Source organism: Hemicordylus capensis, chromosome 2 (assembly GCF_027244095.1).
Source record: "Hemicordylus capensis ecotype Gifberg chromosome 2, rHemCap1.1.pri, whole genome shotgun sequence".
Lineage (NCBI taxonomy): Eukaryota > Metazoa > Chordata > Lepidosauria > Squamata > Cordylidae > Hemicordylus > Hemicordylus capensis.
The window spans coordinates 27,969,590-28,113,768 of NC_069658.1; the positions used below are offsets into that span (position 1 = coordinate 27,969,590).

At 45.1% G+C, this 144,179-nt stretch overlaps 2 protein-coding genes across 4 annotated transcripts; both read right to left on the reverse strand.

The window, feature by feature from the left end:
• Positions 1-234: 234 nt before the first annotated feature.
• C9 (complement C9) lies at positions 235-35,867 on the reverse strand. 2 transcript variants are annotated; one of them, XM_053287774.1, is made up of 12 exons: positions 35,718-35,867; positions 32,429-32,522; positions 29,526-29,682; positions 23,970-24,117; positions 21,340-21,478; positions 17,689-17,913; positions 15,486-15,726; positions 10,213-10,338; positions 9,442-9,623; positions 6,285-6,513; positions 5,608-5,787; positions 235-390 (listed from the first exon to the last, which is right to left on the reverse strand). In XM_053287774.1, the coding sequence occupies exons 1-11, from the start codon at positions 35,792-35,794 to the stop codon at positions 5,621-5,623; spliced, it is 1,785 nt and encodes a 594-aa protein (XP_053143749.1). In that variant the 5' UTR covers positions 35,795-35,867; the 3' UTR covers positions 235-390; positions 5,608-5,620. The 2 variants fall into 2 exon arrangements, with proteins under 2 accessions (XP_053143749.1, XP_053143750.1); XM_053287775.1 differs by having other exon boundaries at positions 235-387; positions 35,718-35,866.
• Positions 35,868-46,090: 10,223 nt separating this feature from the next.
• On the reverse strand, positions 46,091-96,524 carry DAB2 (DAB adaptor protein 2). 2 transcript variants are annotated; one of them, XM_053300156.1, is made up of 15 exons: positions 96,334-96,523; positions 66,621-66,829; positions 64,221-64,360; positions 62,955-63,053; positions 61,961-62,092; positions 60,192-60,272; positions 59,885-59,905; positions 59,671-59,718; positions 59,375-59,437; positions 56,992-57,630; positions 55,925-56,069; positions 52,937-53,467; positions 49,195-49,307; positions 48,613-48,687; positions 46,091-47,368 (listed from the first exon to the last, which is right to left on the reverse strand). In XM_053300156.1, exons 2-14 carry the CDS (start codon positions 66,721-66,723, stop codon positions 48,622-48,624), a joined length of 2,181 nt encoding a protein of 726 aa, XP_053156131.1. In that variant the 5' UTR covers positions 66,724-66,829; positions 96,334-96,523; the 3' UTR covers positions 46,091-47,368; positions 48,613-48,621. The 2 variants fall into 2 exon arrangements, with proteins under 2 accessions (XP_053156131.1, XP_053156132.1); XM_053300157.1 differs by lacking the exons at positions 46,091-47,368; positions 48,613-48,687 and adding an exon at positions 48,788-48,806 and having other exon boundaries at positions 96,334-96,524.
• Positions 96,525-144,179: the final 47,655 nt, after the last annotated feature.

Here is a 144,179-nt window from a genome sequence, read left to right on the forward strand (position 1 = left end):
GCACGGGGAGAGAGAGAGAGAGAGAGAGAGAAAATGAGCGAATGAGCAAGAGAGAGCGCAGCAACAGTTGCTAGAGAAAGGCTAAGCTGGGGTTGGGTAGAGACAATTGCTCTCCCCCTGCTAGATATAAGAAAGCCACCACTTTAAAAGGTGTCTCTGCCCAGTTAACAGGGGGGAAATGATCATAATACAAATATAACAAATAAATAATATAATTGTATCCTACACAGCAAATCATCAGCTTAAGTTTATTGTCAACTCTGTTTTTGATAACAATAACTGAAAATCTATGATTCAGAATGCATCTGGTTTATCTTTTAAATCTCCTTGATTGCAGAAAGTTTGATGCTTACATCCGAGAACCATTCAGGCTTTCCCATCAGACATCTGCTAAAAGACATACACAATGATCTTCTACTAAAGAATCACAATACAAGAGTATAATAATACTAGAGAATAATACTACTCTAGGTTTCCACGTTCAAGCATACTGAATGAAGTTCTTTGTGAAGTTCTTCAGCAGCAACCAAGTTCCACTGAAGTCAACGGCAATGGTTAATAATGGGGTGGGGGGAATCCAATTCTATTGCTTCTTTAAATATCAACTAGAGGTCAAAATTAGGGCTGTGCATTTTGGTTTTTTTTCTGTTTTGTTTTTGGCCCGAATCCGAAACACCCCCGTTTTGTTCTTTGTTCAAAATAAGCCAATCCAAAACACCCCAATTTTGTTCTTTGTTCGAAATTGCAAAATCCAAATCCGAAATGTTTTGGATTTTGAAAAATGGCCCCAGGGAAAAACTAGTGGGTGGCGGTGGTAGTGCCCAATGGGTGGAAACTACCACCCAAATTTCAGAGGAATTGGGCAAAGGGCTAATTTTTGAAGTATAGGATTTTTCCCATAGGGAAGAATGGAGGTTTCAGCAAAAGTATAGCTTCATGTTGTGGGGAAAGGGGTGGCCCAGAGCAGAGTAGGGTGGGTGGTAGTGCCCAGTGGGGGCAAGGAAGCTGCCAGAATTATTTCAAAGGAATAATTCTGGCTGATTTTTAAAGATGTAATGGAGTTTGCACATCTGTAAAGTTCTTCCCCATAGGGAACGATAGACCTCCATAATTCCTGCCCATAACTGCACTTGGGGGGCACCAGGGTGGCCCAGAGCAAGTGGTGGTGTAGAGCACATAGGGTTCCAACCACCCCCATGGGTTGCTAACCCATGGGGTACTGGGTTCTGTTGTTTCTGAGATATTTTGAGTGTAGATTCAGATTCTCTGGTAGCATATGAGAGTGGATTCATGGTTTGTTGTTGAAAATCTCATATGCTACCAGAGAATCTATACTCAGAACACATCAGAAACAACAGAACCCAGCACCCCATGGGTTAGCAACCCATGGGGGTGGTTGGCACCCTGTGTGCACTACACCACCACTCATTCCCGGCTACCCGAGTGCCCCCCAGGTGGAGTTAAGGGTCTTCTGAAACCTCCATTATACCCTGGGGGGGACACAAAGAAACATAAACTTCAACAATTCCTAAGAAATCAGCCATTTGCCCTATTCCTTTGGAATAGGGCAAGTGGCAGGCACCCCTTGGGGCACTGCCACCCAACCCACTGTTTTGCCCCTCAGGCTCCCTTTCTGCCCCCAATCTGCCCCAAAGACATGTCAACTTCAGAAATTCTTTAAAAATCAGCCCTTTTCCCAATCCCTTTGGAATCTGGGTGGGAGCAGGCACCCATCGGGGCACTACCACCTGAACCACTCTTCTGCCCCTAAAGCCCCCTTTCTGCCCCCAATCCACCCCAAATAACATCAACATCACACAGTAGACCTTTGGAAAAATTCAGGCAGATTTCCAATGTTAATGCACATCCACATCCCCCCCGCTCGAAATGCAATTGATCTACAGTGTGAAACAACAACAATGAAATGCACACTGCCCCACTGGCCAATGAGGGTAAATGCACACTGCCCCACTAGCCAATGAGGGTAATATTTACCCTTAAATTTGCTTAAAAGGAATAAGGAGGTAATTGCCAGCAGATCAGCCCATGCTTTCGCTGGCCAGTCTGCGGGCTGGAAATTCATACAGATGTCAAAACTCAAAATGGAGACTGAAGGAGAAAGACTTTTTGCAATTGCAAAATGGAGTTCCAAAACAGCCGAAACAACAAAACATTTTGTATCCGAAACAGGGACGTTTTGTTTTGGCTACAAAATTTCCTGTTTTGAGCATTGGGTGTTTTGTTTTGGCTACAAAACAGCTGAAATGGCCTGTTTTGTGCATAAAACATTTTGTATCCAAAATGAAACGCACATCCCTAGTCAAAATTCTGTTATACAAACACATGCATTTAAATCCTGACAGCTGCTTTTCTAGGGGAAAGTAGTTTTGGGAGGGGGAGATTTCCAGCAGGGAATCAGCGACAGAGGGACGGAATGCTTAGTCCTTTCCCTCCACCACTTTTCTCCTCCCCTTGTTACTCCCCCTAATGGGATTCTAAAGACATGTTTACCCTCACAAACACAGATCTAGAATCTCAGAAAGGGGGAAAGCCACTTGAGCAGGGGAAGTTTTAACATAAAAGTAATGGATGGGTAAGTGTTAAGTACTACTCCCCCTATTTCTCTAGTGAAGACTGCCCTCTCCAGAAATGTCTTCTTTTTTCCTCCTGAAAAGAAGCTTTCAGCTTTTTAATGTATCTATGTCTAGGTGTAACATGTAGGGCTTGTTGTCATGACCTGCCACCTGTAGGATGGCGTAGAAATTCACAATGCAAAAAGGGAAACACGTAAAATCAAGAAGCCTTAAATCAAAAACCGTGTTGATAGAACAAGTGAATGCAGTGGAAAAGACTAGTACACATACTCAATGAACAGTATAATCAGTCCATATATTCAAACTTCACTATATTAACAGCAGATTCCATACTCCCATGGTATAAAGCTAATTCTTACCTGAATTTGCTCACATGGATTTAGTGTTGAGAACTTTATTCATTGTCTCCTTATTAAGTACATTATATCCCCACCTGGTGTACATTATGAGTTAGCTGGTTAAACCTTTATGGGCAGCTACATATAAGAAGGTCATGTAGCAGGAACTCAGTAAAAATAAGGTTTTAACCTTGAGGAAAGTCTTGAAGAATTATGTTCAGGTAAGAATTAGCTTTATACCATGGGAGTATGGAATTTGCTGTTAATATAGTGAAGTTTGAATATAAGGACTGATTATACTGTTCATTGAGTATGTGTACTAGTCTTTTCCACTGCATTCACTTGTTCTATCAACACGGTTTTTGATTTAAGGCTTCTTACCTGTAGGATGGCAGCAGCCAGCCAACATAGTTTACCTAGCATTGTATTGAGTGTGGAGGAAAAGAATGTCCCACCCCATTCTACCTAGATCGTGGCTAGCACATGGTTACTTTCCTGTCCTGCTATGTTGTTTTTTGCTGACACACAGACAGCTCTTGGGAGCACACACATGTGTGGGAGCCTGGTTGGTCACTCTTCCTACCCAGCTTGTGATCATATGAATGGAACCATAGTTTGGCTTTTAGTTGCTACTTGTGTGTGCTGGGTGGTGTGTAAAATAACTATTGGTGCTGTCTCATTGAGAGACAACATAGTAGAGTCTGGGAGGAGCTGAAATGAGTTTAGTCCAGAAAGCAAATGCTGACCCCGCCATTTGCAGAACAGACACCAGAGTTGTCATTTGTGAGCAGGGGTTAATTTTTATGTCTACTGGCAAATGGTGCTTAGAGAGTGTTCATTAGTCTGGTGTCACGCAGGTCTTTCTACAGTGTTTACTTTAATTATTCCTCTCCCACCCACCTATATGACCATCTTCAGTGTGTGGTGTTATTCAAGGCAACCCCACCAAGATCTGGGGGAAATGTCAATACACACACTACAGTATTTCCATTTGGCAGGCATTTTCTGTGAGTCAGTGAATACTAGCATTGTAAGCCTGAATGTTTAAAACGTTTACAACACTGTTGAGTCCTTAATGATTTGATACTGCCCAAAGCTTGTACAGAATTGGTGGGATATTAATTTAAAAAATGACTGATTGGGATTCCCAGGCTTGGGTCCCCAGATGTTGTTGGACTACAATTCCCATCATTCCCAACCACAATGGCCAAAGGAAGTGTAGTCATCCACTCTGATTTTGTTTAGATCAAATATATATATTTTTTAAATTCTGGGAAGCATTTGGCTCTAACTGTTCTCTTGAAAGTTTCTTCGCTATCCTGCACTGAAAGCAAGGTAGGGATATTTAACATAAAGAAATACACACTGTATTTACCCACACGGAAGACAACTCTGAATTTAAGGCAATCCTCTTAAAATATAGAGGTGAAATACAAGCTATACCTGTATCTACCCCAAAGGAAGAGGTCTCTGAATTTAAGATAACCACCCAGTTTCTAACATCAAAGAACTTAGAAAAAACCTAGTCTTGGATTCTTGTAAAAACGGTAAATACAAACAGAGGAGGCGTACACGTGTGGGCTTGTGACACCTTCCATCCTTACCCACTGACTTGACGAGAGCATCTGCTCTGTCTGCAGAAGGTTCCATGTTCAATCCCTAGCAGCATCTCCAGGTAGGGCTGGGAAGGACTCCTGCCTGAAACCATGTGGAGCCGCTGCCAGTCAGAGAAGACAATATTGAGCCAAATTGACTCAATATAAGGCAACTTCCTAAGTTTCTATGATTAGTATGGCCTGGAAGTTGTTGGGATTTTCCCACAGACATTGAAGCCCTTCTCACGATCAGTGAGAAGGGCTACCCTCGTTTGCAGGGAGGAAGCCTGCAAGCACTTACCTCCCTGCAGACAATCAGAAGGACATCACTGGGCAGACAAATCCCCTGCCCAGATGAGCAGCAGCTCTCCTGTGGGCCGCCCACACCTCGCCTCACCCGGCCGTTCTGAGGGTCAGGCTCAGGGAAGCTCCATCACACAGCGCCCCCCAGAGCCCCAATAATGCACAGCACACATTACTGTGAGCTCCCCACCACTGCGAGTGTGTCTACCATGGCAGCAAGCTGCCATGGAAGACACATGATCAGTTAACCCAGTGTTTGGGTGCACACACAGCCCAATCCTGGGTTAAGCGGTGGGCTGCATAAGGGGGCGTGCCACTGGGAGCCGTGCAGCTCCTGGCAGTTCTCATGAGCAGCAAAAACCGGGCTGGCCTTCCTTAACCTGTTTTTTTGCTGCTCGTGAGAATAGCTTCATTGTCTCAGTTATTTGTGTGGGGCATGCGTATTTAAATTGAATGTATCTATGTATTGGCTTGGGGGGAGGAGTCACAGTGTTTGTTTGCTCTTCACTTGCTGACTTAAATTCAAACTGAGAGGTTCTCCCTCTCTACATAAGAGACTGTTTATTGCTTTCTTAGCCTATGTTTCAGTTAGTAATAAATATCAAACTTTCCCCCCCTCATTTAAAGTTGATTTCTGTACAATTACTTCTAGAGGATAAGTAATCTCTCTGCAACAGAAGTGGCTATATCAACTTTCCATATCTGTACAGCATGTTTCTTCCCAAGACATCTGATTATGTACTGTATTCACTATTCACACTCCAAGCAGCTACAAACCTGCATTTTGTCTCTATTTGATGTCACCACAATAGTCTGGTTCAGAGGATGTGCCTAAGCAGTCCCTTCCCCCATTACTAGGGGCAGGGTTGTTACACTGCCTTGTTCGAACACGTTCTCCTCGGTCGCAGCTTGACCAGCTTGACCAGCAGCTCCATCTCCCCTCAGTGGCTGTCTGAGCTGTATGAAGAGTGGGACAGAAAGCAATATCACTGGAACTTCCACAAATGTTTGCATATAGGATCAGAATTGCCTCACAGAGCAAGTGATGGCTTTGCTGTGGTGGGATGTCATTAGGCTGGTTCGCACGACTGTCAAAAACTGGGGTAGAAGGCAGGCTACCATGATTTTTATGATCATCCCAATTCATACATTTCCCTCTGGCCCAGGTTGCTCCTGGCAGGGCTACCCACTTTTGTACCCAGCTTTTAACTGAGGGTAGAAGAGAGGAAAGCTCTCCTACCCTGATCTTGTAATTGTGAGAACCCCTGCACCCCTTCTATGCAGCCACTGGCACCCAACATGCCCTCCCTCACATGAAAACTATAGAAACTGTGGCTATGATGGCTGCCATCAATGGACATGCTTGCCTGCAAAGCACACTCTGGCCATATTTGCATATAGATAGATAGAAGTATGTGTGTGTGTGTGTGTTTAAACTAGCAGCAGCAACTCACCTGGTGTGAAACCTGGTGTGGGCGTCTGGCAGGCTTCTCCCTTAAAGTAGGGGGAGCACCCACATTCACACCTTCCATTCACCAGTATCACAGTGCCACCGTTTTGGCAGGGCTGACACTTGCACACGTTGTATTCAGCAACATAATCCTCCACGGCTCGATCCAGATTTTGTTTCTTTACAGAGTAGTCCCGTATGGTCAAAGGTATAAGTGTAGAGATTGGAAATGGCTGCAGAGAAGCAAAAATGCATGCATTACTTTAGCCTCATTAATTTGTTACAGTGATTACAGAGTTCTGGATGCAGACATGGCTAAAGTTTCCTCCGTGACCTGGCATGGAGAGTACCCAGCATTCCCTCCTCTTAAAATCACCTTCCCAGGTAAATATTGTGTTGGCCTTGAAAATATAGGGTGGACACCATCAGTTTGCCATAGCTCAGAGGTGAAGTGAAGTTGATTTAAACAGCTGCTGAGAAGACCCACCCTTTATGCTGAGGTCCAGTTTCCTCAAGTCCCCATTATGTAGGATGTATATGTGCGAGGCTTTGAGAGTAAGCCTTAGACATGCTCACCCTCTCCCACCAAATGCAGCACCACACACGTGAATGGAGGCCTACTAGGCCCACAGAAAAGGTATGGTTGGATCATTGGACTGGGCCTACACAGTTAGGCTTCAGTTCACCTTAAAGGCCCTATCTATGCATGGTGTGGGAGGACTCCGTGTCTGAGCAGGGGTGGACCTTTCATGAGGCAAAGTGAGGCAATCTCCTCAGGGAGCAGTTACTGGAGCGCCAGCAGGAAGGCAAGAGGCCCCTGCAGCCACCAGCACAGCAGTTCTTCAAGTCCAATCCGACCCTTGCAAGTTTTATGTGGATTTAAAGTAAAGGTAAAGAGTGCCGTCAAGTCGATTTCAACTCCTGGCGCCCACAGAGCCCTGTGGTTTTCTTTGATAGAATACAGGAGGGATTTACCATTGCCTCCTCCTGCTCAGTCTGAGATGATCCTATATCGCTGCTGCCCGATATAGTAGCAGCAGAGATTCAAACCGGCAACCTTCTGCTTGTTAGTCAAGCATTTCCCCACTGCACCATTAGAGGTTTATTCAGCAACAATGCCATTTTCTCCTCCTCCTCCTCACTTTTCCTTTCTGACTCCTTCCCCACACTCTCTAAAGGATCCCCCTTAGGACAAATGTCCAAACAAACAAATTTAAAAGATAAATGGATAGGACACCACAAAATACCACAAATGCACAAGGAGTGAATCGAAGGCAGCTAGAAACTTTCCCTCCTCCCCACCACTTCCAAAGCTTGCAAGTGTCAGTTCTGAAAAGGGGCTGGCCCTCATCAGGGGCAGGAGGCATGGCAGCATTTGGTGCCTCCCCTCAGGTGCTTGGGCTGCCTCTGTGTCTGAAGCTCACTCTCCTCACCTGACTGCTCCGTTGACCAAGCAAAGGCAGGCTCCTAGTATTTATACCAGGCTTGACTAGTCATAAGAACAGCCCTGCTGGATCAGGCCCAAGGCTATCTAGTCCAGCATCCTGTTTCATACAGTGGCCTACCAGATGTCTCTGAGAAGCCCATAGGCAAGGGCTCCCACATTCCCCCTGCCGGCGCTGGATAAAAAATTGGTCCCATGAGGCGGCAGTGTACCTCCTTGCTGACCCAGTGCATCATAGACCAGAAGTGGCAGGGAGAGCCCAGTGCACATGTGCACGCCGATTTTTCATGCAGCACCAGCAAGGGAAACACTGGGGAGGGGGTTTTAAGAGCACCCTCCCCAGTCCTTAAAGCTAACCCCCCCCCTTAAACTGGCATTCGCCGATTCCATGCACACCACTAGCACCTACCCCTGCTAGCCTGGCCCAAGAGGCCAGACAACAAGGTGCCAGAGTTGCCACAGGAGACACAGACACACACACACACACACACACACACACACACACACACACACACACAGGCCTCTCATGAAGCTCCATCCTCACGATGACCTCAGAGGGACTGCTGCTCCCTCCCTTGCCAAAACCCCTCCAGAGCCACCTCTGCCCACGACATGAGGCGAAGAAGGGGAAGAAGGAGAGGAGACCGGGCAGCAGCGACGACTTTATAGTCTTTGCCAATTGCAGAAGCTAATGATGCATGCCCCTATTCCTTTTTGTGCCTGAAGAGGACTGGGACATAGTCGTCAGCTCCACAAACATCTGCCCTGGTGTGGTGAGTCACCATGACTACAGGTTGGAGTGTCTTTGTGGGGGTATAAACGGTTCCTAGGTACTGGAATGAATCTGACAGGGAGGAGAGCTGGTCCTGTGGTAGGAAGCATGACTTGTCCCCTTTGCTGAGCAGGGTCTGCCCTGGTTTGCAGTTGAATGGGAGACTACATGTGTGAGTACTGTAAGATATTCCGTTCATGGGATGGGGCCGCTCTGGGAAGAACATCAGCATGCTTTCATGCAGAAGGTCCCAAGTTCCCCCCCTGACATCTCCAAGATAGGGCTGAGAGAGACTCCTGCCTGCAGCCTTGGAGAAGCCGCTGCCAGTCTGTGTAGACAATACTGAGCTAGATGGACCAACGGTCTGACTCGGTATAAAGCAGCTTCCTATGTTCCTAGGTTCACTGGCTCTCCTCAACAGGAAGGGCTGTGAAATCTTCCTGTTCAGGTTGGGACTTTGCCAGGTCGGTAATCACCTTCCCTAGCTCGGACTACCAGAAACAACCCGGCAGTTGCATGTGGCTCAGCTGTGATAGCCACGTACCAGAACTTTTCATTTCAAGACTTGTCAACGCTAATCCATAGTAGCTCACTAGCCTCAAACCCAAGTCTTAGATGTTGAGGCTTGGACTTGAGGTTCTTGGTTCAAGCCCTGGAATTCCTGACAACCACTGCAACAAAAGCACTGCCTAGAGGGGAGACTTTGGGATCCCACACACGACAAACCTGTAATGCCTGCACATTCATTGTGCTTAGACCTATCACTTGGAACAGCCATAATAATCTAAAATCACTTTGAAAGCCATCAAGCATTTTTGCTCCCCGAGAAGGGGAAGAAACTATTTTGTCATCTGATTCATAATTAACAATGCAATTCTGCTATAACCTCTGACCCCTCACCAAAATAGTAGCAGGGATATACATTTAATGCTAAAATCCTCTTACTTCATATGTTATCACTGCCGGGGTATCTGGTAATGTAGCAGCCCACTGGACATAGTCTTCAACATCAACAATCTTGCCAGCTCTGGACAGCATTTCATGCAACCTAGACAAAACTGTACTCTTCCCTCCATGAACTGAAGAGATGACATTCTGGATAATTGCAGTATTAGTCAAGTTGTCAGCTACAAAGCAAAGAAACAGGTAATTGATAGATCAGAGATTCTTAGGAAGAGCTGCCCCACCATAGCCCAGGGTTCTTTGCTAATTGGATAATAGAAAAAAGATGTTGACTAGTAGTTTAAGTGAGAAGGCATTTGATTTTTCCATAGTTGAATCTACCTAGAGAGGACTGCACATATTAGGCTCTCCTGCAGATGTTGGACTACAGCTCCCATCATCCATGACTATTGGCCATTGTCCTTGGGGATGATGAGAACTGTAGTCCCTCCCAAAAACAGATGGATAGCCAATAGTGAGATTTTGCTGTTGCTAGAATTGTCTTTTATTTTTGCTGGTTCTGGGTTTTATTTAGACTGTTTGTAATATTTTTATTACTGTTTTGATTTATTTTTCTCAGAACTGCCTTGAAACTCTTTTGGAAAGAAAGATAGTATACAAATTTAGTTAGGAACAACCACCATTTTTCTTTTGTTTCAATTGCTTTGGGTAGATGCAATTTTAGCTGCCTTGTAGAGGTCTCTGGAAAAGTAGACTATAGATAAAATAGGATTTTGCATTTTAATGGAAATAAAATTAAAAAAACATAATTACCATTTATAATGTTTTTATTTATACATTCACGTTTTTTATCGCCACTGTTGATTTGAATGGCATCAACTGTTAAACCATAATTCATGTTATATCCCAGGCAGCTCTTTACATCCTCTATGGAAACTCCTGCAAATGTAATTAATATAGAAACTGTTAGAATAGACAATACATATTTCATGAATCATTAAGTACAAAAGATCTGCAAGCAAATTATACAGGAGATGTTCACTGTAGAGGCTGCATTCCATGAAATACCATGTAAGATAAGACCACAACATTCAAAACTTAAACCTAACCTGTAAAATGGAGTTAGGTTCCTGGGAGTTCCTGAGAAAGTGGCAGGGTTTAACTTTCCCCCTCTTTTAAAAAGGGGTTTTAAATTCCCCAACCCACGAATGAGCAACCTGCTGCTGGGACAACTCCTTAAACGTTTAAACCTGCAACCCCTTCTCAGCTAATAAGCAGTGCAGGCTGCTCATTCCTGGTACACCAATTTAATTACTGGTGGTAGTTTGGGTCATTTGTGAGATCGAGGATTTAAAAGTTAAAGGAGTTTTCCTTTTAACTTTTAAATCTCAACTGGAAAACCCCACGAAAGACCAAAACGAACGTCCCAATAACTAAATTGGTGTATCACGCAGGAGGTTCCCTGTGAAAGGTCAAAACTGCAGAAGCTAAACCCCCAGTGTTCAAGGGCTTACTGTATGCCACCAAGCAGTCTAGTTGCATATCTATCTACATGTCTGACACAAGGATACATATGCCTTTTTCATATATCTGGTTTTATTTCAGCCAGGCTCTCTGAGTATTGATGATTTTGCAACTGTGGAAATCTAAAACAGCCAATTTCAACCAGTGTAATCAAAATTCCATCTTGACTGCTTAATCAAAGGCTGCTAAGCAGACAGACAGACATTTAATCAGTTGATAGACATAGAGCCCATTCTCACGATTAGTGATCGGGCTCTAAAGGGGCGAGGGGAGGACGTCACAAAATGCTTACTTCCCCTGCACACAAGCAGTCCTCCGTGCTTTGGCGGGTGGATCGAGCACCAGCTTCCAGACGAGCACCAGCTGCTGGCTCTGGTGTCCTGTGTTGCACCCCCCCCCGGAACTCCAATAATGTGCAGGTGTGCAGTGCATTATGGGGATTCCCCCTCCCCTCCCCAAGTCTGCTAGCTGCAGCTGCAAGCAACTGCAGCTGACAGACGATCCCAAAAATGAGGTTAAGGGAGCACTTGCTCCCTTAACCTTGTTTCACAGGATGGCTTTAAGTCAGCCTTTGCTAGGGCTAGGCTGAATGTACTTCCTTCGGCTTTGCTTCAAAGGAGGCTCTCTAAAGAACCCCCTGTTTCAGGGTAGTATCCATGTGAGGAGGGCAGCTTGGAAACAGTCAATGATATTCTACTATATTGCTCCCTCTATCGTGACTCTAGGAGTGAATTACTGCATCCATTACTAGACCAATTTCCTGGTAGGCCTGATTCCTTTTATCTTAACTATTGTTTAGCTGATACTAACGATGAAGTCACCAAAGTGGTAGCCAAATTCATTTATGGGGCGACGAGACAGACAGCCCACCACGGTTTTTTATAGATTTGATTTTATGGTAGTTTTAGTTTTATTTGATACGTTCTGTTATATTTACTCTATTTATGGTAATTCTGAATGGCTGTGTTATTGTCACTTCTGCTTCTGTTTGGCCTATGGCTGCAATAAAAGAACTGCTACTTCACAGGATGGCTTCATAGGCGGGTTTGCTGTCATGGTGCTGCCAGGATCGGGCCCGATCCCAGCAGTACACACCCACGTGCAAAACTTGGCTGGGCTCCCTTAGCCCAGTTTTGCACACGCACATGAATAGCCTCATTATATTTGGGGGGCATAATCCAGCACAAGTTAAGGACTTATGGAGAAGCAGTATGTTGTAGTGGATAGAGCATCATATTTGAACTGGGAAAGCCTGTGATCAATACCTGCTCAGCCATGGATTTCACTGGGGGACTTGGACTGGATCATTAGCTTCTGTTAATGATCTTTCATTAACAGAGCATCAAAAGAGCATCTTTTCAAGTGGTGGTTCTCTTATATTTACTGAGGGGATTGGAAATCTTCCTATTTCACCTGGCATAATGTCTTTCCAGTGGCTGTTGCTGGTAGCTCCAGTGTGTGTGTATGTGTGTTTTAGATTGTGATCCCTTTTGGTACAGGGCATCTTCTTAACCTTTTTCTATGAACATTGCTTTGAGAACCTTTTTGCTGAAAAGACGTACATTCAGATTTATTAATAGTAATATTAGTAGTAAGATTAAGAAGTGACTGACATCCTAATGAAGCACTTACATATCAAGCAAAGTTCTGCTAGCACAGAAAACAATGTAGTTGTGCCAAAGCAGAGATTTATGCAATTGTGCAAAAGTTCAGGGCTGGGAAAACTTGGCCTTCCAGCTGTTGTTGAACTACAACCCTCTTCATCTCCAGCCACAATAAGTTAGGAACATAGGACGCTGCCATATACTGAGTCATAGGTAACTATCTAGCTCAGTATTGTCTTCACAGACTGACAGCAGCTTCTCCAAGGTTACAGGCAGGAGTCTCTCTCAGCCCTATCTTGGAGAAGCTTGAAACCTTCTGCTCTTCCCAGAGCGGCTCCATCCCCTGAGGGGAATCTCTTACAGTCCTCACACATCTAGTCTCCCATTCATATGCAACCAGTGTGGACCCTGCTTAGCTAAGGGGACAAGTCAAGCTTGCTACCACAAGACCAGCAATCCTCTCTAGACCGGTTCTCCTCTCTGAGGAGATAAAAGGAGAATTGTATCTGGGGATGATGGGATGTAGTTCAACAACAGCTGGAGCGCCATGTTTTCCCACCCCTGCTTTAATGCAAATGTGACGTGCTGCAATTGTGAAAGCACAAGCATTCTAGTGCAACAATAGTATGGAATACAAGCTCTGAATTAGTGCATGCTGTTGTGCTTGCTACTGTACTCAGTGCAAGTAGCTAGTGCAACAGCTGTGTACTAGCACAATGTCCATCCACAAGATGCCAGCTAATGATGATAATGCCACCCCTCAAAGTAACTAAGCTTCAGGGAGCCATTTCTTTATTATGCTACTTCACACGGGAAGCTGAAAGACCTGTGCAATTGGTCCTGCCTTGCAGTAATGCTATAACTACACATCACACTCCTAAAGCCATTTGGTGGGTACATTCCATTAAGTTAGACCATTGGTCACTCTGTAGTGTTTACTCTGGCTGGCAGCAGCTCTCCAGGACGTCAGGCAAGAGTAAAGTAAAGGTAAAGTGTGCCGTCGAGTCAGTGTCTTTGGTAGAACACAGGAGGGGTTTACCATTGCCATCTCCCGCACAATATGAAATGATGCCTTTCAGCATCTTCCTATATTGCTGCCTTCCTATATCACTATATGCTTGCATATAGGTGTTTCCTATAGTGTGGGAAACATACCAGCAGAGATTTGAACCGGCAACCTCTGGCTGGAAATCAAGTCATTTCCCTGCTGTGCAGGGATGTGCAAATCATTTCAAAGTTGAATTGATTCAACTCAAATCTGGTCGATTTGAGTGAATGAACCTCAAAACAAATCTGCCCAGTTACCCCTTGTCAAATTCAAGTTTGAATCGAATCTCCCCAGATTCAATTTGAGATCCCCTTATTCCCGTTCCTCAGGCCTCACCCCCCCTAACTCTGTGTGATGACTTTCAATCAAAATGGAAACAGTGAACTATAAATATAATAGTGTCTCTTGGCCTATCCCCACCTTTCTTAATAGCCATGGGATATGAATCGGCCAAGGCACTAATCAAACAGCGTATTACAAGATCTAGACCATCAATCCGATATAGGCAACACCTCGAACTTTCGGGGAAGGACGTAGGTATGTCACCTCTCCTATGCCATATCTAACACAATTGGAAATCCCAAAGCATAGGAAGGCCGTCACACTGGCATGATGCCATGCCCTCCCCTCAGCCGTGATAGAAGGACTATAGGGAATATAGTCCACTATCAGAATGCCAATGCCCTTGCGGCATAGGGCAAACAGAAACAACAGGGCACGTCCTACTGCAGTGCTCGTGTTACATGGACATTCGTGCCACTTTCATACTACCATTACTACAAGATTACCCTGATTGTACGGTCCAGTTTTACACCCACTTGTTGCTTTCTGATTGCAACCCTGCTACCACAGAGTAGCCAGATTCTGTGTGGCAGCAATTAAAAACCAGCGGACGATGACCTCAACTTTGTGCCTTGTGTCCAGCTTTATGAACTAGAGTATAGTCTCACATGGTGCCTCAGAGCTCTTCGGGACAGCCCTACATCCATTCGCTCCGTAATTCCTGGGCCTTTGCTTTGATGACTTATAGTTCCCCTGGATGATTAAATATGGTGCATCTGGATTTTAAATCTAACCCCATGCACTCTATGTCTTCATGTGGCATGACCATTATCTGTTTCTTAATCTGGTTTTAATCTTTATTTCCATATAATTTTTATATCTTTATTTTATACTTATTTGACATCATTTTGTAACTTTCCTTTTATAATTCCTTTTAATGATGCCTTTTATGATTTTTTAGGAATAGCAACTGCCATTTTGGTTTTAGATATTGTATCATCCTGCATACTTTTAGCTACTCTTTCTTTTATGATCTTTTAGGAAATTTTTGAATACATTCTGTTACTATAGTAATCATTCTATATCCTGGATCTTGAAATGTAACAGACAGGTTTTAATAGCAACTGCCATTTTATTTTTAGATATTGTATCATGGATACTTATAGCTACTCTCTCTTTTAACATGTAATCAACCTATATTTTATGCTGGTCCATAACCGTAATAAAGATTTATTATGATCCTCTTATTCATTCCCCCAGATTCTCAGCTTTCATGAGGAGGAGGAGGAGCTAAGCTCTAGCTCTTGAAGAAATGGAGTTGAGCAAAATGTGCAGTCACTATTCTGCTGGAATTTTTGACGTTTTTAGACTCTTTGGTGTGTTATGACTTTTCCTCATAATGAATCCCTATGAGGATTCTTTACACACCAAAGAGTCTAAAGACTTCAAAAATTCCTTTAAAAATTGAGTATCCACTGCCTTGTGAATGCGGAGCAGGGGGAATTAGTGGCACCCCATGTGACACTCATATAGAGGCTCATAGCCAGACTCCAATCATACTATTTTGCACCCAGTTGCTCCAAAATCAGTTGAGTGTGTAAGAGTGAGCCTTATTTCCAAGTCCATACCTTGAGAACTCATAGACTGGGTGTCCAACACATACAGTAGTTCATATACGCCTCCTACAGTCCCCTTCCGTGCATAGTGAGTTCCATGCATTTCCAGAAATTTAAAATACTCTCCTTTATCATATGCACTGGGTAGATACTTTACATCCTCAAGGAAAGTGTCAGTCAGCCGGACATCACGACTTCTCATTTGGAAATGTCCCATTTCTATGCTTCCTTTCACATGAAGAAATACTTGTTGCTATAATGCAGAAGGAAGAGGTTAATATTCCATCCATCTGCTACCAGGAAAACAGAATGCAATACAATCATCCATGTAAAAGGACTAAAAACTTTATTGGAACCAAAACAGATTCTCCAGTAATGACTACTAAGAACCAGAACTGAAAGTGAAACCAAACTAAAGCATAAAGGGCCACATCGAAATAACTATACTTGATTGATTGATTGATTGATTGAATTTTTATGCCGCCCCTCCCAGTTTGGCCCAGGGCAGCCAAATTGCACATTAGCACATTCACAACTGTCTACAACAAATGTTCCAGGGACTGGATCGGATGTTCTTTACTTCTTGTACTGCATCCCTGATAGGATAACTGCAAGCTGGTTTGTGTTATAAACTTATTTATCAGTGCTTCCAGCAAGGAATTCTGGGAACTATAGTTCTGCAAGAGGGGCTAGCTGTCAAGGGTTCATCTCCTTTGCAGATTCCCAACCCACTCCTTCCTAGATTAACCAGGGTGTTAATGAAAAATCACAAAATTCCTTGAGGGAACCAGTAATAGTTCAGCTTAGCATGTCAGGGTGATCAAAGCCCTGTGTTAACAACCTTCACTGGCCAACTTTCCAATTGCTTTTGAACTACAAATCCCACCATCCCCACACACCATTTATTGTGTCAGGGAGTGATGGGAATTGTACTTCAACAACAGCTGGAGAGACAAGGTTGCCTTACCCTGGTCTAGTGGAATGCATGATGTGTTATCATTAGAGATGTGCACAAATCAGATTTTGCTATTCAATTCAAGCTTGAATTGAATCACAAAATTCTCAAATTGATTCATCGAAGCACTCAAAACAACTGAGTGATTCGAGTGCCATTTCCCCCGAGGAGAGCTGGTCTGCCAATTGGAGGTGGCGGGTAGACCAGCCCACTGCCCCAGATTTAGTGCATCGGACCCCCTCGGAGGACTGGTCTACTGGGTAGGCCAGTCTTCCAAGGCAGGCCAACATGCTAAGTCTGGAGTAGAGGGCTGGTCTATCTGCCATCCCCAATTGGTAGACGCGCTCTCCCCAGGAAACATTGCCCCCAAAGGGCATTCGAATCACTCAAAACTATTTGAATCAAATTGGGGGTGATTCAGTTTGAATTCAAATCAAGCCCTCCATTTTAAGGGTGATTTGATTCGAGTTCAAATAACTTACTTGAGTAGCGAGCCAGCAACCTTTCTTGCTGCTCCCCCACCGCCGCCTTCTCATCGTTCAATGTAGAACTGATATTTATTTATTTATTCAATTTTTAGACTGCCCTTACAAAATAGCTCAGGGCGGTTCACAAATATCTGAATTGAGCTGGGCTTGGTCCTGTTCAATCAATGACCGAACTGGCCCCAGTTCAGTTTGCAATCAAACTGCCAAACCGGCCTGGTTGAATGTGAATCGGTTCTACATCGAATGGTTCATGCACACCCCTACCACCTATTAAGATCATTGTGGGAGGTCTGGTTGTTACCACCAGCTCATTTGGTGGTGACCCAAAATCACGCCTTCCCTAGTGTTGCCCCAGGGCTCTGAACTTCCCCATCTCTGGCTGTTTCTTAAGCAACTTTTGAAAACTCACCTATTAAACAGGCTTTTCATTTATAATGTTTTAAAGTTTTATTGGTGGTTTAAAGTTTTATTGGTAAAGTTTTATTGGTGGTCTCATTTGCACCGAGCAGGAGGCTGGTCTAAAAAACCTTGAACTAAAGTTCTATGATTCTGTACAATGGCTTGTGAGATCACAACTGTATCCTATGGATGTATATTCAGATGCAACTTCCACTGTGTTGAATGGAGCTTACTCACAGATAAGTGTACACAGGATGACCTCATGTTCCTAATGGCAAACCATGATTATTATTTTCGATAATAATATTATGCTTTTCAATAAAACCCACTAATATTAAAATAATCGATCATTCTCAGTTTTGCAGTACTGTACCTTTCCCTTGGACATCTTCAAAAAATTGTGTATACTTTCATTTGCAGAAAAATGGGAGTCTCTGCTAAAATGGAAAGACACGCTCCCATTTTCAGATACTTCAGTCGGATGGAATTTCAGAGATAAGGTAGTGTCCCTAGTCATTTCTCTCTTGCTGTACATCACTTTCACGGCAGTCACCTGGTCTTGATATAACTTGGTAGTCATTCTTCTGTCTCCTTTTGTCTTTGGGGGGGAAAAGATATAGTAATATCTGCATTGAATTTTTGAAAAATAGAGTGGGAGAGCTGATCTTGTGGTAGCAAGCATGATCCCTTTTCCCAAGCAGAGTCCACCCTGTTTGCATTTGAGTAGGAGACTATATGTGTGAGCACTGTAAGGATATTCCCCTTAGGGGATGGGGCCATCCCCATGGGAAGAGCATCTGCATGCATCTGGGAAGAGCATCAATTTCCTTCCCTGGCATCTCCAAGGTAGGGCTGAGAGAGACTCCTGCCAGCAACCTTGGAGAAGCCACTGCCAGTCTGTGTGGACAATACTGAGCTATATGGATGGATGGTATATGGCTGCTTCCTATGATGGACAAAATTCTAGCATTATGAAACAGAGTGAAAATGTTTTAAGTCACCCAATGAATTTGATGGGCAGCAGCGTTAGGCCGGAAAGAAGGAAGACGTTTGCACAAGGTGTAATTTGCTGCCACAATGTGTGGTAATGGCCACTAGACTAAACAGGTTTAGACAAATGCACAGAGCATAGGTCTCACCAATTTCGCTTGGCCATGGTAAACAAACAGAACCTCCCTGTTCCTTTTAAAACCAGATCCCAGAGAGACAAGTAACAGAGAAAGTTGTTGCCTCTAGGAAGCTCACAAGCATCTGACTGATCACTACTGGAGTCAGGACTTCGTTAAACATAAGGAAGACTTTCCTAACTGTAAGAGCTGTAGTGGAACAGTCTGCTCTGTGCAGTGGTGGGCTGAGGTTCTCCTTCACTGGAGGTTTCCAAAGAGAGGCTGAGCAGCCACCTGTCAGAAACTGGGAATGTGTTTGAAACGCGACATGGTGTCCGAATCACAGAACAGTCACTTTAAAGCTGAGGGCTTACCCAGCTCTTTAAATAGAGGGGAGAGCAGGTCCGTACCTTATCCTCCGCTGCTCACTTCACTGGTGCTCCCCGCAGCTATGAGTGTGCACTAGCAGTGCTCTGCCCCTGCAGCCTGTGTGCAACACCAGCACACACATTGCCTCCTTGATGATCATGCATGTGTGGAGGCCATGTGCATGCCAGCATAGCACACAGGCTTCTGGGGGAGAGTGCTATTGCTGAAGAAGTGGCGAGCGGAAAAGGAGCAGAGAGAGACCTGCTCTTTGCTGTGTTAAAGCGGATGGGTAAGCCCTTGGTTTCAAAGGGCTTGTGCTGTGATTCAGATGCCCAATTGGGTTTCGAGCACATCCCTATCAGGAATGCTGTCACAGTTCCGTGCACAGAGCAGGTGCTTGGATTAGAAGACCTGTCTTGTCTAGGATTCTATGTTTCTATAGCCCAATTCAGACATTATGTTGTACAAGTGTACTGGTGTTTGTACACTCATATATGTGTGTGAGTGACTGTACCTGTGTTCATTTTTAAAGTGAATCTGGATACAGGCCCTTCAAATACATGGTACAGATAGGAAGTGCACTTCTGTACCTGCATTTAGCATAACATGTGAATGACTGCACCTGTGTACAGATCTGTATCTGTGTACACTGTACACTCATTGTACGAATATTGAACATGACATATGAATGGGCCTCATGGCTTTTGGACTAGATGTTCCTTGGTCCAATCCAGCTGAGCTCTTCTTCAGTTAAACTAGTATTTCTATGAATTGGCCAAATGGTGTTAAAACCAACAGATGGGACAAAAATCCAGGGAAAATAGGATTAAATGTTAGTCAGACCACTCTCCACTGTTCAGGAAGTGAAGAAATTTTTTGTACAGTACCTTCAAAGAAGAGAATTGTAAGCAATTCTGCCACTTCCCCTCCTACAGAGCTCTGCATCTCTAACAGCCCCACAACAGGCAGAAATTCACTAGGTGTAGTTTTCCTATCAATGCATCTCCATGAAAAGCTGCATCTGCTGAATTACTGCCTGTCTCCATCAATTAAAGGCATAAAGTATTTGTCAGGCAGCAGCCACCTTCAGTGTGAGAACTCTATGATGAAGTCGTTATAAGAGTAACCGTAGCCCCTGCTAACTGAGCAAAGAGGCACCTTTTTAATGTGGTGGTTCACTTTATTTAGCAGGGGGAGAGCAATTGGCCCTATCCACCCCCAGCACAGCATGCCTCTAGTGGCTGTTGCTGGTGTCTGTCTTATGTTTCTTTTTCTATTGTGAGCCCTTTGGGGACAGGGATCCATTTTATTTATTATTTCTCTGTGTGAGACGCTTTGGAAATCTTTGTTGAAAAGTGGTATATAAATGTTGTTGTTGTTGTTGTTAAGAGTACATACAGACATACATAATTTTGCATCCAAGGAGCATGGGAGATGGAGGGTGGGGGGAGCAGCAGTAGCGGGTGGCAGAGGTGGTAGTCCCTGCCAATCTGCCATTTGAGGCAGCCACTTCATGGCCAGGCCAGTTCTGGGCCTGTAGATCAATATATGCCCAACCAAGTTACCATCCCTTTAACGGGATGGTAACTGTACATCACAGCCTTGAGTATATGACAACAATGCTAAAAATGTAGAATCCAAGCCAAGTAGGTTTCAGGAGGAGGCATAATTGTCAGCTGTTTATCTCAATGCTTTGACCCACAGGGTTCATTTGACCCACAGCATGAAGCATTCATGGGAATTCTCCACTGTCACTCCTAAGATGTAAAAAACACTTAGGCTGCATTCACACATAACACATCCCTTCAACCTCCCATTTTGGAAATTGGACGTCCGAATGCAGGCAACTAAGGTTAGTGAAAAAATGGACTCACAGTTTCCCTCCTTAGACTCCAATTTGTACCTTTGGTTATCATTAGGTTTCGCCGCCTTCAACTCCGGTTTGGTGGTGATAGCATTACATCCGAATGCTGGCACTGCAGTTTCCCTCTCATGCAACTGGAACTGAGGGAGGAAGCCACTCCCACACCCCGACTGCTATTGGCTGCCAGGGCTGTCCTTCATTAAAGAAGGAAATCCTGGCAGCCAGTTCTTTCTGCAGTCAGCGAGAATGTAGAGAGGGAGCTCTCCTTTCTGTCCAAATGTAGACGGGATTTCAGGAGGAGGACTGTGTGGAACCACGGGTCCACTGGACCCATGTTACCACGTTACATCCAAAGGCGGCCTGAGAGTCCTATCCCATTCCCCTTTGTAAACAGTCAATTCAGTGTATCTTGTGTCTTGATGCTGTTATGATATGTGGCTCCCCGTCCTCATCAGCCAATTATGTATAGTGAGGGTGGGAAAATGCACATTTAAATGATGTCAGGACACAGAGAAAGTTGAACCAGATGCTATGTGGGGAAAGGGAGAAATTCAACACGGTTTTTCTGGTTTTGCTGGCAACTACATATTCTTTGCAATGAGCAGTTCTGTCCTCAAGTCCTAATGATAGCTTGGCACTGTACAAAAAAGGGGAGAGTTCACTCAATTCACGCAAAGAGGCTTACTTCATAACCGAGCACAGCAACGTTCCACGGCTTGCGGTAATATATGCCAGTATTTCCATCACGGACTCTTTCACACATTCCATTGTAAAACTCATTGTAAAACGGACTTGACTTGGGTTGCATTCCAAGAATGTTGATACTGCAAGAACAGCAAAAGAAGTAGCATTCCAGATGTTATTTATTCAAAAATGATCTCTTATCATACCATTCAAATATCATGCATTTTCAAAGAGGATGTAGCTGGCAGAAAAAGTCAATAAAAATTATCAGTACCTGCCCCCACCATATGGCTGAAATAGCAGCCATTTGACATTTATTTATTTTTTTAAATATCATTGATTTGACATGATTTTTTATTTGTAGCAATGCAAACAACTTCTGGCATAATCATTGCTGGTATACCTCTACAGCTGGGAATGAAGGGAGTTGTAGTCTAACAACATCTGGGTACCCATGTTTGAGAACACCTGCGTTAATACACTCTTAGGGGTGGGAACTTAATTCAGTGGTAGAGCATCTGCTTTCAATGCATAAGAACAGCCCTGCTGGATCAGGCCCAAGGCCCATCTAGTCCAGCATCCTGTTTCGCACAGTGGCCCACCAGATGCCGCTGGAAGCCACAGACAGGAGTGTCACTTCTTAAATTTTAAAGAACTACAAATTCATGCAAAGGTCCCAGGTTCAATCTCTGGCATTTCTGGGTAAGGATGGGAAAGAATTAAATTCCCGAGAGCCATTGCCAATCAGATTAGAACAGAGGTAGGCAACCTTGGCGCTCCAGCTGTTGTTGAACTTCCACCATCCCCAGCTACAATAAATTGTAGTTCAACAACAGCTGGAGCGCCAAGGTGGCCTACCCAGGCCTGCTCAACTTAGGACCCCCAAGCTGCAGTTTCTGAATATTCTTCAAGGGCAGCCCCACATAGAGCGTGTTACAGTAATCCAGCTGTGATGTGACTAAGGCATGGGTAACTGTGGCCAGATCTGCCTTCTCGAGAAAGGGACACAGCTGGCACACTAGCCGAAACCGTGCAAAGGCATGCCTGGCCACCGCCTCCACCTGAGTTTCCAAAAGCAGAGCTGGGTCCAGCAATACCCCCAAGCTGCGTCCTTGCTCCTTCAAGGGGAGTGCAACCCCATCCAGAACTGGTAAAATCACCTCATCCTGATTGGCTCTACTGCTGACCAACATCACCATCTTGACTGGATTCAGTCTCAGTTTACTAGTCCACATCCAACCCATGACTACATAAGCAATATTGCCTACTGCCATTGTTTAATGTTATCAGTTGTAGTTGCTTCCACAAGTGGTGGATCATGGTCACTAGTAGACCCGACTGGCTCAGATGCAGCCTTAGAACTGTTCACAGCAGCTGCAAAAAATTTAAGAAGTGACACGTAGACATACCTGCTCTCAGCTGAAGCCTAGTGGCGGACATCCTGACCAAATTGCAATGGAAGTCCCATTGAAATTAAGGGGACAAGTTATTTGTTATTACAAATTATTACAAGCATTTATGTCCTGCTTTTCAACAAGAAAGTTATTTCACGACTGATTTGTCCTTTTATTTTCAAGGGAATTTCTACTGAATAATTTAGACAGGATGTCAGCCATTGTTTTTAATTATGCACAAGAGGGAGCTCAGAATCAGGAAGACAGAGCCACCACAGTAATCTGCTGGCCCAAGAAGACTGCTTGATGTTGTTTCATGGCAAGCTCAGCACTGAGATTTGTCTACAAACTTATATTCCATATGAGTTATAGGAGGGTGATGAAACAACCGTGCATAGAAAATTATAGAAAGCTACCTTATAGAGAGTCAGACCATTGGTCCATCTGGCTCAGTATTGTCTACATTGACTGGCAGCAGCTCTCCAAGGTTTCAGGAAGGGGTCTTTCCCAGGCCTACCTGGAGATGCTGCCAGGGATTGAGTCTGGGTCCTTCTGCATGCAAAGCAGATGCTCTTCCACTGAGATATGGCCCTAACCTTCCTGAAGCTAAGCTGGTCAGTGCTTGGATGCCAAAACCTGTATATGCCTCTTGGAACTCAATAGAAGAAAGGTAGGATATACATTCAAAATAAATTCAGGGAGCCATGCAGGAGGATGCCACACTGTCTACATTTTAATGCTATGCAACAGAAATGGAAACAGAAAGGGAAGCTGTATCATCAACAGTTGGAGGTCCAACAGTGCTGACCTGTAACTTCTTCATAGCATTGGAAGTATCCGAGGGGAATGCAGGGTGCATACACTCTACAGCAGCGGTAGGCAACCTTGGCTCCCCAGCTGTTGCAGAACTACAACTCTCATCATCCCCAGCCACAATAAATTGCAGCTAGGGATTCTGGGAGGCATTGCAGATCAGCAACAACTGGAGAGCCAAAGTTGCCAACTGCTGCTCTAGAGAAAGGTCCTGAGAGCAGCGCAAGGCATGGGCCTCATAGGTGCAGCCTGACTCATATGGAAATATGCATCTTTTGGCCATGTAGTTTCACTTCCTGACATGAATGTTTAAAATGTGGATAATGCCATGTCAAAAGAGACACACAGGGTCAATATTTGAATTTGTATCTGATTGCCCCAGTTCCTCTTACATCTATCTTATCAAGACTTTCCCAGAACTTACCCATGACCAGCTGTTCTTCCAACCTCAGATACATCAATTATATGGTCACGACACGGTGGGCGGAGGCTGCCTTCACAGTCATCTTCATCAGAAAAATCCCCACAGTCATCTTCCGTATTGCACTTCAGCCTGTTCTTTATACAGCGTCCTAAAGATAAGACAAAGAACAGAATCCTGTCGGCTTGTAAGCAGTTACATAGGAAGGAGGAGAGCTGGTCTTGTGGTAGCAAGCATGACTTGTCCCCTTAACTAAGCAGGGTCTGCCCTGGTTGCATATGAATGGGAGATTAGAAGTGTTAGCACTGTAAGAGATTCCCCTCAGGGGATGGAGCTACTCTAGGAAGAGCAGAAGGTTTCAAGTTCCCTCCCTGGCTTCTCCAAGATAGGGTTGAGAGAGATTCCTGCCTGCAACCTTGGAGAAGCCGCTGCCAGTCTGTGAAGACAATATTGAGCTAGATAGACCAATGGTCTGACTCAGTATATGGCAGCTTCCTATGAAGCTGTCTTCTACTGGGTCAGACCACTGGTCCATCTAGCTCAATACTATCTACACCAGGGCTGTTCGACTTTGGCCCTTCTGCAGATGTTGGCCTATAACTCCCGCAATCCCTGGCTATTGCCTGGGTATTGACCACTGTGGCTGGGGATGATGGGAGTTGTAGTCCCATAACAGCTGGGGCGCCTAATTGAGCAGGCCTGATCTACACAGACTGGCAGTAGGGATGTGCACAAAACTGGTTTGCCCAGTTTGGTTCTAATTCGAACCGGGTGCAAACCAGGAGGGGGAGGTTCGGTTTTAGTTTTGCTCGAACCCCCTGGTTCAGTTTGAATTCAAACTGTTTTGAACCAGCTTGAACCTCCAGAATTGGGTGGGGTGGTAGCTGGCACCCATGGGTACCTACCACCCAACCCCCAAAGCAATCAGACACTCGTACGATTTTTTATGAATTTTTGAAATTGTATTTTATTGTTTTCTCATAGGATATAATGGGACTTGAACCAGCCCATTATTCCCTATTGTGGAGCACCCATGGGTGCCAACAACCACCCAAACTATCAAGCAATCGGGCACTTATATGATTTTTTATGAATATTTGAAATATTTTTAATTATTTTTCTCATAGGGTATAATGGGACTCGAACCAGCCCATTATCCCCTATTGTGGAGCACCTAGGAGCACAAAAGTGGGGTGGGTGATAAGCACCCAGGGATGCCTAGCACCCACAAAACCTCAAGGTAATCGGATACTCCTCCAATTATTGGTGAATTTTTAAAGTATTTTTGAATTCCTCATAGGGAATAATGAGGATTCCAGCAAATGTGTAGCTTCACATCCAGGGAAAAGGGGTGGCCTAGAGCAGAGTGTGGTGGGTGGTAGTGCCCAAGGGGGGCAAGGAATCTACCAGAATTATTTGAAAGGAATTGGGCAAAGGTTTTTAAAGTGATTTTTGAAGTTTACGGGTCTTTAAGGTTCTTTCTCCATAAGGAAGAATGGAGGTTTCAGCAGCCCCATAACTGCACTTGGGGGGTGCTGGGGTGGCCCAGAGCGAGTGGTGGTGTAGTGCACAGAGGGTGCCAACCACCCCCATGGGTTGCTAACCCATGGGGTACTGGTTTTTGTTGTTTCTGAGGTGTTCTGAGTGTAGATTCTCTGGTAGCATATAAGCTTTTCAATGACAAACCATGAATCCACTCTCATTCGCTACCAAAAAACTGTACGAGTGTCCAGTTGCTTTGAGGGTTGGGTGGTAGGTACCCATGGGAGCCTGCTACCACCCCACCCACTTCTGGAGGTTCGAACCCCACCCCCCCAGTTTGGTTCGAATTCGAACTTGCAGCTCAAACGTGATGGCTGGTTTGGTTTGAATTCAAACTATCGAACTGGACCGGTTTGACTTCAAACTGGTTTGCACATCCCTAATTGACAGTGGCTTCTGCAAGGTTGCAGGTAGGAGTCTCTCTCACCCCTATTTGGAGATGCCAAGGAGGGTACTTGGAACCTTCGGCATGCATGCAAGCATGCACTGGTGTTCTTCCAAAAACGACCCCAACCTTGGGTACCCAGATAATGTACTACAATTCCCATCACCCTTTGCCATGGCCTTTGTGGCTGTTGATGATGGGAGATGTTCAACGACATCTGGGGACCCAAGGTTAAGACACCATGCCTTAAGGAGAATATCTTATGATGCTCCCATATGTAGTCTCCCATTCAAATGCAATCCAGGGGTGGACCCTGCTTAGCAAAGGGGACAATTCATGCTTGTTATCAGAAGACCAGCCCTCCTCCAAGTTGGGGTCATGTTGTTACCTTTTTAATTAAAGCACTCTATGGAGCTAAACACTTCGTTTAGAGTGTTAATTTGCTTGGTGAAAAAATAGTGGGGAAAGCTGAACGCCTACTGCTTGAATGATAGGCAACCTCCCTCCTGGTTTGCCAAAATTGCTCCCAGTTTTCCCTCCATCCTAACCGGGCTTGGAGTTAGGGATAGCTAATGCTAGGCACTTGCTGGGTGTCCAGGGCCTTCTGAAGGCCCACAACCAACCACAGAGGTCCTACATGAGGTGGCGGTGGTTGTGTGACTCTGCTTTACAAGGTTGTTCTGTTGCTGCCTTCTTCAGGGACCACCCTTATCTGTAAATTGGAGCATGCCACAGAAGCCCCTGTGAGAGCCTCTGCTAGACATCCCTGTTTGCAGATGGGGAGTTGCTGTACATAGGAACAGGAAGTTGCCTTATAATCGCGAGTTAGACCAATGGTCCATCTAGCTCAAGACTTTCCACACTGATTGGCAGTGGCTCTCCAAGGTTTCAGGCAGGAGTCACTCCCCACTCTACAGATGCCAGAGAGTGAATCAGGGACCTTCTGCATGGAAGCAGAATAGCAGATGCTCTACCAATGAGCTATGTCCCCGGCCCCTAAGGGGAATATCTTACAGCAGTCAAAGCTCACATGTAGTCTATCCAAATGCAGACCAGGGCAGACCCTGCTTAGCAAAGGGGACAGTTCATGCTCACAAGACCAGCTCTCCTCCTCATTCCAGGTGGAGGCAGTAATAAAATAACAAGTCACTCTACCACCGTCTTCTCCAGCTTACCCCTTCTGCAAATGGACTTTCTCTAAAGGCCGTTGCATAACCACAGGGGCCTCTGAGAGGAAGCCAGTAGGGGATGAGGAGAAGGCCTTTCCACTGCCACCATTGTAAGTACCCCATAGAAGAGGGGCCACAGTATTCACATGCCAAGGGCCCTTCAGACCTGGAGCCGTCCCTGGATCCCAATTTTTCATCAGCAGAAACCTTCTTTCTCCTTCCCTTTTTAAAAGGGTCTGAAGAAAAACTCTCCACAGAGGGTTAACTATGGACCATGAAATTATACAGGCAAGCTAAGTCTAACTCCCAAACGGCAGTAATTTTTTAAAAAATGTAAATTCATGTGCTGCTTTTCTATTGTAGACACCTTTTCAAAGCAGTCTTTTTAAAAAAAGAAACAACCCAGCAAACGAATGGCAGCAATGTGAAAGAAATGAAATATTACAGACTCAAATCCTACAAAAAGTTCAGCAGAACTAATTTCCCAGCATCTAAAAACTGAACCAGAATGAGTCCAGCAAATGTCTCTTGGGAGACAGTTTTGTATAATTGGTGCCATTGCTGAATATGCCCTGTTTATTTTTATTCATTACTAGTAAAATGCCTTGCAGTCTGCCAGCCCATGAATCTTTTATGGTTTGGTCTGGGAAGTTCATGGTGGTAGTGAGGGACTCTGTGAGGGCTGGCAGTTTGCAAACATATTAACATCTTGGATCTCTGTGATTCTATCTATCCATCCATCTATCATATTTTTATACTTACGTCTCTGGGAGGTTTGCAACAAAACAAAATAAATGACAACAAAAAAGTTAAAACATTAGTTAAAATGAATAAATGACAACAGAAAAAAAATTTAAACAGTTAAAATAAATGTCAGCAAAAAAAGTTAAAACATTACAATTTAAAATTTTAAAACAATGTTTTGTTTTTCCATCTCTGCCAGAACCTAAGGGGTATACTTGTGGGTCAAATGGGCCGTAACCCAAAATTTGGCTGAAAATAAGCCAAATCTGGCAACAGAGCTAGTAAGGTCCCATTCCTCTTACTCTTCAATGGGAGAGTTTTTCTGGAGTTTTTCGTATTCTCCAATGGGAGAGTTTTTCTGGGAATGCAATGCATTTGGTGTGTGTGGGGGGAGCAGCGTGGGATTGTTTTCGGTAGTCTGGACAAGGTCTGGAACCTACCTGCAAAAATGGCATGTTTGTGGTTTGGTCTGGGAGTTTCATGTCAGTGAGTGAGTGAGTGAGTAAGGCTCAAGCAGTTTTATACTACATACAAAGACTATACTCTGCTTTCCCCCTAGCGGTAGCTGAGGCAGTTTGTGCCCAAAATTAGAACGATATAAGACAGACTGACAATATTGACGATAAAACCACCACCAGCAAACAATTCCATAATTACATCCCCCACCAAAAGTCTGGGGAAATGAAACAGCTTTTACCAGGCAACTCATGAATAATGGAGATGTGGGGGATGGGGTTCCAGCACCAGGTGAATGTACTTTAGAAAGGCATTTTATAATTGGGATGCTACAGCAGAGAAGGCCCTGTTGGCCACCTGCTAACCTCTGAAGGTGGAAGCAGCCAAGAGCAGAGTCCCAGCTGACTTTCCTGTACACTGGCAGCTTGATATGACAGTTCCTTGCAAACAGCTGCCTCGCTGCTGGCAGTGGTGGCACTTGAAGCACAGCTCTGGCAACCACTATGCTGACGGCAAGTACTGGCTGACAGACAGAGCAAAGAAGTGCCATTCAGTGAGGGGAGCAGAGTAACAGAACTTGCAGGCTAACTGTACCCAAAGGAAAACTGCACCAAGGAAAGAGATTTGTTGATGTCCTCCCTTTCCCCAGGAACAGGTGTGGAGATGTAAAAGTGCCAAGAGGTTCAAATAACCCATTGTGTCCTGTGTCTGGGAGCTGATGAGCCTTTGGGAGGAGCGGCTGAGCTCCCCCTTCCCCCAGGCTGGGTTTCCCCTGCAGCCGCTGGTCACCTTCAGCCACCACCAGACACCTCCTTTGTCCATGCTCACCTGGTTGCACCCATTCTCCTCCCATCAGCCAGGTGCCGGTGGCAGCTGTAGATGGTCAGCGTCGCCACCAGCAGCGGCAGGAGCCCCAGTCTGGGGAAGGGGGGGACTCGACAGCACTTGGCAGGGGGTAGTGAGTGGGGATGCGTGTGTGCTGCCATGGGGGGGGGGCGCAAACCACCATGAGTGGGAGGGCTGCCCGAGTTCTGAACATGGGTCCACTCCCCCCTCACTATGCCCCTGCCCAGGAAGCCCTTTGTACTACCCAAAAATATGTGCTCGAGGACTGTGGAGCCCTCGGGGACATATTTTCAGGTGGCACAGAGGGTTTCCTGGACTAGGAGAGGTTGTCGAAACTCACCCTTTCCCAGTATACTAATGCAGTCAGTCTGCAAGTACTGTTAGTCTGCTTCAAAGAGATACAAAAGCAATGCTTACCATTTTCACATCGGAAGTCTTTGCCGCAATCAGCTTGTCCTTCCATTTCTTCTTCAGGGCAAGGACTGGCTGGTACACAGGGCATGCTGTCCCCCAGACGCTCCAAGCATGGCTTCCCACCAAACTGTCCATACTTCAGGACACTCCTAGAGCGATACTTTTCACAGAATAGAAGAGCAATTACAGTTGCTTAAAAGTGCTTGTGTGTGTGTGTAGGGGAGAGATGATTCAGAAATAATGTACATCTCTTTGTCCATGCCAAGTAATTTTGAAATATAAACCAAAGAAGTTGCCACCTGCTGAGTTAGATATTGGTCCAGAGTTTCAGGCAGGAGCCCTTGCTCTGCCTGAGGGCAGCTCAGGGCAGGGATTGAGATGGCAACATTCTGCATGCAAATCAGATGCTCTGCCCCGTCCCAAACAATAACAAAAGCTAAGTAAAGAAGCTTGGCGGGGGGGCGGGGTCAGTGGTAGAGCACCTGTTTTGCATACAGAAGGTTCCAGGTCCAATCCCTGGCATCTCCAGGTAGACTGCTGGCTGAAACCTTGGAAAGCCACAGCCAGTCAGATGGGCCAGTTGGTAGGGACTCTATAGATTAACCTGGGGTCCATGGGGCCACTCCAAGTGGTCTGTGGAAAATCTTTGCTGCACTAAATTTAAATGTGATTTTCGGTAAACCAGAATAAAGTTCTTGAAAATAGGTAGCCTGAGTACTTTCTCCCCTCCTCTTTTCTGGGGAACAGTGTTCCCTCTAACAGGGATTCCCAGATGTTGTTGACTACAACTCCCATAATCCCCAAGCCAAAGCCATTGCAGCTGGGGATTCTGGGAATTGTTGTCAACAACATCTGGGAATCCCTGTTAGAGGGAACGCTGCTTATGAAAACATATTATACAAATGGGGTGGGTTGGGTTGGGGTTGGGGGTTTCCATGGATCATGTGTGATGATCTGCACTTGTGGAATTCAACTTGTGGAATTCTCTGCCACAAGAAGTGGTGACAGCCAACAACCTGGATGGCTTTAAGAGGGGCTTGGATAACTTTATGGAGGAAAGGTCTATCAACGGCTACTAGTTGGAGGGCTAAAGGCCACCTCCAGCCTCAAAGGCAGGATGCCTCTGAGTACCAGTTGCAGGGGAGTAACAGCAGGAGAGAGGACACACCCTCAACTCCTGCCTGTAGGCTCCCAGTGACATCAGGTGGGCCACTGTGTGAAACAGGATGCTGGACTAGATGGGCCTTGGGCCTGATCCAGCAGGGCTGTGCTTATGTTCACTGTACGTCGGTGGGGGAAAGATGCTCTAAATGGCGCAGCGGGGAAATGCTTGACTAACAAGCAGAAGGTTGCTGGTTCAAATCCCTGCTGGTATGTTTCCCAGACTATGGGAAACTCCTATATCAGGCAGCAACAATATAGGAAGATGCTGAAAGGCATCATCTTGTACTGCACGGGAGGAGGCAATGGTAAACCCCTCCTGTATTCTACCGAAAGAAAACCACAGGGCTCTGAGGGTGCCAGGAGTCGAAATTGACTTGACGGCACACTTCACCTTTAGACTGAAACTGTCTTCAGCTATACAGCTGTGCACCAGTAGATGGCACTCTGTGTACTGAAATTGGCCAAATTAGACAGGCCTATTACATAGAGATTCCATCCCATTATACCTTTCATAGCATTCCAAGCATAGTCTGCAGTAGATAATTAGCAATTATTTGAATCACAGAAATACAACTTAAGGGCTGGATAAGACTTATTCGTTAAAGAGCTCTGCCTTTCCCGTTGCCCAGCCCTTTCAGTCATCTGCTCAACCCTGCCTCAGCTGAGAGGTGTCCCTTGCAAGGCAGAGGATTGGAGCTGGTGATTGTGGGGGCAGGGGAAGAAGAAAGCAGGCTGGCCCAAGAGTTTGTTTTTTTAAAGCTCTGGGCACCAGGGTCTATCTTGTCCCCTTCCTTTGCCATCCGATCATGGGTCAGGGAGGCAAGAAACTGAGGCCAGGATATCAAGAACTCTGAAACAGAGAGCTTCCATTTTTGACATCACAACTCAAACTTGCCAGTAGACCGATCTGTCGCAAAGGTGTTCAGTCCTTTTTTTTTTAGCCACACAAGCCAGTGATCTTCACTATTTTTCGAGTGGGGTCCACTTGGGCAAAAAAACCTTCAAGGTAAGAGCCATTTCCTGCATAGTACTGTGCTTTTCTCAATGCTGGGAGGGTCCTTTAAGAGAGACGGAGCTATCTCAAGAGCTCTAGGAGGAAGAGCTATACTGCCCAGCACTCTTTCCAAGATGCTGCAGGAGCACAAGAGGGCTTTGTTTCCCTTAAAGGAACCCTACCAACCAGAGGTGCAGCACCTAGGAAATTTTGGAGCCTGGACCTAAAGGCCTTTGTGGGGTGGAGAGGGGACCCACCACCCTTGCCACAGATAAGCTGCAATGCACTATTTATTTACACCTGAACATGCTCAGGGAAAACTGGAAACTCTCTCTTTTTTTGGAAGAGATTCTGAATATGATACTTCCCACTGACTTGCAGAGAGATACTACATTTTGCATGGACAATCCTGCCACTTAAATTAGTGGGCCACTAAGCATTTGGAGCCCCCCCCCCGCCAGGTCTGCAGGAGACTGGACCTCTGCCCAGATGTCCAGTTCAAAGAGCGCCACTGCTATCAGCAGTGGGGATAGCACAGCACTGCACGGTGATCAAGGTTCTTTCCACATTGTGCCAGGGGACTGTGTTTCATTTCAGTTTCAGTTTCAGTCAAAGCTTCACACAGGCCCAACAAACAATTAAACAGGGAGCCACATTTAACCCTAAGTGTGCTACCATTGGCCCTCAGACCCTGCTATGAAGAATATTGACATAAGCTAACAAGATCAATTATATGCCCACGCCTTACCCTTGCTTTTGTGCATGGACTACATGGTCCCCAGTCACTCCATGGGCTCAGCAAGCAATCAATGGGAGATAGCACATCAGGTTCTCTCGTCACCCTTGCATAGAACAAAATATTCTCATGTTGTAAATAAACAGAAATCAAAAGCAATCTTTCAGGGATGCTTGCATTTGTTTTGTTTTTATGTTTGTATTGTGTTTATCTTGTTAACCATCCTGGGGTCGTAGGACAAAGGCCTGTATATAATTATAACTATAATAATAATTAATGATGCTGGTGCTGAATGCACCCAGAAGCATTATGTGGCACACACAGGTAGGGGTGTGCACGGAACCGGGAGGCAGGCAGGGGCTCCTTTAAGGCATGGGGAAGGTGCTCTTACCTCCCCCGCCACACTTCCCCATCCGGCACTGCTGCAAAAACCACTGGCACAGGGTGGCTGTATTCCCTCTTGCTGCCCTGGTCAGCATAATACCGGAAGTGGCAGGTGCGCAGGCCAGTCAGACAGGTCCAGCAGTCGCTCCATCTGCTGTGGGTGGGGGGAGGCCTGCTCAGCTCACCCCCCAGCAGCCACCCCTTGGCAGCTGAAATTATGAGGGGTGGGATGGAGATTCAGTGGGGCAGCGGCGGGCAGGGCCTGTAGAGGCTGCAGGAGTCTCCCCTTGTGATTTGGAAGCCCCCCGCCCAGACCTTGGAGGCCACGGACCAGGGCCCCAAGGTCTGGGGTTAAGAGCGCCTCTGACCACACACTCCTAACAAGCGGGCTTCTTGCTTCTGCTTTGGAGGATTTAAGCAGCCCATGGAAGCTCTAAACTGTTTGTCATAAAGTAATTTTCTCACCCTCTCTTCCTGTCTCAACACTTGCTTTTTAAAAAAAGTTTTTAAAAAGAGGAGGAGAAAGCTCATTGGCTAAAAGCCTGAATAAAAAGGGCAGTCTTCACTTTCCTTTGAAAGACTGGGCGAGAGGGAGCCAGGAGAGTCTCAGCAGGGAGAGAATTCCACAGCCTGGGGGCAATCACTGAGAAGGCCCTGCCCTGCATGCTCAACAAATGGGCCTCAGTAGGTTTTGCCACATGGAGCTGAGCCCTCCCATCTGATCTAGTCAGGTAGGTAGATTCAGCTAAGGTACCTGGGGATCAAGCTGTTTAGGGCTTCAAAGGTAACAACCAGCAGCTTGAATTGTGAATAGTATCATGAGTTGGCACCATCAGGTATCTACCAAAGGCCCCCTGCCCCCAGCAATCCATGTTCACCCCATATCCACTGAGGAGCAAGAGTAGACACCACCTCTGCCTCTTCTCTTTACAGGAGTAGGGACTGGGCTTCCAAGTTGTGGGCCCCCTCCCCTCTGCACAGAGCTAAGCCTGTCTGTTGCAGTGATCATGCCTCCCCTCTCCTTACAGCACCCAGAACTGCGTAGGGGGCAGCTGCTGGTCCTTACTATTGAGAGGATGGGCAGGTGAACAGGAGCAGCTGTTATTGCTATCCAGTCATGAACTTCTACCTTTGTTCTCCCTCTGGCCATTAGTGAGGACTGGGCTAGTAGGTGATCCAGCAGGCAATGGTGACTGCTCCTGGCTGTTGTCACTGCCTGCTGGGCCAGTACCTACCTCACTCTTTCCTAGTGAGCAGTAGCTGCTTCCCTGCTACCACTCAGTTGGACAAAGGAGCATTGGCAGAGAGCAGTAGCTCCCACCACCACCACCACTTCAAGTGCTACCTGCCCCGCCCCACACACTTCTTTTGGACAGAACAGTTGTCACCCAGAGGTGGTCCTTTGTGAGATAGGGGAACATGACCGGTTAGCAAGAGGATGACCAGACAGACTTGATACCCACAGGCATAATTAAACTGGGACCAAATACACTGATACCCACAGGCATATGATCATCTTACTGAGGATCTTATTATTTATTTTGTTTTAATCTTATTAAAAATAAGGTTATTTTTATTTTTTATTTATTTGTTATTTCTCTGTGTAAACTGCCCTGCACCATTTTTGGAAGGGCAGTATAGAAATCAAATGAATGAATGAATGATCTCCAGAACCTGTCCAGGGTGCATGTATGAAGACATTGAGTGGTAACATTTCCCCTGAACTATCATATCCCACGGCATAGGAGGCGGTAGCTTGCATTGTGCTCTCAAGATTTTCATTTCAGAACTCAAAGTTGAAATAGATTTGAAAGTGAAGGTTGACATTTTCAGTTCAGAATCTCAATAATCCAGAGAGACCACAGCTCAGAACCCTAACGATTCTCTTCTGTTCATGGCTAACATCCTGTTCTTATGCATGTTTCCCTGGAAGCAAATCCCATTGGGGCAGCTTGCCTACTTCTTATGTATGTACACACAGGACTTTGGCATTACTCACAGTCTTCTGCTGCTCCCTTGCTGTAGGTATTCTGTCTATGTATTGTGACTAGGCCTATCACCATGGTTTGGCTTAAAACCATGTCTGATCAGGGCCTGTGATTTGACAAAAGAATGTGAGTGTTCTGTTTAGGGTCAGTAGATATTTCCTTAAATGAGAGCTAATGGTTGGGAGATGATCCCTTGAGTGTTAGTCACCAAAGCTTGGAGGAAGAGGGTGGGGGAGGGAGAAGGCACACTTGCACACAGCACAGAACTTTCTGCCCCCCACCTCTGCTCTCCAGTCTGAATTTGGACATAATGGAAAGCAGGTAGCCTGCAGTCAGCGAGGTTGGGGCGAGGGGACTGGCTGTGCAGGCTTGCTTCTTTCATGAAGGACAGCCTGCCCAGCCAATGACAGCCAGAGAGAGGGAGGAGCTTCCTCCCTCAACTCCAGTTTGAGGGAATGTAGCCTGCGCTTCTGTATTCAGATGTAATGCAGGCTGTGTTAAAACCTCGGGTTGGGGTGAGTTAAACTCACTACAACCCAAGGGTACAAATGGGAGTTAGGAGAGCAGAACCTCAGGTCACTCTCCACGTGGAACTCAAGTTCCAAGGGGCTGTCCTGCATTTGGACATTGAGGTTTGGCAACCTCTGGCCCCTTCCAACTCTGGTTTCACATTGCATGCAAATGTGGCCAGAGAGAGAGAGAATATATTAAAAACTATAGAAGTTAGCAGTTTGGGGAGACAGAGACAGAAGCAGAGCAGCGATCTGGAAGCACCTTGTGGGGGAGGGGTTCCCAGATACTGGACGACTCCCACAATCCCATGAGGCTCTAATGTCCAGAAATAGAGCAAATGGTATTTGTGGTCTGGCAAATGCCAATAAGCTTTCGTACAGAGAGTGGGTAAATTATATAAAAAGTCAACGACTTACCTTCTCTTTCCTGCAGAGACAAAGATGTTTGCTTCTAAAACACACAGTGCCCCTATAAGTGGCAAAAGAGCACGCATGGTGGTATCCTGGCGATTAATACCAGAACAAGAGAACTGAAGCTGAAGGCTTTTTATCCATTGCCCTTTGTTATATATTAGCAGAACAACAAACAAAAGGCAGCATCAAAAGTAGGCCAAATCAGGTGCTGACTTTCGGGAAGTGCTCTTGGGTTCATGGATGACACTGGATTTTGGAAAGTCTGTTGGGCTGGTCATTTCCCAAAATAGTTTAGGGCAGAAGGGAAAGCCCAACATTTTGAGCTTCCTTTTTCTAATGCAAAGGTCTATGAATACATGAAGGGGGGTGGGGGCAGCACTTCACTTGTTTTGCAAAGTGGGAACCTTCACTAGAAGGAATGTGGAGACAGGAACACAGTAAGCACACACCAAAACCAGTTAGACTTCAACAACAGAGCAAATATTTAATGTAGAGTGAAGACGGGCCATGGTATTCTGCCAGTATTAGCTCCTGAGTAATTAGATTCAGATGAGGGTGTGTGGGCTTTGTTGGGGAGGGAGGAATGGGCCTTCCTCCAAACCTCCCACACTCCATCTAGGAAGCCATACAAACATCCCTAAATTGAGTCATAACCACCTTCAGGTCTGGACTTCAGAAACCAAAATGACATTTCAGCATTAACATTAGCATTTCAGCGAGCCAGTGTGGTGTAATGGTTAGAGTACTGGACTAGGACCGGGGAGACCTGAGTTCAAATCCCCATTCAGCCATGGTACTTGCTGGGTGACTCTGGGCCAGTCACTTCTCTCTCAGCCTAACCTACTTCACAGGGTTGTTGTGAAAGAGAAACTCAAGTACATAGTACACCGCTCTGGGCTCCTTGAAGGAAGAGGATATAAATGTAATAATGATAATAATAATTAATTAACAGAGAATGCGACGTTTCAGCCTCTGAAATTCAGATTCAAGGAGTATTTTGATGTAAAGTAGCCCCTTTAGGTGAGGTAGGATGTGTGTTTAGCTTCCTCAGTTGAGTGTGAGAGGTCTGAAGGAGGGCCTGTTTCTCTCTTCCTCCCTCAACACACCTTCATTTTAATGTATGTAAAAGTCAAACAACACCATTCTATCTTTTTATACCTCCCGAACTGCAGCATTGGAAGCTGTTGGGCAAAGCCTACCAGCCTGTAAATGTTCTTAACCAGGGGCATAGCTAGGGGAGAGACAGTGTTCACCCCCTCTCCCTGGCGGCCCCTTGGAGTGAGGGAGATAATGAAGAAAATAGGGAGGGATGGAGCTGGGGGGGGGGGCCTGGGATCTTTGAATCCCTCCGCTCCATTATAGCTGCACCTCTGTTCTTAACAACAGCCGTTCTAGGTGTGCCTAAGTATAAACCCTCTTCTTACTCAAGAAACTGGGTTTTTTGGGTTCAAAACTCTGTATTTTCTGAGACACTCCATTTCTAGTAGTGATTGCAAGAAAAGAAAAATTCTAATGTAAACTCAAGGATTTATAAGCATTTTATTTTTTTAAAACACCACCCCAAAAGTCCTATAAGTACAGGTGAAACTCGGAAAATTAGAATATCGTGCAAAAGTCCATTAATTTCAGTAATGCAAATTAAAAGGTGAAACTGATATATGAGACAGACTTTTATATTATTTGTTTATAAATGCACTATGCTCAAGTTGGTTTGCAACTCAGATTGAGAACTGTGAAGCATGTGTTGTGCTTTTATTTCATTTTAATAAAAATGTTCTATATGTCTAAGAAATTCACTAAATGTCCAAGCTGGTTGGACATGTCCAAAAACCTCACTCACACTATTTACACTGTATGTCATTAATCAGTATGATTCTGTAATGATATGAAATATTGAGGAGGTCCCACACATGCTGATTCACCCCCAGCCCCACACCCACCAGGGATGGCTCTGAGACCAGCTATCAGCCTGGGAGTGAGAGACCCTCCCTCCCAGGTCAGCCACCTTGGCTTTGAGGGAACAAACTTGTTCCCTGAGGGCCAGGAGCTCCTTGCAACAAGCGCAAACCCAGGACTTCTGGCCTCTGGCAGATAGTCATACATGCACCATTCAGTCCAATACACTGGGAAGCACACCCTCCCCGGCTGGCATTCTACCTTCATAACTGGTTTGATTGGTTATCTAGAATATATAGGGCTTCTTTACTTGAAGCTAATGAGCCCCTGGTGATGCAGTGGTAAAACTGCTGCCCTGTAACCAGAAGGTTACAAGTTCAATCCTGACCAGGGGCTCAAGGTTGACTCAGCCTTCCATCCTTCCGAGATCGGTAAAATGAGTACCCAGAATGTTGGGGGCAATATGCTAAATCATTGTAAACCGCTTAGAGAGCTCCGGCTATAGAGCGGTATATAAATGTAAGTGCTATTGCTATTGCTAAGTCTCGGGTGCAGTTGTCAGTTAATTGATGTCATGGGCTTGTGATGAACTATTCCAACTGTGCAGGTGCGCTGGAGTGCCCTGCAGTACTCAAGGGCTGCTGGGCTGGATGGACAAGCCCAGCAGATGCTCTGCCCATCGCCACCACCACAGTGGGGGCTGGGGGGCAGGGGAGGCTTGTGGTCAGATCACCCTTCAGCTGCACACATGGAGGCTAAAATTATGGGAAAGGTTGGTGGTTTGGCGTGGTGGGTGTGGGGTGGTGGTCTAGACATTTGGACACACACACACCTGACCTTGGAGTTCACGGACCAGGACCCCAAGGTCTGGGGTTAAGAGTGCCTCTGGCTGTGTGTCTCCTTGTGATAAAGGGGGACCACTTGTGTGCATCCTCACAGAGTTCCTCGCTGAACCCCCACTAAACTCCTGCAAAGCACCTACAAAATCAGTTCGCAAAGCTCCAATCAACCAATTAAGAAAGGTGAGGGGAGATCACTACACCCTTTAGTTGCCAAATCCAGGGAGCCTCTATAGTTAATCCACACCATAAACAAACAATAATACTGGTAATACTGATGGGGGTAACATAAGCACTGCTAGGGTGGAGGTGGGTGGGAATCAAGAGGTCCTGCCCATCAGTTTATACTACTGTGCAGCAAATCAAGAGAAAAGAAAAGGTGGGAGGATGAGGAAAGGAGTTGTCCAAAACTACTTAAAGTAGTCACATCCTCCTTCGACTTAAAGGCCATCTCCATCTCCAGCACAGCATCCCTCCAGTGGCTGCTGCTGGTGTCTGTCTTATGTTTCTTTTTTTGATTATCAGCCCTTTGGGAACAGGGAGCCATTTATTTTTATATCTATGTAAACCGCTTTGGGGACTTTGGTTGAAAAGCAGCATGTAAATATTCATAAGGTAGTGAAGAAATACAGATGGCAGAAACCGTATCCCAGCAATAGGAGCAATGCTAAGAGGTAGTAAAGTAGTAATGAAAGGTTATTTTAGTAGCCTTGAAACTTGTATTATATGGAGCAAGAGAGTCCTCATTTATTTGCCTGAAGCACTCTCTGGCTTATATGATTAAGAACTGACAGGTACCACAGCCAACGGGATGAAGCAAGCACATCAGCAGCCATCGCTACAAGAAAATGGCAATGGAATCCCTCCTGCACTTTCCTTCTTGGGGCTTTCCCAGACAGGTCTCTTGTGATTTTTCTCACTGGAGAATTTACTTAGGGGCTTTCATGCAGGATGCAAACACATGCACTGTTTTGGGTGGAATCCTTGTTGCTCTAGTCAGATGCTGAGCACTGCACTAACTTTTTTTTTTTTTAACTGCACTACCTGTTGACCATGAGCCACCTAATGGCACAGTGGGGAAATAACTTGCCTAGCGAGCAAGAGGTTACCAGTTTGAATCCCCGCTGGTATGTTTCCCAGACTATGGGAAATGCCTATATCAGGCAGCAGCAATATAGGAAGATGCTGAAAAGCATCATCTCATACTGCACAGGAAGAGGCAATGGTAAACCCCTTCTGTGTTCTACCAAAGAAAACCACAGGGCTCTGTGAGTGCCAGGAGTACAACGTTACCTTTACCTGTTGACCAGAACTTATTTTCCCATCTCTTTTCATGGCTACTTTAAAATGGCAATCAAAAGCACTAGCTGGTCAGTGGCACTCTAAAAACAGTGAGGTCATTCACACAATCAAACACTGAGGCTATTCACACAATGGGACGAAATCGGGCTAGCCTCCGCTAGCCCGATTTCGTCCCATCATGTCAACCACCAGGCTTGGCTGTGAGCCTGGTGGTTCCTGAGCGGGTAACCCGCTGAAGTAACCCACCCCCTTAAATCGGGTTTGTGGAGCGAGTGCTCTACAAACCTGGTTTTTTGGATCGTGAGTAGCCCCAGTGTCGCTCCGTGCCATGGCTACTCACAAGGAGACCCCTGACCAGGAGGCTTAAAAGCAGCCTCCTGGCTCAGGGGGTCTCTCCAGCATGCCCTGTGCGCTCACGCAGGGCATGCTGGAGCTTATGGGGGCCACATGGCCCCCAAACACCCCAGCCCCCGCCTGCTCCATCACAGAGCCAGCAGTCGTGTGGGCGGCTAATCCGGCCTCCCAGGCAGGGCTTCCCAATCGTCTGTTGGGAGAGCGGGCTTAGCCCACTCTCCCAGCAAACCTGGACAAAGCGGGTCTCACTGATTGTGAGACCAGCCTCACTGTGTTATACCTGGGTTTGGGAGCTGTGTGCGATCCCAATTTTCGGTTGTGTGGAAGCAAGGCAGGAGGAAAACCTGGGTAGAAGTGATTGTGTGGAAGCAAGGCAGGAGGAAAAGCTACCCAGGTTTTCCTCCTACCTTGCTTCCACATAAGTGGAAATTGGGAACGCACACAGCTCCCAAACCTGGGTAGAACAGTTTTTGATTGTGTGGAAGACCCTCAGTGTGAGCACCAAAAATCACGAGAGGATAGGATTCCAGAGAAGCCAATGCATGCATCTGGAACCTCTGAAAGCCCATCAATAAATACTGTGGGTGCTGGAAAAACCACGAGATAATGAACATCTGGAAAAGCCCTGGACATCCAGCTGTATATAAAAGATGTGTATTTCCCATCTGCTCATACTAGGCTTACTGCCAGTTCACTCCTTATTTTAAGGGCTAACCGGCTAACCACAGGGGGAACTCTTGGGATCTCAGCAGGGGCCAAGGACTCTTGAGGGAGTGTCGTTGTGGTCTGGCACACATACATGGCAGTCACGATTCATCATCCCACCCCTAAACCTCTCTGCTCTAAATCTCTCACCCAAAGTGGTTCCTCATTTTTGAAAATAGTATTGGTTCCAAGTTTGGAGTGCTCTAGGTCATTGTGGCTGGCCTGGCAGTGCAGTTTCACTAACAGGAAAGGGTCTTTCCCTAGTATTCTGTTAATGGCACACTGCCAGGCTCTAGTACTTTCTTCTTGATCAACCAGTACAACACTGTGAGCTCTTTCAGGTTTCTCACATTTTCTGACAGCTAGTAATAACCCTGAGATCTGGTCGGCATTTTTCTGTAAGCCAAAGTGGAACACCACCATTGGCCTGTTGCCATTTTGGTTGCTTATGAGCCCTTTCACACCATCAGGGGCTCTTGAGGGCAGGTGGTAGGGAAGGCAGCAGAAGTTCCCTTTCCCTGCAGACCATCCTCCAGGAGTTGCTGGGCATGCTAATCACACACCCAGAAGATCTATGGCTGCCCACGGGCAGCACAGAGATGTGGGGGTGAGGACACATTATCCTGGCCCCCGGAAAGCCCGCTATGCACTGCACAAGTGCACAATGAACGTAGGATGCTGCCATATACCAAGTCAGAACATTGGTCTATCTAGCCCCGTATTGTCTTCACACACTGGCAGCGGCTTCTCCGAGGTTGCAGGCAGGAATTTCTCTCAGCCATATCTTGGAGAAGCCAGGGAGGGAACTTGGGAACCTTCTGCTCTTCCCAGAGCGGCTCCTTCCCCTGAGGGGAATATCTTACAGTGCTCACACTTCTAGTCTCCCTTTCATATGCAACCAGGGCAGACCCTGCTTAGCTAAGGGGACAAGTCATGCTTGCTACCACAAGACCAGCTCTCCTCTCCCCACAGTGCATTGTGGGGACCCCTGCAGCAACAGCAGGGAGCCTGCTCCTGTGGGACAAGCTGGTGCTGACACACAAGCAGTTAACACAAGGTAAGGGCATGCTCACGCCCTTAACCTCTGCTAACTGGTGGGCTTGCCACTGAGACACTGCTGGAAGCCTTGCAGCTACTGGTGGTTCTCACTGGTAGTCAAGCATGGACTTATCTGCCCTAGCCCAGCCTTGGCTGCTTGTGAGAACAGCCTCTACGTGTTCCATGCACATGTTATTCAATTTCTGTCACACCTTTTAATAGTTTTCAAGATGACTTACACAGATTAACATACACCCTTTACAAGACTGAAGGCTACAAAATATATGAAACTGCTTTATCCTGAACCACACCATGGATCCATGTAACAGATTCTAATCCAATATTAGACTCATTCATGAAGGACAGTGAACCATGTACACTGTCTGAAGAGGAAATGAAGATGTGGCCTGCCAGCACGTCAGTCACTCTCGCTCCTCCTGCTTCAGAGCTCACACAGAGATCACAGCCTTCGTCTCCTGCTCCCGAAAACACCCTCCATCATGCTTACAGCCTTCACCGTTTCGTGTGATGGACCTGTCCACTGGGGAGAGTGATTGATGCGGTGGGCAGGACTGCCACCTCTTTCTTGGAGGCGGTACTTTAGGGCAACACCTTAAGTGGCGCAGCAGGGAAATGCTTGACTAACGAGCAGAAAGTTGACAGTTCGAATCCCCACCTAGATCAGGCAGCAGTGATATAGGAAGAGGCTGAAAGTCATCAACTCACACTGCGTGGGAGGAGGCAATGGCAAACCCATCCTGTATTCTACCAAAGACAACCACAGGGCTCTGTGGTCACCAGGAGTTGACATCGACTTGACGGCACATATACCTTTACTTTACTCTAATACAGCCTCTTTGCCTAATGTCTGAAGAGGGCTATTGTCTACAGTGACTGGTAGCAGCTTTCCAAGGTTTCTGGGAGGGGCCCTTCCCAGTCCTATCCCAGGGAGGTAGTAGGACGGAAAGCATCTATCAAGATTACAAGTAGGAGGGCCAAGAGGAACACACTATACTATCTCAGAGGCCTGGCCAAGGCTGGATTTCAGTTGGCAACTATTCTGTGTTCTAGGTGCAGAGAACCAGGGGACGTCCTTTTAGTGCTTGGACACCACTACTGAGAAGTTCCTATGACTAGTCACCATTCACTTAAGCCCCATCAGTGGAGGCACTTGAAGGGCTTCTCCAGATGCTCGGAACCTTTTACAAACACATGCCAGTCTAGTTACAGCTGTAACCAAAGCATTTAAATGGTCTTAAGCAGAGGTGGCTGTGGGCTATTGATCACAGACTCAGCTCTGTGTTCCGTGAGTGTGTTACTCTGTAGGGAGTCATGAAGTACTCCGTAACAAAGTCCTTGCTTGGAATTCAATTGCTCAACTTTGAGAGATGCCTCTATGCAGCTTGGATTGCTAAATCTGTCCAATAACAAAAATTAAACATTTACTAGTAGTTGCTTTGTAGCTCTCGACTGCATGTTAGCAGGACCCCTGCTAAATGGGCAAAGAGGCACTTTTTAATGTGGCGATTCTCTTTATTTAGCAGGGGGAGAGTAACTGGCCCTACCCACCCGCAGCACAGGACCTCCAGTGACTGTTGCTGGTGTCTATCTTACGTTTCTTTTTAGATTGTGAGCCCTTTTGGGACAGGGAGTGATCTTATTTATGTATTATTTCTCTGTGTAAACCACCCTGAGCCATTTTTGGAAGGGCAGTATAGAAATCAAATAAATAAATAAAATAAATATATGTTTGAGATTACAGCTCTTTCCCCCCCTGCAGGCTAGAAAAGAATGTGAGAATTCTCAGACTGCCCGGTATTTACCATTGTTTAGTAAACAGCCTTAAGGAGAAACATGGAATGACATCCTGACAACTGCTGTACTTGCACAAGGAAGTTGTGCCAATGCACGAGGGTCATGGGGCTTCTCAAAACTGTAGCCACCTAATGAGCCGGGTCTCACAATCAGTGAGACCCGGTTTCAGGAGCTGCACGGGGAGAGTGGGCTAAGCCCGCTCTCCCCACACACGAGCAGGGAGGGAGCCCCAGGTGGCCGGATCGGCTGCCCACACGATTGCCAGCTCTGTGACAAAGCCAGTGGGGGCTGGGGAGCCCTCGGAAGCTCCAGTATGCCCTGTGTGAGTGTGCAGGGGATACTGGGGAGACCCCTGGAGCTGGGAGGTGGCTTTTCACCTCCCTTTGGGGGTCTCCTCATGAGTAGCCATGCCGTGGCTATCCACATTGGAAAGCCTGGGTTTGCGGCATGCTCACTCTGCAAACTGGGGCTTTGGGGAGGGCAAAAAAAAAAAAAAGTGAGCTAGCCACTTGTAAGCCACGGGGTTCGCCTGCCGACTTGACAGCACGCTTTACACTTTTCCCGAACTCTACACTTGTATAAGAGTTCCCTCCCACCTTAGAGCCATATCTTGCACCAGGATGTTTGTGCCAGCACACCACTAGTCTGGAGCAAAGCCTCAGACTTACTGCAATGTAGTGACAGGATGTGGGTCACTGACCTGTGGCAGCAGCTACTGCTACGCCCAACTCAGCATAATTCAATGAGCTCATTCATTATGCTTCAAGTTCCCCCAGAATTTCCTTCAGTCTCTGGCTGGCAACAAAACCACAGCTTTACTCACCACACGTATGTTCCCCGCGAAACAGGTGCATTATCTTTGTAGAAGACCTCTCCAGCTAGTTTAGAGAGCCATTTTGTACTGCCGTAGTGTACTGTGCTGGCGTTCCTTCCGTTTACCGACTTTTCCAGAGCGCAGCAGCCACATACCAAGGAGCCACCATTCATATGACTCCACCACATGTTAAGTGTTAGGTAGCAGCCACAGGCTTGAGTCCTCAAGTGTGAAATTTTTTAGTTATGAACCCTGATTGAGCCACCACCCAGATGGGGGGCTTGGGGACATGTTTTTGCGAGGCATGGACTTCCAAGCGAAGGCAAGATCAGTGCAAACACATAATCTCTCCCTGTAACTCCAGTGCAGCATTGGAACAGATGGCTAACATCTAGCCTAAGACCTTGGGGAAAATGTTAAACCTCAAGATGCACCTGTCATCTCTGGCTATTTAATTTGTTTTTATATTATGAGATTGGGTTTATCTTGTGAAATTTTATTCTGTTTTACCTTTGTTGTGTTTTAACATGACACCACCTGTACATATGAGGTGGTATAAAAATAAGATACGGTAAGTCATTTCCAGCATGTCTCTGGTTCTGTTTTGGTTTCCCCAGACCCCTTGTAGTACCAGTTAGCAAAGCTGAACTATGAGTATTGTTAGTTGATTCTTAAGTGTTTACCCCTGTATCAGATATCTTAAGCCAGTAGGGAACCACTTCAGAGCTTAATCCAGCAACTGCATGTTGTGGCCATACTTGAATGGTCTTCCAACTACCCATTGCCCACATTCAAGTCTCCTGTAAGACCGACAGCAGGTTAGACATTCTTCCAATGCATGTTTTAGTGCTATTTAAGTGGCATTTTACATGTCAAGGCATACCAGCAAGAGATCTTAATTTTCCCATAAAGTCTTGACGAGAGTGTTCTAGGATTTATTTAAAATATTTATACCTCACCAGCGCTGAGTGGATCATAACATTAGTAAAGCTAATAAGGTGTAAAAGTATAAGATTAACACTAACAGCACACCAAGAAGCCTGTTAGACCCAAATTTTAAAAATTGCAAGTTCAACCCACCCTGGCATGAGCTATAGATTAAGATATTAGAATATTCTAAATATTCTAGTTCTAAAATATTAGAATTTTTCTCTAATATGGGTTTTCAGCTAGTTCTGTGTTTAAAAAAAAATATCTTAAGGAACATGGCAATGCTCTTCTGGGAGGGTATTCTAAAGCTGGGGGGGGGGGGAGGGCCACAACAAAAAATGCCCTGTACACTTAATTGGATGTTGATCAAGCCTGTTTAGGAGTGTTCTGAAAGGCACCCAATAGTCCTTGGAGAGGAGTATCAGTATGAGAATGCCCATCTTAAAGAGGAACCTCAGAATTCCTTGGAAGGCCACTCAAGGCAGCTATCCTTGCACACCTGCCCACATCACAAGCCTAGGTTGGGTTATCAAGTCAAGGTAGGTAAGCCAAGGGCGCTGGTTTGATAAGAGTCTTATTCTTCTGCATTTCTGTTCAGCAGTCTGGATTCAGGTTACAGCCACAGTGTTTCATATTCAAGTGAGTTTTGTAGATCTGTTCCAAGCAGACAATTCAAGCAGGCATTCCACTTTTGAAATGAAGTTACCTTTAATGTGTCAGAATATTTGACTACTTTTTTTTTTTTTGACAGTGTAACACAATCCATGAATTCCTACATTTCCAGTCTGAGACAAACACATATAAATTGATAGATTTTTGCATTACAGGAAAGTGCAGTAGAGTATATACAGAGCAGATTGCATTAACAGACTGGTCACTACGGACTTAAGTGTTTTTAATCTAAGCTGATCTCCAATTTTATGTTGACCTAACCATGACACAGTGATACTATTTCAAGTTTGTCTCCATTGTGACTTTATGAATACAAATACATGGTTCTTATGTGTTCTGCCCAATTGCTTGGAAGCCCCCCCACCATTTAAGTGGTGTCTTTATCACGCTATAGAAAAAGCTATACCATACCTTGATCAGCAAAATCCTATTTTGCTTGGCAAGACAAGCTGTTCAGAGTACAACTGATTTCCGTTTTCACAAGTGACAAATGAGAGAGATCACACTTTAAAGAACTGGTCTGTTTCGTTATCTTCTCTCAGCAGTGGCTTGTTTTTAGTACATTTATCCTTTCCTCAGCATTGGCTTGCTAATGGAACCAGACACTCTTGCCAGCGGAGTTTTGCCAGAGGCAAGGCACTTCACAAGATCACAAGCCATTCTGACCATCCTGAAGACAACATTGCTATGAGCAGCTCAGCTTCCACTGGATTACCAAGAAAAATCCTTTGAAGCCAATAGTTACCTTTTAAGAACTGGCCAGTGAGGAGCTAAATCACTTGCCAGAGACATTCATTTTTGTGAGGGGGGAGAAGAATGAGGGGGATGGAGTGGTGAAAGTGTTTAAAGCTTGCAATAAGGTAAGGAAGAGGAATGGATAACCATCCTGGTGATGGTTTATGATCTAGGTGACTCAGTGTTGCAAGTTCCAAGCCAGTTCCTATCTCTTCCATGCTGGTGAGCCCAAGGCGATTGCAGAGGAAGTTGCCTTCCTCGGTTTAGAATTAAGTGCTTCCAAGCCTTTAAAAGCCAAGGTGGTTGAAGACAAGAGCCCATACCAGACAGTGTTCCATTTCTTCAGACCACATGGGCTGAGGTTCACCCTCACCAGCTCCAGTTCAGTCTCTAGCATCAGGTGGCCACAATCCAGAGACTTCTTGGAATGAGTTGCAATCCAGAAGTGGACAGAGAATGAGACAGTCAATGCAGAGCGAGAACAGGGGTGTCCAGTTGTCTGTTACAAACATTTGCCATAGCAGTCCAGTTATTCCTTCGCCAGTATCCCACTTCTAGTTGAAGAAAACAGTATTAGTATTGTGCAGCTGACCCCAAGATGCTCTCTTGCAATTCACAATGTTAAGTGTGCACACAACACTGGGAATGGGAGAGGGGATGCCAGACTAAAGCTATCACATATCAAAAAAATCACTCAATTCAGCAGGAAAGCAGTATGCAATTGTTTGTAGGGAAGGATTCTTAGAGGTTGCTTTTCCATTTGAAAAGAAATATTCATGGCAGTGTACAGATAAACCAAGTTGTTAACATAGCATTAACCATGTTCTAGAAGGCCTGGGCGCAGTGGGGAAATGACTTGACTAGCAAGCCAGAGGTTGCCGGTTCGAATCCCCGCTGAAACACCTATACTGGGCAGCAGCAATATAGGAAGATGCTGAAAGGCATAATCTCATACTGCATGGGAGATGGCAATGGCAAACCCCTCCTACCAAAGATGACCACAGGGCTCTGGTTGCCAGGAGTTGACACCGACTCGACAGCACACTTTACCTTTAGAAGGCCTGGGAACAGGCCTAAGAGAAGGCCTGGGGATATCTATGCCTGGCAGACAGTGTAGGTATCAGATGAAATTTTCAGGAGGCCATTCCATTGCCTCCTCAGTCACCTTCAGCCTCACATGACAAGGGCAGTGTCCACAAATGGGCCTCTGAAGTCTACCTCAGTGCATGAGTAGTTGACAGACTTACAGGTACCTGGATCCCAAGCCATGTAGGAATTTAAAGACAAACACCAGAGTGTCAAAGTGAACTGGAAGACCAGCTGTCTAAGTACTGGCAGGATCACATTTGACAACTGGTTCCAGCTAGCAGCATAGCTGCTGTATTCTGAACAGCAGTTTCCCAGAAGAGTCTTCAAAGGCAGCCCCATATACAATGCATCTGAGTGGTCTAGAGCAGGGGTGGGCAAACTTGGAGTTGTAGTTCAACAGCTGGAGGGCCAAGTTTGGACTGCCCAAGATTGAACCATTGTGGCTGGAATGATGGGAGTTGCAGTTCAACAGCTGGAGGGACAGGTTTGCTCACCCCTGCTCTAGAGTTGGTATGCCAGAGGTCACTTGGGCCTTCAGTGACAGTGTGGGGGCTAGGCTACGTGTGTGTATGTACACAGAGTGCAACCACATCCACTAGGCTGAATGCCAGCTTTCCCAGAATCCCACCTTCTGGCCTTACCTCAGCCAGTTTTTAGAATAGGATTGGGCTCCCAAGCTAAAAGAAAAAAGGGGAAAAAAGACACTCACCTTTCGAGTTTATACAAAGGGATTTCCAAAAGGATCACCAAATGGAGCAGAAGACAGCTGTGGACGAGCTGCAGTCTAGAAGCAGCAAGATTAGTCTTAGGGGTGCTTAATTTTGCAGATGAACACTTTGACAGGCTGCAGGTGTATGAAGATAAGTCCCCAATAGTGCCTTTTTGAAAAGGGTGTGACCTTCACTGGAACATTTACATAGGGGTTAGTGGGGTGGATTTACACACATCTATGCCCTTCAATTTCAGTCTGCATGAACAAGTGGCATTTGAAATAACTATGTGTACATTTAGAAGGCACTTGGTGTGCTCATTTTACCAATTAGCTAGTTTTAGACAGGGCAACTAATACAACTAAGTGATTGTGCCTCATACTGCTAAATAGGAAAAGCCAACACATATTTATAGTTATTCTAGTTTGGGGCATGTGCAGAGAGTTAAACTGGGGTATCAATAGGGTTTATTGCTTTATAAGAGTGGCATTTTAGTCACGCAGCTCCAAGAAGCACTGCCATGTGGTTCACTATACTACCATCTACAGTATAAGTGAGGAAGCACCACTTTAAATACTTACTGAAGTTTGTGAGGGTGCACCAAAAGGATCTGCCATAAAAGGGTTTTCAAACAGGTCTTCAGCAGGCTTGGTAGGTGGCACAGAGTTTTGCCTGGGAACAGGCTTTGGTGGCACTAAGATACAGAAAATACACTATTTTAGAGTCCTTCCAAGGGTCATTTGTATTACTGTATTTATCTGAATAGATGACTCTGAATTTAAGACAACCCTTTAGAGATAGGTTAAACTTAGGCTATGTTGTATTTACTCAAGAGGAAGAGGATTCTGAATATGACAGACACCCACCCATACACCCAATTTCTAACATCTAATAACTTGGAAAAAACACTACTCTGATTTGGGTAAATATGGTATATAGCAACAAGTCCACATCTGCACAGACTGTACGCAACAGGAACTGTGGCTATCTCATGTGCACACACCCCTACTTGGTCAATGTACACATTGTCTTAAAGCAGGCAGGGGTGAACAACCTTAGCTCTCCAGCTGTTGCTGAACTACAACTTCCATCATCCCCAGCTGCACAGCTGGGAATGATGGGAATTGCAGTTCAGCAACAGCTGGTGAACCAAGGTTGCTCTCCCCAGTCAAGTAAGTGCTAGCAGGAACTAGTCAAGCTTACTTTCCTTTCTCTGACAGTGCTCACACTTCTAGTCTCTCTTTCATATGCTACCAGGATGGACCCTGCTTAGCTAAGGGGACAAGTCATGCTTTCTACCAACAAGACCAGCTCTTCTCTCCCTTCTGGAGAGCCTTGAACTTTCTTCCCTTTGGGTGAACCTGAGAGAATTGTACCACCATGTAAAGGCTATGGGCACAGAAGTGGTCTCTGGGATCAGCAAAGACTGCCCTACAGCCCCCTACCACAGCTGGTCTTGTGGTAGCAAGCATGACTTGTCCCCTTTGCTAAGCAGGTTCTGCCCTGGTTTGCATTTGAATGGGAGACGACATGTGAGTACTGCCAGATATTCCCCTTAGGGGGATAGGGCTGATCTGGGAAGAGCATCTGCACCCAAGGCCCCTCCCTGGGGATCTCCAAGATAGGGCTGAGAGACTCCTGCCTGCAACCTTGGAAAAGCCACTGCCAGTCTGTGTAGACAATACTGAGTTAGATGGACCAGTGGTCAGACTCAGTGAGGCAGTTTCTTATGTTCAACACCAGTCCAGGATTGAAGGGTAACAACAAATCCGTGAAACAGTCTTGAAGGTCAATGTATATGACACAAACATATTTGTAAATATCCAATATACATCGAAGGATCAAAAAGCGACGTCGCTATGAACTCTTGGCCGCCACAAGCCAGTTATCCCTGTGGTAACTTTTCTGACACCGCCCGCTTAAAACCCAAGAAGTCAGAAGAATCGTGAGGCCTTGCTTTCATGGTCTGTATTCATACTGAAAATCAAGATCAAGCGAGCTTTTGCCCTACTGCTCCATGGGACTGCTCCTTCAATGTAAGGGATTTACACATTTCACACTTGTGAAGAATGAAGATTTTTGCCATCTCCAGCTTGGAAGTATTTTTCATATTGTGTATTCTAGCTGTGAAGATTGGACTTTGAACATTTCTATTTGCTAATTGTTCCATCTTTGCCATTATTGTATATGCTGGTTTCATGTATGGTTTGGGATTTGTCATATATATTGTATATTTACATATATGTTTATGTCGTATACATTGACCTTCAAGACTGTTTCATGGATTTGTTTCCCATTTGGTTTTTGGTCCATGATTCCCCATATGGTATTGTGTCCGGATTGAAGGGTAAGCTGAGATGGCCAACTTGCTTGCCTAGTCTAAACTGGATCCTTTCCCCAGCCAGAGAAACAACCTATTGCTTTTTGGCCATTTAAAAGCTAGTTACAAAGTTTTAACACTAGAGGGCAACATCAAATGAAGAACTCTTAGAAAGGCTGTGTGAAAACTGGATTAACCGAACTCCAGCAGGGGCTTCTTGCTCCATTTAACAAAAGTGGAACAAAACATTCTGAGGAGTGCCTTCACAAGGGGTGGGAGGTGTTGCAAAAAAAAAAAAAGGAGAGAGAGAGAGAGAGAGAGAGAGAAGAATGACGCAGCACCAGGAGTTCAGAGGGAAAAGGTGGGAATCCCAAAGTCGCTAGATAGATTAGCCAATGGTTTATTCAGTATTGCCAGATACATTTCACACAATGCTCTCATGCAGAGGCAAGTTTCTAGTATCTCTCTGTGGATTGGCTTTCTAGGGAACATATATTCCCGCTGGTGTGGGATGCAATCCCCAGAAAGATTTAAAATATTTATACCCTGCCCTTCCAGAACATCATGGGGTGGCTCACAACTACCAACAGAAGGTGAAGTAAGTGACCAGGCTAAAACCACATTCAAAGTTACAACTTTTTTTTTAGTTAATAGAAAGCTGAGAACTAAAAACCTACCAGATATAAGCAGCAGATAAAACATTTCAATGCCTCTTTAAAGAGATTGTTTAATTGTTATTTTGAAGAACACTGAGGGAGGGAGCATGGCGAAGCTCTGAGGGCATTCCAAAGCTGAGGAGCCACAACCAAAAAGGCCCCTCGATTGTTGGGTATTTGAAATACATTTGCCTCTGAAGAGCATAGCTCACCACACATCAGGCAATATTGACTAAACCATTCATTAATCCATCCAGCACCTTTGAAATCCCCCTGCTTTTTCCCCCATGGGAGGTATTGCCCCAGGTAGCCACTTTCCTGGTCTGCAGTGAAGCCTTCCTCCCAGGGGACCAAGACTCCTCTGCATGGTTGCAACTGGAGGCAGTGTTATCAAGAACATCTTGGTATTCATATGGTGCTTTCCTGCAGCTTTCAGATAGCTCCATGAACCTCTCAAGTACAAAAGGTTCTCCCCATATTACAGATTCCCAGGAGGAGAGCCAAAGCTAGGAGATGCCTATCCAGCAATTTCTTATTTTGCTGAAATCTGACAGTGTCCATCTCCTGCTCTTGCACTACACCAGGGGTTCCCAGTCTGTAGTACTCCAGATGTTGCTGTACTACAACTCCCAACTGTAGTATTGGACTGGGGACGATTGGAGTTGCAGTTTAGCAAGAGCTTGGGTCCAGGGTATTTCAGACAATGCATCCTTTGTCATGGACCCTGCCACCTGTTATGATCTTCTGGAGAGATCTGGTTACAGTTGCCACCGGCTTGTATGGTGGCAACCCAGGACTGGGGCTCTCTCTCTGTGGCTTCCCCCGGGGCTTTGGAATAAGCTCCCTGCTGAAATAAGAGCATCTCCTTCTGGTTGTTTTCAGGGAGACCCTCAAGACTCACCTGTTCTCACAGGCTTTTAATTTTAGTAATTTGTTTTAATTTTTTGTGTATTTTATTCTGTAATTTTTAAATGTTTTTAAATTTTGTACACCACCTAGAGATGTACATATCAGGTGGTATTAAAATAAAATAAATCTGGAGTACCGTAGGCTGGTAATCCCTGCACTATGCAAGTGAAGCTCAAGACAAAACCAAGGCATATTCTCTCTCCCAGAAACCACTTCTAAAAGCTACCCATTAAATGGCTATAGTATTCACTCCTAGGTAATCAAAGCGGCAAGGGAGAGGTCATTGCTTAGATCTTCCCTAGAGATTTGATCAAAGGAGAAAGGCTGTTCCACCACCAGTTTGAGCAGACAAGCAACTTGCTTCAAAGCCATCAGCCAAATCCCAAGGACCTCCCCACTACTGGCAGAGGCTCAAGAAGTCCCCACCCACCAACAGACCTTGCTGCAGTTCTGTCCTCCTGGCAGGCACTGCAGGTGGTTTTGTCAGCTGGAAGTCTTTGAACATCTCTTTTACATCCTTTATTTCTTTGTCACCAAGTGGATCCAGAGCTGTGAAGGCATCACTCTCTTTCTTTGTGAGCTCCTTCTGAGGGGCTGCTCTGGGAGGCAGCTGAGGAGGACTGGGCGATGACATGGAAGACAACATAGATGGGTTCTGTGCTGATGGGAAAATGCTGGCCTGGAAAGGGTTTCCAGGGGCGACTGGCTGTGACCAAGAACTAGGAGGAGGAGGAGAAGCGTGTGTGGGCTGACCCCAGAGGTCAGGAGTTGGAGACTGAGTCGGGGCTCCCAAGGAAGTTGAGGGGTTCCAGCTAGAAGCTTGTGGAGTAGCACCAAAGCCAAGAGGTGGAGTGAAGGCTGTGGGTTGAGCACCCAGAGTAGATCCAGGAAAGACTGAAGGGAGCTGGCTGAAGACTGCCGATTGGGGTCCCCATGCTGGTGTTGGAGAAGTTGATGTAGGCAACCCACCTGCGTGGGAAAGCATCACATCTTTAGGGTTATGCCAAGCTAGTCATGGGGCAATTTTTTGGCAGATATTGGTAAAGACCAGGGATTCTCAACACTGGGTCCCCAGATGTTATTGGGCTTCAACTCCCATAATCCCAGTGGCCTTTGGTTGGGGATTATGGGAGTTGAAGTCCAATAACATCTGGGGACCCAACACTGAGAATCTCTGGTATCGACTACTGTGCCACCCACTCACTTCTGAAACCAAGCCTTTTTTGTGACAAGTATATTACCATTCTTAATCAGCCTCAAGTGTGAGGTACTCAGAGAGGCCATGACAGACTAGTCATTCTCCCTGGCCATGGAAAAGGATATTCAATGCATTTCATAGAACAGGTAGAATGATTCTCCCCTACTGTAAATAATGCAGGAGAATATTCTTTTCCAAGTCAGCCATTACTCACATCTTATCAATGACTAGAACTGCCATCAATCAGGGGTTTGCAAACTTGGCCCTCCAGCTGCTGAACTACAACTCCCATCCTCCCCAGGGAGATGGCTGGGAGTTGTAGCTCAACAGTTAGAGGACCATATTTGCCCACCTCTGATCCATATTGATAGAGCTGAGCACATGCATAAGCATATTTATCTGTTCCGGCAAGTTCTTCCCCACCTGTAACCTTGGTTTGCTTAGAACACTAATGTAAAAAGCTGCTACAGAGAAGAACTACAATTACTAACCCATTGATATGAACAAGGAATAGAAGCTTTCAGTAGCAGTGTGGGTACGTACACACACACACACACACACACACACACACACACACACACTTTCCTTTTCAAGGTAAAGTAACCAACTTGCCTGCTGGCCAGGTATTTCTGAATTGGTTTTTGCATTCTGTAGTTAAGTCTCCATCTTACTGGAACTTGTATCTAGGTAGTTCCTGGATCCTTCTGCCAGGGCACTCATGCCACCTGGTGGAATGATCTCATACGCACACCCCACAAATACCTCAATTCTAGTCCTGTCACAGTGGAGAAATGCTTGACTAATGAGCAGAAAGTTGCTGGTTCAAATCCTCACTGGTGTGTCTCCCACCTATATTGGGCAGCTGCTATATAGGAAGATGCTGAAAGGCATAATCTCATATTGCACAGGAGGCAGCAATGGTAAACCCCTCCTCTGTTCTACCAAAAGAAAATAACAGGGCTCTGTGGGTGCCAGGCGTTGAAACCGACTTGATGGCACACTTACTATCAGAGGCAGGGCAAACTTAAGAGGCTGCAGAAGTATTGCCAATGGTTCAAATGGTATGACCTGATCAGATAGGTCTCACAGTTCAGGTGAAACGAGTGATGAGTGCTCTGCCCAGATCTTGAATCTAGCTTGGCAGGTGTGCATTAAGACCAAAGAGGACATGCAATTAGCCACTGTGATATTTGGAGTCCTGCATGTTGCTGAGTTCTTGCCACCATTCTTGAACATCTTACACAGCAGATCAAGTTCTTGCACCCTTTTCCTGAGTTCTAGGAGACTCCAAGTGGGTTTTAAAGCAAATTAGTGTTGCCATCAACATCCTGAATGGGGCATAGTTCAGTACAGTCAAAAGCCCAGGGGCTGCCCCTACAGTATCAATAGCTCAGTTGGCACATGTGAGAACTATCAAGTCAAGACCTTTCCTTTATTTGCAACATGATGGCTTCTCAAAGAAAGAGACTTCCCTTAAACGAGTGCACGTTTGACATGCTAATCAGCCCAGCCTGCACAATATTTACAAGGGCTGTTAAAAATTGGATTTACATACTGCTTGCTCTAAACTAGTGTTTGTCCAGAGCAGGTATGAGTTAATTAACTGGTCTCTCCTTGGCTAGAATTCCTACAGCCCACATATTCTAAATGGGAGTATGCACTGTTATTCTGCAAGACATTTTGTTACCTAACCTTTGTTGGTAAGCCTTCTTACCCAAGGCTTTCTGGCAGGAGTCAGAGGACCCTGCCTGCCTGCCATCACATTAAGGCTAGAACTACATGTTACAGGCAAACAGGAGTTTCAATCTATTGACGACTGTACTAATGCTGAGGTGGGCAGAGTGTGCTCCCTCCATTCTCCCCACAAAATGCCTTGCAGCTATTTTGACAATTTTCCACGTAGCTTGCTCAGGCTAAAAGAAGTCCAACCAAGTATGCAGCCAGCCAGTGATGTCCTCACAAATTACAGTCCAGAGGTATGCAAACATTAACCGTCGCCCTGCAGATCATTATAGCCAATGCATTAGCATCATGACACACACACACACACACACACACACACACACACACACACACACACATATATATATATATATATTTGCAGAATTTCTCATGTAGTTCTGCTCTTAAGCGTGTGTCTATGCTGGCCTCCGCAAGATTCGTAAAAATCAGAGTGGGGATACAACTCCATGTTTTCAAGTCAATGATCTTGAACCACTTTTACTAACCCAGTATAGGCAGGGGAGCTGCCGCAGGAGCACTCGTTTTGAAGAGGTTGAGAGGATTGGCTTGCTGTGCTGCAGTAGTCAGGGTGCTTGTTGCAGAAAGGCCAGGAGAAAAGATGTCCGAGCCAAATAAGTCATTGGCTGCCCCCTGGGGAAAAACCAGACACGTTAGCATGCATGCTAGTCATCTTCAGGCCTGTTGCAACCCCCCTGATCAGTGGTGTTTGGGACACTGTTTTAGCTTCACAGCTTGGAAGCCTGGAGCTTGCCCTAGTTATGACAGGTCAGGCAGGTGGGAGTGTAAAATTCAGTATTCCAGAAGGATCCCCATGACTGTGTTTAAGAATACCACTTGGTTAATGTTCAATAAAATTGGAGTGTCTACCTCCCAGACAATATTCTTGATAGTTCTGCATAGCAGCAACTGAGTATTGCTTTAAGGAGCATTCAGTGCCAATGTGACTGCAACATCAAATGGAGAAGTGGCAGTTTTGCACAACCAGGCTAATGAGTTACACCAAGATGTCCCACAAGCTTTCCTTCATCTCATTCCAAGCCTCTGAAGCTGACCATGTCATGGTACATTCACTTTTATTCCCACACCTCAAGTTCTTCCGATTCTACATGCGAGCACTGCAAAATATCCTACTTAGGGGATGGAGGAGCCGCTCTGGGAAAAGCACCTACATGCAGAAGGCTCCAAGTTCCCTCCTGGCATCTCCAAGATAAGGCTGAGAGAGACAGCTGCTGCTAGTCTGTGTAGACAGTACTGAGCTAGATGGACCAATGGTCTGATTCTATAGGGCAGCTTCCTATGTTTCTAGTCATTGGTATAAGCCAACCACCATTCATTTCTGAACCCACCATTTCATTATGTGCATTAAGAGCAGAGAATTTACTTACCAGAGTTACAGAGATATGGCAGCATTAGGGAAGAGAGACAGAGCTAGGTTTAGAAAGATTTATGCACACAGTAAGCCACAAAGCAGGGTTTCCTGTGACCAGTAACAAAGCATTGGAAAGGAAAGATCACCTTCACCAAGCCCATGTCACTCTGCCCCAGTGTTCACCTTAGCAGGCCTCCTTCCTCTTCCTGGCTTGGTACTTTGTGGAGGTGGACTTATCGTGATCGAGTCATGAGTCATCAGCTGGGTGCTGCTCTCTAGGTCTAGCCGTAATCCATTTTGCACAGGTAATCCTTTGGGAGAGCCATTGGTGAACATGCTTGCTGAGGGCTTGGCCGTGAAGCCATTCTGTTCTCTCTCTGGCACCCCATTCGAAGTCCTTGTGGCTAGCGGCACTGGCTTGCTTTCAAGCATCCACTGGCTGGCTGGCATTTCCTGCTTGCCAGTCCGGTTGGAAATCTGGTCAAACTGTTCCCCAAAGTAGTCTACATCACCATTCACAAGACCGCCACTCCCTACTGAGCTAGTCACACTTTCCATCTTCTGACTGGGAGGTGTTAGAGAATCAGGTGAGAGGTGTGCCAATTGGTCAGGTTGTGTAAAAGGATCATCACGGAAAGGGTCAGGATTGGGGGTAGGAAAGAAGTTGAGGGTGGTGGGGAAAGCGTTTTCAGGCAAGAAGGGTAGCTGTGGCTTTGGCAGAGCAGGCGTGATGTCATTCAAGAAGAGATCCTCCTCTTTGAGAGAAGCTGGAGGAGCTTCAATTTCAGAGTTTAAATCCACTAACAAGACCTCTTTAGCCTCCTATTACATTTGGGAGAAAGAGGATAGATTAGCAGAAGGCACCAGTAGTTTCCATGTGCTCACTGGTCAATTATGAAAGTCATGTCTTGGGCAGATTTCCCAAGAACTCCAGTTGAACAGGGCATCCTGCGATTACATTTTGGAAGGGCGATATATAAATCAAATAAATAAATAAATAAATAAATTTTTCTAGTTACCCTATAGAGATTTACTGCCGTTGCTATTTGATCAAGAGATTATATAGGGTCAGGTGCACATAATCAGCTTCGCAATCTTGCAGTGGTGGCAAAAGGAGAAGGTTGTGTAGGGAGGACTCTGAAATAGTGCATGGCTAGGACTAGTGCCATGGAGCCTTGCTTCAATACTAAACCATTTGCACCCATCTTGCAAATCTGGGGCTTCTGGGAATCTTGCAAGCCAAGGCATGAAGGCAGTTTGCTCACATGAACTGGAGGTTCTTCATGTGCCTTTCCTTAGGATCTTCTACAGAAGCACAACGCAGGCCCTATCCCGAGTGCAGTCTTGCCATGCTTACATCAACCCATACTTGTGGTCCATCTGTGTGGGACACCCTCCATGGTGCCTTACAAGAACTTTAACTAGGGATGTGTGAATTGATTTGGGTATAAAATGATTTGTACCCAAATCTGGCTGATTTGGGTGGTTTGTAGACAGAACAAATCACCCCTGTGCTTAATTGCCCAGATTTGGGTACAAAACAAATCACCTCAGATTCGGACCAAAAGTATTTGGAGATTTGGACCTCAATTTTGCGGGAGTAGGTTGAGGGGTAGTGCCCTATGGGTGGAAGCTACTACCCAAATTTCAAAGAAATTGGGCAAAGGGATGATTTTAATTTTTTTTGGAAGTTGGTGCATCTTTAAGTTTTTCCCCATAGGGAGTAATGGGGAATTTCAGCAGCCCCATAACTCCACTTGGGGGGCACCAGGGTGGCCCAGAGTGGGTTGTTGTGTAGTGCACATACAGTGCCAACCACCCCCAGAACGAGAAGCCCATGGGGCACTGGGTTTTGTTGTTTTCAATGTCTGAGGTATTCTGAGAGTTGATTCTCTGGTAGGAAATGAGTGGATCATTTCCTACCAGAGAATCAACTCTCAGAACACCTCAGACCACCCCACTCTTTTGCTCCAAAGTGATTCAGAAAATTCAGGTACAAATTGAACCTGGGGGGCAGATTTGGACCCAAAACAAATTGGGGGCTATTAGATTCTGGTACAAATAAAAAAATCAGTTTTGCACACCCTTAACTTTAACTATAGCTGCCAGGGTCAATCCCAGAACTAAAGCATATGGCTCTACCACTGGACTCTGACCCCTTCAGCCTCTGCTCAGCAAGGAGGCACCTTTTAAAGTGGCGATTCTCTATTTAGAAGGGGAAGAGCAACTGTCCCTATCCAACCCCAGCACAGCATCTCCCCAGTGACTGTTGCCTATCTTGCATTTTAGATTGTGAGCTTTTGGGGGGACAGGGAAGCAGCTTTCTTCTCTTTACAAACTGCTGAGAACTTGTTGACATACAATTTTATATTATATTATATTTGTAGTTGCATTGCAACTCAATGTACATATGGAAGAATTGCATCGTAAGTGTTGGCAGTCAGTGGGTCATCCAATTCACTCCAAATATCAAGTCCAGACTAGTTGATAGTTCAGGATGCCTGCAGTTCAACGTACTTCAAAAGCTATTCCAAGTCTAGACATTTCATGCAAAGTCTTTACTCACTGTGGGACTGCTCAGGTCAGGAGGAGTAGACATGTCTCCAAACAGATCCATCTGGTCAACACCCTTAAGAGCAAGATTGGCAGGAGTCAATACTGAGTCAGACTCACTCAGGCTACAGCAACAGCATTACAAGCACTAGGAGAGCTGAGCCTCCGCAGCCTTAAAACTAGGGCAACAACTGTACTGTGTCCAGCCAGCAAGCTGGACGCAGTACAGTAATGCAAGCTGCTCTGGTTGAACTGTTAACTCCAGGAGTCTTTATCAACTGGCCACTGAGGTTAGAAGCATCTACATACCAGCTTTATTTTGCCAGCTTGGTCAGCAGTTGCTTCATCGCTACCATTCTGCAACAAAGAGATAAAAGCCTGTTCAAAAACCACTTCTAGTGTTGCTACACCAGTTAACAAAGCTTCACCTGCTTCAAATGGTTTGCTCAGAGCAATTGCATTTGGACATCCAAGGCAGTTGCCTTTTCTTGCCAGAGAACGGGACAGCTTGATCTTTTCTTACCTCTGCCTTGGTTTCTTCATTCTGAAAGGGAAGAGAAATCTTCAGCAGTCTTATGCATCTCAGCTTGCTCTACAGTGTTCACTACTTTTAGAACAGACTGCCAATACTCACTTGTATTTGGACCAGTCATTTCCAGACAGACAGTAAGGGTTATGTCTTTCTCTCAGAGGACACTCAGACCAGAGATTTAGCCAATGAAACTTTTGATCAACATTAGTTGCATGCACACTAGATCTGTTGGGTTGCTTGAATTCTCAAGAGCTTAAGATGGTTTCAATTGTAAGCAACGCCATTTAGCCAGCCTTACCTTTTTCTTGTCATCCTCTTTTTTCTTCATGTTATAGATCACTTGGAAAAGATCCTTCAGATCTACAACTAGAGGTTCAGCCTGAAAGAAGCAGTTAAAGCACAAAGTGACTCAAGTGCTTGAACCATTTACTTTTAAACAAATGCAACAGCTTCCATGGAACTAAAAGTCATTTCCCATAAGGGGGGAAGGAACTGCCTTGTTAGCTATGCAATACTCCATCCCCTTGGAGAATATTCTGGCTAGTAAATGCACAGCTTAGATGATATCCCAAGGCATCCTGGGAAGTTTCCCACATGACTATGTCTAACACTAGTTAGTCAACATATACAACAAAGCAGCAACTGCTTGGTTAAATCAAGTCTAGAGTCAGTCTAGAGTACAGCAGTTCTCCCTACAGTGTTTTTGGACAAGAGCCTAGAGCTAGTTTTAAGTGTATATCTAAGTCATAGATCACGATATACAGCACTTGGGGAGAATCATTTCGTGTGTGTGCATTTCCCAAGTATTTTGATGCTGTGAACAGTGTTGTATATCACCGGTGAACCGATGGTGCAGAAACCTGCAGCTAACATGAAAACAATTGCTAGGAAATCCAGGAACAGAAGTACTTTCACATTGTGCATAACCTATGGATTTTTCTGCCACAGGATGTTATGGGCACCAGCTTGGATGGCTTTAAAAGAGGCTTAGACAGATTCATGGAGAAGTCTCAGTGGCAACTAGTGATGGCCACATGTTAGCTTCCTATTGGGATGTGACATGCCTCCAAATATCAGTTGCTGGGGACCAACAGCAGGAGAGGGGGCATGCCTTTATATTCTGCTGGTGGGGCACCGTGGGAAACTAGATGCTGGGCCAGGAAAGCTTTGGGCCTGATCCAGCAAGGCTCTTATGCTATACATGCACTAAGTGAATATGGAGCTAGATTTTAAATCAGACTGCATTTCAACATAAGTCAGTACTGTGGCCTTGGGCAAGCTATTTTCAGCCTACATCAGTTTTAGAGATGGGCAAAGAAAGTGTCCTTCCAGACCACTGTGAAGATCAGCTGCTCAAGAGCTGTACTGCATCCTAGTAACATGGCTGCATCAATGTCTCCTCCCATATGCATCTCTGTCTGATTAAAGCCACCAGACAGCACATCACTCTGTTAAATTCTTGGGCCTTCTGTAGCAGTTTCTACAACAGAGCTTGTCCCAGGTAATACCAGGTCAGTTTGGACTTAGAAAAACCATTTCTGTGTCCAAGAGCTGGTCCTTCTGACCAGGTATGTGAAGTATTCATCTCTCCAGTGGCTTTTAGGCCATTTTATAATGCAAGTGGTACCATTTTAGGGTTTTCTACACCACTGTGATTACAGAGAAGCCTCTGGCACAACCCTTAAGCACCTATACCTTAATTGCAACCAAGCCCAGACTTGAAACTGCATGTCCTTCCCCAACCTCCACTTGTCCTTTATATTCTTGCCCTTGTGTCAGTAGACTGTCTCCCTTAGGACATCCAATCTTCTGCACAGCACCATGCACATCACACAAAATACTCCAAGTTTTGAAGACTGCATGAGTGGGAACGATGCTTCTCTCCTAGCCCCCAATGTTTATGATATGCCTTTTGGTGATTGGGAGGGAGTCCCCAACCTTGAAGATAAACACTACATGGAGTCAAAGGGTTTTTTAGTTTGGCTACCATGCCATGGCCCCCAGCATTTTTAGCTCTGGTTCACCAGCATCCATCATTCCAAAACACGACTCCAGCAGCAGGACTACCTGCTGTGCTGTTTTTATGGCAAAGAACTGGTGCTGCCCTTCTCCTCCACAGACGTAGCCAAACGCACGATTGTCAGTCACATCCCGAGCAATAAAGGAGATTTTGTTGACTGGATGCTCATGCTCAATAACCTGAAAGTGAAGTGAATATTGGATCCTTTTAGAACTTTCATCAAGTTGCACTGCTTTGACAAGTCCATCCAGGCTCAAGTCATCCAAGCTACTGAAGAAGTTTGCAGTTTGCCCTTCTCTATTTGCACTCTAGTCGGTACTCAAATTCAAGGAGACAGAGCAGGGCTGCTCACCCTTGCCCTCCAGCTCTTTTTGGACTACAGCTCCCATAATCCCCAGCCACCATGGCCAAAAGGCAGCGATTCTGGTGTTGTAGGCCAACAACTGCAGGAGTGCCAAAGCTGAGCAGCCTTGAGACAGAGCATGCTGCCACTGAGTACATTAGAACAGCAGAGACTATAGAGGAGTGACGGCATCTTGTTTAAATCATGTATGTGCACGCAGCTCCAAAGCTTACCTCAGAACTGAAGAATTTAGAAAAGCCATTAAGCGAGTATGCAGTCTAAGATGCTTTTAATACAAGGAAATGTTACTTTCCCGTTTAGAAGGGAAGGCTAAAGAGTACTTAATCCCACTTTTCTCCTGTGGATCTCTACACTTTATAGTCACTCTAAACTTGTTGGTATTAAGAATTATTGCTTATGGGGAAGATATTGCTTATGGGGAAGATGAACCAAGTAGAGACTCACTAGAAATGCTGCAGCAGTGCCTCCACAGATAACTATCCATTTTCTGTCTAACTCTATAACATTATTTCTTTAAATTATCTCAAGATGCTGTATACACACATTGTAGAAGTCTCCCATCACCCAACAGTGTGCGTGCTCCTCCCGCCTGTCCCACTATCTGGAGAATGCTAGCTCTCTGCACACAATTACAGGCAGGTGCCCTGCTCTCGAGCGTTCCGTTGTGCATAACTTACCCCCGTCTTCTCATCTAGGATTTTGAGTCCAGCGAGAGAGATGTTCACCCATATTTTCTGCTTGTGTTGTCCTTGAGAACGGGCTGCAACTGCCATACCCTGTAAGTGGAACATACAGGTTCCAGAGTTCAGTATGACTCCTACTGGATACAAACAGGCAAGGTTACTGGTACCCCAGGGTTCTCAGAACCCCATGCTATTCATTCCCCATATGAGGATTGCTGGTTTGAAGCAGATGCATCCTTAGCGATGTATCCACTGCAGAAGGGGAGGCAAGAGGGTGAAGACCCTCTCCTCCGCTCCCGATTGGCTGGCTACATGCTGAAGCTCAGTATACCCCTCCCCTCAGTCTGTCAGACTTTAGAAAGTTTTCCAATCAATACAGGTGGCACTCATTTGCAGGGGTTCTGTTCCCTACCAATTTCTGTGGATAACGAAACCACAAATGAGACCTGGAGTCTATGAGGATGAGGTGGGGAGGATGAGGTTCCTTGAGCTTTAACAAAAAGCAACTATGTAGTACCATATTCTCAAGGAATGCCCTCCAAATCCTCTTATCTAAAAATGATAATCCCAAAATAAGAGCCACAAAATGGCTCTGCGCTTCAAAGTGGCAGTTGAAAATGACAAATGACTGCGGACAGGCAAAAGTCGCCTATATTTCATGTCATGGATGAAGAAACTGCGTCTATGACTTATCTGCAGATACATAAAACCGCTATCTGTGGATAACAAGGATTTTCCAGTATAGGACAAGCTTACTTGTCGTATTTGTTTCAATAATGAGTAATTTAGTGAGGATGCAAGCCAGGGACTATAGTATACAACATCTCTATGGGATACCTGAGCTGAAGGTCTTTGCCCCCCTGCCAGATGCAGGAGAGGACCTGTTTCAGCCAAGAAGCTTAACTGAATTTTTCCAGATCAGCCATCTGAGCCTCAGAACAGATTTAATTATCATTTTAGCATCATTTCCATTTATCTGTATTCTACCATATGGATTTGCATACATTGCATTTGCAGACCTGCTACAAAAGGCTTGCATGTTTGACAGTCAAGTCCATCTACACCATTGGTATAACTAGTCAAAATTGGCATAACTTGCTGCTCCTCCTATCCTCAAGAACTGGTTATGGGAAGGTGTTGAGACTAGTAAGTAACCCCAGGCTTCACAGCACGACTATTGCCAAGGTTCTATGGTGGAAAGTAGTTTGTTCAAAATTAGCTTTGCTTCTCTTAGTGCCTTGAAGCAGGCAGCTGACCCACCTTTAGCTTCATCATCGAGTCTTGACTCATCTTATCACCCCTTGCTCCTGGAACATCATCAATACCAATCAACTTGGCCTTGTATCTTACACCATCACCTTGAAATCTGGCCAAGAGGAATTCTTCTGTCTTTTCTGGTCCTGAAAAACCCATTTCAACCATATGCATTTAGTCCAACAGGAACAGCTTTGATATAGCACCAGGCCTATGCCCCTTCACTCTCAACGGTGCACTTTCCTATGACGGGCATTTGCAGGGGGCAAAGGGAAGTAGTTCCCCCACACACTTGGATTCAGTCTGTCCTAGTCATGTAGGGGCACGGCTGGCCAGTGTCAAGAAGAGGGGGCTGCTCCGCCCCCTCCCAATCTTCACCAGTCAGCACTTCCTTCAAGTAATAGCTGGGAGCTTCTCTGCCTCAGTGAGAGAAATGGTGCACCCATTTACACTGGGGTGAGGTCACCAGCAGGAGCTTGTTCCCCTGCCCCCTGAAAGGTCCTGCAGATGCCTATGTCCAAAGCAGATATATAAAGCATACGGGGATCTATGAAAACACATCAACAAAAGAAAAAAGACCCTCCCACCAGACAGTGGAGAACATATACAACATAGTCCAATAAATCTACTGTGGAAAATATATGCAATCCATAACAAGACAAAACCATGAGAAATGATATTGGAGAAAGCTGTATAACATGGGAGTAATCACCAAGTCCATAATGTAGAGATTGGTAGAATGCATAAGTCCAAACAACGGTGACCCCCGTTTCAAAATATCCTTTTCAAGTGGAAGTTTGTCTTGGTGAAATGATACTGGTCCATGTACTTCAGTGTCCAAAATTTTCTCTTTTACAAACCCTTCTAGAATGTTCTTTCACACAAGCAGATTCTCATCAGATACAATGATCTCTTTTTTGCTGATGCCTATGTCTCTACACCTTTAAGGTGTGCAGGAATGTTTTAGCAACATAGGAAGCTGCCTTATGCTAAGTTAGGCCATTGAGCCATCTAGTTCCGGATCATCTATACCAGGGATTCTCAGTGTTGGGTCTTCAGATGTTATTGGACTTCAACTCCCATAATCCCCAACCAAAGACCACTGGGGCTGGGGATTATGGGAGTTGAAGTCCAATACCATCTGGGGACCCAAAATTGAGAATCCCTGATCTATACCAACTGGCAGTGGCTTCCCTAAGGTTTCAGGCAGGAGTGTTTCCAAGCCCTACCTGGGAATGGGAGAGGGGGGAACCTACAGAGACATGCCACAGCAACACCCCGGAGGCAGTAAGTTTCAGTAAAATAGATATTTTTAAGAGGTAGAACCCCTGAACTGGCTGGGGTAGGTTCGGTTTGAGGGCAACTTGATATCAAACCCTCGAACTGGGCATGTTTGACATCGAACCCGTTTGCATACTCCTAGTAAAACATACCTTATAATCAGTATAACTGCCTATGGCCAAGACAAAAGAGTTTCAACAGATAATACTAAGGCATATGTGATTTATGGTAGGTCAGATAAAATCCAATTTGCTCTAAATCTACATCCTCTATAGGAGTCTGTTTTATTTGTCTTTTCTCTGGCATTTACATATTTTAGCCATCAAGGCAAGCTAAGTTCCACAGTTTCCAACCAGTATTCCCTCTAATCTTTTTCATCTCTGTGTGCGAGGTGTTTTGTTCTGGGTGGCAATATCAAGGCAATATGTGTGCGTAGGCATTCGGAGTGGGACCTCTTATTAAACCCAAGCAGGATCTAAAATTAACTGAGCAGACATCAAAAAGCTTGTGAGCACGTGTGCACGCCTTACTGTTTCCAACTACTCTTGCTGAAGAAAACACTAAAGAAGATTGACATTTTTTATATTGCACCTGAACAGCTGCAGTGATTGAGTCACATTGAGAGCTTAGGGTAGAGATGTGTGAGCCAGCTTGCACCGAGCCAGCCCTTCAAGAGGCCTCTGTGTGTGTGTAGGCCCTTTCCAGGACATAGCCAGCTTGGACTATCATTGGTGAGGCGGTTGGAGGAGGCCCCACCCAGCAGTGGACAAGACAGCAGCCACTCCCGCCATGGCTTTGTTCCAGAGATAAAATAAAGCCCCCCCGCCCAATATAAAGTTACAGGGAAGCCTTTTAAGGCTAGGAAATCCCCGGTACTTGTAAAGGGGAATCTGGCTATGATTCCACCCCCAGCGCCAGCCAAAAGCCAGCTTGGTGGGCTTGCGGACCAGCCTGGGGGGGGGAAGGCTCAAACCTGGTCTGGATCCGAGTAGAGCTGGGTCAACCTCCGGCTTGCACATCCCTAGCTTCAGGCTTCTTTTTAAATCATCTGCCCATTTGGATGATGTGTGGCCCATTCCCAAAGAAGTGTGGAATGACCCACCTGCTGCTCCTCCCACACCTTACCTTTCTTTTTCTCCTTTTTGGAAGGTTGCGTTTTCAGCGGTGCCTGTTGCTGGGCAGGCTGGTTGTTGTTGACGACACTGGTTGCTTCCGCTTCACTTGACATGGTGGGAGAGGCCAGCCTCACAACTCCAGGAGCATTAAATGCCACACTTGATCTGCTACTGGAATCTAGTTAGTGATCCCTCAGTGGACAGGCATACTATTCTGACCTGTAAGAAAAGAACAGGGATAATCAGCACCCTAGCGGTAGTTGGGCAAGACACTATTGGAGCTTTGAGAACTTGTGCTCAGATATGAACATTCAAAGCTAGGATTCTCTGAACTGGATCTGTATTTCTGGTGCGCTTGCTCCTTGTTCTATTCCAATAGAGTCTACTTGAATGGCTGAATCTGGCTTCTAGTACAGTACCCACCCACTCCCAGAGGGGCCGTCTTATCTCCCTGAGAAGATCATTCCAACTTCAAGCTGCCCCTATTAGCAGTCTAGAGGGAGGAGACCTGTCCCTGTTGCTAAGCAGGGGCCACCCTGGTTTGTATTTGAATGGGAGACTACACATGTGAGCACTGCAAGATACTCCCCTTAGGGGATGGGGCTGCTCTGGGAAGAGCACCTGCATGCAGAAGGTTCCAAGTTCCCTCCCTAGCATTTCCAGATGGGGCTGAGAGAGACTCCTGTCTGTAACCTTGGAGAACCTCCTGCCCATCTGTGTAGACACTGGGCTAGATCAACCAATGGTCTGACTTTGGACAAGGCAGCTTCCTATGTGCCCAAGAGGCTTTTGCAGAGCTAGACTCTTCTTTTGCTCTTCTCATTCCTTCTATGTGCCTGTATATGGGCTTATGCATGACAATCGGCGCTGAAGGGAAGAGCTACCAAAACCTCCACTGCAGTTCATACAGGGTATGTGCAACTAAGTGTGAAAGAACCCTTGTCTTTTAGATTGTGAGCCCTGCAGTGACAGGGATCCATCTTGTTTGTTTATTATTTCTCTATGTAAACTTCTTTTGACACTTGTTAAAAAGCAGTATATAAATATTATTTGTTGTTGTCGTTGTCATCTGTGGGAAGACACCAGTGGGTGGAGTCTGTGTTGCTGCCCCTTCAGTCCTTGTTCAGTTTATCACAGGCCTCTTGTACAACTGGTTGACTGCCATCAGTTTTGCAAATTAAAACCATGATCTTTGGCATGTCAGTTTGGAGAATCCACTCATTTCCAATCATCAGACATAGGACTGGGCGATATCTGTTGCAGATCAGAGACAGGCTTGGTGTGTCACCACACAGTACCTTGTAGCTAGCTGAAGATGTTGGACATGTTTCTGTACAGATACCAAGTTTTATTCTAGAAGTTTGACTTCCGGAGTTAAGACTCCAAAAAAATATTTTCAGGAAGGTTTAAGAGTGGCAAGACTAATGTTACATTCAAGCATAGAGTAGCTTCCTGTGAACATGGAGATAAATCTTGTAGAGTCATGGAAAGGCTGTACCACCACAAGTGTGGTTTCCTCTCCCATGGAAAAAACTGCCTGGACATAGACTCTTAAAGAAACAGGTCAACTTACCAGTCATGTTCAAATGCTCTGTCAGTGGTGTGGTCCCAAGAAGGGTATACTATAGGCCTGTGCACATTTGCAAATGTGATTGGATCCGATCAGATCCAAAAAACGTCAGTCCAGGGTCCTTTGGACCCTTCAGAATGTCAGCATTGGGTTTTTCAGCAAAAGTCCCCATAGAAGTCTATGGGGAAGGTTAAAAAAAAGTGCTAGAAGGGGAGCTCTGAAAGCTGCCCCACAAGGATGGCCAGAATCTGTATTTAATTATGAGTGATAGATTCTAATCATCCTTTGATTTTTTTAAAATAACCAGTAAATTGAACTCACTGAAACCTCAAAGAGAAGTAATGTCACTTCCCCTACAATTCTCTGGCATTGCATAACAGACAATCTCAGAGAGAAACCTGGAAAGTGGCCACTTTATTTTTTAGAATGAGTGTTGAAAAACAAGGGGCTAAAAACTTTAGAAAGGAGATAATGCATGGGCAGATAATGGGGTGTTTTTTTGCCAGCTGCAATCACAGAAAGAGAGAAATCAGACTCCCACCACCATTTGGGTCAGAGAAGTTAGAACTGAAATTGGCTTTCCAAGTCAAGAACTTCTCCAACCTCCAAAATGGCCCATATCAGGCTATTTCTGACCTGACATTGCAGTCCTAGTACACTAAAGCTCATTGGCTAGCAATAGCAGCTGATGGGCATTGGAGCTGGGGAGAACCTGGTCACTGAGGCAGAAGCCCACCCCCCTCCCAGGCTTTCCTCCACACCAGCAGGCTTGGGTATTTACCCAAGCCTGCCAGCATTAAGACTCCCCCCCCCAATTAAAAAAATCAGAAAAGTAGGGGGGAAATTAGAGCACAGAAAGGTTTTGTGGGGAGGAAGGCAGAAAGCAAAAAAGCCAGGGCAAGAGGCAGGGAGAAGGGCAGCATGCAGAAGAGATTGTATCCCACCCCCTCCCACCAAACAAACTACCTTAGTAAAGACTTCCCAGCAGCCAGGGAATCCTCCAGCCCCTCCTCCCCTGCCAGCAGCTTCTTGTTTTGGTCTTACTGGCTGGAACAGCTGCTATTCAAGCTGCTCCAGCCAATCTGATTCCTGGGGGGGCTCCTCCTGGCACTGCCCCCAAGAAGAAGGGGATAATGCATTCAAATATACTCCCTGAAGCAACCAGGAAGTGCATGTTTAACCCATTATTTTAATTATTCTTGGGGGCCGTGCCAGGAGGAACCCCATAGGAATCAGATTGGCTGGAGCAGCTTGAGTAGCAACTGTTCCAGCCAGTAAAACTAAAACAAGAAGTTACAGGTAGGGGAGGAGGGGCTGGAAGAAGCTCCTTGCTCTGAACGTTTTCCTGGCATCTAGTTAAGTCTGATCCCTTATCAGTTTGTTTGGGCAATAAGAGCAGGAAGGGCAATGCTGTAAATGCTGAGTGATGTTGGCAGAGCTGCTTTTCCTGAGCTCACTCTGGAAATTCTAGTTGAGATAAGGTTGGATTTCAAAGAATTTAGGACATACAAGCTTGTGGCATTTGGCAAACATTTGAGTGAATATGGTAGCTTCAGCTACATTACATTTTGCTATTCTATTAACCAGAGACATTTGCTGTAGAGTCATGTATTACAGAAGGATAGATACGCAATAGACCTCTTTATACACCAACTAGCAGATATAGATCTAAAGATTACATCCTTCAAGCCTACATCTGAAAGGCTTGTGTTCTGAACACCTTCTCCATAGTTTATCCAAGAGGTAGCCATGCTTCTAACACACTCAAAGGTTCTCGGATCCATATGGTATAGAGCACCTAACATTTACTTTATGGTGATACTTAGACCTAGTTTAAAGTGCCATTTGGCCTCAAAGAGCTGTGCTCATCCCCCATTAAGAGTTGATAGCTTTCACTCTGGGATAAGCTGTTCCTCTCCAATGTTCTAACAGGGATTCCCAGATGTTGACTACAACTCCCAGAATCCCCACCTGCAATTGCTTTTGTTTGGGGATTCTGGGAGTTGTAGTCAACAATCTGGGAATCCCTGTTAACACTGTTGCCTTCTACTCCCATGCTACAGAAACACAGGATTTGCTCTTTTCTAGCAAGATGTCATGCAAATGGCCTCTGCTCAAGCACAGAGATCATTAAAATGGTCCCTGCATATGTGCAGAGGCCCAAGTTGGTCGGTCTGCCAGCACAGGATACTTTATTTTAAAGACCATTTACATAATATGCAAGTTAGGCACCTGGATTTGGAAAGCCAGAATATGGCAACCCTAGGCAGGGGCCACCATGGGCACCCTCCTTGTGAGGGCCACGGCCGCCACAAATGTGACTTTTAAGCAGGGTGGATTTGATTTAAATCAAACTGATTTAAATCACGATTTAAATCACTAGCAGGGTGGATAAAAATAAAAAAAAATCTGATTTAAATCAAAAAAATCTGATTTTTTTTATTTAAATCGGATTTTTTTATTTTTATCCACCCTGCTAGTGATTTAAATCAGTTTGATTTAAATCAAATCCACCCTGCTTTTAAGTACCAACTCACTCCCCTATGGCCCCCCTCTAGGTTTAGGATCCTTAACTCTGCTACTACGCTAAGGCTTTGAATGGATCTATTCCCCTTCCCAAGCAGAAGCAGAGCAGCCTGCTCCATAGTAATGGCCGGCAAGAAGAGCTTTAGCATTTTACCCTGCTGACGGAAATGCCTTTCAGCCAGATACTGGTGGCCAATGGGTCTAGTTTTTATAGGTTTCCAAGAGCCAGTATCTGAACACACACCAATTACGCTTAAAAGCAAAAACATGGGTAGGCCACACTAATACCCTGCCAAAAAAACACGAGTCTGTCTTTCAGTTCATAAAGAGTGTTGCTGAGGGGGAATTAAAATAGATGTGCAAAGCCAAGTTGCATGTTAAAACCCCATGTAACATGGAGCAGCCAGAGATACAAAGCAAGCTTTAGCTTACAACCACCATTATAGGAGGTTTTCGGCATGTCCCACCTACTACTATGACAAATATTTATACCCTGCTTTTCAACAAGTGTTCCCCAACTCGGTTTACATAGATATAAAAATAAAGATGGTTTCCTGGACCCAAAAAGAAATGGAAGACACCAGCAACCGGAGGGATGCTGTGCTATGGCAGGATAGTGCCAGTTGCTCTCTCCCTGCTCAATAAAGAAAGCCACCATTTTAGAAAGGTGCCTCTTTGCTCACTTAGCAGGGACCTTTCATCATTGTGCACCAGCCACTGGGGCATGTTCGAAGGCATCTCCACCTCCGAAGGCATGTTCACTAGAGTTCTAACCAGATGTTAGTACCTCAAGTCTGGTCTTCCAGGGCTGTGCTATATAGACTCACTCCTTTCCATCCCAGGTAATGCAATTCTGGTCCTCAAAGCCAGCATGCATGCTTTGCACTATGGTCTCCATGCCATGCAGGCAATTGCTTTGCCTTACCAAAACAAGCCTAATATACCTCTTTCTGGGCCCCAGTCCCACTGAGAGCAACAGTTTAGTGTACTCTGCTTATTCCATTGGGTCTAAAATTATGACTTGTGCTAGCTGGACCGAGGCTTGAAGGTAAGTGTTCCACCATCTTGCAGCACAGGTTGGTTTATCCTCTTGTGAAAAGGCTCACAAAACCAGAGGTGCTCCTATCCCCAGACTTGGGCCCTGAAGTCCACGGCCTCCACATCCCCTGGGGCCCCCAAAATCTTCTTTAGTCTGTTCTGGGTGGTGTGGTATATGCCCTCAAGAATCTAAAGGTAAAAAGGTAAAGTGTGCCATCAAGTTGATTTCAACTCCTGGCGCCCACAGAGCCCTGTGATCTTTGGTAAAATACAGGAGGGGTTTACCATTGCCTCTTCCAACATGGTATGAGATGATGCCTTTCAACATCTTCCTATGTCACTGCTGCCCAATATAGTACTAGCAGGGATTCGAACCAGCAACCTTCTGCTTGCTAGTCAAGCATTTCCCCACTGTGCCACTTAAGGCGGTCCTCAAGGATGTACATGATTAAAAAATGCTGCTTAACTTTCAGGTGGAAGGGTTCCAAAGGCCCTTCAGTCCAGGCTCCAAAATTACCTAGGTGCACCTCTGCACACAACTCAGAAGGCTAAAATAGCAACTCTGTAGCCCAACAGTTGAACGTGTTTCTCATTTCTAGAAACCGGAGCTTCCAGCACAGCCTTCTTGTTGAGCCATTGCATTCAGAGACAGAGGCAGCCCTTCCATGAGCTAAGGCAGGTGTCTCAGGCAGAAGAATGGGGCACCAGCAGGGTGGCAAGATGCTTCCCATTCCTGCCCAGAGAGCAGCTCTTGACCCTTGCAAACTCATGAGAAGAGAGGAAGAGGTTGCTAGCAGCCTTCCCTCCTCCCCATCTCCCATGCACTTCCAAAAAGCTTGCAGAGGGGCTGACCCTCATCAGGGGCATGAGGCAAGGTGGCATTTGCACCTTGCCTCAGGTGCCACAATACCTTGGGCTGTCCAGAGACTACTGTATTAGCTTACACAGGAAGCAAGTCATAACTCCATTTCAGTGCTGGCCTTGTCTACCTTTATGCGTTGGGGAACCCACAAGAACAGCCCTGCTGGATAAGGTTCAATGCACATCTAGTCCAGCATCCCATTTCCCACAAAGGCCCACCAGTTGCCTCTGGGAATTCCCAGCCGTCTTCTGGATGTTTGCAACCTGTATGCAATCATTTCCCCAGATACTCTGAAAGCCACCTATGCTTTCAGAAGCAGGACAAGATATTTGCTTGAGTCACTGGTAACTACTCCTAGAGTTGTATTTTGGGTTGGGTGTTTAGCCAAGCAGCACTTGCCTTAGCACCTTCCCTTGCAAATATAACAGTTTTGGACAAGTAACCCAGGATCCAAGGTCTCGACCTACTCTCTCTAGTTCTGTCTAAAACAGAAGTCACAAGCTATTGTGTAGTTGGATTGTCAGTGCAGCTACCTAATGGTGCAGCAGGGAAGTAACCTGCCTAGAGAGCAGGAGGCTTCGAATCCTAGCTGGTGTGTTTTCCAGAATATGGGAAACTCTTATATTGGGCAGCAGCGATATAGGAAAATGCTGAAAGGCATCATCTCATACTGTGCAGGAGATAGTAATGGTAAACCCCTCTTGTATTCTACCAAGAAAACCACATGGCTCTGTGGTCGCCAGGAATCAACTTGACAGCACAACCTTTCCTTTTCCTTTATTGCCAGTGCACAGAAGCCAAAGTCAAGTTATGGGCCAACTATCTTCCTAGTGCTAAAGAGATTGACACCTGGAACCCAGATGGTCAACAACAGGCACATAGCAGTTATTTACTAGCTTCTGATTCTACAATGCATCCACCCCGATACACCATCTTTGAGAAGGTTAGGGTTGCCACCTCCATTTCCCATCTAGACACATTTGGAAGTAAAAACCTGTTCAGCATTCAAGTCAGAAGTTGCTCTAGACACTGAACATCTGAGGCCATTCCTCAACTTGCCACCGTAAGGTTTGTTTGGCTTGTGCTGCTCAGGAGCTCAAGAGAATAGGATTCGAAGGGTTTCCCTCTCTGTTAGCTACTTCTGCCACCAGTTGACTTGTGCTCATTTGGCTTGAGAACTTGGCTCTGTGATCAGAGCGATACCAAGGTAGAACCAACCCAGGGCAAACCAATCAATAGCAGAAGGACCTAGATGCAGCCCTTCCACAAGACAAAGTGGATACCTCCAGTGGTTGAATGGGGTACTGTAATCACAGTGAAATGCCCCACGCTAAAGAAATAAAGAGGATTCACACAAGTGTGCCATCGAGTCAGTGTCGACTCCTGGCAGTCACAGAGCCTGTGGTTGTCTTTGGTAGAATACAGGAGGGGTTTACCATTGCCATCTCTCATGCAGTATGAGATGATGCTTTTTAGTATCTTCCTATATCCCTGCTGCCTTATATAGGTGTTTCCCATAGTCTGGGAAACATACCAGTGGGGATTCAAACCAGCAACCTCTGCTTGCTAGTCAAGTCGTTTCCCCTCTTCACTATTAGGTGGCTTCACACATGAGGGGACTGCATTTGGCACCTTGCCTCAGGCACACCAGGGTCTTAGGCCACCACTGAGTGAAGCCTCTGTCCAAACCCATCTACTCCTTTCCCCAGCCATGCTTGCCTCTCACCCAGGTTCACCCCCAATTAAGAGCCAGCTGAATCAGATCAAGGGCTCCACCTAGTCGACACCATTTGCAATCAAACCCCTCTGAAAAATTTACGCCAATTTTATGTGAAGCAGGACATGAAGCCAACAGCCCTCCTGTCTGAGCACCTGCCTCAAAATTAATGAGTGCAATCTCCAAGTTTTGAATTTCCATTACTGGAATCCCACCTTTCCAATATAGTATACAACTGTTTAATGATGTTTTTGGAACAAACAGCATAGTCCATAATCGGAGGGGAAGACTCAGTAGAAGTTTCATCAGCAAGAGCCAAGAAGTTATAGCCATGATGGCAGGGCTTGTCAGATATGGAAGGCAAACGGATCCTTTCCCCCAGACATCTCAGGGTCTGTCATGTTGGAAAGAGTGCATAGGAACAGGTCATCTGAGAAAGCCAGTGGGCAATCCTGGCAAGCAGCCAATCCCAGATGGCATTAAGCTGCATCATCCTCCAAGTCTCACCACTACTAGCACCATCCCAAATAAACTAGAGTTGCCAGCATTGCTTCTACCCTTCAGAAGTCTGGGTGAGACTTGTGTTAGTGTCCCCTGGGATCGCCATTGTGGGAATGCTAGCTTTATTCACAGCCATAGGAAGTCTACAAAAACCACCCCTGATCTGCTCTCCACTTTACGGGGTGTGTGTGGTGGCACTGTGTTCTCCCTCCCTCCTACAACAGCAGCTCCTCTAAGAGCAAATGAACAAGAACAAACATCCACCAGCTGATTTATATCCTGGCTGTTTTGATAGCACCACCCAGCAACAAGAGCCAAAGTGTCTAGTTCTGGGTCTGCCTCTACAGCCAAACACCTCCCAGAACAGGCTCGTGTGGAGCTGTACTTTTCAACCACACTCCCAGCCATGACATAAAACTCTTGGGAGACATTACACCACCCAAAATGCAGAAACTATGTTTTTGGGATATTTAGGAGCAGCTTTAGATTCAGAAGAGTGTCAGTTTAGCTGTGAACACAGGGGTGGACAAACAGTGGCTGGGAATGATGGGTGTTGTAGTTGAACACAAGGCAGTTCAATACTGCCTAATAAAGAGAACAATTTGTTTTGGGGCAACTAACAAATCAAGTTTATATTATCAATCATGTTCAATGCTAAGCTTTGCTGGAGTAGATCTACTACAACCTTCATGCATCCAGGCACTCATCTCTATCTCTTTTCAATCTAAGGAAGAATGCTGGTCTTGTGGTAGCAAGCATGACTTGTCCCCTTAGCTAGGCAGGGTCTACCCTGGTTGCATATAAAAGAGAGACTAGAAGTGTGATCACTGTAAGATATTCCCCTTAGGGGATGGAGCCGCTCTGGGAAGAGAGGAAGGTTCCGAGTTCCCTCCCTGGCTTCTCCAAGACAGGGCTGAGAGAGATTCCCTGCTGCAACCTTGGAGAAGCTGCTGCCAGTCTGTGAAGACAATACTGAGTGAGATGGACCATGGTCTGACTCATATGGCAGCTTCCTGTGTTCCTAACCCCCCCCTCCCCACCACTAAGCATGTCTGCTGGGCACAAGGGCACCCCTCACTATCCAGGCAATTCCCTGGATGATGGGAGAAAGAGGCGCTTCTGCCCCAAGGCTAATCCCTATCCTCAACTGGCCAGGTCGCAATTTGCTTACCAGCTAGCAACAGTTGTGTTTGTATTTGGAACTGTGAAACCAAGATCTCTTATGTAAAGAAGGGCTGTCCCCCCACAATCCTGCTCATCCTCTGGAACAGGCTGGAGAGGTTTGATTCTGCACAACCCCCGGTCTGAAATGCAGTTACTACTTGGAACAGGGCCTTCCAAGTTGTGACATGTAGACTTTCAGACTCTCCCAACATATTATAGACCAGTTAAGACCATTCTATTTAGGTGGGCCATGAAGGAAACACTGCAACCTTGTACCTGTTTATATAATCTATGAGATCTGCACTGCTCTTGATTGTTTACTAAGAAACCTTATACCACTTTGCATTGTCAAAAAGCATATGGAAGTGAAAGCTGAATACCTAACAGCCCTCCCTTCCAAAGACTAAGAGAAACCATTCCTTGGTATGTCAATACAAGTCAGGTACATTGTTTCCAATCCATTCCATTTTTGAGCCACTCCTTTTGCATTGAGTTGTTACCATTCTTCTAGACAATCTATAAAGCACCACACTGAGTCACAGCTGACCACCACCTTGTCGTACGCAAGGCCTAAACAGTTGCCCATTTGTTCATGCTGGCCAGTCCTGCTTTGTTTGGCACAATCGCATATTCACATACATCTGTGATCCCTGGCCTGCTATGACACTTATGGACATAAATCTGAACATGGAGACAGCCTTACACTGGCAGTGCATTTCAAGGCTTCTCAGGGCATTGTGCAAGCATTAACAGAGGCGGAAGAATGCTATTCAGCCACATGTGACTTGTAAACAGGTCATCTGTGTGACTGGAAAGTCAAGTACTATATTCAAGACTCTTCCACAGAAGTGCAAGATATGGCATTCACCCCATAATGTAGCTTCAATTTCAAGAACTAACCCTATGAGGAAGAATCAATACCAGCCAGCCTTTTATAAGAGCTGGGGCTTCAGTGCCTCTTATCTCCTTGCCCCTTCCCACAAATCTAGATATTTATTTATTTAGCACATTTTTATACTGCCCTAACCCAAGGTCTCAGGGCGGTTCACAACAAATACTAAAAATAATTTAAAACAAACAAACAATCAAAAGTTTAACAAATTAAAAAGTTAAAAAGCTAAAAGTTAAAAGCTAAAAAGCTTGGGTAAAAAGATAAGTCTTTAGACCCCTTTTAAAAGCCACTAGAGATGGGGAGGCTCTTATTCCCACGGGAAGTGCGTTCCAAAGTCTCAGGGCGACAACAGAGAAGGCCTGTCCCTGGGTGGCCACCAAACGACATGAAGGTAGCCACAGATGAGCCTCCCCTGATGAATGTAGTGGATGATGGGGATCATGCAGAAGAAGACGCTTTCTTAAGTACCGTGGGCCTAAGCTGTTTAGGGCTTTATAGGTTATAACCAGCACTTTGTATTTTGCCCGGAAACCTATCGGCAGCCAGTGCAACTCCTGTAATATAGGAGTAATATGGTCTCTTCGAGATGACCCGGAGACCAACCTGGCTGCCGCATTTTGTACTAACTGTAGTTTCCGGACTATGTACAAAGGCAGCCCCACATAGAGCGCATTGCAGTAATCAAGTCTGGAGGTTACCAGCAAGTGTACTACTGTTTTGAGATCATGAATTTTAAGAAATGGATGCAGCTGGCGTATCAACCGAAGCTGATAGAAAGTGCTTCTGGCCACTGCCTCAACCTGGGAAACCAGGGAGAGGTGTGGATCCAGAAGCACTCCCAGACTGTGTACCTGTTGCTTCTGAGGAAGTGTGACCCCATCTAGAACAGGCAGATCAATATCGCTTCCCGAGTGACAACCGCGCACAATAAATACCTCTGTTTTGTCTGGATTCAGTCTCAGTTTGTTATCCCTCATCCATCCCATTACTGCTTCCAGGCAGGCATTCAGGGAGGATATGCCTTCTCCTGATGATGTTGACATGGAGAAACAGATTTGGGTGTCATCAGCATACTGATAACACCCAGCACCAGATCTCCGGATGATCTCTCCCAACGGTTTCATGTAGATATTAAAAAGCATTGGAGACAGTATGGAGCCCTGAGGGACCCCATATAAAAGCTCAGATTTTGAAGAGCAGCAGTCTCCAAGCGACACCATCTGGGATCTGCCAGAAAGGTAGGAGTGGAACCACTGCAAAACAGTGCCTCCAACCCACAACAATCTCAGACGTTCCAGAAGGATACTATGGTTGATAGTATCAAAAGCCGCCGAGAGATCCGAAAGGACCAACAGAGTCACACTTCCTCAGTCCATTCCCAATTGGAGATCATCCATCAGGCTGACCAAGGCAGTCTCCACCCCATAGCCCGCCCAAAAACCAGTTTGAAATGGGTCTAGATAATCAGTTTCCTCCAAGACCTCCTGGAGCTGGGAGGCCACCACCCTCTCAATTACCTTGCCCAGCCATGGGAGGTTGGAGATAGGCCTGTAGCTATTAAACTCTGAGAGGTCCAAGGCAGGCTTCTTAAGAACAGATCTAATAATTGCCTCCTTTAAACAAGGAGGCATCCTACCCTCCCTCAGAGAGGTATTTATAATTGCCACCAGGATCTCCACAACAACCCCCTTGCCAGATAGTATAAGCCATGTTGGGCAGGGATCAAGCAGACAGGTGGTAGGACACACTGTTCCAAGCAGCTTGTCCACATCCTCAGGAGTCACAAACTGAAATTGATCCAGTCTAACCACAAGAGGAGTTGCTGGATACCTCTGCATCTGACACTGCGATAACTGGGAGTCTAAATCTAGATTGACCCGAATACGAGAGACTTTGTCCACAAAAAACTCATTAAAAGCATCACAGTGGGCAACTGATGGTTCCGAATTCGGATTCAGGGGAGTAGGGGGCCCTACTAGCCCCCTCACAACCCTGAATAGCTCTGTTGGACGAGAGCCTGCGGAAGCAATATGGGCAGAAAAGAAACACTTCTTTGCTGAATGTATAGCCAGAGCATAGATCTTTAAATGTGCTCTATGTCGTAATCTGTCAGATTAGAGTCAAGTCTTCCTCCACTTGCGCTCCAGTTGTCTACCTTGCCGCTTCAGCTCCCGTAGATCTTCTGTATACCAAGGAGCCATTTTTGAAGCGGGTCGGAGAGGACACTTAGGAGCGATCATGTCTATTGCCCTGATGAGCTGATTATTCCAATTCTCCACCAGGGCATCAACCGGATCGCCGGCAGGGCCAACATTAAATCCTTCCAAAGCTTCTTGGAATCCTATTGGACTCAATAACTTTTTTGGATGGACAATTCTAAAAGGTCCCTCACCCCTGCAGAGGTGGGACGCAACTGTGAGTCCGACCTTAACCAGATGGTGGTCCGTCCATGACAATGGGGAGATCACAGGAGTCCCCACCCATGGAACACCACCCTGATCAGAATGAAAGATCAAATCAAGAGTATGACCAGCAACATGTGTTGGTCCAGAGACCACTTGGGATAGGCCCATAGTTGTCATGGCCGCGATGAACTCCTGAGCTGCACCAAACAACCCAGTCCCAAAGTGGATATTGAATTCCCCCAGTTCCATAAGCCTGGAGGACTCCAACACCAAATCCGAGACCAAGTCCGCAAGCTCAGTTAGGGACTCTGTTGGGCAGCGGGGTGATCGGTACACCAACAGAAGTCTCAATCTCTCCCTGGTCCCCAAACGTACGTACACACATTCAATATGATCAGACACTCTGATAGGGATCCTGGTAAGGGAGATATTATCCTTAAAGACCACAGCTACTCCTCCGCCCCGCCCACACTCCCTTACCTCTACAGAGTACCCTGGAGGGAGAAGCTGGGCCCAAATTTGTGAGAAGTTATTCCACTTTTTCCTCAACTGAAAGCATCTTAGAATTGTGCTGAAGAATCAGAGCTGTAGCTTTACTTGCTTAAATAGGTAAATAGCCTCCTCAACTTGAATGTCTGAATAGGAACACATTGCCTGAAGGCAGAGATATAACCATTCTGTTTATTTTTTCAGTTTGGGTTTTAGAATCAACATCCCTTTTACACTGCTCTCTATAGGTACATGTAATCCATGGGCTATATTACTTACAAGAGCTTCCCTCATAGGACTAATGGCACATATGTGTGCAAGCTTTGGTCAAGATCATAAATGGAAGGGGTAAAGTGCTTGGGCCTGCTTTTTAAGTCAAGTCTAAAGCCACAATGCACAGTGCACTTAGGCTGGTGTGACTCGATATGTTAATGTATGCTTTGCCAGGAGCTTGAGACCCAACACAGACACAAGACCTTCCTGAAAAGGTTTTTGGAATGCACGACAGTCTTGGCATTAGCAGCATGACACCACATCTGCCAACTAGCTTCTCCAAGGGGCTGTTTACACTACAGGTGCACAACTGGTTTTATACCATTTGGCACAGCTTCCCCAGAAAATCCTCAGTCGGCACCTCATCAAGTTACAATACCTAGAGTTATGAGAGAGATCTGTAGGCCTTCTCCCAAAGTTGCTAGCATCTCCCCCCCCCCCTCAGTAGAAAGAATGCCTGTTAAGTTGGCTTAGGTCTTATGCTTCATCTATCTATTTTCAGGCAACTGCTTGTGCAAAAAATATTGTCCATGTTTTGCCTTTTGGAAAGACGTTGGTGGAAGTGGTTCTACATCAACATGCCTCTGGTTCAAACATCTATACTTGGGCAGCTGAATCTTGAGAAGCACAGAGATGAAGCACCACACCATAGCTTCCTTTCCTTATCAACGAATTGCCTATCCAGATAATGTTGCTGAATGCATTTTATCCTATAATCAGTTCCACTGGGAAACTGAATATTCCATTAGACATTAAGTTCACTGTGGCATGTTTCTCCACCACATACCCTGCTTCGGAAGGCATTACAAGATAAGCTATTGCAGGTTGCACCAATACAGAGCAAAGCAGGTAGTACCTCTACCTGCCACCTCTAACAGCATGCTATGAGCAGCTGAATGACTGGCAGCAGCTCTGAATGTTAGACAGGGATCTCTCTTATTCCATCTGGAGATTGGTCAATTGACCAGTGCCAAAGATGGAAACCGTGACTTCCTACATGCTGAGTGTGTGCCTCATCACTTAGCTGTGGCACCTCCTGTGAGAGGGGAGGAAACAAGAGTGTTTGGCCTGGCCTTCCAGGGTTTTTAACTGTTTTAAATGGTTTAACTGTTAATTGGTTTTATGTTGTTTTTATTTTGATGTAAATCACCCTGAGCCATTTTTGGAAGGGCAATATATGAATTGAACAAATAATAAATAAATATTTGATACCTATTTACCTTTTGAAGTGTTGGTAGGGAACACATGGTTGATGTGAACAGCCAGTTGTATGTGCAGGACGTGGGAATTCTAGCTCAAAAAACCCCTTTATGTTCCAGGCCAACTTGTTGCATGATCTCCCCACCTAGCTACTTTTAGGTTGCCTCAGATTACAGAAGAGATGTGGGTTTTCTGGGAAATTTGGTGCAGGAACATTTCCCAAGGTGTTTCTCCTCATTTGTATAGCTTTGAGAAAACGCAAGTGTTCCTGATGCCCTAAATAGATTGCAATCTGTTTTGGAATGTTGGACTTATTTATTCAGTAAAATACACCAGTTTCCCGTCACTAGCAATAGTTTTTCAAGTAACCAAGAAGAAGATTTTGAAATGGAAAGATTTCCATGAAAAATAAAGTATGGGAAATTCTTCCAAAAAACCTCATTTTGGAATGTTTTCTATCCTCATCTCTGGAGTAGCCACACTTAAGCTTGTACCAACCCACCTGCACTGCAATGAGCTAAGCAGTTGTATAATTCTGCCTGTATTGAATTGCAACTGCAGTTTTTTAGGGGGCTGGAATTGGAGCAAATACCAAATCATCTAGTCACAGACACCATGGCAAAGATGACCAACCAACAATCCAGGCCAACTGAAAGCCATGGTTGCCAGTGACATATGGCAGCTTTGTAAAGTTGACTCTCTCAGACAAGTAGTAAAGAGACAGGCTTTCCTGAAAGAAAGCAGAACTGGCTAGAGTCTTTACCAAATGAACCAACTTCTACTGAAGTTTAGGGAAGTTGCATTTCTCAAGAAGGGTGCTAAGTTAGGATTGTCAACTCTGACAAGCTACTGCTGAAGATTCTTCCCATCCCAGTATTCTTTTTTTAAAATGTATTACATTTTTATACAGCCCCAAACTTCCATCTCTGGGCAACACAACACAAGTCAAAACAAAAGCAAAGCTATTTAAAGCCACAAGTCTAGTTAAAAGTTTGGATGAAAAAATGTGTCTTTGGAGACTTGTAAAAATTGTCAGAGATTGGGAGGCTCTTCATTCCAGAGTCTTGGGGTGGCAACAGAAAAGCCTTGTCCCTGTGTAGCCACCAGATGAGCTGGTGGCAACTGCAGACAAACCTTTCCAGATGATCTCAATGGGCAGTAGCACTTGCAGCAGCAGAAGGCCCTCCCAAACAAGCAGTTGTGATAATGTCTGGAATGGCAGCGGTGCTCATTGCCAGGCGTGCATGCCCCCTTGCCCCTGGCAGGCATTCTATGCCATCATGGACCACAGAAGCTGAGCCAGTGTCAAGACCTCCACCCGCGACCAACCCAAGGGTGGTCGGATCTGGCTGCAGTTCTTTTCCCTCCTGTCCGTGGGGAGGGATATGGCTGCTGCTCTGGTGATGAACCAGGCCCCTAGGTGCAGTAATGCATTGGATGGCTGGAGCTGGTTCTTGGTCCCGTCCACCAGACAACCATGTGACTGGAGAATATCATCCAAGTAAACATGGCCCCAGTGTCCCATGCTATAGCTAGGGAGTACATAGTGCTGTCACCCCCACATGCCCAGTCCAGGCAGGATAAGAATGCTGTACAGAGCCGAATCAGGCATAAGGCCATAGAACTGGCCAACTGGTTAGGTGGAGTTTGAGGATGGGGCTAGTGCCAGCGGTCTATACAAAGTGGCCCAGGCTGCAGGTTTTAACCTAAGATAAGATTGCACTGGCGATCCTCTGGAGACCTAGGAGCCCTGTGGATGTCCATGGCAGAACACAAGAAAGGGCCACCACCGCCCACTCCCGCACAGCACGAGACGACGCCCTCAGCACCACCCTGCATCCCTGCCGCCCAACACAGCACCGGCGGGGATTCGAACAGGCAACCCTCTGTTTGCCAGTCAAGTGTTTACCCGCTGTGCCACCTAAGGTGGCTGCCTTAGGTGTACCTCCCTCTTAGTGGCCACTCTTATGTAGACAGTGACTGGGCCACAGAAGCGACCACCCGAGGGAGGGGACAAGCCCCATTGGCTGGAGGAAGCAGGAATGGCTTCAACCCTCCTGGCTTCCCAGAAGTGGGGTGGTGCAGATATCCTGTGTGAAGGCCTGGAACGGAAAAATTAATATGATTAAAAACTATATGTAAAGAGACCACATCATAGATTGTGGGCTTAGCCTTAGAGAACTGCATCCTCCTGAGTGGGGGTGCCACAGGCCTGCCATCCACTGCCGCACAGCTGAGCTGTGGGGTGGCGAGGAAAATGGCCTCACCCTAACTGCCGCTGTGGTCTCCGAGATCAGGGGGGCCGTGGTGGTGTTAGGCTGAGACGTAGCGATAGCCTGTGAGTTTCTGCTGGCAATTTCGGTGTCAAGGGACCCGCAAGGTTGGGGGAGTCCTAGGGGAGGAACCACCTAGACCTCCCCTTTCTCTGGACTCAGGGGCCAGAGGAGGTCAAGCCCCACTCCCCAATGCTGACCCGCCAGCCACGTGCATCCTCAGGCTTCCCCGCTGTTGCAGTGAATCACTGCAATAGACTTGTATCTAAATTATCTCGCTTAGTCATAGAGGGACTAACCAGGAGGGCAGGAGTCTAGGAGATGGGAGGGGGGACCACCAAATAAATACAACGCTCTTCTCCGACAGAGGTTGCAGCATGGGAACAGGCAGGTCAGCATTAGAGGGCTCCATTGTGGGAGCTGAAATCACGATCACCTCCACCGGGTGGCTGGTGGAGGGCTCAGAGGCTACTGGAGTAGATTGATCTCTGCACGCCCCACAAACCTGTCGAGGATCCAGACTTACTGCCTCATGCTGTTGTCCCTGTCTGGTAGCCTCTGTGGCCCATCTGGCACATGGGTCCACATTGTAGGTGCAGCCTGGTTGTCCGCTCATTGACCGCTGAGCACGGTAGCGCATCAAGATGCTCATTGAGCAGACGCCTCTGGTCCTCGCGGGATATGTTATGCGCCAGATCACTTGTGGCGTGGGTGAGGGGCCAGAGGCTTCGCCCAAAGGCCAGCTCCCCATGCTTGGGGAGGGGGTTGCCAACCCCAGGTCGAGGCCAACCAAGGTTCTCCAACCAGGATCTGTCATGTGCCAAGGTCACTTGTGGCGTGGGTGAGAGGCTGGAGGCTTCGCCCAAACGCCAGCTCCCCATGTTTGGGGAGGGGGCTGCCAACCCCAGATCAATGCCAACTGGGTTCTCCTCACAGCATCTGTTATGCGCCAAGTCACCTGTGGCATGGGTGAGGGGCCAGATGCTTCACCCAAACACCAGCTCCCCTTGTTTGGGGAGAGGGTCATCAAACCCAGGTCGAGGTCATTCAGGTCCTCCCATGTTGGCATCATGCCCAAAGTCCACCTTGCTGGCAGAAATTCATGTCTGCATCACCCCAGCTGGGCAGCTCACCCGCGTTTCAGAGGCCAAGCCAACCAAGGTGGCCAGATGCGGGGAATAAATAGGAAGCAACCTTATATTGAGCCAAATAATTCTCCAGAATTTACTGGGGGATGCTGTCAGTGGCTGAGCCTGGGACCTTCTGCATGTTGCAGTCCTCCCATTGGCAGTAATCTACCTCTCCTTTAGAGGAGGGAAGAGAGTTGGCTAAGGCAAACCAGGGCAAACTCTGCTTGCGCCTTTGCTATCAAGGGACAGCCTCCTCTCCCCAGCTATTTAGCTGAGGGTACTTCCTCCTCATTAAAGTGCTAGTCATGCTTAGAATTCATCTGGTAAATCCTATTGGTTGCCTCCTGAGAATTAGCATGGTAAGCTAAGCAACCAAGATAATTGCAGTACTTTCTCCTCTTTAATAGGAGGGGGGTTGCTAGATGCTTGGCACTGAGTCATGGTCAAAGGTTAACCTGAGACCTAGAGGATTAGCATAGCCACAGGGGTTGAGGCAGGGATCAAGATAAGAGGCCCCTCCAGGGGCTGCTGCCTGTTGGAAAGGACAGGGAGAAAACCAGCCCTCTTTCCCCTGAGTGTAACTTGGGAGGTAGGGAAAAACCCCTTCATTAAGTGGCTGCTGCAGCAGAATAGCAAGGAGGACAATTTTAGGCTAGAGCCAATTAGTCCTGTGCAGGAGGGAGGTGAGGCTGTAGCTGCAGCAGCAGGCAGGAGGAGACCTCACCTCACAATGATGCTCAGAGGAGTTCTAAGGAGCAATCGAGATTCTCAGTTTGAGGACTGAAAAAGGCAGTTAGGGTCCTTTGTCCTCCCCCTTTCTGGGGGGGTTCTTTTCTTTGGGGGGCAGGGAAATTGTGGCAGCACTGTTTAAGGGCCTTCTTTTGACTGCCCCAGTGTTTTCTGTGGGAACCTGCTAAGGTGTCCCCAGGTTGCTAGCTGCCCATGCCCAGTTGTAGAAAGGAGAAAGGCTCACCGGTAGAAGGATGAATGCAGATTAGAATTTGGGCAGGAGCCCAGGTGTATGTCTGATCAGGAGCAAAGACAGGAAGGAACTGGAGAATCACACCTGAGCATGCTGGGAGAAGGGGGACGGACTTCAGCTACTTGAAAAACACCTGAGATTTCGGAGCAAGGAGTGGAAGTTAACCCTTTGTGAGCCGTGACCTCCTACTTTGAGGGAGAAATCGATTTGGTGTCAGCATACTGATAACACCCTGCACCAGATCTCCCGATGATCTCTCCCAGCTATTTCATATATGTTAAAAGGCATTGTAGACAGTATGAGCACTGTAGGATGTCATATAAGAGTTCACATTTTGAGGAACAGTTTCCAATCAACACCATCTGGAATCTGCCCAACAGGTAGGAGTGGAACCTCTGCAAAACAGTGCCTCTCACCTCCAACCTTCCCCTCTTAGATAGTCCAGAAAGATACTATGGTTGATTGTATCAAAAGTTGTCAAAAGATCCAAAAGGACCAACAGAATATACACTCCCTCCATCCATTCCCCATTGGAGATCATCGATCAGCCCAACCAAGGCAGTCTCAACCCCATAGCCTGCCCCAAAACCAGTTTGAAATGGGTCTAGACAATGAGTTTCCTCCAAGACTTGCCTGGAGGAGGGAGGCCACCACCCTCAGTTACCTTGCATAGCAACATAAGGTTGGAGACAGGCCTTTGGTTACTTAACTCTAAGGGATCCAAAGCAGGCTCCCAGAAGTGGTCAAATAGTCGTCTTAAGACAGGAAGGTATTCTGCCCTCCCTCAGAGAAGTATGTATAATCTACCAGGCCTTCCACAACCACCCTCCTTCCAGATAGTACAAGCCATGTTGGACAAGGGTCAGGAGAACAGGTGGTAGGCTGCACAATTCCAAGTCGCTTGTCCACATCATAAAGTCACACTGAAAATGATCCAGCCTAACCACAGAAGAGTTGGACAACTCCACATTAGACTCAGCAATAACTGTGGGGTCTGAATCTAAGCCAGTCGGAATATGAGGGATTTTATCCACACACAGAAGTAGGCAACAAAAGCCACCAGGCTTATTTTCTATAGATGCCTAGAGATTGATGCCAGTTCCTGGACCTTCTAGGCCTATCCCTAAAGGGATGGCAACCCTGAATGTGTCAGTTTGGACTGCAGAGCCATCCTGATGCCAAGTAACCATTCCTGTACTATAAAACAAGAAGAATCAGCCAGCTGCTGGTTCAATTTCCTGTTCTCATTTCTTATGGACTGAAGAATAAAGTTCCTTATCAAGTGTTTATTTTTAACTGTACTATGCTAATGCAAAGATGCTTGCAAGTTCCTAGAAAGAACAAACCCAAGCATTTAGGGCAGAAGGGAGGAGAAAACGCAGTAACTGGTACACCAAGTATGCCTCAAGGAGGCCTACAGTCACAACTTTAAGCCTCCTAATTCAGGGGCTGCATTCTAGCATTAAGGTGAATTTTGTAGGAATTCAAGCCTGTCCTCCAGGTTACAAATTACAAGAGCTAGAGTTCCCAGTATGTTTCAACATCAGTTATGGATACTATTGAATTTAGTAGTTTTTCAAACAGAATTTAGCAAGCTAACAATTGGCATGTCATCCTTGAAGATGAGTTTCCATCACAGCTTTCAAAATCCTAGAAACAAAGTTTTGCCAAGTTTCAAGTGTGTGGACTTTCATCAGTGGAAGTTGCTGTTCTGCCCCATCTAAGTATTGCTACTGCCTCTCTCTGGTCCCTATTTAACACTTTTAGCATTAGCTGATGACTGAGCAAAGAAGAGCCTTTTAAAAGCAACGATTCTCTTTATTTAGCAGGGGGACGGCAACTGACCCTATCCATCCCCAGCACAGCATCCCTCTAGTGGCTGTTGCCGGTGTCAGTCTTATGTTTCTTCCTTAAGTGAAAATACTAGCTGGGGGACCAGCTAGTAGTCCAGCAAGTGTTTTTAGGAGCAGAAAGATGGAAGAAAGCAGAAATATAAAATTGGAACCAGAGCTTCCTAGAATATGGGCTAGGGCTGATGGGGAAAGCAACATTATGAAGTAGGGCAATGGGAATATACCACAGAGGTTTCTAGACTGGGGCAGGGAAGTGAGCCTGGAGACCAAGTCTAGAAGAGGTAATGACATGTCTGAGCAGCACTTGGAGCAGCCATGTGTTGTCTTGACTCCGTGCCATGACGACACATAAGGAGACCCCTGCTGTCGAGGCCAAGTCAGACTATGTTTAGAACAAAATGTATGATTGGAGACATGGCTATGCATTTGTCACAAGGCCTATTGTAATGCCAGAAAGTTCAAGGCAGAAGCTGAAAGCCAAGTAAAGCAAGCCCTCCTCCATGCCAGGATGTAGGTGCCAGAATTGCATCCTATGGGATTAATATTCACATAGCTTCTCAGTTGCACTCTTTCTAAAAATAGTGCACTTTTTTATATTGCTCAAGCTAGTGATAACCCAGATCAGCACACATGCAACTATAATGTTAATTGTAAGAAGCATATGTAGGCTATGGAACTTGTCAACTATTACAAAGTTGAACCTGCCTTGTATGATTAACTGTGGGGGTGGAGGCAAATTACTTCAAAATTGGCTTTTCTAGATACACGAGAGCTTCCTGCAGATTACTTCATCCTCCATGACAGCCATCCAGGTGACAGCATCTGAGGTTATCAGCTAGTGTATCCTGGAGCATGCATACACATCCCAGTAGACAGGATACCCAAGAAAACCTTTCTAGAAGAGAGACCTACATTTCAACAGCCCCTTATATCTTACTACTTGGTGACAGTCCAAGCTGCTGAGCTAGCAGGAAATGCAAGCTCTGTGCCAATACACTGTCCTTAGGTGGCCCTGTCTGCAGCATGTTTAGCAGTAGTTCAACTGAATTTCAGGTTACCTTTTAGCACTGCAGATCTACCACAAGCCATCAAGTATCACAATTTCAGGATGAGTTCTGCACTGCCATGCCTCATAATACATAGCATGCAATGCAGCCATTTGCTAGTTTTCTGGGGATACCACCAACCCATTCCTGGTCTTGGGTTCCTGCCCTTTATGGCAAATACATAAGGCAGGCAATGATAAAAAAATCAGTTTAAGTTTAGAGTTGCTCATTTAAGGAGAACATAGTTAAAGTTAAATCTCATCCCAAATATACTACATCTACACTTAATCTTTTAGGAGTAAATTAATGGCTCCTAAAAGTTAAATATGGGCATTCGTTATAGTTTCATCTCATGAAAATTGCTCTGGACTGCCCAGCAACTACCAGCTCTGGCTTATGAAATTCTGGGCTTTAAGTTTGTGGCTAACCAAAAAAAAAAAAAAAAAAATGGACACAGGCTGCAGGAGGATTGTTTGGGGGTGGGCAGACAATATAGGAAAGCAGGCAAGGTAGAAAGACAGAGAGGCTATTCTCACAATGGGGGGAAACCAGGCTAAAGAAGCCCAGACCGGTTGTTCTCCATCGTGAGAACCAGCACATTCGCAGGCAAGCCCGGTGGTTCTCTGGTGGCTAGCCTGCCAAAGTAGCCCTCCCCTTATCCCAGGTCAGTGGAGCAAGCGCTCCACTAACCCGGGTTTTCTGATCTTGTGCCGCCACAGCATGGCTCCGTGCCATGGCAACACATGAGGAGACCCCCGCGAGGAGGCTGCAAGCAGCCTCCCAGGTTTGGAGGTCTCTCCGGAATGCCCTGCATGCTCACGTGGGGCATCCCAGAACTTCCAGGGGCCACACGGCCCCCCGATCCCCACCACCCTATCGGCTCAATGACAGAGCTGGCAGTCATGTGGGTGGCCGATACAGCCGCCCAGCTATGAGCAGCTGCTCATCTGTGGAGAGAGGGGGCTAAGCCCACTGTCCCCACAGAACCCCCTCCGGCGCTTCACACCGATTGCGTGAAGCGCCTCAGTATCCAGCTTCAGCTTCCTATATTCCCCCAAACATATGCCACAGAAGTCATCATGGTTTATGGGCATGAGAGCCTGAGGCTCTCCACACGAGCAGTATGGAAAGCCTAACTGGGCTCTGCAGGGAGGGCGGGCTTAGCCCGTTCTACCTGCAGATGAGCAAGGAGCTGTCCCTGGGCAGCAGGATCGGCCACCCAGACAATTACCGGCTCTGTCACGGAGCCAGCAGGAGCAGCGGAGATCGGGGGCCGCTTGGCTCCTGTGAGTGCACGGAGCATCCTGGGGAGACCCAGGGCTGGGAGGCTTGTTGGAGCCTCCTGGGCAGGGGTCTCCTTGTGAGTCACCGTGGCATGGAGCCGCGCCATGGCATCGCACAATCAGAAGAATGGGGTTAGATGAGCACTCGCTCCACGAACCTCTTTTAAGGGGAGGGGTATTTTAGAAGGTTTGCTGCCAGGATCCGCTCTGCTCCCACTGCAGCACACGACTGGGCGGAACTGGGCTGGCCTGCCTTAGCCCAGTTCTGTGCGGTCATGAGACTAGCCTCCTTGTCTAGGAATACTGTGAAGAAATTCTTGCCCTGGGTAAAAAAGCAAATGCATCAAGTGGAGAAGTGCAACAGGGCAGCTTGACAAAGGTAATGAGTAACAGTATTCACCACCCAATAACTAGGTAGTATGTGCCATTTAAGGAGTTAGACAAGATGAACTCCCCTAGATATTGTATGTGCTCTACCAAGCTGCAAGTTAGCACATTTTAGTGATCATATCTGCACCATTAAGAAATGCGAATTAGTGTTTGGGAAGGTTGGTTTAACTTCCCTCTGGGGTGGATTGATTTATTCTGCAGCTACCCACTCAAAATCCTCATTTCCAGCCACACATGAGGATAAACTGCAGTATTGACCAAACAGCTCTGAAGTGAATGTAAGTCTGAGACCAAGCTGTGAAGAACCTCCCAGTTCAAGTTCCACCTCAGTTCTTTATTTCCTTAGTAGTCCACAGGCAAGTTACCACCTCAGCCCTCACCTGCAGTTATAACCATCTTACAGAGCTGTCAGGAACATAGGAAGCTGCCATATACCAAGTCAGACCATTGGTCTATCTAGTAGCTCAGTATTGTTTTCACAGACTGGCAGCGGCTTCTCCAAGGTTGCAGGCGGGAATTTCTCAGCCCTATTGGAGAAGCCAGGGAGGGAACTTGGAACCTTCTGCTCTTCCCAGAGCGGCTCCATCCCCTGAGGGGAATATCTTGCAGTGCTAAACACATCAAGTCTCCCATTCATATGCAACCAGGGTGGATCCTGCTTAGCTAAGGGGACAAGTCATGCTTGCTACCGCAAGACCAGCTCTCCTCTCCCACTGTTACAAATACAGGAAGCGATTGGAAAAAACTTTCCAAGCAATAAGGCATAGTTATTTTGTACAGAGGGAAAATGCACGTTAAGTGAATCAGTCAGGGTCTGAGGAACAAGGTTCTTAGATTTATGGTATCTCAGAGTATTAAGAACCCCAAGAATGAGAGCAGAGCATAAGAAAGGGGAATGTGTTGCAGAGGCGATAGAAGAGCCTTCCTTGGTCCACCGAGGAAGTTTGGGCTTTGAAGGGCTTCAGCAATCAGTACAGCAGCTCATGTCAAGGCAGCTTCTTTAAGCAACAGGATACCATGTTACAGTGAACCCCTCAAATTCAGAGAGATTTCTGCCAAGGAAGACTCCCACCTTTTAGCACAGATGCCAACAGAACTGTTCTAGGATAGAGTGAGGTAATTCACACAACACTGAGACTATTCCCAAGATCAGCCAAAAGCAGGCTAAGGGAGCCCAGCCCACTTTTGGGCAATCGTGTGCTGCAATGGGAGCCATGTGGCTCCCAGCAGCTAGCCTCATAAAAAACCCCTCCCCTTAAATGAGGTTAGCTGAGTGACAGCACATGAGTAGACCCCTGCAAGCAGCCTCCCTGGCTCGGGGGTCTCTCCAGGATGCCCCACGTGCTTGCGTGGGGGTTTCCTGGAACTTCTGGGGGCTGCGTGAACCCTGATCCCCGCAGCTGTGACGGCATGTCATGTGAAGTGCCTCACTGTGTTCGCCCTGGGTTTGGAAGGTGTGTGTGCTCCTTTTTTTGGTTGTGTGGAAGCAAGGGAGGAGGAAAAGCTGCCCAGGTTTTCCTCCTGTCTTTTCCCCCACACAACCAAAAATTGTGAGAACACACAGCTCCCAAACCCAGATAGAACACAGTTTGATTGTGTGAATGTCCTCATTATCTTGGGTTTCCATAGGGGAGAAAGCAGTCCCTCCTACCTGCTGAGGATCCCTTCTCTGTGTGGTCCTGCTTCTGGGGAAAGGACCTTTGCACAAGTGGGATCCTGTTTTGTGAAGCAGCTTTCCCAGAGAGAAAGGCATCATTACATTGTAGATTTGATTCTACCATGTCAAGATTTCATTCACCCAGGCAGAAGCATTTTATTGAAAGTGTCCAGAAGTTTTAATTTTATCAATCCTTTTAACCAAGATTAGCTCTTACTCTATTTTTGTATGGTATTTACCTGAACTGAAGACTGAATTTAAGACAGCCCCCTTAAAAAGTAAAGGTTAAGTACAGGTTATACCTGCATTTACTCAAAAGGAACAGGACTCTGAATCCAATATCAAAAAACTTTGAATATAAAAAAGCCTCTGGATTAGTCTTGGATTCAAGTAAGTACAGTATTTTAGATCTAGATCTAACATCCATTGGATATGTTAAGGAGTTTTCCAGAGTAATGATTTAGTATAAGGTGCTACAGGACTCTGTCCCACTTGAGAATTTGACGTGGGTACATAAGTACCTGCTTCTCAATTCAACACGATCAAGTTCAACAGTATCTTTTTAGATTGTGAACCCTTTGGGGACAGGGGACCATTTTTTATTTATTTGTTTATCTTTTTATGTAAACTACATTAAGGACTTTGTTGAAGTGGTATATAAATTTGTTGTAGTAGTATCTCTGATACCATATTTACCCAAATAGAAGATGACTCTGAATTTAAGATGACTCCTATAAAAAGGCCAGGTTATACCTGTATTTGGCCAAAATACAGACTCTGAATTCAAGGGAAACCCCACCCCCAGTTTCTAACATCAAAGAACTTGGGGGGAAACTTTGTTCTGGATTCAGGTAAATAGAGCATCCTCTTATTTCTAGGTAAGCCAGCAACTAAGTAGGTCTTCACTTGAAATCAATCAACTGTTCCTTGAGATCAGGGTCAGATTGTTTTATGTCGTTCTCAGCAGAACTGCCCTCCATGGGCTTCTTCCCATTTGAGTGGGCCTAGCAGAGTTGCTTTATTACACCATGTGAAGGCCATGGGCACAGAGGTGACCTTGGGATCAACCGTGGGCTATTCTGAAGGTCCTTGACCATTGCCCAACAATCTAAGTGCCCCAGTGGCAACTCTGGGAGAAGTTAACCTTGTAGATTAGGTTGGAGCTTTCATAGGCAAGAGGCAGAAATATGATTAATCATAGTTACCATCAGTCGCAATCTGCTGCCTTAACTTTGGGCAAGTTTCCTTGCCAAGCCAGACCCTGCCTGGAGGACATATGCAATCAAGACTTACAGATCAGCTTGCAAGCAGAAAGGTAGGAAGTGCTTACAGTTTACTCTATGCAGATTTAATTGTTAACTATGGTTAAACAAAGCCATAGATAAACATTGTCCAGAGGCGGCCATAGGATTTGGGAGAAAGGTTACCCATCAACTAGACCTATTCAACTCAAATCTATGTACTCAGCTTTGTAATAAGCCAGGTTACTGGAAAACCTTCAAGGTTTCTTGCTAAACAACCTAGTCTGTGTCACTGTCCCTAGGCCAGAAGCCACCTTTACAAAATGCACGAGAGGAATCGTGACCTGCTCAGTGCTGTGATCTTGCCATCTCATTTATCTTGTAATCACAACAAGGGGCTGAAACAGAAAGAGGTATACCAAGATAACTAGCAAGCTAATCCTGCTGTATGCAGCTGGGAGTGGTACATTCAGCAGGAGAAAGAGTTCATCAGAAGGCCATGGTCTCCAACAGAGATATTAGCAAGGTTACACTCAGAGATAGAGTCCTATGAAGTAGGCATTCAGTTTCAAGAGAAAAATAGCTCCTATATGAAGCCTAGTCAGCCTCTTCTCAGGCTAAGCATAATATTCCAAGTACTGTACTACAAGTAGCATTTATTCCTGGTCCATTTGAGTATTTCAACATCTTCATGACACCCAGATATGTAGCAATTTACTCAACTCAAAAGGCTGAGTCAAGCAACAGTTCTTTGACTCCATGAAGCATTAGCTCAGTTTCCTAGAACACTGCTGGTACTTATGACTAGAACAGGAAGAATATGTCCTCATCCTTCCAATAAAACAGTAACACCCTTGATGTCTTCCAAGAGGAGATGATGATTTCTGGACAAACAAGGTTGAAAGCAAGCAGTCCAACGGCCCGATGCCAACTTGTGGCACTAATGCATCCCTTTTCAATAGCCCCCATCCTTTGGGAAGAGGCAGAACTCCATCCATGTGGTGACCTGATCTACTTGATTGGACCAGCTGGAGTCCTTGGAACCTGAGGCTCAGTGCAGTGGAGGACTCAGATATAGGAATGTGGCAGCAATTTCTGATGAGGCTTGTGTTGTTCCACTCCTTGAGAGGAAATGCTGCCCTCTGCTTCCAGAATCCTGCAGCCGCTGTCTGAATGGAATTGAAAGCCTGCTGAAGCAGCAAACCAGCAGCAAGCAAGGCTTAGTCAATCACAAGTCCGCAGCAGGGGGCAGAACATGAACCCCATCCCTGTTACCTCCTGTTCTGCCGACACAGTAACCAAATGGGGTCTGCTGCTTGCCAATTAGCCACACCTCCTTATCAAGGGTGACTAACCCTCGCATAGGATCACCGGCCCTGCCATTTCCACTTGGTCTTTCCCAGTCTGCCGTCAAAACTCCTAAACTGTGTTTGACCTGCCTCTCACCACACACAGCTTATCAAGAAGCCATATAGAAGACACCAAATTTTTATATTACGTATATGTCTGTGTACACACACACACACAGTGGCTTTGCCTCTATTACCTATTAATATGCTTGCCATGGCTCACTTACACTTGCAACTGCTACGAAGCCTCCTACATCACTTAAGCTCAATGCCAGCAGCATGTGCATGCTTACAGCTTAGAGGCAGCATTCCCCGTTGCAAGAAGGAGTCTTGTGAGGAAAGATCCCCTTCCCCTAGACTAAGTTCACTAGGCTCAAGTGCACCCTCCCTGGAACGACACTATTTATTTTCTTTGCTGCAGAAGACCTTGGATTCCAGAGCCCCAAATACCAGTTCTGACAGTCCGTCCTCCAAGCAATATTTTTCCTTCCACAGCTACCATGGTAGGGGAAAGGAGGGACGAGTCCCACGTACGCTCCAGAAGCACTTAAGCAGCCAATTATGCCTCCCAAGCCACCCTCGAGCAACATGTTCCTCGGAGAGCCCCAACCTTCTTGGCTAGCTGTTCAGCCACAGCCGCTAAACAGTGGACCCCATTCAGCCCATGTTATTGGACGTCTGCCTCTTCACTCATCCCAGGGCACTGTTTATTTTCACTGGTGGGAGGAGTTGATTAGAGCGATGATTTGCACCTGGGAGCAACTTCTCCACCAGGCAAAGCGATTATGTCCAAGACACTAGCCAGACACTACACAGAAAGGCCTGCTTTAAGGTTAGCCTTAAAACTTCATGGATACTCACTACTGCATCCAGCCTACAATCCTAACGTGAATGGAGTCGCAATGGTCTGGCCCTCTGTAACTTAATTGCTACCCTCTTTTATTTCACAGGCCCAGACCAAGTTCTTTAGTATAACCTTTTTTCTATAATGGCAAGATTTATTCTTTGTATGCATGATTTGCCTGCCTTCAGTCCAGCCCCTTCCCCTCCATACAAAGCATTTGTTAACACATATCAGGCAGCCCCACCACTCAGGAGTCTTAAGAGCAGTAGATTCTACCTCTCTTTCGCTAGGACAGTATCCCAAGCTGAAAGTCTTCACTCAGGGACCCCTCCCATTATTTTTACAAGGGGCTCTGGGTCCACCCACCCCACCCCATTCATTCCTAGTCCTTCCCCCACTCTCAAGTTGGCAAGATAACTAAATTCCTTTAAAAGCTCTCAGTCAGCACTCTTTTGGCAATGAAGTGGGGTTGTGTGTTTTTTTTTTGGTGAAGGAGGCTATATATAAATCTTACAGCCCACATCATTCATTCAAGAAAATTACTCGGCATTAGAGGCTGAACTGCCAGGGTGTGTGTGTGTGTGTGTGTGGGTGTATAACCGATATTTGGTAGAAGAGGATAAGCTTTTCCCTATTTAAGCGGGCTCGGTGAAGAAGCAGATCTTGGACACACATAGTCAGGATTAGGGGTAGAGGAAGAGAATTCTTTCAAAAAAGGGACTTTTTTTAAAAAAAAGCCCGCAAGTTCCAAGTACATAGACTGGACTAGGGAGGCATTCCATACACCCTACCCACGCCGAAAAACCAACGCTGATTAACGAACCGACGGCTCCGAGAGAGAAATAATTAACCTCGCCAAGCAGCTAGCCCGCTTCGTTCTAGAACTCAGCAGACAGACTGCCCGCCCAACACCACGCATTTAAAAGAGGGAAAGTTTGAGTCACTCACACGGGCGAGCCTCTCTGCCTCGCTAGAACCTTGCAAGTTGCGGCAAACTCAAACCAACCCCTCCTAGCCATAGCAGCGCTTTTTACTCACAAGACTAGATCCGTGCCGCTTCTTCGTGCATGATCCCGCTGCTGCAGCCGGTGAGTGAACGGACACTGCGGGCCGGGTCCGGTTAAATATTCAGCCGTACGCGAACCTTCTGTTTAGTTAGCCACTCACAGGGAGAGATATGGTTTTAATCAGATGCTGGCAGCTGAAGACTACCCAGGAATGTGCTGTGATGTTTTTGCTGCCTCGGCTTGGGCTACTCCCCCTCAACGTGTCTTGTGCTTCCAAACTTAACTCTTTCCGCACCGGACAGGAGGCGGTGGTGGTGATAACCCCGCTCGCTGCTGTGCTGTAAGACTGAGGCGGAGTTGGGCGCCGGGACCGGGGATTAAATGATAACAGAGTTTAGGATTTGGGAGGAAAGGGGGATGTTTAACCGTTCTGCACAGGGCAAATACAACCTGCCTTTTTTTTTTTTGGCCATTCCGTGAAACCGATTCGCGAGGGCTGCAACTAGGCACTCAGGAAGACTATGGTGGATTCTGATGACGTTCCGTGCAGGATCAGGGCCCTAATAATTTATTGCACTCCTCCTCACCCCATCAACTTTCAGAGCAGGGGTTCTAAAACTTGGGGCCCCCCCACCCGCGATGTTGTTGGACTACAACTCCCATCATCCCTGGTATGTGGGCAAAGGCCACCGTGGTGGGGGTATGATGGGAGTTGTAGTCCAACAGCATCTGAGGACCCGAGATTGAGAACCCCTCCATCAGACCGTTCCATTCTAAGGAATTTAACAGAGACTATTGTTGGCAAAGGTCGACGATTTCCTCCCCACGGGATGAAATCGTGAGTGTGTTGAAGGCAAAGTCTTGTGTCTGTCAATGACAAAATGATTGGAAGGATTGTTTAGGTTGGGTTTTGTGTGTGTGTGTGTGTGTGTGTGTGTGTCTGTCTGTCTGTCTGTTTTTGACAAATTATGCTTAAATCTGTGGAATACCCTCCTTGTGTACTGGACTCCCTCTCTTTTTGCTTTTAGACAGCTTTAGGAGACATCTTAAAATTTTCAGCAAGCTTTTTAACATCTAATTGATCTGCTGTTTTAAAGGAAATTATGATCTGATGCTCTTTAGTTGTTCTTTTGAACTGTTTCAGTTGCTGTTTTGGGGTTTTGTAGTGTTTTAAAACTTTGATTGTATGTGTCCTTTTGTAATATTATTTCATGGTTGTTTTTACAGGAAAGTGGGATAAAAATTGTTATGATAAATATATTTTTTCAATTATTTTGCATATCTTGTGTGTGTGATTTGAACTGTAAGCCAGTGCTAGTGAGAATATCCATCTGACTTGAGCATGGCTTATTTCCACATTCTGCCTCACATTCACTACATTCACATGTGCTTTAATAATACAAGACAGGAGTTCTCAAACTTGGATCCCCAGACATTATTGAACTACAACTCCCATCATCACCTACAACACTGTTGTGACTGGGGATGATGAGAGTTGTAGTCCAACAACATTGGAGAGCCAAGTTTGAGAACCTCTGGCATAAGAGATGCTTAAAGGAGCTTATACAGTATACTTCTAACTATGTTTACTCAGAGGTTTGTCTTATGGAATCCAGTGGAATGGATTCCCAAATTAGTATGTATAAGACCGCAGCATTGAACTCAAGGGGACTGACTTCTGAATATACAGTACATGCATTGTATCAGACCCTTAAGGCCCATTCACATGTTATGTCCAACACTCATACTAGGGTGTACACAGGGTTAGTCATTCAAAAGTTATGCTGAATGCAGGAACAGAAGTACACTTCCTAGACAGGTACACTCATTCACACAAACACATGTATGAGTGTACAAACATCTGTGCACTCATACAGCATAATGTCTGAACTGGGTTTTAGTGTGTTCAATTCAGTTGAGTTTTATTTCCATATTATTTTATTTCCCTATTATTATTTTAGTTTTATTTCCATATTATTTTATTTTCCTATTATTATTTTAGGGTGGTTTTTTTCCAGCCATAAAATGCCACACACAAGACAACAGAAGGCATATATTTCCATCTATAGCTGTGGGCAAGAGGCAAGCCACCTAATGGCACAGCGGGGAAGTAACTTGCCTAGGGGGCAAGAGGTTGCTAGTTCGAATCCCTATATTGGGCAGCAGCGATATAGGAAGGAGCTGAAAGTTGTCATTTCATACTGCACGGGAGATGGCAATGGTAAACCCCTCCTGTATCCTACCAAAGGCAACCACTTGGCTCTGTGGTTGCCAGGAGTCGACACCGACTTGACGGCACAACTTTAAGAAGCAAGTTAATGAATAGGTTTTCAACAGAACAGTCATAAGAGCAGACTTCCCCTTTGCTCTTTCTTTGCAACTGGGGTTCTACATGAGAGATTCTAGAACTCTTAACGAATGTGAACCAAGTTCCTGAAAATCCAGGAAATGACTGGCTGCCCATTCTTCTGAAAACATAGGAATGTGAGGTGGCTGCCTAAAACTGTACTCCCGGTATGGCGGATTCCCAGCAGAGTTCAAGGAGGTGTCAAGAAGATTATATACAGAGCAGTCTGTGGTTAATGCAATGAGTGCAATAATGAACCATCCACTGGATAAAATTTTTTCTCTTGGGCAACAGCGGTAGTAGGTTTGGTGCTCATTTTGCTCAGGAAAACATCCTTTAACACATAAGACCGGTTCACATGTTATGTTCAACACTTATACAATGAGTGCACAGTGTACACAGGTACAGTCATTCACACATTATATTGAATGCAGGTACAGAAGTACACTTCCTTGCATTTGAAGGGCCTGTATTCAGGTTCACTTTTAAAATGAACCCAGGTACAGTGATTTACAGCCACCTAATGGTGCAGCAGGGAAATGACTTGACCAGCAAGCCAGAGATTGCCAGTTTGAATCCACCTGCTGGTATGTTTCCCAGACTATGTTTCCCAGACTATGGGAAACACCTATATTGGGCAGCAGTGATATAGGAAGATGCTGAAAGGCATCATCTCATACTGCACGGGAGGAGGCAATGGTAAACCCCTCCTGTATTCTACCCAAGACAACCACAGGGCTTTGTGGTCGCCAGGAGTCAACACCAACCCGACGGCACACTTTACCTGGCCTTACAGTCATTCAGAGTGTACAGACATCTGTACACTTGTACAGCTTAATGTCTGAACCAGGCTAGAGTTTCTCGATGGTATGTGTATCCCTGGGGGCACGCAAAACACAGGTAGGGAGTACCGAATGAGGGGGAGAGGAGAAAGAAGCCCATCAAGGAGGATGGGGAGAAGCTTGCCTTCACTGCGCAGTCTTTACTGCTCAGTCTTTGCGGCTGACTACTGCCTAGAACAGTAGCGGCCCATGCTAACAAGCTGGAGGGGAGGGAAACGAGCTGCAGCTTCAGCTTCGGTGCCATCATCTGCTCTCTCGCTCTCTTCTGGCCCTGCCGCAGCTGGGATTTTTTTAAAAAATGTAATTTGAATGTAATTTTTTTTAATGCCCCTGAGCCATTCTTGGAAGGGTGGTATATTCAAATATTTGACTTATTCGAATATTTGATTTATTCAAATAATATTTATTTGAATATTTATTCATTCATTCATTCATTCGTTCTCTATCTATCTATCTATCTATCTATCTATCTATCTATCTATCACTTTTAGATATCACCCAAACTTTTGTCTCTGGGAGGTTATTTGATTTATTCATATAATGTTTATTCAAATGAATAAATCAAATCAATAAATAATTGTGCCCGAACTGGTCATTCACCTGGCAGATTTCCCTCCCCTGCCAGAGAAATGACCCACCCGCATGGCTCAGTTATAGCCAGGGGCCCCCAGGAGGGAGCGCGAGAGAGGGACTGCCAGCACTGAAGCAACTGTGGCTCATTTTCTGCCCTTCCATCTTATGAGCATGGGCCACTACTAGCCTAGAATGAGTCTCGCTCTCTTTCTCTCCCCGCCCCCGCCACACCTTCTATCTTGCCCCTTCCTCCTCTCAAAACTCTTTTCATTATTATCACTTGCTTCACTTGTTCCAGAGCGGAGGACACTGATAATAGTACTGTGTGCTCTGCACTTCCCCAAGTGGCAGCATTATCAGGTTAGTTTCCTTTATGAGAGAACACGGGAGACTTCGGGCATCCTTGCCATATTTGCTTTGTTTCCAGTTATACAACTCCTTTATGGCAGATATCCCGGAGAGCAGAGTCATCATTCAAGACTGCAACCTCACTTCCAGGTACTGTAACTCCAGCTAGAACTATGCAGCCCTCTGCCTCTGATTCCCTGTCTTCGAAACTACCAATTCTTCTCTCCCATGTGCACACCTTACATCTTTTCCCTCTCCTCACCTGGAGAGGTGTCATTGGCTGAAATCCTGACTCTTCTGAAGAGTTCCTATTAATACTGCACCAGTGCTAGTGTGTATGTGGGGAAATTTCAATGAAATTCCTTCTCCAAGAAGCCCTCTCTTTCACCCAAAAACATGTCTCTGAGGGCTGTGTGACCTTCAGGGACATTTTCAGGTGGCATAGAGTACTTCTTTGGGCGGTTGTTGAAATTTGCTTCCACCACTGAGCCAGCAGGAGAGCTGAGTTGGTGTTCAGAAGTGCTGGTCCTCCGTTATTTTGTTTGCTTGTTTGTTTTTCAAATTTGTAGACCGCCCCAAACTTCCATCTCTGGGTGGTTTACAACAACATAAAACAGATTGAAAATGAAAACCTTAAAACAATTTAAGTCCACAGTCCATTTAAAAAGCTTAGGTGCTAAAATAAATCTTCAGATACTTTTAAAAAGTTGTCAGAGATGGGGAGGCTCTTATTTCAGCAGAGAGTGCATTCCAGAGTCTCAGGGCAGCAACAGAGAAGGCACATGTCTGCGTAACTACCAGATGAGCCGGTGGCAACTACAGACAAACCTTTCCAGAGATCAATGGGTAGTGGGGCTCATGGCAAGGAAGACATTCTCTTAAATACCTAGGGCCTAAGAAGTTTTAGGGCTGTATAGATTATAACCAGCACCTTGTATTTTGCCCAGAAACTTATTGGCAGCCAGTGTAGCTCTTTTAGTAGAGGAATAATATGGCCTCTCTGAGATGACCCGGAGACCAACCTAGCTGCCGCATTCTGGACCAACTGCAGTTTATGGACTACGTACAAAGGCAGCCCCACATAGAATGAACTGAAGTAGTCAAGTCTGGAGGTTACCAGCATCTGTACCACTGTTCTGAGGTAATTTATCTCAAGTAACAGATGTAGCTGGTGTTATCAGCCAAAGCTGATAGAAAGTACCTCTGACAATCGCCTCAACCTGAGACACCAGGGAGAGGTTTTGAAGCACCCCCCCGATTGCATACTTGTTCCTTCTGGGGAAGTGTGACCCTATTCAGAACTGGCAGATCAGAAGTCTCCCAAGTACCAAACCCGCACAATAAGTACCTCCATCTTATCTGGATTCAGTCCCAGTTTGTTATCCTTCATCCAGCTCATCACCACGTCCAGACAGGCATTTAGGGAGGTTATGATGAGGCTGACATGGAGAAAGAGAGAGCATACTGATAACACAATGCACCAATTCTCTTGCAACAAATCTCCTCCCAGCAGTTTCATGTAGATATTAAAAAGCATTGGAGACGATATGGAGCCCCGGGGAGCGGGGAGGGGTCTCTATATTGAATATATATTGAATAGAATATTTTATATTATATTCCATAGAAAACTTTAGATTTTGAAGAGCAACAGTCTCCAAGAGACACCATCTGGAATCTGCCCAAGAGGTAAGAGCGGAGTCACTGCAAAGCAGTGTGTCTCCCACCCCCAACCTGCTCAGACATTCCAGAAGGATACTATGGTCGATAGAATCGAAAGCTACTGAGAGATCCCAAAGAACCAACAAAGACACACTCCCTCTGGCAAATCTTAATTGGAGATCATCCATCAGGCCAACCAAGGCAGTCGCCACCCCATAGCCCGAAAGCCAGTTTGAAATGGGTTTAAATAATCAGCTTCCTCCAAGACTGCCTGGAGCTGGGAGGCCACCACCCTCTCAGTTACCTTGCCCAAACATGGAGGATTGGAGACAGGCCTATAGTTGCTTAACTCTGGGGGATCCAATGCAGGCATCTTCAGAAGAGGTCTAATGATGGCCTCCTTAAGATAAGAAGGCATCCTGCCCTCCCTCAGAGAAGCATTTATAATATCTATTAGGCCTTCTACAACACCACCACCCGCTGCCTCCAGATAGTATAAGCCATGTCGGACAAGGGTCAAGAGAACAGGTGGTAGGTTGCACCATTCCAAGCACCTTGTCCACGTTCTCAGGAGTCACAAACAAAAACTGATCCAGCCTAACCACATGAGGAATTGTTGGACACCTCCACATCACACACTGCAGTAATTGTGGGTTCTCAGTCTAAGTTGACATGAATATGAGAGGTTTCCTTCACAAAGAACTCATTAAAAAGTCACAGTGTGTAATTAATAGCTTCAGGATTCTGATTCAAGGAAAGAGGGGCATAGACGACTAGCTCTCTCACAACCTTCCTCTGGATGTGAGCTTGCGGATGCAATGTGGGCAGAAAATAATCACTTCTTTGCCGCACATATCACCTGAGTATAAATCTTCAAATGTGCTCTGTGTTGTAATCTGTCGGATTCGAGTTGAGTCTTCCTCCACTTGTGCTCCAGTCATCTACTTTACCATTTTAGCTCCCATAGTTCTTCCGTATACCAAGGGGCCAATTTTGAAGTGGGCCTGAGTGAGTAGCATCATGTCTACTGCTCTGGAGAGTTTGCTGTTCCAATTCTCCCTAGGTATCAACAGGATAACTGGACAATGGTTCGCACAATGGTGGCTATGCCCCTGGTTGCTGCCCTGCAGCTGGTATTCAGAGCCATCCTGCCTCTGAACCAGAAGATAGCCTACAGTCTTCCAGACTAGTAGCCATTAATAGGCCTGTCTTCAATGAATTTGTCTAAGCCCCTTTTAAAGCCATCCAAGCTGGTGGCCATCACCACATCCCATGGCAAAGAATTCCATCGGTTAATTATGCGCTGTGTGAAAAAGCGCTTCCTTTGGACGGTCCTAAATTTCCTGGCAATCAGTTTCAAGCAATGACCCCTGGTTCTGGTGTTGGGAGAGAGGGAGAGAAATTTCTCTCTCTCCACGCTCTCCACGACATGCATAATTTTATAGACCTCTATCATGTCTTCCCTCAGTCGCCTTTTTTCTAAACTAGAACCCTCCAGATGTTGTCGTCTCCTAACCAGTCCTAATCACTAGCTCTCTGTGAGGCTTATGCATCACTCCTAAGCCCAAGTACAGGGGAAATAGGAGTGTATCAGCACTGCCCACAAGTCCAGTTTTTTGTTTTTAAAAAAAAAAATGCTGTACTCAGAGAGAAATCCTTCCTGTCATTGGAAACACTGGGTGCCTCTGTTCTGGATCACAGCATTTGTAGAGATGTGGCTAACATGCTTCCACGCCGCCCCACCAACATGTGTTCAGGATTAATCCCTAAGTAGGACTTTCAATGACCTTTCTAGGCTATTATTATTACACGGTAATCTGCCTAACAAATGAATGGTCAGCATGAAGCCACAACAATTCAGGGCTGAACTTCACCTATTCCAGGGCTGAGCCTTGGCAAAAAGAAGCCCTTGCTCTCCCCTAAATGCTGTTCCCTTCATCCTAGATGTATGTGGCCTCAGAGGAGTCCGGGGAAGTGGCAAGTGAGGGCAGTGCCCCCCACAGTCTGAGCCAGACCCATTGAATTCAGTAGGGTTTACTCCCAAGTAAGTGGGTTCAGGATTGCAGCCTTCCCACCCCCTGGGAAAAGCCTGTGAACACCCATGTGTGACTCAATTCTTGTTATTTGAGGGCATGAGAAAGGTATTCTGCACATGCTTGGAGGTACTCTTGTGAGCTATGATTTTGGAGGCAAGTTATGGTTCTGAACCTCAGTCAGGCTTAGCTCCAGGAAACTTGACACCCAATCTTTACAGAGTTGCCTGAATCAGTGAACTCAGTATTTTACCCTCTTCAGATCTTCTGTAAACAATCTCTCAAATTCTTCTTCTTTATACAACTTCATTGTTAGTTTGGGGAAGTAAAAGTGGTGCAGGAGTCCAAAATGCTCTTTTCACACACATAACACTGGACAATCTTGTCTGTGTATCTCTTTTTAAAAACGCATTAAATTTATTGAAATGGTTGTGGGGGGGGGATTCAAAAATCACAAACACATACTAATTAAAATAAAGCAAAGCAGAGGAGTGGGGGGGAAGATCCAAAAGCTCATCAACATTTAATATATGAAACATTCATATTGTAATATACCCATTTCACAGATGGGGGGAACAATGACTGAGTCCTGTCCAAGATTATTAAAGAAGCAGTATGTGGTTGTGTGCAGGAATTGGAAATCTCATTTCCCATCGGGATGTGCATGAACTGAGGTTTGTGCACAGGTTCGGCACCACCAGCAGTGGGGGAAAGCAGTGAAAGGGACCTTTAAAAAGAAGTAGATCAGGTCCTTTTCTGCTGTCTGCCGCCTTGTGTGTGCTGGCACCATGCACAGGTTCTTGTGGGGAGCACCATCACAGCAGAAAGCTGCATGGGGTAGCGGAGAGCAGATAAGGACCTGCTCCACTCCTTTTTAAAGATCCTACTCGCTTCTCCCCATGCCCAGGTGGTCCCAAACCAGTTCGGACCTCACCCAAACAGGTTCAGCACCAACCCTCAGTTCGTGCACATCCCCAATCTCCCACATTCAGGTCCACTTTTCTGTGAACCACTGAATAAACATGACTTCCGCTTAAGTCACGTTTCTTTATTAAGATTCTTTTTTAAGCAGTTTCTTTAAAATCTGAACATCAGTTCCAGAGATAAACCACATTTAACTGCTGAAAAAGCATACCAGATGCAGAGACTGGCTTATTTGATTATATACTAATAAGCCCTATTTAATATGCCAGCCTCTGCTAAAAACACCTACTTGCATCTATTTTATTTTTCAATTTTCATAAAGAGGTAACACAAACATTATCCATTGCATAATGTCTGGCTAGAAGCCTCCAGCCAACATCTTCAGAGTAATCATACTGGGATCTATGGGATAACTTCACAGAAAATGGTTTGGGGATTTGAAACATCTGCAGATTTTAGTTAAACATACCAGAAACAATCATATTGGACACAATCCTTTGTACAATTACTCATCCCTTGAATTAAGCACGTGCAGCTGTCATTAACTGGAGAATATCTGATCCTGGCTGAACATCCTTCAGTGGTGCATGTTACAGGCCATAACAGGTTTTTAAAGATGCATTTATTTCAAACAATTAAAAAGCATTCAAAGGAGATGAATTAAGATAATTACAGAAAATTAGTATACGGGGGAATTTGGGGGAGGATACATGTTTAATAAATAAGAAAATTAACATTTAATGTACTTGAAATCCATAGGAGAAGCTGCAGAGGTGGAAGAGAGTGAATTGAAGGGACGTCTGAAGTGTGCTTAGCTACCCAGTCAATCACCCAGTTGTGGCAAGTAAGAACTGCTAGGTGGAAAGATTTTATCAACCCACTCTCTGTGGTCCAAGCTGGGGGTGAATATATGGTGCATCCACATTTGCACATCCCGTCCAGACCCAGATTTAATGAGGCCTTGTGCTTAATTCTTTTTGATCTTGACTGTCCACAGTCAAGGCTCAGTTAAGAAATAACCCTTCTCTCTCATTCCTCTTGTAAGAGAGACTCATCTTGGTTCTTTCCACACTAGAGTTGCAGGATTATGAGCAGGAGTGCTTTGCTAATGAGGCGAGGCAAGGCAGTCACTTCAAGTGGCAGTTTGGCAGAGGCAGCAGATTGTCTGCCCCTAGGGACCCCCTGTTGTCTGTGGCCCTGCCCAGACCTGCCACTGCTGCTCCCCCCGAAAACATGTTTTCCTTATGGCACAAGAGCCACTGTCCTCCTCCTGTCTTCCTCCCACTGTCTGCCTGTTCAAAAGGCTGATGGTGAAGTTGGAGCAGCAGGAAGTGATTAAACACACTTCCTGCTGCTCTCACATCCATGCCCTCTGTTTTTTTGATAAGCCAAGTGCAGGAGGACACAGCAAGGAAGAGGAACAGGAGTGTGCTAGCTAGCTCAGCCTCCCGTGCTGCTCTGTAGCCAGGCTCTCTTCAGGTACAATATTTGTCTGCGGAGGCAAACATTGTAGCTGGGGACAGTTTTGTCCCATGACCTGGAATGCTTGAGCAGCCAGCTTTACACAGCATTTTTAATTCTATCTATCTATCTATCTATCTATCTATCTATCTATCTATCTAAAATATTTCTATACACCCAAAACTTGCGAATCTGGGCAGTTTACAATTAAAATCATGTAAAACATCAAATCAATTAACCATTAAAATCATTTAAAACATTGAAAACATTTAAAATCCAGTATTAACATTTTTAAAACAATCAATCTGATTAAAAGCCTGGGTGAATAAATGTGTCTTCAGTGCCTTCTTAAAAGTTGCCAGAGATGTGGAGGCTCTTGTTTCAACAGAGAATGCATTTCAAAGTCCAGGGGCAGCAAAGGAGAAGGCCCGTTCCCGAGTAGCCGCCAAACAAGTTGGCAGCAACCACAGATGAACCTCTCCAGATGATCTTAACAGGCGGTGAGGCTCATGGTGAAGAAGACATTCTTTTAAATACCCAGGGCCTAAGCTGATTATGGCTTTATAGGTAATAACCAGCACCTTGTATTTGGCCCAGAAATGTAACGGCAGCCAGTGTAGTTCTTTCAACACAGGAGTAATATGGTTTCTCCTAGGTAACCCAGAGACCAACCTGGCCGCCACATTCTGGACCAACTGCAGTTTCCGGACTATGTACAAAGGCATGGGGAGACACTAGCCCAATTCAGACCTTATGCTGCATGTGTGCACACATGTCTGTACACTCGTACAGGTGTTTGTGTGAATGACTCTACCTGTGGTCATTTTAAAAGTGAACATGATACAGGCCCCTCAGGTGCAGGGTACAGACAGGAAGAGTACTTCTGTACCTGTGTTCAGCATAACATGTACAACGTGACTGTACCTGTGTACTGATCAGTACCTCTATACATTGTACACTCATTGTACAAGTGTTGAACATAACATGTGAATGGGCCTATTTTTCTCAGGTACCCCATTTGCCTTTGCAGGTGAACACTGCCAGGGGCGTGGGATCTGGGTATCTTTACAGGGCTTGCATGACTACCTTTACATCTTTACTGGGCTGCGTCGCTACCTAATGCTTCATTGTTCCCCTGTACCTAAGTACCAGTGCCCAGTTTGAGCAACAACTGAACAGGGCATTTCTGGCGTTGTCCTTTCTCTGCCCAAAGGCTGGGCTGAATAGTGCCCCAGGAGTGGTTTCATTCAATCGTCCTTTCACCACCCTCAAAGGTCAGGCTGGTGATTTTTCAAGACAGAGCCCTGGTGGCTGGCTGGGTCCAGGCTATGGAACTCCCTGTCCTGGAGCACCTATTTGGTCTCATCCCTCACCAATTTAGGAAGATAGTGAAAACCACCCCTTTTCAATGGGCTTTTGGTTTATGCTAACCTGTTGGTTATTACGCTGCTATGTCTGCTCCGTGTTTCTTTGCTACTGAGTCCTGATGGAGTTTTATCATGATGGTCACAAGTCCCCTCCCCTGGCACACCCGTTGAGGCTCCTCCTTGTTTTCCTGCAGCCCCGCTGAAGTCCAGGCACCCTGACAGCCCCATTTCACCAGCCGCATGTGTCCTGTTGCAAGAGTGACCAGGCAGACTGCACCAGGAAGCAGGGCTAGGGAGTCTTGCAAGGCCCAGAGCAGAACAAGGTCTCCTGAAGCCTGGGGTTGGGTGGTGGGCATTTAAAGGGCGGGAAGAGGAGACAGCTGTGTTCCCAGGGCCTGGAGTGGAGTCATTCAAGGGAAACAGCCCTGCAGAGGAAGGGGACTTGGGTGCCATTTGAATCCCCTCCTCTACAGTAGTGACAATTTTATTTCTTGTGTTTTGTTAGGTTTGGGGATCTGAAGCATGGTGCACATTTAAAAAAACACACAATGCCATGCAATACATCTTAATTAACCAAATTATGACAAACTGGCATGTCGCCAGATTCACATATCTACTCGTTTATAAACTGCTGGATGGTATTCCAATCATCTATGGACATTCATAGCTTATATTTCATATGTCTTCATGAGCCCACTGCCCATTGAGATAATCTGGAGAGGTTCATCCGCAGTTGCCACCAGCTTATCTGGTGGCTACACAGGGACGGGCCTTCTCTGTTGCCACCTCAAGACTCTGGAATGTGCTCCTTGTTGAAATAAGAGCCTCCCCATCTCCAAGAGCGTTTAAGAAATCTTTAAAGACACATTTTTTCACCCAAGCTTTTTAACTCGATTTGTGGTTTTAAATTGTTTTAAGATTTTTATGTGTGTTTTAATTTGTTTTATGTTGTTGTAAACCACCCCGAGATGGAGGTTAGGGGCAGTGTAAAAATAAAATAAAATAAAATAAAAGGCTTTTTGCTTAATGAACAACTCCAGTGGGCAAAGCCAGATCACACTCCTCCTGCTGCTGCTGCTACTGCTACTACTACTACTATTACTATTACTACTACTATTACTATTACTGCTACTAATGAGTAATTATATACTACTTTTCAACAAATGTTCTCAAGGTGGTTTACAGAGAAAAATAACTAACGATTAAGTAAGATGGACACAGTAATGGAATATGGGACACTCTTGATGTATGCCTTTGATCAGGTCAGCTGACGATGATTCAGTACTATTCATTTATTATTTTCAAGACTGAGAATTTATATCATAATAAAAGCTTCACAAAGACACTTTTCTCTTTTCAGCAAGAGAATTGTTCTAAAGACTCTATGAAATGCTTTTTTATGTCCAAAGATCAGATCATTTCTGGATTTCATTTTTTTTTAAAGGTGCTTTTCCAAATGGCGATTGAACACAGCTGCACTACACTTAAGCTGGCGGGGGGTGGGGGGTGGGTGGGGGCGGCAACAGTGTTCGGGGGTCATACAAGGGAACCATTTGCAGCAATGTCAGGATGGTGACAGAAGGTGCCGTTCATACAGCCAGTGGCATCATTCCAATTTCCCCCCTGATGATTCGCAGCTACTGCACATCAGATGTGTCCTTTAAAAGTAGCATTTTGGTGCTGTGCTCAAAATGGCTTAACTTTAGGCACTTCCTGCCACTGTAGAGCCGCCTGTCTAGAAAAGCTCCTAGTCTATTACACTGATTGAAACAAGTAGAAGGTTGGTGGAATCTAAGTCTAGATAATGTGGAAATAAACTCTACCTCTATTCGGGAGGTAACATACTTAAACTGTTTAAAAGAAAAAGTGCTAGCAACGCTACATCAAAATGAAGGCTGCCGTAAAGTCATGCATCTTTTTAAATCCAAAAGCCCTGCTTCCTAATTAATTTATTCATTTTTTAAAAAAAGAACCTCACGTTTTGATCAGTGTGTCCTGCAAGGAAGCTTTCAAAGCAAACACTTTAAACAATATTACAATTTAAACAATTAAAAAAAAACTTATCTCAGCAGAACAAAGTTAGACGTAACTGACTTTAAAAGATGATTGTAGTGACTAAGGGAAATGAAAAGTCATTCTACACATGCTCTCAAGTGATCATAGTGCCTTTCAGATGAACTAGTGTGTGCACATGCAGTATCACAGCACCAGCCTCCATCCTGACCTAGGCACATTCATTATACCACCTGTAGAGAGCCCTACACATGGGGGTTCCCTACAAATCTTCTAATAGGGATGTGCGAAACGTTTCGGATACAAAACATTTCGTACCCAAAACAGCCTGTTTCGGGTGTTTTGTAGACAAAACAAAACACCCATTTTCCAGATCCAAAAGTTTTGTATACAAAATAAAACGTCCCTGTTTCGGCTACAAAACGTTTTGTTGTTTCAGACCTCCATTTTGTGGTGATCTCTGAGTCAGTCTCCATTCTGTGTTTGACATCTCTTTGAATTTCCCACCCTTCCAGCCTTCTGATCAGTGACCTAAATCATGGGCTGACCTGCTGACAATTCCCTCCTTGTTCCCCATTGGCTCTTTCGCTTCTTCCCACTCTTTACTGACCCCACATTGGCCAGGGGAAGGGTTGCTAACCCATGGGGTGCTGGGTTCTGCTGTTTCTGTGGTGTTCTGAGTGTAGAGTCTCTGGTAGCATATGAGTGGATTCTTGTTTTTCACTGAAAATCTCATATGCTACCAGAGAATCTACAATGAACACCTCAGAAACAACAAAACCCAGTACCCCACAGGCTTGTGGGTGTGGGGGTGGTTGGCACCCTATGTGCACTACACAACCCCTCGCTCTGGGCAACCCCAGTGCCCCCAAGTGGAATTATGGGGCTGCTGAAACCTCCATTATTCCCCATGGGAGAAATCTTAAAGACACGTAAACTTCAACAAATCACAAAAGATCAGCCCTTTGCCCAATTCCTTTGAAATAATTCTGGAAGTTTCCTTGCCCCCATTGGGCACTACCACCCACCACACTCTTCTCTGGGTCATCCCTTTCCCCTTGATTTGAAGTGATACATTTGCTGGAATCCCCATTATTCCCTATGGGAAAATTCTTAAAGATGTGTAAACTTAAAAAAAAAAAATCACCAAAAAATCAGCCTTTTGCCTAATTCCTTTGAAATTTGGGTGGTAGCTTCCACCCATTGGACACTACCACCACCACCCACTCTTTTTGCCCTGGGACCCTTTTTAAAAATCCAAATCGATTCGGATTCGGATTCAGAAAATTTGGGTACAAAACAAAATGGGGATGTTTTGATTCGGATACAAATGGAAACAAGAAAATTACAAAATGCACACCCCTATCTTCTAATAAACAGATGTGAGACTGGGGATAGAGCCTGTAACTGCGATCCTGATTCCAGCCATGTGTTTTCACTCAGTCATCTGAAAGAGCTCTTCTTCTGGCAAAATATTAATTTGCCAAATTCTGACCGAGTTTCAAACAAACTCAGATTACGTTAAACTGACATTTTGCTGGAAGAAGAGCCCTTTCTGATGATCTAGTGAATTCATACGTTTATTGTTTTATTTTATTTTTAAATAACAGGTTACAGGGTTGAGCCATGGCATTTGAAAATGTTTCCAGTTTCAGATCAAGCCCTACCAGAGAGCCAGGATGAACAGATTTACAAAGAGGAACAAGAGAAAGGGAAGTGATACAATGAACAGACACTGTAATCCAGGAAGTGAATGACTGCTACATCAGCAGTCTTGAAATCTTCCATAGTGGTAAGTTGTTCATCATCCCTTCCTATGAATCTGTGTTTGACGGCAGAAATATTGCAAGTTCTAACAAACCCTGCTACCATTTTTAGCAATTGCTCATCATTCAGCGGGGGCCATTTTGAAGTTGTTCTACTCTAAAGGAGGGCAGTGAATAGCCCCACACTTTAAATATTCCCAGGTAAGGTGATATCTCAGATGTTGTATGGTATCGAGATTTGCAGGTGGGATGTGAAGCTTATTGCCCAGCTAGAAATAGTCCAGAACAATTTCCTAAGGAAGATTTTGGGCCTTCCTGGGGGGTTTCCTGCTGCCTATCTAAAAATGGAGGTAGGATTACCTCCAGTCTCTGTTAGAGTCCACCTAGAGTTGCTACGATATTTCAAGAAGCTAGACAGTCGCCTGGAACATCACCTGGTCAAATTTTGTTATTCACATTTGGGAATTAATGGACCAAACTTCATTCTTATTTATGCTATGCTATGCTATGCTATGTTATGTTATGTTATGACCTGTGGTCACAACAATAAACTTATTACTACCACTATTTACTAACAAACTCACAAAAGCACAAGCACTGGCTCTGAATCCAGTTCAATATAAACTTCAAATATAGCTTTAATAATAGACTGCACATTTTTGAATTTAAAAAATCCATCCTGCAATTTGCTGCTGCTTCGTTTTGCTCGAGGTTGATTTCTCACAACTTCTGTTATTCCGACGCATTCACATTTCAAAGCTCAAAATGTTGCTTTATGAAGGACTCTTGCTGCTGCTAAGTGCTTAAATTTAATTCCCCCCTGCCCTGCCCACCTATGTTTAATCTGCATTCAAAATGGAATCCTAATGAGGAGAATAATCTTTGGTTTAGACAGTATTAACATTCAAAAGCAACAGAGAAAATTACCAGTGGTGCCATTTTTAATCTGCAAAGAAGATTGACATGCTGAAAAATAACTCTGCAGGAATGAGATTGACTCTGTGTAAGGCGCCAGAGGGTGTGTGTCCAATCATCTGCACACTGTGTCTCAAACCAGCAGGGCTGACTCTACAACTAGTCTGGGGAAGCAAAGGGTTAGCAAAGAACGTTACTGGGGGATTGAGGATTTTGCTAGGCATTAAATACATATAGAGGTTGGAGGTACAGTAATTGACATAATTTAGAAACCAGGGTTTCTAGCAGCACTGTCCAGCACAGAGGTGGGCAAGCCACAGCCCACGGGCCAGATATGGCCTGCATGACCTGTTTATTTGGCCCATGTTGCTGGTGTCACTGCCCCCGCCCCCCACCGCCTGGCTGCTGCCTCCTCCTCTTCTTCTGCCACCACCGCTGCCTTCTGCCTGCACAGCTGCTTCTGCCACAGTGCATTGTAATGACTCCACCAGGCAGGTTGCATCATTATGATGCACCATGGTAGTTAGACACTAGCCAGCTGCAGCCGAAGCAGTCATGCAGGCAGAAGGTGGGGAAGCCAGAGGAGGAGGAGGGGACAGTGGGTGATGGTGGCCGGGGGCTGGGGGCTGGGGCTGGGGCTGGGAAAGGCGGGGTGTGGCAGCAGCTGGGGACGCAGGCCAGATAAGCAGGCCACATTGGGCAAAAAAGCATTCATGGCCCACCATTCGATTTCTTGAATGTATGGGGCTGTCCAGCCCAAAAGTTTGCCCACCCCGGTCCAGCACTTTACCACCTGTGCTGTCAACACTCTGGTACTTCAGCAAGTCCCGGTGACTGAGCTGCATGTTAGGGATGTGCATGAACCAGTTCGGAGGCCCTGTTATGGACCTCCAAACTGGGTCAAGGGACCGGTGGTTCGGCCGGTTCGATGGCATGCGGGGTTGTCTTTAAGGAGCAAGGAGTGTGCTCTTACCCTCCTTCCGTGTTTCCCCTGACAGAGCTGTGTTTAAAAATGGTCCTGTGGGGCAGCAGCGTACCTCCTTGCCAGACTGGTGTGCGTTGGACTGTAAGTGCCTGGTGCCCTGTGCACGTTGCACACGTGCGTATGCTGCGCATGCACACACACCAGGCACTTCTGTTCCGACGTGCCCTGGGGTGGCAAAGCAGTATGCTGCTGCCCTGCGGGGCCGTTTTTAAACACAGCACCGGTGGGGGAAATGTGTGTGTGTGGGGGGGGAGGAGCACCCTCTCTGCTCCTTAAAGGTACCCCCCGCCGTCAAACCAGCCACCGCTGGTTCCATGCACATCCTATTGCATGAGTCAAGGATACCCTCTAGAATGCAGTACCTACTTGCATACTGTCTGCTAACCCACAGGCCAGTCTGTACCCATCAGGTCCTACTAAGCTCTCTGACCTCCCTAACAGCTCCTCTATCTGACCAACTTGTCTTTAGGAGGACGTGCTGAGAAGACTCTTTGTGCCTCACCACATCAGGGCTCTCCCTCCCTCCTTGGTCTGCCTGCTCTAGAACCTGACTTCTGGCCCAACAGCTGCTTCTGGTTCTTTGGACCTCTGTCTGCCTTCTCTGGAAGTTGACCACTGACTGTTTTGACATAATCTGTCTCTGGCCCTTCAGATCCTGGTGTGCTTATACCAGAGCCAGATCCCAGCTGAACCTGGAACTTGGGCCTCGTCTCTAAACTTGACCAAGAACTAAAACTCTTCAATTCAGCAAAGACTAGATTTAAAAAATGAAATTAGGAGGATAAAAATTATGTGCTCCCCTCTCTAAATCTCAATTCTTTCAGAGATATTGCATGGCTAAGGAGTGGGAGATACACATGGCCAATTAGTTGGCCAACTGAGTGCTGCAAATGATGCATGGGCACTTTTGCAAATGATGCACGAGCACTTTTCCCTCAAGGAACTCACTCTTAGAATATATTACAACCAAGCTCTGTGCTCTTTGATCCTTAGCAATAAACGCAATCTTCTCTACTTCCCCGCTGAGTGATCACTAGGCTCAAGGATATCTGGGCTGCTCCATTAGAAATGCTCTTTAGCACAATCAACACCACTCTTTGATGGCAAGAACCCCCACCCAGTGGTTTCACATTCTTGTTGCTCAGTACAGAAAGTTCAAGACTACTCAAATAAACCACAGCAGTAGGCCTCCAATGAATCATTTCACTGTTGGCACACTCAGTTCTCTAGAACATGGTTAATGAAGTAATATTAGCTAAACTTCCTGCTTTTTCTACACTTTAATAGTTGTGAACTCCTTAGCCTCTGTTTTGGAGAAGGCGTGTACCCAAACAAGTTGTCAAACGTCTTCATGTCTCAGTGACATAAGAACAGCCCTTTTGAATCAGGCCCAAGGCCTATCTAGTCCAGCATCCTGTTTCACACAGTGGCCCACCAGATGCCTCTGGGAAGCCCACAGGCAAGAGGTGAGGGCATGCCCTCTCTCCTGCTGTTGCTCCTCTGCAACTGGTATTGAGAGGCATTGTGCCTCTGAGGCTGGAGGTGGCCCACAGCCACTAGACTAGTAGCCATTGTTAGGGATGTGTGAATGGCTTCAGCATTGAACTGGTTTGGTTTGACAGTTTAGGGTTGAACCGAATCACCCCCCTCTTCAGTCTAACCCTGGACCACCAGCAGCACCACCACCCATGGCCATTCGGGCAGTTTGCGAGTCAAATTTTTTTTTAGTACTTAACCCCTCCGGGGGGCTTCTCTGAGGCTGCAGTGGGGGGGTTCCCCTTGGGGTTTCCCCTCCCCCACTGGCCTTCCTTCTGGAAAAAATAGTCGATTTGGACATTCTTTGGTCCTTTCCGGGCCTTTCCCCTGACGCACTGGCCATTTTGGAGGCTGCCTGCATGTGCAATGGGCCCCTGCATGGCTGGGTCATGACCCTGGCCATGCAGAGGCACATTGCGCACATGCAGCAGCCTCCAAAATGACCACCACAAGGGGGGAAGGCCCGGAAAGGGCTTAAGAATGCCCGAACTGGGTGATTTTACTCGCAAAGCCCCTTGAACCAAACTGAACCTGGAGGGGTTCGATGGAGGGCAAAACTGAACTGCCCCAGTCCGAGTCCAGTTTAGACTCGAACCAAACCTGGCCAGCCAGTTTTGTGCACACCCCTAGCCATTGATAGACGTGTCCTCCATTAATTTGTCTAAGCCTCTTTTAAAGCCATCCAAACTGGTGGCCATCACCACATCCCATGGCAAAAAACTTGATAGATTAATTATGTGTGGTGTGAAAAAGTACTTCCTCTTGTTGGCTCTAAATTTCCCAACCTTCAGTTTCATGGGTTGACACCTGGTTCTAGTGTTGTGTGTGTGAGAGAAAATTTTCTCTCCGTCCACCCTCTCCACTCCATGCATAATTTTATAAACCTCAATCATGTCTCCCCTTAGTTGACTCTTTTCCAAGATAAAGAGCCCCAGATGCTGTAGCCAAGCCTCATAAGGAAGGTGCTCCAGGCCCCTGATCATCTTGGTTGCCTTCTTCTGCAGCTTTTCTAGCTCTACAATATCCTTCTTAAGATACAGTGACCAAAGCTTTATATGCAATAGTCCAGATGTGGCCACACCATAGCTTTGTATAAGGGCATTATAATATTAGCGTTTTTATTTTCAACCCCCTTCCTAATGATTCCTAGCATGGAATTAGCCTTTTTCACTGCTGCTGCACACTGAGATAATACTTTTAATGAGCTGTCCACCACGACCCCAAGATCTCTTGCCTGGTCAGTCACCGACAGCTCAGATCCCATCAGTGTACATGTGAAGTTGGGGTTCTTTGCCTCAATATGTATCACATAATCTGTATATGGAGGAAAGATAGTGGAACATTTCTATGGGGCTTGCAAAGGATGGCATTCTGTAGGACTGTGGTTATTATCCTATCCATGGCTGTTGGGGATGATGGGAGTTGTAGTCCAACAACATACTTTTCAATTTAGATAAAATCTAATTTATTTCCTACTTATTTGGTTTCATCAGGTTCAGATTCAATTAATAAAGCTTCTAAAATCCTCAGAGCTTTCCCAATGGGGCTTTTCATACCTTCAGCCAGGCAAGTGGGTCCACATAGGCTGTCAGAGGTGCACCTAGGTAATTTTGGAGCCTGGACCTAAAGGCCTTTGACTTGTGACGACATTCTTCTGTTGGAAACCCAAGTTAGCAGGAACCCCTGCTAACTGGGCAAAGAGGCACCTTTTAATGTGATGGTTCTCTTTATTTAGCAGGGGGAGAGTAACTGGCCCTATCCAGCCCCAGCACAGTACCTGCAGTGACTGTTGCTGGTGTCTATCTTACATTTCTTTTTAGATTGTGAGACCTTTGGGGACAGGGACCCATCTTATTTATCTATTATTTCTCTGTGTAAACTACTCTGAGCCATTTTTGGAAGGGCAGTATAGAAATCTAATACATACATACATACATACATACCCTTTTAGGGAACTTCCCTGATATGATACAGGGCTTCCTGACTCACTTTGATTATCACTTTAAGGTAGCTCTCCTTGTAGTGAGATATATCTTATACCAGTTATGTAAAAAGAAGGCAGTGGTGACTCATCACCCAATTGTTTTACACTCACAGCCCTAGCTACCATGCCTCCCCTTACTACTACTACTACTACTACTGCCGCTGCTACTATTACCACTACTACTACTGCTGCTACTACTACTACTGATATACCACTTTTCAACAAAGGTTTCCAAAGTGGTTTACATAGAAAAATAAATACACAATAAATGAGATGGTTCCCTGTCCCCAAATGGCTCACAGTCTAAAAAGAAACATAAAGTAGACACGGGGTGGTGGTGGTGGTTGCAGTGCTGTGGATGGATGGGGCCAGTTGCTCTCCCCTGCTAAATATGAGAGAACCTCCATTTTAAGAGGTGGTTGCTCACTTAGCAGGGGTGCTTTTCTAAGGCCATGCACACCATAATAGAAAAGGATTGACACCTGCTCCTCAGCACCGCCACTTCCTCCTCTGTACTTAAAAGAGCGTGTTGCCAGAGGAGGGAGTGGAGATCTGAGACACCCAGCAAAACATTTGGTGCACGTGCCCCAGGGGCCTGGGGCTAAAAATGTTCATGCTGTCACCTCTTCCCCGAAGTCATATGTGTCCTTGACTAAGTATCCAGCCATTTTGCACTTCTGCCTTCTCCTCATCATCATCCTTAAATACAACGTAGCTGGGAGAAACGGCGTGTCCATCTTGAGCAGATCAAGATAAGGGGCTGCAAGTTCCAGGAAAAAGTACAGGAAAGGGGGCCATACTAAAGCAATAAAGAAGAAATGGGGGTTGTAATCCTCTACCCAAGCCAAACCAAAGACCCTCAATCCAAATCCAAAGACCCAAATACAAATATGTAGCCATCACTTTGCACACTTCTAAGAACTAGAATAATACATTTAAAGTAAAGGAAATTCATCATAATCAGATCGTAAATCACGGATGATTCTAGTATGATCGCCCTACATTCTGCATACACTAGTCTCTTTTGTTGTACAACCCCTCAGCCACCTTTATAATGCGAGCATACATTTATATAAATACAGAACAGGCTAAATTTATATAGCTTTATACATGTGAATGGATATAAATGGGGAACTCTTTTCCAATAGGCTGCTGTTTATGCAGGAGATAATGGAGTTCTGTTGTAGACTCTCACTCTTATCTGGGATGAAATATTATTTGGGGATACCTGTAGAACTTTCTAGAAGTTAATACATTGAGCATTCTAATGGAGTGACATGACTTCCTTTCTCACTTGGTGTTGAGGGCACATACTGTAGCTGTTGCGGTAATAGCCACCAAATTCCTCACAAAAATTTTGTTGGCAGGAAACATTATTAACCCTCCCTCACACTTTCATATACTGCTCTCACTGTGGGGGACAGAAGCTAAGTTTCTAAAAAGTGGAGTCTGTTCATATTCTATTGACTTCATTACTGACATTCTATAAAAGTGATGTACTATTACAAGAAAACAATTTTCTTTCAGGCCTGTTCATTAAAAAAGAAAAAAGAAAAAGTGGTGTAGTGTGTTTGTATGACAATCAAGATGTTAGGAATTTTCCAGGGGTGCGGGGAGGATTACGGCGATTTGTTTTCTTTCCAATCTGCCCTTTTGGAGGAACGTGCCTTTAAGGGTTACTATAGCAATGCAAGCTGCTATTGAAATTGTAAGCATTAATGATCGCTTGGAAGCTGACCCTGCAAAAACATTTCTCTCCTTTGGAGCAAGCCTTGCAACAACACTGCCATAATATGCAACTCCCACTGAGCACACCAGGATTCAGAGGTTTTTCTTTAAAACAAAAACAAAAACCCAACTCCTTGACATACTAGATAGATAGTTCAAGTCCAGCAAAGAGAAAATAATACATTCTAATTTTAAAAGAAACCAAAGTTCCTGTTTCAGCATATTTTGAGAATTCAGCATGTATTTTTGGAGTCTGCAAGGCTGCATTTAAAGAATCATGTGCTTGCCAACCCTAAATCCTTGCCCCCCTCTTTTTTGTTCATTGCTGTGACAAACATAGGCCACATTTGCATGTAACACAGAACTGCGGTTCCATTGGACCTGTGGTTCCACACACCCCTCCCCCCGCTCTACTGCCAGAATTCAGGCACACTGGAGAGCATCCTCTCTGCAGTCAGTGAGACTGCAGAGAGGCTGGGGAGCTGGCTGTGTGGGCTTCCTTCTGGACTGAAGGACAGCCACATAGCCAATCATGCTGCAACTGAGGGAGAAGCTTCCTCTCTCAACTCTGTTTCCAGGGGACACAGCCTACAGTTCCCAATTCAGACATACTATGGGTTGTGTGAACTCTTGGGTTACAGTGACAAAACTTACTACAACTCGAGCATTCAAATTAGAGAGTTCCAAATCTGAACCCCCAGTTTCATTGCAGCACCAAACCCCATTCTCCTGCATTCAGACATAATGTCTGTAGAACCGCTGGCCCATCCAACTGTGGTTCTGTGTTATGTGCGAAAATGGCCATAATGTTAGGAGGACTCAGCTCTTTCATCTAGGACCTGAGTGTTGTCAGGCAGGGATACCATTTGAGGTTTCAGCAGGTGGAGAAGGTGGAAGCAAAGAGATTTCAGTGCTTGGGAAGAGTTAAGATTCAAAGGACTGCTCTTTGGCTCCCCGCCCCCCGGAATGTTTTATTTGATATTTTCCAACATAACACAACATACTGAAACAAAACAGAGAATGGCCAACCACTTCTTTGTTAGGTAGATTGTGGTCAACTGGTCAACTGGTATTCCAAATTAGTCCCTCATATCATCCAACATTCAACCAATGAAAATAGGGACATGCTTGTGAATGAGTAGGGGGCGTGGCCAAGCAACCTGGGAGGCATGGTGTATAATGTGTAAGGGGTGTGGCTGCAAAACCTTGGAAACTTGGGATGCAGTTCTGACTACAAGCATCCCACAAGTGAAAAGCAGGTCATAAAGTGCATGCAGAGCACATTACTCCAGGACCAAAGCAGATGAGCCAAGCCCATACCCTCCCAATAGTTGAAAACCGTGATACACTTGTAACAATAATGTCTCCTACCTAACATTACTGCCCGAGCCCCTCACTCACTATTAAACATGATAGAAAACTGAATTCCACCTGCTAGATGCTGTGCAATGCACAGTGCCTCTTAGAGTACTAAAAGTAATCCTCTTAGTGGCCTGAAGCAGGTCATATGGATTCCTTGACCTTTATAAAAGCTTCCAGGTCACGCTGGCTCACTGATAGCAGCAACATGGGGGCTTTGCTGCTATTTTCTCTGCTTTAACGGACCATATTTATCCCACTTCCAGTCCCACTTGCCAGGAACTAGGCTTGACCATTAATGTAATTCACCTTTTTCTGATTGTTTGTGTCACTTAAGAGGCTGAAGCAGATTGGCCACTGCCATGCCTTTGAGCAACACACTGGATGCTCTGCTGATCTTACTGGAGAACATTCTATGGAAAGATGGTCTAATGCAGGGCTGCACAATTACTGTCCTCCAGCTGCTATTGGACCACAAGTCCCAACCTCCCTGAATTTGGCTACTGTGGCTGGAGATGATGAGAGTTGTAGTTAAACAACAGCTGGAGGGCCAAGTTTGTCCACCTTCAGTCTTTTTCCTCAATGAAGAGCATCTAGCTCAAAACATCTTAGAATCTTGGAATTATGTAATAAAGATATTTTCCTAAACCTATCCACTCTTCTTCTTCCTCCTCTTCCTCTTCCTCCTATGGATGATACCATCTCTGCCCATGCAGTTAAGAAGAGAACTTGCCAAGAGTGCACCCATCTTCATATCCTCTGCAGACATCTCAATATGCTCCTGGGATGTCTCTTTTTCCTGTGGGGAGCTGTTCATCCAAATGCCCATCTACATGAGCTGCAAATACTTGTTTAAAAAAGTATTTGGAGCACATGTAGAGGGGTCATTCAGATGAACAGTCCCTCCATGTGATAAAAGGACATGCCAGAAGGGCATCAGACATCTGTGGAAGGTCTCATGACTGGCACTTCCTAATCACGTGGAGTTTAAATAAATGGGTACATAGATTCAGTCTGAGACCACAACTGTGGAAGACCAGGCTGCTCCTTAGTGAAATACATAGTAGTCTACAATGTGTTAATGATTCAACATCAGGATCTTGATAATCCTGGGACTTATGCCAAATGGCTCCCTTGAATGAATAAGCCTTTGAATTACTTCTAGAAGGGGAAGCACAAATAAAATTGATTGTGGGGGGTGGGGGGTGGGGCACACATTTTTATCATAACGCAATTTACATTAACATTGTTGAATCTTTATATTTGGAGACAGTCCAGGCAAGGAAACGTCTTAATAAAGAAAAAGAAACACAGAGTTTCTCTTTTGCATGGCCAGGCCCAGACTCCAGAATGAAGCCCGAGATTCGTTGTACAATAGCTGGGGTGAATTAATTGAATGCAAGGAAAGTGGAGAGGGCAGAATAGGAGGCTTGTCCTCTCTGAAGTGGAGAGAGTTAAATAAAGATGGGAAATCTAAAAATAGAAATATTCCATTTCCATATTGGCAAATCCTGCTTCAGAATTCGAGCCAGCCATTGAAAGCAGATGGCTACGTAGGTGAAGTCAATGAATCACCATATTAGAGAGGGAGACAAGTCAGAACCAACCCGGTTTTCCTTGAAATCGTATTAGTTGCTGCATTTAATGTGGCCTTTCAGATTAAGTTGGTAGCTACAAACCACAGTCTAGGCTGGCCTGTTGTTCTCAAGGCATGAACTTTTCATTTGTATGCTAATGAATGTTTAATCAGAGCTTACTTAAGGGCACAAAAGAAGAAATAATTGGAATTCTCCAAGGGGATTTTGAAACCGACTATATACAATCTCTTAAGAAAACATAAATTTTGGGCTAATTATATATTAATGGGTTAACAATTAAGAGGGAAAAAGAGGTGGCATCTCTGAGGCTATTGCTCTTATACCACCCACCTTGTTAACAGGATAAAGTGAAGGGAAACCAGACAACCAAATAATTGGATGTGAAGACAGATGCCATGTTCTAAGAGCACTCACAACAGGTTCTAAACCTGTAGTTCTTTGCAATTTGTGTTACACATGTTTAAATCGGCAAGTTGCTCAGTTGGTGAACTGCTTTCAAGGAAATATGCAAATAGGATAAGAGCATGGGTATACAAGTATGCATTCTCATCCTTTACCTTGGAAAAAAGTCACATTAAAAAAAAGTTGCAAAACTGTTTTGGGGATGTGGTGGAAAATATGATGGTGATATCACAAGTGCTAGCCAATATTCACCCGTATAGCCAGATTTTCCCTGGGTCGTATTGAAACATATTGAAAATTTGCAGAATTCTTTTTTCAAGAGCTTATCCCAGCGCTAGATCATGTGTTTTAAGAGCAGTGACAGCAATAAGACAATGAAAATTGTTTTTATATTGTAATTTGGATTATGTGAACTTCCTGATATGTATATATCAGGCAGTATATAAATATGATAATAAATAAAATTATGCAACAACAACTTTATTTGTTAGCTACCCCATAACAAATTGTTCTCTAGGCAGCTCACCACACAAAATTAAAACATAGAATAAAAACACATAACACATTAAATCATATAAGAAAGTAAAATACAATACAAAGCAGTTTAAAAACTCATTTTAAAATTTGTTAAAAAATCAAATCAAATCAAATTGAAAATCATAATTTAAAAGGTCTGGATGAACAAAAAGGTCTTTACCTGGCATCTAAAAGAACAAAGTTAAGAAGCTAGGCAAACCTCACTGGGGAGGCTATTCCATAAATGGGGTGCAATCACTGAAAAGGCCCTCTCCCTACCGGTAATAGCCACCTGCCTCACCTCGTTCAGCAGAGACACCCTGAGTACAGAGGAAAGAAGCAAATATATTGGACCTATTCTCATGACCAAGAGCAGTGTATGAGGAGCATCCAGACTCCAAACTGCAGGCTGAACCCTTTGGCCCATTGAAGTGAAGCTTTGGTGCTTTAGCTCCACTCCTAAAACTGCTTATGGGATAAGGAAGGCTACAAGCCCCATGCATGCTAGGGGTATGCATGGAACCGTCTGGCCCGGTTCGGTTTGAGGCCAGACTGGCATCGAACGGAACCAGGTCAGTTTGTTCCGCCCCCCCCCCGAACCCCCCCGATCCGGTCCGGTCCCAGACTGATCCGTGAATTTAAAAAAAAAATTTTAAATTAGATTATAAGTACCTTTAGCCCCTTCGGGGGGCTTGCTGAAGCCGCGGGGGGTGCTGGTGGTGTCCGTGCGGGTTCCCTCTCTCTCCTCCTTCCTTCCTCATCACCGCCACAGCCCACCACGGCTGGGTAACTGCAGCCTTTTCGGCCCTTTCAGGCCTCCGTATGAGCGCATGGCCGCCACTTTGGCTGCCACAGCCTTGCAGAGGGCATTGGCGCATGCACAGCGGCTACCAAAATGGCAGCTGCATGCTCATACAGAGGCCCGAAAGGGCCAAACAGGCTGCAGTTACTCGGCCATGGCGGGCCGTGGTGGTGATGAGGAAGGCTGTCAGGGGGAGAGGGAGCCCGTGTGGACCCCTCCCCCCCACGGCTTCAGCAAGCCCCTCAAAGGGGCTAAAGGTACTTATAATCTAATTTAATTTTTTAAACAACAACAACAACAATTCGCAGACTGGCCGGACCGGACCCAGCGGTCCGTTTCCGGTCCAATGGAACCGAGGGTGTGTGGTTCAGTTCGACCCCAAACCCCCGGACCGGATTGCCGGATAGCCAGACCGCCGGACCGGTCCGCACATCCCTAATCCCTAATACATGCTTTTGGTCATGTGTTGGCAAAAATTAGCCTGAAGCAAAGCAGAACCTCCAAAATTTGATTGGAGAGATTACTGCTCCGAAGCTCTGAGATTAGTACCCAAAGTTGGGCTGCTTTGCACAGCCCTACAAACTACATATTACATTAGACATGTTGGCACCCCTTTGCAGAATCAGAGAGGATATTTAAATTATTAGTATTATTATTTTTACATTTATATCCCGCTATTCCTCCAAGGAGCCCAGAGCCCAGAAAGTTTCTCTTTCACAACAACTCTGTGAAGTAGGTTAGGCTGAAAGAGAAGTGACTGGCCCAGAGTCACCCAGCTAGTTTCATGGCTGAATGGGGATTTGAACTCGGGTCTCCCCAGTCCTAGTCCAGCACTCTTAACTATTACACCACGCTGGCCTGCTTGGGGCTTTGTAGCTGAGAAGCAGGGAACAGGCCATTTAAAATTTAAAGCACCAGTTCCAACTCTTAGCTGAGACACGGGCTTCCCTTTCCCCTGCTGAGATTTAAAAGTTAACGGGAATAACTTTTAAAATTTAGAAACAAAGTCAAAAAATTTTCAGATTTCTGATCCGATTCAACTGACCCAACAGTTTTAAGGGGGTTGTGTCGGCTGTCCTGACCATTTTCTTGTCAGGTCAGATAGATTCAGATCCGACAATTTCAACCTGCATAGACCTATCATCTGAGGCTCAGGCTTATGCGAAAGAAGAATAATTTTACAAGATGTCCTGCAGTTCCTGGAAGATGGATTGGAGATGCTGTATGTATGTATGTATGTATGTATGTATGTATGTATGTATGTATGTATTTAATTAACATATTTTTATACCGCCCAAAACTTACGTCTCTGGGCAGTTTACAACAAATTAAAAACAACATTAAAACATGAGTTAAAAACAAAAACAAGACATTTAAAATATGACAATTTAAAAATTTTAAAACAATATTCTAAAATAACATTAAAAACAATCAAAACATTATCATTTAAAAGCCTGGGTGAACAGGTGCATCTTTAAAGACTTTTAAAAAATTGTCAGAGATGGGGAGGCTCTTATTTCACTAGGGAGCGCATTCCAAAGCCTCAGGGCACCAACAGATAAGGCCCGTCCCTGAGTAGTCACCAGACGAGCCGGTGGCAAATGCAGACGGACCTCTCCTGATTATCTCAGTGGGCGGTGGGGTTAATAACGAAGAAGACGTTCTCTTAAATACCCAGGGCCCAAGCTGTTTAGGGCTTTATAGGTTATAACTAACATCTTGTATTTTGCCCGGAAGCATATTGGCAGCCAATATAACTCCTTCAATACAGGAGTAATATGGTCTTTGCTAGATGTCCCAGAGACCAGCCTGGCTGCCACATTCTAAACCAACTGTAGTTTCCGGACTATATACAAGGGCAGCCCCATATAGAGCGCATTACAGTAATCCAGTCTGGAGGTTACCAGCAGATGTACCACTGTTTTGAGGTCATCTATCTCAAGAAATGGACGCATCTGGCATATCAGCTGAAGCTGACAGAAGGCACTTCTAGCGACCGCCTCAACCTGGGATACCAGGGAGAGGCTCGGATCCAGTAGCACCCCTAGACTGCATACCTGTTCCTTCTGGGGAAGTGTGACCCCATCCAGAAAAGGCAGATCAAAATCGTCCCCTAAGTTTCAACCCCGCACAAGGAGTACCTCCGTCTTATCTGGATTCAGTCTCAGTTTGTTATCCCTCATCCAGCCCATTACAGATCCCAGGCAGGCATTTAGGGAGGTTATGCCCTCTCCCGATGATGCGGACATGGAGAAATAGATTTGGGTGTCATCAGCATACTGATAACACCCTGCACTAAATTGCCTGATGATCTCTCCCAGCGGTTTCATGTAGATGTTAAACAACATCTGAGACAATACGGAGCCTTGAGGGACACCATACAAAAGTTCAGATTTGGAAGAACAACAGTCTCCAAGGGACACCATCTGGAACCTGCCCAAGAGGTAGGAGTGGAACCACTGCAAAGCAGTGTCTCCCACTCCCAACCCCCTCAGACACTCCAGAAGGATACTATGGTCGATAGTATCGAAAGCCACCGAGAGGTCCAAAAGGACCAACAGATTCACACTTCCTCTGTCAATTCCCAGGTGGGGATCATCCATCAGGCTGACCAAGGCAGTCTCCACCCCATAGCCAGTCCGGAAGCCAGTTTGAAATGGGTCTAGATAATCAGTTTCCTCCAAGACTGTCTGAAGCTGGGAGGCCACCACCCTCTCAGTCACCTTGCCCAGCCATAGAAGGTTGGAGACAGGCCTGTAGTTATTGAGCTCTGAGGGATCCAAGGTAGGCTTCTTCAGAAGCGGTCTATTAATTGCCTCCTTAAGACTGGGAGGCATCCTACCTTCCCTCAGAGCATTTATAATCTCTACCAGGCCTTCTACAACAATTGCCCTGCCAGATAGTTTAAGCCATGCCGGACAAGGGTCAAGAGGACAGGTGGTGGGCCGCACCACTCCAGTCAGCTTGTCTACATCCTTAGGAGTCACAAACTGGAACTGATCCAACCTAACCACACAAGAGGAGTCGCTGGACACCTCCACATCCAACACTGAAGTAATTGTGGAGATGGAGTCTAAGTCGGCCCAAATACAAGAGATTCAATACACATAGGTGAAAGCTGTAGCTTACAACAAGGCATATGTTACTTTTTCTGTGGGCTTAGGCCCCGGGGTATTTAAGAGAATGTCTTCTTCGCCTTAAGTGGCACAGTGGGGAAACACCTGACTAGCAAGCAGAAGGTTGCTGGTTTGAATCCCCGCTGGTACACCTATATTGGGCGGCAGCGATGTAGGAAGATGCTGAAAGGAGTAACAGCAGGAGAGAGGGCATGCCCTCAACTCCTGCCTGTGGCTCCCAGTGGCATCTGGTGGGCCACTGTATAAACAGGATGCTAGACTAGATGGGCCTTGGGCTGTTCTTATGTTCTTATGTATGCCTGACCAATCAACATAGGGGGTTGAAAACACTTGGGGAAATGCTGGTTTGTTTTGCCTTCCATATAGCACCTGACTTGGCATGCTTGATGAAAAAAAATCTGTTGCTATTTCTTCTGGAGGCATTTTCCTGCAATGCATCTGCTCTCTGAGGTTTGGATTCAGTAAGAAGACCAGGGAATAGGCAGTGAATCCACTGGTGGGGCTGTTTTGAAGCTTGATTGTGAAATTCAGGCTCACAGAAGTAACTTAACTGCTTATTAGCAGGGTTATACAGGGTTATACAATGGTCTGACTAAGAAGAAGCCAGCATCCTATGTTCCTAGCTCCCTAAGACAGGAAGAATGGTAATAAACGGTTGGAACAGCAAGATCAACACATTATATTTCCATGTAGAAAGCCAAGGGCTTTGTGTTCCTGCTGAGACCATCGAGGGGGAAAAAGTACCGGGACTGCATCCCTGCCCATCCCTGCAGCATGACACCGCTGAATATAATGCTCTCAGGATGGCAGCACTTCTCAGTCTGGACATCTTGTGGCTTAGGAGGGGCCTCCAGGTTGTTTGCTCATCCTGCCACAGTTCTGGCCTTTCACCCCCTACTTACCTGCTTGACATCAGCCTCTCTGGTTATTGCTTTCCATCGTTCTGCCTCAAGGTACTTGCTGCCTTTGGGCCTATGAGTCTTGCACTCCTGTCATAAATCAACTAGATGACATACTTATTTTCTGTCACTTCTCAGCTTCCCTTAAAGTCTCTCTTTCCAAAGCCTCCAAATATAACAATAAAATTAGAGAACTGAGAGGGAATAAAAGGCCATCTAATTCACGTTGTATTCAGGACAGACACAGTGAATTAATGATACACTGTCCTCTTATGGACAACCCACGCTCCAGACTCTTTCTGTCTTTCTTTGGACTAGGATAAACCCTGTGCAGACCTGTGTTAGGAGCCCTGCCAAAGCACTGTATAACCCTGTTAATCAGTTAAGTTACTTCTGTGAGCCTGAATTTCACAATCAAGCTTCAAAACAGCCCCACCAGTGGATTCACTGCCTATTCCCTGGACTTCCTACTGAATCCAAACCTCAGAGAGCAGATGTATTGCAGGAAAATGCCTCCAGAAGAAATAGCAACAGATTTTTTTCATCAAGCATGCCAAGTCAGGTGCTATATGGAAGGCAAAACAAACCAGCATTTCCCCAAGTATTTTCAACTCCCTATGTTGATTGGTCAGGCATACATAAGAACATAAGAACAGCCCAAGGCCCATCTAGTGTAGCATCCTGTTTATACAGTGGCCCACCAGATGCCACTGGGAGCCACAGGCAGGAGTTGAGGGCATGCCCTCTCTCCTGCTGTTACTCCCCTGCAACTGGTATTCAGAGGTATCCTGCCTCTGAGGTTAGAAGTGGCCTATAGCCCTCCGACTAGTAGCCATTGATAGACCTCTCCTCCATGAAGCTAACCAAACCCCTCTTAAAAGCCATCCAGGTTGTTGGCTGTCACCACATCTTCTGGCAGAGAATTCCACAAGTTGATTATGTGTTGTGTGAAAAAGTACTTCCATGTGTTGGTCCTAAATTTCCTGACAATCAGTTTCATGGGATGACCCCTGGATTTAGTGTCATGTGAGAGGGAGAAGAATTTCTCTCTATCCACTTTCTCCACACCATGCATGATCTTATAGACCTCTAGGCAGGAGTAGTCTCCATCCCCAGAGTGAGTGCAACCTCATATCAGCCAACGTGCTCTAGTGGCTGCAATTCTTGGCACCCAGAGAAAGGGGTGGGAAAAACACAGTCGAGATCACATCAACACTCTAAGGCTCTCCACAAGAGCAGTGTGGAGAGCCAAAGAGGGTTCTGCATGGGGAGCAGGTCTGACTCGCTCTCCCCGCAGATGATCTGCTGCCCACTCTGGGCAGCCAGATCAGCTGCCCACACAGTTACTGGCTCTGTCACCGGAGTTCACATGTCTTTAAGCTTTTTTCCAGAGGGAATCACTTATAGTCCACTATCACTGCTCATCTTTGTTCATTCATAGTCTTCTGTGGGGCAAAATGATGAATGAACTTAGAAAGAATCCACTCTCATTTGCTACCAGAGAATCTACTCTCAGAACACCTCAGACATTGAAAACAACAAAACCAAGTACCCCATGGGCTTGTGGTTTGGGGGGTGGTTGGCACCCTATGGGCACTACACGACAACCTGCTCTGGGCCACCCTGGGGCCCTCAAGTGGAGTTATGGGGCTGCTGAAATCCCCATTATTCCCTATGGGGGAAAAAAGCTTAAAGACGTGCCAATACCCCTTTCACCAATTTCTTTGAAATCTGGGTTGTAGCAGCCACCCACTGGGGCAGTATCTCCTGACCCACTCTTCTGTCCCTGGAACTCCTTTTCTGCCCTGAATCTGCCACAAAGACATGCCAACTTCAAAAAATTGTTAAAAGCACCTCTTTGCCCAATTTCTTTGAGGCCCACCACAACTAGCTCTGGGTCATCATGGTGCCCCCCATGTGGAGTTATAACTAAGGCTGCTGAATTTCCCCATTATTCTCTATGGGGAAAAACTTAAAGATGGGCCAATTTTTTTATCACCCCTTTGCCCAATTTCTTTGAAATTTGGGTGGTAGCTTCTACCCATTGGGCACTACCACCCAACCCATTGTGGTCACAAAATGGAGGTCTGAATCTCTGAATTTTTTCAGGTCCCAATTTGGGTGATTTATTTTGTACCCAAATCTGGGCAATTGAGCACAGGGGCTATGAGTTCTGTCTACAAATTACCCAAATCAGCTAGATTTGGGTACAAATCATTTTGTACCCAAATCGATTTGCACATCCCTAGTAGGTAACACTGCACTAGACAGACCAATGCTCTGGCTCAATTTGACAGCTACTTATATCCAATGGAAGAATCAGAACAGAAATCGCAAGGGAGTTCCTTCCTTTTCTTTGATCTACTTCTTATGGATATTGCTAGGAAACCCAATCTTGTAAAAAAGTTCATAACATCTATGAGTCCATAAATGTTTTTACAACTATTTTGTATTCCTTGCTGGGTTGCCTAGAGGCAGATCTTACTTGCCCTGAGCAACCAATCAAGTATCACATTGAAAGCCTGACGTCAAGCATCTATATTTTCTGTTCTCCTCTGTTGTTCTTGGGTAGGTTTCCCTTGTTGTTTTCACAGTTGTGTCCTTGACTTAAGGAGGCTCTTATGGAAATCCCTAGGCAAAAATAGATTACAGTACTGGTCCATTACCAGGATAGTTGCTCTTTCTCTTTTGAGAATATTTTTGGCCAGATATTCTATAATAATATTTTGGGTTTGTTTCATTATTGCATTCCAATTCTAATAGGGAGCAGATTTATGCATTTTCCTGTAGCTGGCGTCAAGACAGAAACAAGGTACTAATAATCAGAATGGCTTTGCAGACCACAGTGGAGTGGTTTACAGCCTGTGCCACGATCAATGAAAATTGGCACACTGCCTTGTTTTTTCCACCTTCCGCACTATTATGGAATGTAAAGGAAACTGCCTCAAGGCAGCTGCAAAGAGTTACCAACCATCTTCATGGAATTTCAAAATATTATGAATTTGGTCTGGAATGATTTTCTATGTTTTGGGAAACAAATTCTCATCTTTTCTTGCATGAGCAAATCTTGTGTCCTTGGGAAAGCTCAGTGTCCAAATTTACTCGAGCCCAAAACAGAAGATTTCCTATCACTTGCTAACCGCCCTGAGCCAGTTTTGGAAGGGCAGTATAGAAATTGAAAACAAACAAACAAACAAACAAACAAACAAACAAACTAACTAACTAACTAACTAACTAACTAACTAACTAACTAACTTTCCAAAAGCAGGTTTGGTTTTCTGAGTTTTGGACTTAGAATAGTAAGAAAGTCTTTCCTTGTGTTGTGACTTCCCATGAAACACATTCCCCATCTTTTCCACTTAAAAAAAAAAAAACATAGCCACTTTCCAAAGCATTGGATTCTGTCTGCCAGAAGCAGAGAAAATGGTTTACTTTGTACTTTCAAAGCGGAGGGGTGGGGTTCAGCTAAAGAGTATGCTATGCTCCTGTTCAGTCGAGTGCTATGAGTAAAGAAGAGTATTTCTGTACCCTTTCCCAGTTGCTGGGTGTCTTTAAAGACAGTTCACAAGCTCCATTGGACCCATTTTGAACATACTATTTTGAACACCTCTTTTAGGAAACCTGCTGGAGAAATGCAATTCAAAGCCAAATGGGAAGCTCAGCATAAATTAAGGACAAGGGACACAGAAGTGCTTCTGCACAAACATGAAACCGTCCACCTCCATGCAGGATCATTAACAACTTTCCGTAAGAGAGTAACTTCCAGCATTCCAGACATGTGTGTAAATATTACCCCAGTCTATTTATTACCCAGTGGCCTGAAATCACATTATATGGACTACTGAAGGCCAGCTGTTATAGGGGCTTCTAGTCACTTGTTAACTACTTGCTTTTCATTCATCGCAGCAGTAAAACAATAACTTCTTCAGCTGTCTGCATAAGTCACATGCTAGAAGGAGCTGATAGACCAGAAATGAGGAGTAGCAGGTTGCAAAATGATCTGGATTTATTGCAAAATTGCTTCCTGCAGGCACCACACTTGTACAGGAGTCAGACCAAAGAGCAGAATTGAATGGTCATGGTTTTTCCTCAATTGTATCATTTCAAGCTGCAGTTTGGGTATTGCAAATATCATAGGTGGGCTCAGACAACATGATAAATGGCAGTGAGCCTCACCTCTAGTGTTGTGATTGCTATGCCAACACTGGACTTGTCATCTGAATCCACCAGTGTTGGCATATTCTGCCCTACTTGCAGTTCTCAACCCAACATCTGGAAACAACTTCAAGATTCAGACAACATGCTCAGTGTCAGCATTAGGGAAGTGCACAAATGGATTTTTAAAAATTTTGATTTGTGCCAAAATTGAATCAACCCTAATTTGTTTTGTGTCCGAATCTGTCCCCCCAAATCACCCCAGATTTGATTTGATTTGATTCTGATCAATTCAGACCACTTATAAAGGTCCTAGGAGCACCAGATTGGGTGGTGGGTAGGTCCTCATGGTGCCACCTACCACTCAGATTTCAAGGCAGTGGGGCACTTGCTTGATTTTTAATGATTTTTTTTTGTTTTGTTTTTACTGATTTCATAAATTTCCACCATAGGAAATAATGGGGATTTGAAGTTGCCCTATCCTAACCCTAATATGGATCCCCAACTTTTTTTTAAAGCTAAGTTCTAGCCCTTGTAGAAGTGGAGTTATGGAGCAAAATGTGTGGTCACTATTTTTCAAGTGCTTGGATTCTTTGGTGTCTAATAACTTTTCTCATAATGAATCCCTATGAGGATTCATTGCACACCTTCATTTCTTCTGTTCATTTTGACCCCACTGCTTTGTGGGTGGGGATGGGAAATTAGTAGCATCCCATGTGCCAACTACCCCACCCCCACCCCTCAAGCCACTGGGTACTCAGTTTATATTTTAGGAATTTTGAGGTGTTCAGACTCTTCGGTGTGTAATGAATCCTCTTAAGGATTCATTGTGAGGAAAGATTATTAGACACTAAAGAGTCTAAACACACACACACAAATCCTAGAACATAAACTGAGTAGTACCCCATTGCCTTGAGGGTGGGGGTGTCGTTGGCACATGGCAGTTGACAGTTGGCACTTTCCAAAGACAATCAAAATGAATAGAAGAAATGAAGGTGATTCATTGAGGAAAAGTTATTATACACCAAAGAATCCCAACACTTGAAAAATAGTGACCACACATTTTGCTCCATAACTCCATTTCTACAAGGGCTAGAGCTTAGCTTTCTTTTTTTAATGAAAGCTAAGAATTTGGGGAAAATAATAGGATGAATCTGAATCTTGAATTGATTTGAATTGAATCTGGCATGATTCGATTTGGACCCAATTCTAGCCAATAGACCACAGGGGTAATTTCTTCTGTCTCCAAATTGCCCAAATCAGCTAGATTTGTGTACAAATTGATTTTTACGTGAATTGATTTGCACATCCCTAGTCAGCATAACAATCCTAACACCAGAAGCCAGGTTGCTGCCATGCTGCTCCAGGAACTGGTGGTTCTCCATACCCCATGACATATGAACCCACCCTAATATTACTGCTGCTTATACAAATGATGACGAATATGACAAATATTTATATACCGATTTTCAACAAAAGTTCACAAAATGGTTTACACACACACACACACACACACACACACACACACACACACACACACACGGCTCCCTGTCCCTAAAGGGCTCACAATCTAAAAAAGAAACATAAGATAGATACCAACAACAATCACTGGAGGGATGGTGTGCTGGGGATGAAAAGGACGAGTTGCTCTTCCCCTGCTCAATAAAGAGAATCATCACTTTAAAAAGTTGCCTCTTTGCTCACAGAACGGGATTCAAGATTCACAAGAGGAAGGGTTAAGCCTATAATCTTCTCCCAAGCATGCTATTTTGTTGAGCATAAGAAGTCCCCCCACCCTGTGGGTGAACAGTCCACCATACAGCCACAGCATCTGCAGCCTGAAGTGGTGCAGTCCAACAGGAAAGGCTTTACCATGAGATTCTGCTGACATATATTAACTGGCCCTCCATGGGACTGACTCCAAAGCAACTTGGCAAAAAGGCACCTTTTAAAGTGGTGATTCTCTTTATTTAGCAGGGGGAGAGTAACTGGCCGTATCCACACCCAGCGCAGTACTTCCAGTGACTTTTGCTGCTGTCTATCTTACGTTTCTTTTTAGACTATGAGCCCTTTGGGGACAGAGATCCATCTTATTTGTTATTTCTCTGTATAAACTGCCCTGAGCTATTTTTGGAAGAGTGGTATAGAAATTGAATTAATAATAATAATAATAATAATTATAATTATTATAATTATTATTATTATTTCAGTTAAGCGACGTTTTTTCCAGTAACTTTGCTGTCTTCAGCCCTGGTTGCTCAACTGAAGATCCTGAGTCCTGTTGCCCACTTGCCACCAGATGTCCAGGGACTCCAGCACCTGGCGCAGTCCTTGTTGACCCGGGCGACGACCGATCCGGTATAGATTTATTAAAGTTACGTCTCACCATATTGTTGATGGGAGAGGCACTCTTTTTCTGGCTCCTCCGGTGAGACCTGTCCAGTATGGTTGGACCTCTGGCATAGCTCTCACCTTCCTCAGAGCACGCAAGCCCCACAATGACGCCAAGGTAGTGCCAACAAGAACTAAAGCAAACAATAACTGAGCCCATGAACCAAACAACCACCAGGGTTCGACTTCCAGCTCTAAAAACAGTTGCCAAAAAACAACTTGCTCAGGTATTAAAAGATGTAAACGCTGCACTGGCAGAAATAACAACCAATAATTTGCAAGAAACAAACCAACTAGTGTACAGTGCAGCAACAATAACAACACAAGAGCTCGGATATAAGATCAATGGACCTGTAAAAAAAGAAAGTAGTACATCACCTAAATGGAAGATTAGATTAGAAAATAAAATTGCCAGACTTAGATCAGATGCTTGTAAATTGAAAGATATGAAAGACAAGAAGCTGAAGAATGAAAACACCAAACAGTATCTGATCCACAAATACCACCTAGATTCAAGGAAAATTAGAGAAGTCCTGGAAATAATAAAGCAGCAAATAACCACAGTGTCAAAGAAGATTAGCAGGTATGAAGCCAGAATTACACAACACAGGCAGAATCTCCAATTCCAGTCGAATCAGAAACGTTTCTACCAAAGCATAGAAGGAGAAACTGCAAGAAACCTAGAAACACCACATAAAGAAGAAACAGTGCAATTCTGGGGGAAATTATGGGACAATGCAACAGATTATAATAAAAAAGTAGGCTGGATGAAAGAGGTCAAAAAATGTAACCAACAAATGCAAGATCTAAACACCAGAATTAATAAGTGAAAGAGCAAAGAAAATTAAAAATTGGACTGCTCCAGGCGACGATGAACTGCATGGCTTTTGGCTTAAACACCTAACAAGCCTTCAAAAACAACTATCAAAACAGCTCAATCACATTTTGCAAGGAGGTGATATTGAACAATGGCTAAAAACTGGGAAAACTCATCTCATCATGAAAGACCCAGCAAAAGGTGCAGTTACAAGTAATTATAGACCAATCACCTGTCTGCCGACCATGTTCAAATTATTAACTGGAATAATAGCAGATGAAGTGATGCAACACTTATTAACTAACAAACAGCTTCCAGTTGAACAGAAAGGAAATTGCCCGAACACCAGAGGCACAAAAGACCAGCTGCTGATGGACAAAATGATTTTAGGAAATTGCAAGAGAAGAAAAACCAATCAAAGTGTTGCATGGATTGACTACAAGAAAGACTTCGATGCATTGCCTCACACATGGATACTAAAATGTTCAGAAACAACTGGTGTCAGCAAAAACATTCAGATATTTATTTAAAAAGCAATGAGCATGTGGAGTACACAGTTAACAATCAATGGCGAGACACTTGGACAGGTTAGCATTAGAAGAGGCATTTTCCAAGGGGACTCACTATCCCCTCTGTTGTTTGTAATCGCCATGACCCCGCTTTCACAAATACTAAACAAAACAGGCCTCGGATACCAAACATCTAAAACATCAAGTAAAATCAGCCATCTGCTGTACATGGACGATCTGAAGTTGTATGGAAAGTCCTAGTCAGAAATCGAATCACTGCTAAACACTGTCCGTATATTCAGTAGCGATATAGCAATGGAGCTTGGACTAGACATGTGTGCTGCATTAATAATGAACAGAGGAAAAATAAGAAAATCAGAAGGAATAGAACTGCCCAATGGAAGCAAGATCAAGAACCTGGAAGAGAAAGAACCTTACAAATACTTGGGCATTCTCCAGGCTGATAACATCACACACACTCAAGTTAAAAGAAAAATTGGAAGTGAATACATCAGGAGAGTTAGAAAAATCCTCAAGTCCAAACTCAATGGCGGGAACACCATACAAGCCATAAACACCTGGGCTATACCTGTTATCAGATACACTGCAGGAATAATAGACTGGACCCAGGCAGAGCTAGAGACGCTAGATCGTAAGACCAGGAAAATCATGACCATCAATCATGCTCTGCACCCCCGCAGTGATGTAGATAGGCTATACCTCCCTCGCAGCTCAGGTGGAAGAGGAATGCTGCAAGTCCGTCAAACAGTAGAGGAGGAGAAAAGAGGCCTTGAAGAATATATAAAGGACAGTGAAGAAGATGCACTTCAAATGGTCAAGAATGAGGAACTATTCAACACCAATGAAACAAAACAGGCCTACAAGAAAGAACAAGTCAAGAACCGAGCAGAAAAATGGAGAAATAAGCCCCTGCATGGTCAATATTTACACAATATAAGTGGAAAATCAGACATCACCAAGACCTGGCAATGGCTTAAGAATGGCAACTTGAAGAAGAAACAGAGGGTTTAATACTGGCTGCACAAGAACAGGCACTAAGAACAAATGCAATAAGAGCAAAAGTCAAAAAATCAACCACAAACAGCAAGTGTAAAGAAGCAGATGAAACCGTGGACCACCTAATCAGCCGTTGTAAAAAGATCGCACAGACTACAAACAAAGGCATGACAAGGTAGCAGGGATGATACACTGGAACATCTGCAAAAAAATACAAGCTACCTGTAGCCAAAATTTGGTGGGACCATAAAATTGAAAAAGTTGAAGAAAATGATGATGTAAAAATATTGTGGGACTTCCGACTACAAACAGACAAACATCTGCCACACAATACACCAGATATAACTGTAGTCGAGAAGAAATCAAAACAAGTTAAAATAATCGACATAGCAATACCAGGGGATAGCAGAATAGAAGAAAAAGAAATTGAAAAAATCACCAAATACAAAGATCTACAAATTGAAATTGAAAGGCTGTGGCAGAAAAAGACCAAAATAATCCCAGTAGTAATTGGCGCCCTGGGTGCAGTTCCAAAAGACCTTGAAGAGAACCTCAACACCATAGGGGCCACAGAAATCACCATCAGCCAATTACAAAAAGCAACTTTACTGGGAACAGCCTATATTTTGCGACGAGATGTATAATAACCAACAGTATTGATGATAAAATTCAGCCATCCGAGGTCCTTGGGAATGACTCGATGTCTGGATAAAACAAACCTGTCAATAACACCTGTCTGACAAAATAATAATAACAACAACAACAACAATGACTATCCTGAGGAACGTAGCTAAGCATATGGAGACAAAACAAACAGAAGTGGATGCAGATTAATAATTCTATTTTGCAAGAATTTCTTTGCCCGAATTGCTAAATCATGGCAAAATGATAATACTTTGCATACATAAAATAGATAAAAATTCAAAACCACATTTTTTTAAAAAAGCAAATACACATAAGACCATTTCTTTTCTGGTATGTGGTAGGCTCTGTAGATCCTCGCCTTTCTATTTACAGTGATAACAGGAAGTGTAGTGTCTTTAGCATTCACTAACAGCATGATATTGGCTTTTATAGTTGAGTGATAAATAGCAATGCACTCTTCCCTAAATGTGTGGGTGGAAACTTTATAGGTTACCCAAGGAGTTTAGGAGCAATCACAGAATGGTGCAATCATTCAGCTCAAGAAAGAGAAACACAGTGACTCAGGAATTCAGGATCCATTTCAGGATCCATTTCAGTGAAGGCTTCCTGTTTGAAATTATCCTGTCATAATAATAGTGAATGTACTGAAAGAAGAGACATGCTCAGTTTTTAAGGGGCTTGGTTTTTGTACCACAATACAATCTTTTTAAAGGTTAAAGACATTCTAGTTCATTTAGTGGCCAAAACAAAAGCTGAGGCTGGCCTGAAACCATCAACGTGTTTGTTTTCTACATAAATTTTTCTACACGGTACCTGAAGGACCACCTACACCCATATAACTCTGCCTGGCTCATGAAATCATGTAGAGAGGCTCTTCTGTGCAGCCTGACATCTTCTAAAGCACTATTTTACTTCGGTATGATTCCCATCGCTTGTTGAAGTCATCTGAAGAGGTCCATCTCCAGTTACCACCAGTATGTCTGGTGGCGACTTAGAACTGGGCCTTTTCTGTAGCTGCTCCTGATCTATAGAATGCACTCCCGGCAGATAGTCACAGTTTAGGCTCATTGTCGGCCTTTAAGAGAGCCCTAAAAACTTATTTGTTTGGCCTGGCCTTCCAAGGCTTGTAAAGCGTTGTTGTTTTCTAAAAGCATTTTAATTGGTTTTAAATGGTTTCAATTGTTTTTGAATTGTTTTTATATTGTTTTTAGCACTATGTTTTCAATTGTGTGTTTTTATGTCTTTTAAAAGTTGTTGTATATCACCCAGAGCCTCTGGATGGGGTGGTTTATAAATGCAACAAACAAACAAACAAACAAATACAGTCAGTGACATAATAGTGAGCCTTCTCAGTGGTGGCGGCCCCAGCTCTCTGGAACTCCCTTGCTTCCCCCAGTTTAATTTTAAATGACTTTTGAAGACTTTCTTTATTTCGGCAGGCCTTCCCCTAACTCTATATATTTCTATAAGATTGCCCTGTTTTAATGAATGTCTTATCCTGCCCTTTTATGTTTTACTCTGTTGTACTCTGGATGTTTTTATTATTTTTGTTGTAAGTTACCCTGAGTTTATTTATGAAGAATGATGGCATATTCTTTCAAATAAATAAATTAATTCCCCTAATTTTCTGCATTTTCAACCTATGTTCTTCCCAGCCATCACATGATATCAGTTTATGTCATGAGAGCTCATGAAGACGTAAGCTTGCAAGCCAATCGTATCGCCCATTAATAAGGGCCATTCTCATCAACAGCTTCAGGGTAGGAGGAGTGGCTAGGCTAGGTTTGGGAGCCATGCACACTCCCGACTGGCCATCATGGGAATTCTACAATCAAGGTAGGAGGAGGAGAAATGATAATCTGTGAACCAAGTATAGAGGTGGGCAGTGTGACGTCACAGGCTTGCGACGATCTATTCTACCTGCACAGGTGCTCTGGAGTGCCTTGCAGTTCTCAAGGGCTGCTGGGCCAGATAGACAGGCCCAGCGGCCGCGCCACCCACTGCCCAGCGTGGGCTGGGGGCGGGGGGCTGCTCAGCTCACCTCCCAGCCCTGGCCGCGCACATGGTGGCTATAATTATGGAGAAGATTGGTGGTTCAGCATGGCGGGGCAGTGGTGGAGCAGGCACTGGGTGGCGGCAGAAGCCCCCCCCAACATTTGGAGCCCCCCCGGACCTTGGAGGCCACAGATCGTGGCCCCAAAGTCCAGGGGAAATAGTGCTTCTGGCAGGGGCTGAAACTCGTGTAACAAAGAAGCTCATGTCTGCATGAACCAATCAAGTCAGTATGCTCCTTAGGAAACAAAAGATGGAATGGTTGGTTGGAAGGTGTGCATGGAATATTGAATGGATGAACTGAAAAACTTTATCTGAGACTGGGAAATTTCTTCCTGAGAGAGAGAGATAGGTTTCTTTCCGTGTTAACGATCCTACCTTTGGGTCCTCGCCAGCTCACTAATGTAGTGATAGGGGGCTAGGGATGTGCCATGCTTATCTGAATTGCTGTTGGGGCGATTAGTGGAGCTAATCCTGTTGCAAAAGACCAACGGGAGGTAGCGATCTCTCTTCTGGAGGTCTTTTTGACCCAGGTCTGCTTGCCAGATTCCTCCCTTTTTACAAGAGAGGCCATGGGTGTGTGTGTGTGTGTGTGTGTGTGTGTGAGAGAGAGAGAGAGAGAGAGAGAGAGAGAGAGAGAGAGCACTCCCTACAGTTGTTTGTTGTTCTGACACTTATAGCCCCATGTTCACTTGTGCCAAACAACCCAATAGTGTAGCTGAGCATGTACTGGGTTCATGGTCCTGTGAGCTCAAGTATCCAAAATGGGAGTTGCAAGCCTGGAACTCCAAATCCCATAGAGGGGTGCTGCTGGTAGCCCCAAGACAAGCTATTTCAGTAACAAGATGATAATTTTCTCCTTCTCCCCCCTTGATTACAGAATTCTCACGATGGCAAATCACAAGGCTCCCATACCCAGCCTTACTTCTCCTCCTGCTCTGATAAGGAATGTGAGAATTGACCCACATTGTTGTAACATGGCATTACTGTGAACGAAACAATATGGTTCTATAGAGCCAACCAGATACCTTATAAGAAGTGGCATGACGTAGTATAATTATGGATTGCATGATGGCATCAGAAGCTTGCAGTTCAAATATTTGGCAAAATGTATGGAAACTCAGTCTTGGTGGGGGAAGTGGTAGTCCACATCTACTACCACTACCACTATTTATATACCACTTTTCAACAAAAGTTTGCAAAGCGGTTTCCATAGAAAAATAAATAAATGATAAATAAGATGTCCTACAGAGATACTTTGGGAAACCCAAAACATGAACTTAGAAACATACAAGCCATTTCAGCTCATATCTCGTTGCACTTGCTCAATTTTGTGGTGGTCTAATTTCTGAAGTTCTGCCAGCAAAAAGATCAATTAAGTTGGCATCACTCCTTTGCCATTGTGGAGGTGGCAAAACCTTTAATGCAGAATGTTGCTTTGTATTAGAGCCTCCTGCTGTGAGCAAATAAACCTGTCCACTCGGCCTCATGATTCATATTGCCTCCACTCTGGCTGATTGGAATTCATGCAGCAGCAGGAACCAACCTTTGAGGCTATAATAATGTCAATCCTTTTCACTTCACAGTACTCAAATATTATAGGTTTTTTTTAAAAAACACTTCTGACAAGATATGGCAAAATTCATAAGAAATATGAAACCATGCTAATTCTAATTTTAAATTGTTCTTAGGTATTTTTAGTTGGTTTTAAATGGCTCTGAACTGTTTTAAGTTTGTTTTTATATTGTTTTAAGCCGGTTGTTTTAAATGGTGTTTAAATGTAATGAATAAATACATAAAATAATTCCACCTCCTTTTATGGGCATGGTAGATAGATGCTTCATCTCTTTGTTATTTATTGATTCGTTTGTTTTAAACATTCTATATTGTCTTTCTTTCGAGAGCCAGTCAAGGCTGCACACATCATCATTTAATATACAAACAACAATCCAAGCAGCAAAGTTAGGATCAATTGTAGCAATAACAATTACAGTCAAAAAGTCACATCAGCAAAGAAAATAAAGCCACAGAGCACCACTAAATAGATTGTTTTATTGCTGCTTCTGTGTGTGTTTATCCATGTATAGTTTTTTGTATTGTGTATATTATATATTTTAATATCGGATTGTTTTTATATTTTTAGCTAAATACTTTTAATTCATTTTTATGTGTTTTCACTTTTGTAAACCGCCTTGGGGTTATCTTTAGCGAAAGGCGGTATATAAATCTAACAAATCTAATAGATAGATAGATAGATAAATGGAGACAGTAAAGTGTGCCATTGAGTCGGTGTCGACTCGACTCCTGGCTGTGGTTGTCTTTGGTAGAATATAGGAAGTGTTTATCCCGCACAGTGTAGGCCTAGTTAATTAAAAACATTTAAGTTAAGTGTATTGGTATTTGAGTTTTGAATTATCATTTTGTTTTATAACCTACATTGTATTTGACTGTATTGTATTGGAATTGCTATTGATACGCTGTTATACTTTAATGTTACATAAAGGTAAAGTTGTGCCGTCAAGTCGGTGTCAACTCCTGGCGACTATAGAGCCCTGTGGTTTTCTTTGATAGAATACAGGAGGGGTTTACCATTGCCTCCTCCCACGCAGTATTAGGTGATGCCTTTCAGCATCTTCCTATATTGCTGCTGCCCGATATAGGTATCAGTGGGGATCCGAACCGGCAACCTCTGGCTTGCTAATTAAGTCATTTCCCTTCTGTGCCATTAAGTGGCTAACTGGATACTGTAGTTCCATAAAAATCTTCAGTCCAAGTCATACGCTCAGTGAAAAAGGATGGTTTTACAATCTTTCTAAATACGTGGTGAGAAAGGGCTAGGCAAGCATTGTGGGAAATGGAGACAATAACTCATATGGAGAGAGGTGGTATTCTGGCCTAAACTATTTAGGGCATAGAGATTATAATCAATACCTCTTGTGCAAGCTGTGAGGAAAGTTCCAACTCCTCACAATGCTACATGTAGGGAAAATAATGATTCAAAGATCTTTGGAACTGTAGACCCCAGGATCCTCAGGGGTATGCTGTAGTGATGTGAGCAATACACATGGTGAGGATCTTTCAAAGGTTATTCCTGTGTGTAGCATGGGCTTTCCAAAGGCATGCAGATAGCATCTAAGGTAGGAGAAGGCAAAATGTGCCTATACAGGTGTTCCGGAACGAATCACTCCCGGCTCTAATAAATTGTGGCTGAGGGTGATGGGAAGTGTAGTTCAGGAACATCTGGAGAACCGCAAATTGCCTACCCCTGATCTAAAGAGACTCATAGGTCAAACCGCACATGATGGTAGGCGATCTCTACCTTTAAATAAACCTGTGTATGCCTCCCTCTCATCTGAGGCCCTGTTCTGGGTGCCCACCCCAACTAAGGTTTGGCAGGCATCTACTAGAAGCCGGACCCTATGGGTGGTGGCATCTATTTTTGAAATGCCCTCTTGTGGAAATTACAAACACACACACGCTCTGCAATTTTAGGTGGCAAGGGAACAACTGGCTATGTCAGAAAACATTTGGTGCTACATGAATTTGTGATGCTGTCTTTTGGTATTTGGTGTTCTGCTGTTCCTGCTGCAAGTTACATTATTTTATACAAGCTCTATGATTGTTTATTGATTTCTGATGTGATCTGCTTTGGGTCCATTTTGGGAGAATAGATATGATGATGATGATGATGATGATGATGATGATGATGATACTAGACCGGCTATACCTCCCTCACAGCTCAGAGGGAAGAGGAATGCTGCAAGTCCATCAAACAGTAGAGGAGGAGAAAAGAGGCCTTGAAGAATATATAAAGGACTGTGAAGAAGATGCATTTAAAATGGTCAATAACGAATGGAAAAATAAGCCACTGCATGGTCAATATTTGCACAATATAACTGGAAAATCAAACATCATTAAGACCTGGCAGTAGCTTAAGAATGGCAACTTGAAGAAAGAAACAGAGGGTTTAATACAGGCACTAAGAACAAATGCAATAAGAGCAAAAGTCGAAAAATCCACAACAAACAACAGGTGCCGCCTTTTTAAAGAAGCAGATAAAACAGTGGACCACCTAATCAGCTGTTGTAAAAAGATCGCACAGACTGACTACAAACAAAGGCATGACAAGGTAGCAGGGATGATACACTGGAACATCTGCAAAAAATACAAGCTACCTGTAGCCAAAAATTGGTGGGACCACAAAATTGAAAAAGTTGTAGAAAATGATGATGTAAAAATATCATGGGACTTCCGACTACAAACAGACAAACATCTGCCACACAATACACCAGACATAACTGTAGCCGAGAAGAAAGAAAAACAAGTCAAAATAATTGACATAGCAATACCAGGTGACAGTAGACTAGAAGAAAAAGAAATAGAAAAAAAATAACAAAATATAAAGATCTTCAAACCGAAATTGAAAGGTTGTGGCAGAAGAAGACCAAAATAATCCCAGTGGTAATTGGCGCCCTGGGTGCAGTTCCAAAAGACCTTGAAGAGCACCTCAACACCATAGGGGCCACGGAAATCACCATCAGCCAACTACAAAAAACAACTTTACTGGGAACAGCCTATGTTCTGCGACGATATCTATAACAACAACAAGAAGAATATTGACAATAAAATTCAGGCATCCCAGGTCCTTGGGATGGACTCGAACTCTGGATAAAACAAACCAGCCAATAACATCTATTTGACTGTGCAAACAAGAAACAATAATAAATTAATATTAATGAGTGTCTGTATAAAGTGGGGGATTTTGCTTTAAAGAGGAGAAAGAGCCCAGAACTCTCTCCCTCTGGTGCCCTCTCTCCTCACACTCTGTCCCGACATCTGTTTTTAAAATTATATTCTGCCTTTTCTCCATCATCAAACTCAGGACAGCCTGACTCAGTGGCGGGCCCTGAACGTGCCTCCGGGGCAGCGGCAGAGGCAGCTTTAAGAATAAAGTAATTCGGGACTCACCTCTGCCACGGCGATACCTGAACACTATCCGGAGCCCCAACATGCCACCCAGCAGCCCCTACAGCAGGGAAGCACCTCCACCACTCACCTGGCTTCCACAGAGCCGAGCCCCTGCCAGCGGTCAGGTGA

Coding starts and splice junctions, on each gene's coding strand:
- C9 (XM_053287774.1), bottom strand. CDS start 35,794: ATGCGTGCTCTTTTGCCACTTATAGGGGCACTGTGTGTTTTAGAAGCA. Junction 32,523..35,717: donor GTCTCTGCAGGAAAGAGAAG/GTAAGTCGTTGA, acceptor GTTCTATGCAAG/GGTGACGAGAGAACCTGATG. Junction 5,788..6,284: donor CACACCAGGTTTCACACCAG/GTGAGTTGCTGC, acceptor CTCTTCATACAG/CTCAGACAGCCACTGAGGGG.
- DAB2 (XM_053300156.1), bottom strand. CDS start 66,723: ATGTCAAGTGAAGCGGAAGCAACCAGTGTCGTCAACAACAACCAGCCT. Junction 59,438..59,670: donor AAGCTGGCAAAATAAAGCTG/GTATGTAGATGC, acceptor CTTGCTCTTAAG/GGTGTTGACCAGATGGATCT. Junction 49,308..52,936: donor GAGGACAGAACTGCAGCAAG/GTCTGTTGGTGG, acceptor TCTGTATCTTAG/TGCCACCAAAGCCTGTTCCC.